The sequence below is a fragment of the Acanthochromis polyacanthus genome, chromosome 14, assembly GCF_021347895.1.
Source record: "Acanthochromis polyacanthus isolate Apoly-LR-REF ecotype Palm Island chromosome 14, KAUST_Apoly_ChrSc, whole genome shotgun sequence".
Taxonomy (NCBI): domain Eukaryota; kingdom Metazoa; phylum Chordata; class Actinopteri; family Pomacentridae; genus Acanthochromis; species Acanthochromis polyacanthus.
Genome location: NC_067126.1, coordinates 8,647,653 through 8,773,185, shown reverse-complemented (window position 1 = coordinate 8,773,185; position 125,533 = coordinate 8,647,653). Strand labels below are relative to the sequence as shown.

Below are 125,533 nucleotides of genomic sequence, written 5' to 3'. Positions count from 1 at the left end.
ATCTTGGACAAATGTAGTGTCATTCTGCAAATTTTGTCATTCTGGATCATTTGTAATCATCTGAGAGAATTTCTGACTGGTTTTGGATCAATGTCCAGTCATTTTAGTCTATTTTCATGTCATTCTGAAGAAATTTTCATTGTTTTAGATCATTTCTGGAAGATTTTCTCTAATTCTGGATCATTTTCAAGTGATTCTGGACACATTTTGAATCATTTTGGATGATTTCTGAAGCATCTTGGACAGTAAGGGTTTGGAAGCAGAGTGGTCTAACCCACTTTCTGTGGTTTTTGAGAAAAAATGGTTCAAAGTTTAGTGTTTTCATTGGAAGCTCCACTGTAATGCTATATTTGGGTTGTGGGTTTAGACCACTTTGCCACTAAAATGTAGATCATCAAATATTACAGAAATGATATAAAACTCATTTCTGACTTTTTGCGGGTTAGACCACTCTGCTTCTAACCTCCTCAAATATTCTGCAAAACAAAGGGAAGAACTAAAACTAACCTGTAAGTGGACAGAAATCGAGGTTAGTGAACAGAGTCCAGCCTGACTGAGTCCTGACTGAGGCTTACACAGTTCAGGTGGATGTGCACTCAGCTCACCTCTCCATCGAGCTGCTTTTTGTGCTTTCAATCAATGCAAGTGAGTGATTAGGCCCGACTGCAGCCTGAACACTGTGTTTTACTGTTGCATAATCCCCACAGCATTACCATCTGAAAATAACGTAGAGTTTGGATTTTAAATCTCAGAATGAAAATGGATATGTCACCTCGAGAAAAGGTGCCAGACTCATTTATTCCTGTCAAATATTAAGAGAATAGAACCATGCAAACTGGTTTAATGGAGAGTTTGTGTAGTTACAACACCAACAATAAGCTGATACTGTCAGATAAGATGGTTTTAAAAACCTTAAAGCTGCTTAAAAGGTGTGTATGTTCTGGGTTTAAACGTGCGGCACCTGCAACACACAAATACGTCAGAATTTTGCAAAGAAAAGTTGCCATATGCTTGCTATGTTCTGACATAAGAAAAATCATTTGGCATTCAATTAATCTGTCAATTATTTTTCTAATTAAACAGTTAGTCCTATCTTTCTTTTTTCAAGTCAAATGCTGGCACTGCATGCTGGAAATCATGCATGGTTGTTTACACGCTTCATGATGCAGTTTCATGATGTGATCATTTGTGCACCGGTAAATGCCTTCGATATCCACGCTTTATTTTGTCGGTTTTCATGATAGGCAAAAAGAACCAATAACAATATTGACCGATAATGCATTTTTATGCCAATATTGGGCTGATAATATCGGTAGGCCGATATTATCGGACATCCCTACAAAATATTTTAAAACAAGCTCAAATTCATACTCTTGTGTATTTCTGCAGCTTGTGTACTCTGGTCACAAAATTTACCAGGTTACAGAATTTACTGTAACACCTGTTGAATCAGGATAAGAGCAACATTTCAAGTTTAACAGCAAACAATGGCGCTAAACTGAGCTATCACTTTGTAAATATACAGAATTTAAATGTCAACACCTAAATAACGTTTTATGTCTCCAGACAGAATGTAGACATCCGTAAACTGACAGAAAAATCTATAAACAGCTCTTTTCGGTTTTGTACACCGTGTCTGGTTAAAATAACAGCATGGAAAGAATATTAGAAAAGTCAATATAATAATCTATTACTTTAATCAATATAGCCTGATAAAGTTACACGGCAGGACATCGACGTATTTGGCCTCTAAGAAAATATAGACGGGAGCAAGACAAGCCACAAAGAAGAGAGAAATACTGACTCACCTGCTTGAATAGGAAGGTTCGTGTTTCTTTACGGAGCCAAAATGGCGCATATCCAGGTCCATCACCTCCATGTTACCGTCCAAAGCTGCGCCGTGTCTGAGGCAAACTTCACCGAATATTCGTTATTGTTGTTGTCATTAAAAAAACACTCAGTTAGCTGATAATATTAATTAGCATCATTGGAGTCCGTTTGTGTCCGTGAATGAGCAGAAAGTCCAAGGCTGCCAACTTGTAACCACACCATAGAGTGAGATTTGGTTTGTGCAGGATGCTGACGGGGGGGCCGCACAGTGGAGTAGTGGTTAGCACTTTCGCCTTGCAGCAAGGTTCAAATCCTGGCCTGGGATCTTTCTGCATGGAGTTTGCATGTTCTCCCTGTGCATGCGTGGGTTTTCTCCGGGCACTCCGGCTTCCTCCCACAGTCCAAAAATATGCTGAGGTTAATTGGTTACTCTAAACTGGCTGTAGGTGTGAATGTGATTGTCTGTATATGTAGCCCTGTGACAGACTGGCGACCTGTCCTGGGTGTCCCCTGCCTTCACCCAGGTCAGCTGGGACAGGCTCCAGCACCCCCCACAACCCTAGTGAGGATAAAGCGGTGTATAGAGAATGGATAGTCTTGAACCAGTGACCTGCAGCTCCATAGGCAAACCCTTAACTCACTGAGCTACAGATCAGATAAAAAAATATAATTTTGTCGTCCCTTTGTCATCGTAGTTTCCAAGTGACCACATGGGTGGAGCCAAGGTGGTGTCTGGGTGGAGTCAGGGCAGAGAGTAGGAGAGGAGGTGGGGTGGCAGCCTCCCCCCTCTACTCCCCCACCGCCCACCACAACTTCCCCCACCCTGAGTTTTTTTAAAATCCGAGTCTTGACGGGTTTCCCAAGTCTGGAGGATTCTGGAGTTTCCACGGGGTCGGAGGCAGAACAAGTTGTCATGAGGAGGTGTTGAAGTCTGCGAGAATGGAGTGACTTTTTACAGCGACAAGAAGGAAGACAACTGGAAGAGCAGGGGCCTCATTTATAAAACATTGCGTAGGATCCATACTAAAGTTTGTGTACGCCGAAAATCTGAAATGGACGTATGCCCTTCGCCCCTGATTTATAAAACTGTGCGTAACCACAGCTGCATGCAATTTCCCCTTTATAATCACACACCAGCTGGAAGATTGCACAGGTGGATCCACCTCACATTCCTCCCACAACACACCCACATTTTACCATGAATGGTCAATGCAAAGTAACTCATGAATGTATCTGTATATAAATAAGCTGCTGATCCACGGCATTTTATGCAGCGCCGGCCGGCAGTCTTTTCCCTACACTGACCGTGGTTGTGGTGCGACGCCTGTGCTTGTACAGGGCTGATGAATTGTTGGACGCTCATCCCATTCGGCTGCATATGGATAAATGAACAAAATAATTTACTTTTTTTTTTTTGCCTTTTTACAGTGATAGTTGCAGTGAAGAGTGACAGAAAATGGGGAGAAGAGTAGGAAGACATGCATAAAAGGGCCGCAGGCAGGAATCGAACCCGCGCAGCTGTGTCGGAGACCCACCTGCAAATGGGTCACCTGTGCTCGATAAACAAAACTATTTAATGAAGACCAGCGCACCGGCCCACATGTGGACCAGCCCTTCAGTCAAACGACCGAATGAAATAACGTTCAATCCGCCCCTGTTAATATTTGAACATAGTTCTGCAAATACAGTTGTCGGCCGAATGACGCATCATATGAACATCTACAACAATGAGGGTTTATGATTATCCGGCTCTACAAGTCTAATATGTGAGAACAATAAAGGTTTGAGATCAATCTGGTTTCAATTCGCCACTTCATCCTCCAGCACTGCCGTTCCCTCTCTCTCCAAAATGTGCTTAAGCAAGCATCAAAGTTGGCGCACCGGTGCGCACATTCTCACGCCAAGTTTGTTTTTAGAAATCACAACATACACATACGCCACTTTCTACGCAAAGATTGTGATTTACGCCACTTTCTAGCCCTGTTTTGTGCGTAAACAAGCATCGAGCATCAAGGTTGGCGCACCGTGCGCACGTTCTCATGCCAAGTTTGTTTTTATAAATCACAACCTTTGCGTAGAAAGTGGCGTACGCAACTTTCTAGCCCTGTTTTGTGCGTACGCAAGCTTTATAAATGAGGCCCCAGGTCTTTAACCAGCAACACGAAAATCCATGGAGTTGGCTCCAAACAAATGAAGGGAGGTCAACTTTTATCAGCCTCCATCCAGATGTTCAACTGAGAAACTTCATTCTTGTCGTCATGGGACTGCAGGATTTAAAACTGTTCCTTCTATTTGACCTCATGTTCATTAGTTTTAGTGGAGAAAGTTATTTTAATTGTTGATTAGTCTCTTGAAAAACAAATAAAAAATGGATTAGTCAAGAGGTTTAAATTTCTTACTTTGTTATATTTTAAATGACAAAAAATATAAAAATAAAGCGTCTTGAGACAATTTGACCTGGAATTCTATAAATAAATTGAATTTAAATTGTATGTGTCTTGTAATGTTGGAGGAATTCAGCCATATATGTTGGAAAACACATTTTCTTTGTCCATTAATCTGTTGATTGTTTTCTCCAGTAATTCATTTTTTGTTTTGGTTTATAAAATGTCAAACCCACATATATTCAGTTTACTGTCATAAAAACCAAAAAGATTTACATTCATGATGCAGGAATCAGGCAGTTTTTCACTTTTTATCTTAGTTTAGTCAGAAAGATAGTTGATAATGTGTAAAATGTTGCAGCTTGTGAGCCATAGAAGGTTTTAATCTTTGTGGCCGAGTGTCAAAAACATTTAGAAACCAACATCAACAAAACACTCAACAAAGATTTGAACATCATTAAAGGGAAATCCAACTTTTGCATGACAGTGTCTAATTAAAGAACATTTATTTCCAACATAAATGTGTGATATTCATCCTCTGGAGCTTCTCTTCACATCGTCTTCTACCTGGACTGGTTTGGTCAGGAGCATGTGCAACAAACATGTGAAAAACTGCACTTTACCATCAATGAATGACACTGAAGTTTAATCTCTACATAAATGAGACTGAGTCTGGATGTGCTGCTCTGTCATTAACTCCTAAGTTTAGGGAAAGTTCAAACTAAAGAGGACAGTTCAGATCAAACTTGAGAAACTGAACAAACATCTCAGACTTTCTGAGCTTCAGCACCTCTAGCAAGATATTTGAACAACAAGCAACTCAAGAGATCCAGAAGTTGCAGAGAGTTAGTTTTAGCTGAGCCACAGAACATGTGGGACGCTAACCTAGCAAACATTTCAGACTTTTCTCTGTGAATTCAGAGAAATAATTTCCTATTTAATGACAGAGCTACACATCTGAACTCAGTCTCATTAAAACAGACTCTAATTCAGTGTCATCCATCCATATTAAAGTGCAGTTATCTAAAATGTTTGTTGCATGAGCTCCAACAAAACCTGTCCAGGTAGAAGGCCACTTTGACAAACAGGAATTGGAAGATTCCAAGCAGATTTATAGAAGGGGGAACTGGACTGTACTAAGTGTGGTCCAGTATAGAGGGGTGTTCTGTGGGTTTTTAAGGCTGATAATGATTATTAGTGAGACATTTGGAGGAGATATTCATTTGCAGTAAATGAAAGTATTTAAAATCTTGGAGTTGTTCTTATTAATCCAGGTGAATTTCCATAATGAATACTACTGTAGGGTCTTAACCTTGATGCTTAAATTAATCAGGTAAATTTATGTAATAAATAATGTTGCAGAGTCTTGATGTTCTTATTTGACTTGGTCTGGTAAATGTATTTTTTATGTAATATTGAAGGGCCCTTACCAAATTGTTTAAATTGGTCAGGTAATTTCCAATAATAAACTCTATTTTAAGGTTATTTAGTCAGATACATTTCCATAACAAAAAATACTATAAAGTCTTAATTTTCAAAATTAAACTAGTTGGGTAAATCTGTTTAATATATACTTTATTTACTGTGTGCTAAGCTCATATTTAAATGTGTGTCTAATGCATTAATGTAATGTCCTACTGTCTTAAATTTAATATTTCACTCAGTAAATGTACATAAGTAACCATAATATTTATCCTGGTGAATTTCCATAATTACTGATATTGTATTTAATATTTAAAGTTTATTTAATAGGGACAGAACAAGAAGCATTGTTATGATAACTGATGCCATATTCATTGGTCAATAGCTAAACCCAAAGACCAGGTCCCTAATCATAATATTTGCTCACATTTTCCCATTGACTCCTTTAATTGTATGGTTTTAACCTTAATATTTAAATTTGTCAGGTCTCTATTACTTAAGAAATAACGTTCTGTGATCTTGACCTTATTATTTGACTCGGTCAGGTAAATTTGTATTTCAAATAATATTGAAGGGTGTTGACATAAATTTTGAAACTAGTCAGGTAAATTTGTTTTATTTGTAGGAATAGGAAAATTAATCCAGTAAATTAGTTCAAAATATATTATTGTATGGTTACCAGATACAAGGTGAATATCTATCTATGTAATAGTGTCGGGTATTAACCTCAATACTTTAGTTAGTGTGGTAAATCAGCATTATAAATATATAGTAGGATGTTAACCTTAATGTATAAATTAGCCAAGGGAATTTTCCATAATAATAATAATATTGTAGGATCTTAATCTTTATATTACAGCAGTGATGAAAGACATACTTAGATTCTTAATTCAATTAATAGTAACAGTACCGCTGGGGATAAATATTAAAAATGTTCTTCATACAAAACATTGAATTTCACAGTAATGTTGCTCAGCTCATGAAGCTAATTGTAACCATTTTTTATGCATTATAATTCATATGTTATGATAAGTTTTGCTTCTACTAACTGTGATTATTTTCCTGCTGGGTTTAATTCCACATCCAGGTACAAACAGGACTGTCCATCAGAGTTAAAACAAAGCTTCTAATCATGAATCACGCTGAGGGATTTTCACTTTTATCACAGGTCTGATTATTTCCAGGAAAATACAGTTTAGTCACAATTACAGGGATAATAGGGAGTCAGTTTATTACCTGAAGTACCTGCAAGCATAATCTAAAGAGTGAAATTTGTGGGAAAGCAGGAAAAGTTCCACAAATGTGCAGAAAATTTCGTACTAAAAACTACATATTGAATTGTCTTTACTGAAGTCTGTGTTGTTGTTTTTAGAAACTCACAAACACATCTAAACTACACCGTCTCCCGACCTTTCTTTTTTTTTCTTTTCCTTAAAAATGGTATTTCTCAGTACAGTAGCTCAGCATTGCAGTTCACACAGATGAATTGAAGACTTTCCTCCTCCATCGTGCCTCTGCCGTGGTGCAGAATAAAGTCAGCTGCAGGACAGTAAATGAGAGCGATGAGGTGCAGCGTTCAGTCTCAGTCTCAGTCTAATCCCACATTAACGGGCAGATTAACCGGCGCTGAACCGGGTCAACCGCTCGGCTGAAAGGAGTCACTGCGCAGGCACGTCAAAAGTTCATCAGGAATGATTTTTATTTAGAAAAATAGATCGTGTGACAGAGCGTTGTGTCAAATAACACCACTGGACTGGATGAACTGGCCGTCTGACCAAACTACTTACATTCACCAGGGTTAAAAAAAAAAAAAAAAAGCAGCGGGACATCCTTTGTCAGATATATATATTATATATATTATATATATTTAATATGAAGTCCAAAATTCACACCAATGCCAAATTTTGATTTATTTTATTCATTTCTTCTGTCCAGAAATGGCATAAAAACTAACAACAGGTGGTTTTAATGATGTATTTTAATATTTTTCTCTTTAATTTTTACTAAAAATGCTATGTTTTTTTCCACATGGTGCTGGCGATTTCTTACATGTTCTTGGACTTTTTTTTTTTTGTAATGCTGGTCAACTGTAAGTCATGGCTAAAGCCAAAGAACTTAAGTGAGCTTGTTGTGTAAGAAAAAGTAAACCAAATAAAAACAACATAATTATATATATAAAACTGTAAAACATTGTCAAATATATTAATATAGTAATAGTAAATCATAACAATAATATTTGCAGTTGATTCAATTACAGTAAAAGTGTGTAATTCTATGGTGGCACATTGTAAAACAAGAAAGTTACAATCGATAAAGCGATACATTTTTGAGTTGGATGTTTTTCTTCATTCAACGTGTAAATTAACACTTTTTTCTGCAGTTTCACAAGATATTACCTGTATTTTTTTAAAAGAAGCAATATCTGTAAAATAATATTTCAGAAATGATTTACCATTCATATAACAGAAAATTTCTGTAAAATAATAATAATATCTTTTGCTGCTTTGAATACAGTAAAACACTGCAAAAGATCCATAAAAATACAGATTTTTGATGTTATTTGAGGTTATGGCTGGGGGTTTTGGAGGGGGGGTTAGGGTTTACCTAAATTAATACTTTCTTCTGTGATTTTATTGGTTTTTATCTCTAATTTAACAAAGCAAGAGAAAATCTGTAAAATAACAGTAAATTGATCCAGAAATTGTTTTGGAACTTTCTCATACAAACTCATAATGCAGCTGTTCTCTAGTCAGTTACTAGTCAAATGCAAATAATAACTAAAATTTCATGGTATTTTTTTTGTAAAAATGGCTTTTTATCACCTATTCGTGTCATTTTAAGTCAAAATAAACCTATTTGTTGAATAAAAACTCAATATAAATCAAACTTTGGCATGGGTAAGGATAATTTGCGACCTAACCGTGTAATATTTATATATTACACGGCTGTGTATACATATATACATATATATATAACGATATAATGTTCCTGAAAGCTTTTCTTATGCCAAAGAGAAGCTCTGACACTCTTCCCTCCCCCATCCACAGGCTGACATATGGCCATCACACCCAGCACACTCCCAGTATAGAGAGAGTCCATAAGAGGGAACCGTCCATCCATAGGAGGCAAAAAGCAACGAGAGAGTCCCTCCATCAACACACACGAGCAGCGACGACACTGAGCCGCATGCAATAAGAAGATTAATGCATTTACGGAAAAGCTGCAGAGCCTACATTTAGAGCTGAATGAACAGAAACGAGCAGAGAGGACATCTGTTTAGGAGATCACTACAGGAGCTCTTATCTCCTTCAACTTTACACATAGATGTGAATGAAAATACAAAAAAATAAATACACTCCTAACAGACTATGTAATGCTATGAATATTACATAATATTAATTAAAGTGGAGCATTATGCAACATTTACATTTTCATCACAGTTTGAAATCAACACCCGCCACTGTACTTGTAGAAACGACTGAATCCTGCAACCGTACAGCCATGGCACCGCTGTTTGTGAACTCTTATGTAAGTATTTCATCTGCAAATAGCATAGATTATTGAGTATCAACAGCCTATGTGAACGCCAGCTGAAAATATTCACTTTAACACACTTTCCAGCAGCAAAAAAAATCCCAAAATCCTACATTTGGCAGCGCAGACTCACTCAGATATCCACACATGTAATGAGGACTATTCCTTCACACTTCCTTGTGTGAATAAAAACATATTTTACCTTCATTTCTCCATGTTGGCTCATGTGCTATAAAGACAGAAATGAACATCTGGCAGGCCAAACAGACCAAAGACAACCACAGTGGACCAGAGAAGCGAAGGGCACCAGAGGCTCCGCTGACCTCCAGCAGAGAGCTGGCCCTCCTCGGGCTCCAGCAGGGTCCCGTTTCGGAGGCTCTCGGTCCCGTTGCCCATCTCCTCTCGGAGCTCCTGCTGCAGCAGCTTGGAGATGAGGCTGTTGAAGCGGTTCTCGGTGGTGGAGGCGATCTCCGAGGACGCCGTGGTCAGGTTGAGCTCCCCAGGGTCCAAGCAGGTCCCGTTCACTTTGGTGAAGACCACTTCGCTCAGGTCGAGTCCGGACACGGAGGACGGCGAGGCGCAGGGGATGTCCCGGACCAGCTTGTAGCTCTCCATCCACTCCTTGAGCCACTCCAGGGAGCAGTCGCACTCCCAGGGGTTCCTGAAGAGGTACAGGCGGCCCAGGAAGTAGATGGGCTGGAAGACGGGGAAGGGCAGGGTGGTGAGGTTGTTGCTGTTCAGGTGCAGCGTGATCAGGCTGGTCAGGTTCTCGAAGGTGCCCTCCTCGATGTAGAGCAGCTGGTTCCGGTCCAGGTACAGCACCTCCAGCTCCACCAGGTCGCTGAACCAGGTCCGGGACACGTTGATGAGCTGGTTCCCCCCCAGGTTGAGCATCTTGAGGCGGATGAGGCCTCTGAAGGCGAGCCGGGGCAGATCGGACAGCAGGTTGTCGTTGAGGTAGAAGTTCTCCAACCGAACGAGGTCCTGGAAGGCCTGGTCATGGATCACGTTGATGCGGTTCTCCTGCAGGTTTAGGTACCTGAGACAGATGGAGGCGCTATAATGACTGAACTAAGGAGTTCAACCTTTTAAACGTAACATTTTTCCTCATTTTTTACTGTAATATAAGGTCCTGCACCTCTATGGAAACAGAACAACCAGGACTAGAAGTACAGGGAACTACAGTAAAACAAAGCAAAATTATAGAGTCATAAACCATAAAAATAAATAAAAGTTGGTTTTCTTTGATTATTTATTTTACAAAAAATGGCAATATCCTGGAATTAGTGTGCTTAATATTCTTCCAAGTGCTCACAGGTGTCACCAATGCTGGAATAAATTGTGTGCCTCTACATTTTAGACATATTTTACCATTTGAGTTTTTACCACATCTATAAGTTCTGTGTTTTTCACTCAACTTTAGAACGATTTCACCATTCTGAAAGCATCCTCCAACAACTTGCTCCTCTTTACGCTGTTCTTAAGCCATGCTGCATTTATTTTATTGCTCAACAGAAAGTTTTTTTCTTTGCTCTCAATCTCAGTTTATGTGATTAGTCTCTGAATGAGAATTCTTTGTTTCTTACAAAATTTGGTACCAAACTCTCTTTTATTGCATGTTGAATAAAATGATTTGGGTGAAATGTCACAATTTAAAGCGTGGATTTAGTTCCTTTTTGTGACTGTGCTGAACATCCCGCATGGTCATCATTTGAAAGTTGAAAATCTGTTGATTTCTTTTAGCTTTTTCTTCGTTTTTCCAGATTCTGGCTTTGGCAAATGGCACAGTTGAGGTGATTAATTGTTCAGATAAGACATATTTCAAACTCATAGAGTGGTTTTCAGTTTCAGACGATTGATATGGTAAATTTCTGCGTATTTACTGATCTAATCTCGAGTCTTAACTGAATATTTTTTAATCTGACAGCTGAGTCTGTCATGGTTTCTCAGATGCACTGAGGAGCAACGAAACTTTAGCATTTTTACAGAATCTGAAGCACACTGGTGGGGTTTGGGGGGGCAGTTTTTTTCAATGGCACACATAGAATGAAGGGATTTTGATAAAATATTATGTTTTTAAGCTTAGACTTGGTTATTTTTCCTGATGGAACTGCGTGTCACACATGATTAGTTCAATGACTGTTGGAAAGTTGACAATCTGCAGATTTTTTTCAGTTTTTCTTGTTTCTGGCTTTGATAAATTGTGTCATTTTGGGGATTTTTTTTTTTTTTTTTTACAGTAATCATGCTTTCAGGTTCTGGGGTTGTATGGGTTAAGCTGAGCTTTTCACAATAAGAGTGACTTACTTCCTCTTTCAGCCCTATTTGCAGGTGGAATGAAAACACAAGACCAAACACTGAACTGTGCAGCAGCATCTTATAGAGGATGGAGGGTTACATTACTCTACATTTTTCTTTTGGTGAACAAATCCCCTGAAAAAACAAAACTGTTCACAATAGTGGTGACTCAAGTCAATTTGTTCCTCCAGAAGATGCCACAAATATACAATTTATTCTTGAAAAGCATCAATAATATTCAGAACCAACCACTTTTAGCAAGTGATTAGGAGGAAGTAATGCATTTGTATGGGATTAATGCACTTTTTGTTTGCCACTAAGTAAAGAATAAAAGGAAAGGAAACACCTGCCCAATTTCTTACCAAACACACCTCTGAAGTCCTTACATTTCCTTTTTTATTTACTCAGTGTTGTACTTTGACTTAATCAGAGCTGTCAAAATCCAGATGAGAACAATGATAATGTAGAATTTGATTCCCCTTCAGTTGTTATTATTACAGTGACACGGTAATCTTAAAGTAGCAGAGAGTTATTGGTTATTTATTTTGTCCCTAAGGCTGCATCCACATGAACACATTTTCATTTTAACAGTCTTAGGACTTTAGAAACGTTTCTGAACCGGTTTTAAAACTAATGGATTCCTGGATACTTTTGAAAACAACGATGGCACATTTTCATTTTCTGACTGTCACTTTGTGCTGTTCCCTGATTTCTACAAGAAGAAATGAAACATCAGCATTGACTACCAGCGGTTCATTTAACGGTGATAACTAATTCAATAATTCTGGTTTTGTTGGTAATATTTAAAACTTTGTGGCTTTTGGAGTCTTTAAAGGTAACTGAAATGTCCAAATGTAAGGAGACGACATCATCATGCTCCCAGAACAGGTCTTATTGTCATTAGCTAGCAAATAATTATTTGTAGAAGCTCATAGAAAGCTGTTTCCATTTTTACAGCATTTTGCACTTTGGTACAGACATATTTATTAAGCTTGAAGCGTACTGTTGTTCATTCTTTTTGTAGACTTATTGGTTATTTTTGCAAGGTACTTATAGATTTTTTTGTTTTGCACACATTTTACTCAGGGAATGCCTTCAACATTTTGTTGCACTGCTGTCATTCACTGCATCATAATGACAACAAAACCCCTAATTCTAATGCATTTTCATTTAACATGGCCATGTTAATTATTTAAGATGTTCATTTATAGAATTCTTTATTGTATGTGTTTGCTTTTTGTTGGTAATATTGGCTAATTTATCGTTTTTGCAGTCTTTAAAGGTAACTGAAATGCCCCACATCCAACCGTCAGGAAGCAGCAGCATCATGCTCCCAGGTCAAACCAGAGGTAATTATTATTATTAGTTATTACTTTAGCATGGACCTTTTATGAATTTATTAAGCTTGAAATGTCCTAATGTTAGCTTTAAGTGTCTGTTAGAGAATTCTTTATATGGAATAGTAGCTTCTGGATTCTGGCTTCACTGAATGACTGAAGTGTCCAAATGTAAGGAGGTGGCATCATCATGCTCTCAGATAGGTCTTATTATTATTAGTTCAATTTTAGTTAATTTTTGTACAAGTTAGTAGGTAGCTGCTACTATTATGTCATTTTGCATGTTAGCACAGACATTTTACATATTTAATAAGCTTTCTGCAATGTCTTTTTATGAACTTTTTTATACTTTTTACAAGGTTTTTATCACCTGGTAGCTTCTGACCAAATGTAAGGAGGTGGCATCATCATGCTGCCAGATAAAAGCTCATTATTATTATTAGTTAATTATTTTTAAAAGCTCGTAGATTATTTTTCATGTTAGACATTTTGCATATTGAATCAACTTTCTGCAGTGTCTTTTTATAAACAAGGTTTTTAAAAGACTTTCTGTTTTGCACACATTTCACTCATGGAGTTCCTTCTAAATTTCATCGTGGTGCTGTCTCATGCTGTATTATAATGGAAATAATGCTTGTAAGTATTCAAAGTAACTATGTTAATCATCCTAAATCACAGAATAGCCCCCCTACCTATATGTTTATGCTTTATCCACAGTCTGACTGCTGATAGTAGCTTTATGAACCTGCGAACTCTACCAGAGCTCCTACCTGAGGCTGCCGAGGCCCAGCAGGGAGTTGTAGGCCACCGCCTCGATCTTGTTCCTCTCCAGGTAGATGTGAGTCAGGTTCTCCATGCCTCGGATGGCTCCCGGGATCCTCCTGAAGTTGTTCTGGAAGCAGAGCAGCTCCTTCAGCGCCGTCTGCTCGATGAAGATGCGGTCGGGGATGTTGAAGAGGTTGCAGTCGGACAGATCCAGGCGCACCAGCTTCTTCAGCCCCGTGAAGGTTCGCGTGTGGAGGTAGCTGATGTACTCGTTGTGCGCCATCTTCAGCTCCACCAGGTTGGCCAGGCCCTGCAGGACAGTTTGTTAAACCAAAGCTGCCTTCAGAGAGAACACTTTTCCCAATTCACACCAGGATTTGTGGATTTGTGGGTTTTTACAGGTTAGAAGATAAACTAAAGAAATCACTGACCGGGTTCTGATGCACATCTTGATTGAACATTTTCTTTTAATTATCTAAATTCCAAAATTCAGCTTAGAAATTTTTTAAAAATGGCTCAAATTTCAGCATTTATCAGAGCAAGAAACTGTAAAAACTTTCCCAACGTCCTTGGACAACTAAAAGTCCAAAAACATGTTTTGTGCTTTATATTCGTTTTTTATGTGGCTGTTTTTTTGTATTTTGTGTTTGTTGTAGTCTTGTATTCTTTTTGGTGATTTCTATTTAATTACTAACCTCTCTGTAATTGTGTATATTTCACTAACCTTTGTTTATTGTCCTCTGGCAAAACAGTTTCCTCCAGGACAAAGAAAGTTGATCTTATCTTATCTTCTTATCTTATCTTATCTTGTTTTAAAAACAGAACCAAATCTTAGCGTAAAACTGTGATAATTCATTAAAATCACTTTATTCTACATGTCTCATTAAAAAATTTAAAAAAAACAAAAAAAAACAGGTACAGTGGTCAGATTGTGTAAAAAAAAAAAGCCCAAACATCCTCATGTGTTTTCTTAAAATGCAGTGTGTTAATCTTTCAGAATCTCAGTACAATAAATAAAGCCTCAACAGAAGCGTGTTGTTGATGTTAAATACTCCACATTCATCCTGCTCAAGAAAAATACAAATGATCTCCCTGAAGTCACATATAAAGAAAGAAATGTCCGTCCTCTTTTTCAGGTAATACAAACCAAACAGCTACAGAATACTGGCAGAATAAAACAATAAGCAAACAATAATAGGTTCAAATCTGCACAGTGTTTTTTTGTTGTTTGTTTGTTTGTTTGCTTCTCCCAAACAGCCCCCAAGAACACTTATCCATGGTAAGAATTCAAAAAAATTTAAAAAATATATATTTTTCAAGAGTTTTGTTAATCAGGATTAGGTTTACTCGAGCCTAACAGACATTTTTGTGCACTGAAGGGTCAGAAAAAGCAGCAAAATGCACAGATTTCTGGTAAATAAGCTAAGACAGTCTTATTTTCTTTACTGTATGCAGACTGATTACTATCATTTTGAGCGCTGGAAGGTTTTTATCCTCCACATATTTCAAATTGAGCTGTTTCTTTATGTAATATTTTGCATTTAAAGATGGGATTTTATATGATGGCTTACATTTTTTTCATATTGCAATTCACCCATAATCAGAGATTATTTCTTCTACTTGTTGGCTGCTTTTTTTTTTTTTTTTTTTTACATATTACAGGGGATTTCAACTGTTTTATTCAATAAACATCAACAAAAACAAACAGAAAGTCACAAATGTTAGCTATTTCTTCAAAGCACACCATGCTAATTAGAAGGCAGTTCAGGGCTTTTTCCACTTTGCTTAATTCATCTCAGATCATCACATTTTTAGAACAATTTCTCTGATTTGCTTGAAACTTTAATAGCATAAAATATGGACATTTATCAAGACAGTCGCAGCAATACTGCAGATTCAGTGTGAACATATTTAATATATCAACCTAAATTTAACCAATATCTTTATAAACATCTATATTTTATGCTATGAAAAATTCAGGATGTTTTAGCAGAAAATGTTTTACAAATTATCAGCCAACATAGTTAAGAATTTTTTTAAAAAAATGAAAAATTATTTTGCATTTGTTTGGTTGGCTCTTTGTCTTTAAAAAAAAAGAAGTATTGTTTGTTTATATTAGAGCTGCAATTAATGATTATTTTCACTGTCAACTTATCTGTCAGGTAATTTCTTGATCAGTTAATTAGTTGTTCTGTCCATAAAATTTCAGAAAATAGTGAAAAATATCTACAAATCTTTCCCAAAGCCCAAGATGACAAATGTTCTGTTTTGCCACAGCCATAAGATATTCATTATATTGTCACACAGTAGGAATGAAACCAAAAAACATTCATATTTAAGAAGCTGCAATCAGAGAATTTTGACCTTTTCTCTTGTAAAAAATATTTAAATTGATTAGATGTTTGATGAATAAAATGTAAGAAACTGGTGAAAAATGTCAATCAAACCCTAAAATAATGTCATCATATTCACATTTAAGAAGCATTTCTCCGATTTTCCTGAAATTTCAATAGCATAAAATATGGATATTTATAAAGATAGTTGCAGCAACATTGTAGATTCTAAATCAAAGCCGAGATGAGAAATAAGCGTGAAAATTTCAGGCTTTTATTTGTGATAGTTCTTGAAATATTGTCCTTCAAACAGAATCAAATTTTAAAGAATGAAAATATTTCATAAACCAAGGTAAAATCTAAGAAATGTCTTTATAAATATGCATATTTTATGCTATGAAAAACTGTAAATCAGAAAAAGCAGAACAGAAAATGCTCTAAAAATGTGATGACTTGAGATGGAATTCTTTTTTCTGTCTGAATTCCTGTAAACATGTCAGTAACTATGTATGAAAACATCAGCAGCAGACCTTGAAGGCTCCGGGGGTGATGAAGGAGATGTTGTTGTGGTCCAGAGACAGGGACTTGAGGGAGGGCAGCGTACCGAAGGCCCGCTCCGACAGGAACTTGAGCCGGTTCTTGTCCAGGTTGATGGCCGAGGCCTCGCAGGGAAACTCTTTGGGCAACTCAGCCAGGGCGGAGCGGTCGCACAGAACGCTGCAGCTCTTCTCCTGGGTGCAGGAGCAGGAGGCTGGACAGGCCCGAACACAAGCCCAGCGGGCCAGGACCGCCTGAGGCAGCAGACACAGCACAGAGACTGCAGGGAGGGAACACAGAGAGTTACCCACACAGATCAATGAAGGCTTTATTTATCTATTCAGCCTTAATTTAACCAGGCAGGCCAATTAGGAATCACCTGCTTAGAGGCAGCATAAAAGGTAGATATAAAACAGTGAGAACATAACAGACAAAACAGACAAACAGATAATACAATTATAAATGACGACACATAATAATAGGCAAATGGCTAAAAGCAAGTGCAGTGGTCCTGTACTATTGGTTGAAGTGAATTTTTAAATGAGGAGAGGGGACTAAATGAGCTAAGCTTTAAGAGCTGCTGAAAACGGATGTTTTTATTGGAACTACAGCTCTCGGGATGGAACATTTTTTTAATACTTTGCAGCAATCAAACATGGAATTAGACCGTGCATCTGCACAGTACATCCACATTTATTGCTGACTGCCCAGTTTCTGTTGAAAATTTGAACTATAAAATATTTTATCCCTGCAAATCGGGACCCATCAAAAAATAGCCAGAAAATTGTAATTTTTTGGAACGGAGATGTTTACTAACCCTGTTAACAAAATCACAAAAAACACACAAAAAAACCCATATTGTTTTGGTTATATTTTTTGTATTGTATTTGATAAATTGTGCAGTTTTGGCAACTTTTTGCGCACAACAATGTGGATTTTAGAAGCAAAAGCTAGTTTTGTTCTATTCATTTAACTATTTACCATGTTAATGAGACAGAGGTCTCAGAAACTTGTGTAGCAAACATGATACAAATGGTTATGTAGGGTTAAAACTGTAAAAACAAACAAACAAACAAACAAACAAACAAACCGGGTGACAGAAACAAAACAAGTTTAAAAAGGCTGGAATATTTGTAACATGAAAAGACTGTAAAAACTTTGACAGCAACAGCATCTGTGAAAAAATGATATCTTTAGCTAATTTAAATTCAGGAAAAGTGAAATTGTAAAATACAGGTTTTTGATGCAGATTTTATTAACAGATAGGCTTTTTTACCGTCAGAATGTAAATGAATATTTTTTATGCTGATTTTACTATATTTTTTGTTTAGTGCAAAAGAAACTGAGAGCAGAATTCAACAGCTGCGTTGCTGCATGGTTTGTTGATGCTGAGGAATGTTTAGCTGAACTCTAAGAACTTGTGTGTCTGCGTAGTGAAGTTACACATTTAGTAGGTTTTTTTTCATGAAAATAAGGTACCTGTCCTCCAATTCATACGACCGCATCGGTCGTTTGCACCGTGCACCGGAATACGACCTATGCGGTCGTATGAACGTTTGCGCCCCTACGGGGAAAACGAACGCATTACGGAATTTAATTCGCGAAACGGCTTTTCCGTCGCAAAACGGCTTTTTTCTCACTTTCCCAACACGTTTTTAGGGTTATGGTTAAGGTTAGGGTTAGGGATAGGGACAGGGATAGTGTTAGATAAAAGTTTGTTCATGATGACGTTTCACCTGCGACTCCAGAGTGTCGATATTTACTCAACCGCCAGAGGTCGCATAGTCAAAACGTAACACTGGGTCGTAATACGGGCGTGTACAGACGACCTATGTGGTCGTTTTTGGTTTGAGGACAGGCTCAAAATAAGGCTACACTGCTGCGTCCTCCAGAATGTGGACATCTAGGAAGTCTTTCTTCACCCTTTCCTCCATCACTCACTGCAGCTCGAGCACACCAGCTCACCTACGACTTTAACACACTAAAACTACTTTATGTTACACAATAGCAGGACATATTGTTGGAGTATTTCAGCCGTACATGTTTAAGCTAGAACAGACTCAAAAGACGAATAATGTTGAAAAATTATCCACACTACAAGTTATCAGGTTTGGTTCTTTAGGTTTGTTATTTATGAAATCTGTGTTTTTGTGTCATCAGTACATTGTAGTTTCAAGGTAGAAATGTCCTGCTGTTGTGTTCACTGATTATTTCACTCCTGATGTGTCTTCCAGTGCCTTAAAACCACCATGTACATATTTACACAGTAAAAGGCTAGATTTAAGTCGCATATATGCTCAATAAAGACACTAAACATCAGACCTGTTGAATAGTAGCATGCTAGCATTGAGTGCTAATATTAGCGTTTAGCTCTCTGCCTAAGTTTGACTTTAGGTTTGTTATTCTGCTGAAGAAGATCTCGTGATAGTCAAAAGTTTCTCTTAGATGTTGTTTCCAGGATCAAAAACATTTTTAAAAACTTATTTGGTTAATTTCTTGATTAACTGATCAGTTGTTTCATCTATAAAGTGGCAGAAAAAGCTGAAAAATGTCCAAAAGTGTTTTCCAAAGGCCATGATGGCAAATGTCCTGTTTTGTCCACAACCCCAAGATGTTCATTTTATTGTCACAGAGGAGGAAAGAAGGCAGAAAATATTCACATTTAAGATGCTGGGGTCACAGAATTCTGACTTTTTCTCTTGAAAAATTATTTAAATTGATTAATCAGTTAGGTATTTGGTGAATAAAACGTCAGAAAATGATGGAAAATGTCTTTCAAAGCCTAAGATGATGTCCTCAATTGAGTTTACTGTCACAGAGGTGGAAAGAAATGAGAAAATAATGTCATTTTAGAAGCTGGAATTAGAGACTCTTGACTTTTTTCCTAAGAAGAATACTCAAACTGATAAGCTGACAATCAAAAAAGTTTATGAGTAATCGATTAATCCAAAAGAAAATTTAGCTTTTTCATATTATGTATGTTTTTATAATATTAGTAAAACTATTTGGGGTCTAACGTTTCCCTCCCGGTCATCTGGGTCAAAATGATTTAGCAGATAATCTCCTCAATCTGCAAAAACCTACAAAACATATCAATAAATTTAATGGCAACAACCTTTTACATTTTTGCAGCAGCATGACACTACTGATGGAGTTGTGATTGGATTGGAATCTGTTCCCACCTGTTTATGTGGGTCAATGGGATTTAGCAGGTATTTTACTGTGAAATTTGACCTCTTCAGGTTACAAAAACCTATAAAATATATCACTCAATTTAAAACAAACATGCAGATCAGTTTCTCAATGTTTAGACTTTCGCAGCAGCACAAGAACACTGGTGAAGAACTGAAAGTGTCCAGCTGCTGTTGAAACGATGATGTGATTAAGACAGAACAGCTTACATCAGAGATTAGCCCATAACAATAGGTATTGTCTGAGGCCGGGATTTCACCTTCGGTCCAGTTCACGTTAGCTCGACTTCAGCCTTTCAGGGTGAACCTGATCGATCAGAAAGACCTTTGACGGAGCCTTAAAACACCTTAAAGTCTTTACATCGGGGAGCAACAGTGTGAGTAAAGTTGGCCGAAATAAACAGAGCAGAGATTGAAAGGATTGAAACTGACCAGTGAAAGTGATGACAGTCATTACTGTAGTCTCTCATCTGGGACATGCCAGGATTAACGGAGGTCTGGAACGGCAGAAAAAGAGCACAGCAGCACTTACAATGAGCTGAATTCCAAATGTGTGACAGAGGCTTGAAATCTGGGGGTGATCTAGTTTTCTGGAGAAAGTTTTAGCTGCTTCAACAGGTAGAAATAAGGAAGTACACAGTATGTATACACGCAACAACCTGGGTAAACTCAAGAACAGCTCAGGTGGAGGCGCCATACCTGTAGATCTTTGCAGACAGTTGCATCCATGTGTGTTAAAAGTCAGAATCCAAATATCCATGCATGCGTCCATCCTGTCCTCCCATATCAGTCCACACAGGAGACCTCCAACGGCATAACCAAGCGAGCTTCCCGGACGCTTCTGGTTCTCAGGCTGCGGTTGTGTTTTTACGCTTCATCCGCCCAGCTTCGCCTCGTACGTGTGTGTTTGTGATGCAGCGCACACACCAAAAAGCCATCTCTTAATGGCAGTCAAATCCCCTGGATGGAGGGATGCAGGGAGGGATGGAGACGGAGATGGGCGGTTGGCGGGATTACAGAAGTAAAGCGAAGCTCTCGGATCAAAACCCGCAGAGTCAGAGCTGGTAACTTAGATTACACCAACACACCCAGAGAGCTGGAAGTTGGATGTTCAACTTGGAAAAAGCAGATGTGGACGTGGATTAGGGGGATGAGTGGAGGGATCTGATGGGAGAGGCGATCGATACGGTTTGTTAAATAAGATTACCTCACACTTCACACCGCCTCGATGTCCATCATTGACCACAGGCGACTTGAATGGCCTTATTCTGAACATGACACAGAAATTATAAAACAGGCTTTTAATGGGTGTCACTGACTCGGTTGGTTATGAAACCTACTCAGCATATTAGACGCCATGCGACCTTTCAGAGTGACATGAAAAGTCCTGAACAGAAACTGGGGTAAACGTGGTTTTCATGAAAACATACGTAACCATGGTTTTGTGTTTTCGCTGCCTAAAAAGCTCCCACAGATGGCTCAGATGGAGAACATCCGCAGAGGCATAAAATACAGGTCAAATTTCTTGTTTTTTCAGAAAAAGTTTAGCACAAATCCTGTCCATGTTCTCTTCACATCTGGTTACAATGGGTAGAGGTGACATTAGCGTCGGGGCAGCCCTCTGGATTTGGGTCATCTGGGAGATTTACCGACACCCAAACACTGCATTTATCAGAGCGCTGAGGAGGAACTAATCACATAAATATTTCCAGTAAATTTGTTGGCAGGATGTCAAAGTTTGACCAACTAATATCTTGTATTTACAATATTTAGGTTTTTAGTTTCCTTCCAATGAGCACATTTGTGGGATAATAATACACCTCATAAGCAAAGTAAACCGATGCTGAAGCACCTTGAACCTGCAGTCAGTCTAACAGTCAGCAAGAGGCGACTCCTCTAGTTGCAAAAAGACTATATAAAGGCTAGACTTTTTCCAGCATGGGATGCAAAAAATTGCTTTTTTTAATCACACTGCTTAAGTGGCAAAGTTGGCAGCGACCTCAGCACAAGTTGACCTCAAGATCCACAAGGGGAAGACCAAGATCTTCAGGATCAACACAGCAAATCGAGACCCAGTCACACTGCATGGGAGTGAGCTGGAAGAGGCAAAGGCCTTCACATAACTGGGCAGCGTCATTGACAAGCAGGGTGGCACAGACGCGGACGTCAGAGCAAGAATCGGCAAGGCGAGGACAGCATATTTGCAGCTGAAGAACATCTAGAGCTCCAAGGTGGTGTCAACACGCGCAAAGATCTGGCTGTTCAACTCTAACGTCAAGTAAGTCCTACTGTGTGGAGCAGAGACATGGAGGACAATGAAGACTACCATCAGCAAAGTACAGACATTCATCAACAGCTCCCTGAGAAGGATCCTCCAGGTACGCTGAAGGACACCATCAGCACGCAGGCCTGTGGCAGCACACCAACCAGCTGCCAGCCGAGGACGAGATCCAGGACAAAAGATGGGAATGGATTGGGCACACCCTGAGGAAGCCAGCCAGTAACACCACAAGGTAAGCACTCAAGTGGAAACCTCAAGAGAAGCGGAAGTAAGGGAGGCCAAGAAACACCTGATGACGAGACCTCGATGCTGACATCAAGAAGATGGGAAAGACAGCTGGAGAGAGCAGCCCAGGACAGAGCACTCTGACAGACAGTTGTTGGTGGCTATGCTCCAGGAGGACCGACGGGCTTAACTAACTAAAATGTCTTCATTCTGTCATTCAGATACAGGTCACTTTGACTTTAATGTTCCTAATGACTTATTCATGATTCAAGCAAGATAAGACAATAATACAATAAAAGAGTAACTATAAGCTAACAGCAGTTTATCAAAGCATCCAGGTAACTAACAGACTAGTTTATGTTTAAGCATGATGATAATCTAACTAAAACTTTACCCACAGTAAAAGAACATTGTGATTTGCTTTTAGACTCTGATCCATCCTGTCTCCATGTCGGGGATAACTTAAAATTGTTCGTACATTAATGAAGTTACTGCAGTCGCTCGATGCACACAAATATCTTTCTATGAAGAACCTCATATGGATCCTGCTTCTGTCTGATGCTGCAGGTGTTGAATAAACTGAGAGGAAAGAATTCTGAACAACTGGAAGCAACTCAGAGAAACGACTCCTAAACAGCTGGAAACAACAGAGGAAAGATTTCTAAACAGCTGGAAGTAATAAACTCAGAGGAAAGACTTCTAAATAACTCAAAGCAACAAACTCAAAGGAAAGACTTCTGAACAACTGGAAGCAACAAACTCAGAGGAACGACTCTGAAACAGCTGGGAACAACAAACTGAGAGGAAAGCTTTCTAAACAACTGGAAGCAATAAACTCAGAGGAAAGACTTCTAAACAACTTGAAGCAACAAACTCCATAAACGAAGAAATAGTCACATTTGAAAGGCTGGTACTAGACATTTTTCACTTTTTATGCCCATGAACAAAAAATAAATGCTAAACTACTTGCCATTTTCTGTTCTTCAGGCTTCCCTCACTGAGATATACACACGTGGACAAAATTGTTGGTACCCCTCAGTTAAAGAAGGAAAAACCCACAATTCTCACTGAAATCACTTGAAACTCACAAAAGTAACAATAAATAAAAATTTATTGAAAATTAAATAATCAAAATCAGCCATCACTTTTGAATTGTTGATTAACATAATTATTTTAAAAAAACAAACTAATGAAATAGGGCTGGACAAAAATGATGGTACCCATAACTTAATATTTTGTTGCACAACCTTTTGAGGCAATCACTGCAATTAAACGATTTCTGTATTTGTCAATGAGCGTTCTGCAGCTGTCAACAGGTATTTTGGCCCACTCCTCATGAGCAAACAGCTCCAGTTGTCTCAGGTTTGATGGGTGTCTTCTCCAAATGGCATGTTTCAGCTCCTTCCACATATGTTCAATGGGATTCAGATCTGGGCTCATAGAAGGCCACTTTAGAATAGTCCAACGCTTTTCTCTCAGCCATTCTTGGCTGTTTTTGGCTGTGTGTTTTGGATCGTTGTCCTGTTGGAAGACCCATGACCTGCGACTGAGACCAAGCTTTCTGACACAAGGCAGCACATTTCTCTCCAGAATGCCTTGATAGTCTTCAGATTTCATCGTACCTTGCACACTTTCAAGACACCCTGTGCCAGATGCAGCAAAGCAGCCCCAAAACATTACTGAGCCTCCTCCATGTTTCACCGTAGGGACAGTGTTCTTTTCTTCGTATGCTTGGTTTTTGAGTCTATGAACATAGAGTTGATGTGCCTTACCAAAAAGCTCCAGTTTGGTCTCATCTGTCCAAAGGACATTCTCCCAGAAGCTTTGTGGCTTGTCAACATGCATTTTTGCAAATTCCAGTCTGGCTTTTTTATGAGTTTTTTTCAGCAGTGGTGTCCTCCTTGGTCGTCTCCAATGAAGTCCACTTTGGCTCAAACAACGACGAATGGTGCGATCTGACACTGATGTACCTTGGCCTTGGAGTTCACCTTTAATTTCTTTGGAGGTTGCTCTGGGCTCTTTGGATACAATTCCAACGATCCGTCTCTTCAATTTGTCATCAATTTTCCTCTTGCGGCCACGTCCAGGGAGGTTGGCTACTGTCCCGTGGGTCTTGAACTTCTGAATAATATGAGCCACTGTTGTCACAGGAACTTCAAGCTGTTTAGAGATGGTCTTATAGCCTTTACCTTTAAGATGTTTGTCTATAATTTTTTTTCGGATGTCCTGGGACAATTCTCTCCTTCGCTTTCTGTTGTCCATGTTCAGTGTGGTACACACCTTTTCACCAAACAGCAGGGTGACTACTTGTCTCCCTTTAAATAGGCAGACTGACTGATTATGAGTTTGGAAACACCTGTGATGTCAATTAAATGACACACCTGAGTTAATCATGTCACTCTGGTCAAATAGTTTTCAATCTTTTATAGAGGTACCATCATTTTTGTCCAGGCCTGTTTCATTAGTTTGTTTTTTTAAATAATTATGTTAATCAACAATTCAAAAGTGATGGCTGTTTTTGATTATTTAATTTTCAATAAATTTTTATTTATTGTTACTTTTGTGAGTTTCAAGTGATTTCAGTGAGAATTGTGGGTTTTTCCTTCTTTAACTGAGGGGTACCGACAATTTTGTCCACGTGTGTAAACTGTGTGACAAAAACTGAACGGTTTACTCATTTTTATATCATCTGTTGTCAAAAGGTTGTGATAAACACCTAGAATTTAATAATTTAGAGATAAAACTGTATGTAAGCTTGTGTTTACATGATTTTAATTTAGTCTTTTAGTGCAAATTAAGCGAAAAAATCTTGATTTCTGTGCTTTGGGAGCTACTGCCACTTAGTTTAAAGCTCAATACTTACAAATAGCGTGTTGTAAAATTAAGAATTTGATTTTAATTAAAGGAATTACAGCAGATAATGTATTGACTTAGCTTTGGTTGTGGCCTCCAAAGCCACCCGTGAAGGAACAAGGTTGGACATCAATTATTAAAGCAACAAAAAATGATTTGAAGCTGAATATTTGGCAAAATTGTGGGCAGCAGAAAGACACTGGTAAAAATAATAGGTGAAGTCTTGTGTTTGGACATTGAACAGTTACTCAGAATATCACCAAAAATGACACAATATCCCAATGATATATCAAAAGCACAATAGACATATTTGGTTTACAAAAAACTAACATCACAACCATCATAAATGAGACACTCTGTCATATTCTTCAAACAAAAGGGAACATTTGGTACATACAACAAAAAAACACATTTTTATGTTGGTTTCAGTTGTGTAGAAACTGCAGTAATTTAGGTTTGGTTGTGTTGGTTTAGTTTGTGGTTTTATCTTGTTTTCACTGAAGGTTTACAATACCATTTCTTAGTACCAGTAAATTGACAGGAGCTGGTGAAAATAAAGCACTGACACAGATGAATTTACAAATGAAATCTTTCTGTATTTTTTATTTCCAAAAGAAACAAAGCCCATCCAATCTACCGAATTGAGATTTGCCGCCCGTCCGCCTTGTATCCACACAAGGCAACAGGCCGCTTGCTACAGATCTTCTCTGCACATCTATGGTAAACAAGTCTTCATGAAACATGCTTGATTTTGCCAGATACTTTTTGCATTCGAAACATTTTTTATTTTGGTAAAATCATACAATTTGCACAGCTGAGTATTTCCCATGCAGTGCAGTAGCCTATAAGCTAATACAGAAAGCAAAGTCTACATCTAAAGACTTCTAGGGTTCTCCAGAGATCGTGGAACAAGTCTCGGGTTCGGCAGCCTTCTGTTCATCCCAAACGGTGGCGACAAGGAAGCCGCTTTAGAAATCAGCGCTGCAGACCTGCTCCACATTCAAGGAGAACTCAAGAGGCGTCATATATGCAAATACAACAATGAGAATAAACCACATGTTTGTTTCTTTAAGGATTGCCATGTGCCAGACATTCACTGGAGAAAAATAATTATCAGGTCAAATTAGAATAAAGAATCAATAATGCACACAATTGGAGAATCTGAACACTTCTGCACTGATATGCTTAGGAAATTTATTTGCTCTTTTGACAGCTTTATTCCAAACCTTGGCATGTTTGTTCAATTCCATTTCAAATTTTGTTGACCAATTAGTATATTCTAATAGAGATGACCGGCCCTGAGGAGGCCCTGAAACAGCTGTGGATATTATTTACTGAGTCCAATGTATCTTAAACATTAAAAAGCTCACACTACCCCGAAATATATAAATTTCACGCATACAGGTGACATTCAACATTCAAGTGCCAGTGTTTTTTGTACTGTCTTTTGGTCAAGTTTCTGAAACTTTCAAAGAATCACTTTGAGGCTTACAAAAATAAATATTTGTCAAAAATGCTTAATAAATTACACAAAACTAGCAGCAAAAGTAGAATCTAGAAATCTGTGCAAATGGCTAAATTCCCCTGACTGCTAAATCCCCTGGTCCCAAATAAATCCTGGTTTGAACGTTGAGAACCCTTCCCCTTTGTAAACAAGCTGCGTTTTTTTCCCCACAATCTCCTCTCACACAATATTTGGAAGCTTAAGGACACATATCCAAGACATCTATATAAAACTCTAGATGTGCAATAAAACAACTTTTTGTAAAACTTGATGGGCACGACATACAAGGGCCTACACACCTAAATCAAGTAGCACCATTCAATCTCAAGTTCTCAACACTGTCAGTGCATCCGCTTTTAGTTCAATTTCTTTAAAAAAAAAAAAAAAGGTTTCAAGGCACAACACACCCGATGAGAAAACTGGGAGCATTTTAAGTTTTTGAGGTTGAAACGCCCCCACCTCTCCTCGTCTCAATGGCTGCTCCTCTTTGAGAGGAAAAGCCTGCTCTGGCTCCGTGAAGCCGCTGATTTTTTTTTTTTCTTTTTTTTTTTAATACAAGTCTGAGCAGATGAAACTCCCAGAGGACCTGACAGTACTTTTAATGTTCCATAGAGGAAGTGGACACTCTCCTGTCCCCCACCATCTTTGGCCACCTCCACAGTTACACTACGTAGCAATGGAAACCAAAGCCACTGACAACGGCGGTGCACTGAAAACTGCGCCCCAACGCCTACCCCCGCTTCCCCTCTAAACCCCAGTGGTCGGAGAGCTGCTTCTACCCCGCTCCGTTGCTCGCTGTTTTAATTGGAAACCTCAGTGATCATTCAAATGCCCGTCTCTTAAAGATGAACCATGCCTCCAACGCAGCTTGAAAAGAGAAAACGTTTGTAATTAAGTTAAGCCTGCGACTCAGTTCACGTGTCCTTCCTCCTTGACCAAAAAACAAAACACTTGCAAGCGTAGAATACCATCTGGGCCTCGTGGTTGCAGGTCGACTCGGTAAAAACACTAACACCACGCTGTGCCCTCCCGATGCTGTGGTCCTTTATGCATGCAGCCATTTTGAACTTCACTTTCAAGATGGCAGGCATTTTTTGTTTTGATACATATTTGTAGAGAAACAACTCAAAAACAAAACAAATCAAAAAACTGACTCAGTTTTTCAATTCTGCATACACCTGCACCAAAAATGTCTCAAGTAAAAATAAACAAAAAACACCGCCCACTTAATGTAGCTAGCACTTGGTAACATACTAGCTGCCGTAACACTGTCAAGTCAATTGTTAAGTGTGGAGTAACAAATTCCAGCATTGATTATTCTTGTTTCAACCTCAGCGATTGTTGGCACTGAGCTTAATGACTTCTGTGTTTCTTAAGATTACAATAGGAATGGCTATTTCAAAGACTACCATATCCGTAAAAAGGAGCCTGTCCAGGATAGAGTGAGCAAAAAAGAACAAGAAAAACAAATGTAACTTTGTCCTTTCAGGATTAAAATATGGTTGCTTCACAGAGTGGCCCAGTTTGTGTTAAATATAGTAATGGCTCCATTAGCTGTTTGACTATAGAAAAAGCTACATGATGTTCCTGCAATAAATTTGAAGTTCAAATGGAATCGTGACTGAGAGCCACAACACCCCAGTGTTTGCCAAGGTTTGATTAAGTCCAAGCCTATTTTTTTTTGTACATCTTTATATATTTCCACCAAACAAAATAATAGTAAAAACAAATTTAGAGCTCTTGGCCATATTCATCTGGTGAAATGAAAACACAGATTTCCTGTTTAAATTCAAAAGGCACAGTACATTAACATACAAATGATCCTCAGGTTACTCAATTGGGTTTTTTTTCCACAAAAAAAGAACAAAAATACTTTTAACAATGAAAGTCCGAGGTTGCTGTCGGACAATGCATGTCAGCATCCATGCTCACTCTGAGGTGTGCGAATCTCTGCGGTCTCCGGTGCGTCGCACGGTGCTGGTGACTCTCCTTTGCGTCGTGCTGCACTTCCGTTTTGAGAGAAGCGAATGGCAGAGAACCAGGGTTGGTAATGTACTGTGTGTCAGTGAAGCTACACAGGGAGGGTTGTTATGGTCTGGCTTAAGTTAACATGTGGTTTCCATTGGGTCGGGTTGGCATGGCAACCTATTCCTATGGCGACTAGTTGCCCCACCAATCCACACTACCAGAGTGGCTGTAGTTTCCTCCGTAGCCGTCGTTGCTGTAGAAGTTTCCTCCAAAGCCACCTGTGAAGGAACAAGGTTAGATGTTGATTAATAAAGCAACAAAAAAAAGTAGTTAAAGCTGCACTGACTGGCTTTTTTGGCAAATTGTGGGCAGCAGAAAGAAACTGGTAAAACAACTGGTAGCGAACTTGATGGAAAAAAGTCTCGTATTTGGCAAATTAACGTGTTTAGGGCTGAACAATACCATCAACAATCACAATACCTACATATAATGGCAATAGCCCTTGTTTTTTTTAAATAAAAATAAAGTGTAAAATAAACATGAATGAGATATTCTAATACTAGAGATTCCTACAAATCATTCTCCAGACAAAAGGGAACATGTCTGGTGCATACAGTTTGTTTCAGCTGTGTAGAAAATGAACAATTTGACAAAATCAGAGTAAAAAGTTCCTCCTCCATTAAAATTTTTAAGAAAAATCTCAAGACATTTCCTTACCTCCACCAAAGCCGCGGTTTCCCCCATGGCCTCCAGTGTTACGTCCTGAACGGTTGCTACTAAAGCTTCCAGAGCCTCCAGACGTCTGACGGTAGTCTCTAGCTCCGAACCCACCAGAGAACCTGAACGAGACGAGAATGTTTGCTTGTTGAATGCAGAGATCATGATTTTTCCTCAAAGTAGGGCATTAGAAATGTTCAAGATCTTTATAAAAGCACACCGTACCAATGAAACCGATTTAAAATGGAAGCTCATTAATTACTTTAAGTCTCTTCCACTTGAGTCAGTTTGCCTTGCAGAGCTACTTATTAGTACAACTTTTCCCCACAGCAATGACACTCAAATGCAACATTAATGCTCAAAAAAAATGTCTTTTCATGCTTTAAACACTCTCCCAGAATTCAACAATTAATCTCTTTAATGAGATTTTTCAGAAATGAATGTCTAACAGTAGAATAAATCCAGCTTGTGCATGTTTTCTTTGATGTGACTAGAACACTTGTGGGACCGTTACCTCTTAGAGCGTCCACGGCTGCTGCTCTTGTGCTGGTGCTCGTAGGCCAGGCTCTCAAGCCAGGAGGGGACCTCCTGCTTGGCCTCAACCAGAATGTCCAGCAAATCTTTGGTTATGTTGCTGTTTTTGTCGTTAAAGAACGACGTGGCCAGACCTGCACAAAACAGATCACACACAGTCAGTAAAACTCCTGCAACAGGCATCAGGATTTTTTTCCCTACAAAAGAAACCGTTCATACCAAGGTTGCCCACACGTCCCGTACGGCCAATACGGTGAACGTACTCCTCAATGTCACTGGGCAAATCAAAGTTAATGACGTGCTTCACATTACTGATGTCCAGCCCTCTAGCAGCCACCTAGAAGAGAGAGAGAAGGAAATTTTAAAATTCTAAGCTCTGGCAAGAGTGCCAGAATGTTAATAAAGCAGCGTTTGTGCGTTCAGCCAAAACCAGATTCATTCGTGATCCAGTTGGCTCGGTTTCCTCCAAGGGTTTTTTCAAAAACGCAAAATAAAAACCATCCTACTTCAACTCAATTTTTAATAACTGATCTTTGCCTTTCAAAGCACAAGAAATAAAAAAAAATTCCTAGTTACTGTTTATTTGTACTTCAATTGTCAATTTGGGGGGAAAAAACTTTAGTGGGTAAAATATTGTAATCCTTAAAAGTTCTGTCAGTGTTACAATTCAGTGACCATCACCTCAGGAGAAAACTTTTCAAAGATTACTTACAGCTGTAGCCACCAAGATGGGGCAGCGTCCAGATCTGAACTGATGCAGAGCTTCCTCTCTGTCTCTCTGGGATCGGTCTCCATGGATGCTGGTGCAGGCATAGCCCTCGTGGTAAAGGAAGTCTTCCAGAGCATCTGCTCCTTTCTTTGTTTCCACAAACACCAGAGTCAAGGAGTCTTTACCTGTACAGCCAGAAGTGAAGGGGACAAGACAAAGGGGGGACAGCAGGATAAAGAGCATGACAGGACAAGAAAGGAAATAAATCATTGATTAACTGGAACAAGACCACACATGATTTTAAAAAAAAAAAAGAAAAAAAGAAAAAAAAAAGGATGGAAGCAGGAACTTAAGACTTTAAACGGCTGGCAATAGCAAGATCATGACGTTAAAAAAAACATCCAAAATGACAACTTATAAATGGAGACAGGGGTTGCATAAAAAGCTTTAGATTCACTGACAACCATTAATTGACAACAATGACTTCAGTTTTTACTGCACCCAGTACTGAAGACTAGAGAATAGCTTCATTATTTTATTAAAACCATTACTGAATTGTTAAATTAGGGTACAATCCAGGTGTCTGACATTAATGGCTATCAGAATAAAAGCTTGAGATAATAAAATGACAGAGGGGTGATGGGGTAGGACAGGCCATTCCAAGTCATTCACAGCTAACCCTGCCACTGTTTTGCACTCTGGCACGAGCCAGGAACAATTATCTACATCCATCCTCTCCATTTTACTTAAGCCTGAGTACTTCAAAATAAAGCCCCGTCGGGCTGTATTGTTAGGTTGTAAGAGAACACCTAGCTCACATTTCCATGCAGCTGACCCCCCTCCAAATCAAGTGTGTGCTTTAGAAAGGCTGTTCATGACATAAATTACACATTCGTTTGCTTTTTGTTGTAGCAGCTGTACTGTTACCATGGAAACAGTGCAAACAACATGTGTCATTTCTTTGGGGGCATAATCAGGTTAGCAAACAAAAGAGTTCTACATTACACCAATAAGGAATGGAATTTGTGAGAAAGGGCTCAATAAATCACCAAAATTTACCTTCACAAGGCCCTATCCCCTGTAATTCACCATTACAGCTTTTCAAAGAGACTAAATGAGCTCTACAGAAACAGTGTGCTCACTGAACTAACAGGTCAGAGCCATTAAATCTGTCACAGCCATCTGACTCACGGAAACTGAGATCTTTCTACAACAACCAGCCAACTGACCTTAGTGCCAGAGCTGAAAACACACTGCAACACTTCGCCAATTTGAGCTCCCCTCTCACTGGGGAGACGTTCTACTGTACAGTCAATAAGGTGCAACTGCTGGTCCTACAAGCTCTTATTGGAAATGAAAGAACAAAACAAAACTGAGGCAGCATGTCAGCTGGGGAGCAGAGGGACAGAATGAACTGTGGAATGTGATGTTTCTGGCTTGTGGGTCAGAGTGAAGTTATGGTATGTTCACACTTACCCGGCTTCTCTGGGGCCTCTGTCACATTTTCCTGAACCTCACTGGGAATAACTAAGATAAAACCAGACCGGCCAGTAAACGCAAGGCTGCTCAGTGCACAACTTTAACAGCTTTAGATCATCATGAGAAGCAAACCCCCTTTAAACAAGGCAGGTGACTTCAGTGCCTGCTCACCCCTACATTAGACTTTTATTTTGATATTTTATGCCATCACAGCTATAATGAACAATTGTTAGAAGAGATGTAGCAAAGTCAATATTAGCTTGGTATGGGGCAGACCGACAAACACAGGATGATGGGTTAGAGCCCAATGTGACAGTCATGGGAGGAAAAAAACCAACCATTGTCATTGTTTCTCACCTGTGGCATTGAGCAGGTCAAGAAGGAAGGACCTCTTGTCGGTCTCCTCCACCCAGACAACCTTCTGAGTGATGTTTTCTGAAGTGGAACCAACACGTCCCACTGCCAGGAAAATGTAGTCATCCAGGAAGTCACGAGCCAGGATCTACAAACAAGCAAATCAAACAAAAGCATGCAGACGGTTACCTTACTATTTGTCTGAACCTCAAATCCTGTCAATGGATTTGAAAGGTGCATTATCTGAACAATAAGTCACCAAAAATGTCATTTTGAAGTTATTCTTGCACTAATCATGTGGGAGGTGTGTTTCAATGACAAACATGTACCAAATCCAAGCTTACAATTGTGATGTGTCATCCAAATTCTTTTACTTTATATGCCAAGAAAAGAAATAAATTTGCACACGATTCTGCAGAAAAATAATTTGCATGCACAGCCAGTAAGTAAAGAAACAGAGTGATTGAGAGCAAAACAAAACTTGACTGAGCAGCACAGCTCACTAACAGAACACAGGAGCAAGTTGGGGAAAGATACATTAAGCCTGGTGAAACATCTTTCTAAAGCTGATGTGCAGTGAAAAAAAACACAGCTTATAGATGTTAAAATATGTAAATAGTAAAAGATTTATAGAATATAGAGTTATCATTCACTGATTTCATGATTTTTCCATTTTTGCAAAAATAAACAAAACCAACTTTCCTTTCTTTAGTTACCACTTCTGACCAAATAATTTTTGTTTTACTGCTCAAAAGCTATCGGAAGACTGTACACCTGTTGGCAGCTCAACATACCTGGATCTCTTTGGGGAAGGTTGCGCTGAACATCATGGTCTGGCGAATGCCTTTAGGTGGCATTGTATCCTGCTCCACAATGCGCCTGATCTGTGGCTCAAAACCCATGTCCAACATGCGGTCAGCCTCATCCAGGACCAAGTAGCTGCAGAAACAGTTCATGAAACATTACTAATAAGCCCTCGAGTTGGATGCTTCAATTAAAGCAGCTCATTGCCTCGATGTCACTACAGCGCCCTGTGTTATACTGACTTGCAGTAGTCCAGACCGATCTTGCCCCTCTCCATCATGTCGACCAGACGTCCAGGTGTGGCCACCAATAGGTGACAGCCTCTCTCCAAGTCCCTGATCTGCTGACCAATATCAGCGCCGCCGTAGACCACGCAGGGACGCACGCGAGAGCGATAGGCGAACTAAGAAGTTGGTATCAAAAGGAGATAATTGAGTTTCAAAATTCAGCACTTGGACAAATAATTAGTGTTCGGAACAGTTTGTTTTGAGGTTGCAGCTCACCTTCCTCGCCTCATCGTAGATCTGTAAAGCCAGCTCTCTGGTTGGAGCCAGGACAAGGGAGATCGGATACTGCTTACGGCGGCCGTACCTTCCATTCTCCTGAGGATCAAAGAAATTCTTATTAGAAGAAGTCTAACGGTAATGTGGGCTATGTTCGGCCATTTGCATTTTCTTTCCTCAGTACCTGTCCACTGTTCTTGGCTGCCTGCAGAGCATCTCCTGGTCCGTCAGTGTAGATCTGACTCAGCACTGGCAGCAGGAAGGCAGCAGTCTTGCCAGAGCCTGAAACACAGCAGGGATCAGGAAACGGTTATCACCAAAATAAAGTCATGATAATAAAAAAAATAAGAGTATCACAAAAACCCTCATCTGAAGAATATATAGCAATACTAACCAGTCTGGGCGCAGGCCATCAGGTCTCTTTTGGACTTGATGATGGGGATAGCGTGTTTCTGGACCGGGGTGGGACGAGTGTAGCGACTCAGGGTGATGTTTCCCATGATAATCTCCCCCATATCCACATCATGGAACTGCAGAAGAATCAAAAAGATTGTCAGTAAAAGCCACAAAACATTATTTTAAACCAAACAGGAAAAAAAGATGGCAGGATAAACTTACACTTTCAATATGTGGCGGGCAGTTGCTCCCAGTTGCCTCCACGGGAATATCATCATATTTCTCAAAGTTTATGCCAGTGTTGCTTCCAGAGAAAAGCTCACTAGAAAGGCGAAGGCAAAAGTTTAAGTTAAATGCAGATAAAACGGGTGTTACTTTTGTTATTTGGGAGCAGAATTTCACTTACTGTTCCAGGCGCTCGTTTGGAGCTGTGGGCTTGGACCAGTCATCCTCTCTGGAGTCCTCCACCCAGCGGCTGTTGCCTCCACCAGCAAAGCCCCCACGCTCATATCTGCACACAGAAGTACAGACTGTTCACATATGGAGCTACAGGAACACCGTTTATATTTTACATCTGATTTATTATAAGTTATCTGTACAGCTCAGAGTTTTCCTCTGAAAGGAAAATAACTTGAGCAGACTGGCAGTTTTCATTATGTCCTCTCTAATCGCTGTGGCAAGAATAGCTAACCTTCAAGTGTGCAACTTAATACCTATAGCGTACTTGAGTTTTACAGCCTTTTCTTACTTTTAGATTTAACACTGGTCTTGAGTGATTGTTGGGTGGTCTTATCCTGCTTAAAATCTACTGCTAAACTTTCTCAATTGTAGTGTTCCCATAACTCCTTTTAATGTACATTTTTTAGCATAAAGCATTTACACTGGCTGGAGGTGGTTTTTGGCTTTGTTTAAGAATTTATCCAATTTCTCAAAATTTTTCAGTATTTCTCTTGCAGAGGCTTCTTTTTTCATGGTTCTTTGGCAGTTTGCAAACAAATGTTTTCATTTCTGGTTTCTTTTACCGTCTATTGCTGTACACAACGTAGCCCATCCCACTAGCTTCTGAAAACACTATGAAGCACTTAACAGAGACGAGCCAAATGTACACTTTCTTTTTCTGTTTTTTGGTGGCTTTTCAAATGGTAGCTTCAAATTTGCTGCAGTTACAGAAACATGCCCACTGTTCTGACAACAGACTAAACGAGATGAGCACTTCAGGGCTTGTGCAAACCTCTGATCATTGGTTAAGTTTAATATTTTTACCAATAAAGTTACTTCAAATAAAAAAGCGACAGAAAAGTTCATTATTATAAGAGAAGACCCTTAGAGGGATTCCTGACGCAGAATTGTCCTTTCGGTGGGTAACTACCAATGATAAGTACAATGGGTCTAAGTACATTAAAGACAGCGAGTCTGCTAGCTTATTTGACAGAAGTATGCATTTTCTTATTTTGGATTTCATTTGATAAGCAAAATGTTTAAGCCAGCATAAAAGAACCCCCACTTAACAATAACAATTTGTACCAAGTATGTGTTACTAAATGAAACAGTTTTACACACCTTCCCCTTGAGCCCGCCCCACGGTCATTGAAGAAGGCAGACTTGGACCTGTCGTTACGTCCTCCGAAGCTGTTATAGGCAGCATCTCTGGGAGGTCCTCCCCAGCCACCATCTTTGTTTTCGTAAGTGCCAAACCCTGTAACGAGGAGATAAAAGCCCGTCAGCGACATACTTTTGGCAAGTCAGCCGTCACACATCAATAATGATGCGCATCTCTTACCAAAAGCAGAAAATACCCGCGTTTCCCCTAAAGCAGAGCATCGTTGATGTTAGAGCTTAAAAATCAAGTAAGTCTAAGTAATTTTATATGTACTGCAAACGCATATGCAGATATATAAGACCTTGACACTGTGGCATTAGAATAAAAAAGGGTGGGGGAGTTTACAGCTAAAGCTACACTCGATAAAGCTACACTGACAATTTAAAGAACCACAGGATTTCCCCACCTGCGTTTTGTAATGGTTGATTAAACGAGCCTCCACCCCTGTTACCGCGGTAGGCGCCACGCCCACCTCTATCATTGCGAGGGGGTCCGCGCCCTCCGAAGCCGCCGTTTGTGCGGTTGTCGTGGTAACCATTCACAAACCCATTGCTGCGTCCGCCATCCCATCCAGGTGAATCTTCACATGGTAAAGAAAAAAAAGGAAATAAGGAATAAGAGATTTTTGAGGAAAAGCCAAGTTGCACATATTTGTGTCAGTAAGCAATTACACATTTGGCTGTTCTTAGTCCTCACTATCCATGAGCCTCTCGTCAACTACTGACCTATATTTAGCCTGATATGTGGGTTACAAGCAACTCCTGTGTTCTAAAACCTGCGATGACAGCTAACAAAACACTGCAACAACACTTATGTTACAGGTTGTCCAGAAATGCAAAAAGCTGCTATGAAAGAATGAAAGGCTTCATGTAAAATCTGACACTGTCTTTGTTATTTGTGTAGGATGACTTTTCTGTACCGAGTGACCTAATAAAGCCCGTCTCTGCCTGTGTGGGACATTTACCACAGCGATCTGCCCAGCTTTGGACACTGGCTGTGTCATCGTTCCCATCGGAGGCCACACTGTTATCAGTGCAGGCTGAGGATGAGGCTGGTGGGGGGGACAATGGACAGTTAGCGCTGCTACGTAACGCTTGCCAAGTAGCTGAGGCTTATGCCACAACAGCATCAAGGAAGGGGCAGACCAGCCACACAGATCTAGTCTCCCATTAGTCAAGCTCCCCAGGAGAACTGGTTAAGCCAAAGGGGCTATAGATAGATCTGTGGTGAGGTCTTAAATTGCACCTGTGGGCCAACAGGTAAATGTTTCCATCACAGTGCCCCCTCCAATAAAGCACAAGGAAAAGCTTTGCAAAGATTCACACAAGCACACACTAAACCATCTACTGTAGATCACTCCGTGGCTTACACAAGTACAGGATGTCAGTTGTTTTGGTCCATGATACTGATCTGAGTCATTAAATTTAGAGTATCAAGCTGAACAAACATTTCCAGCTTTTTTTTCTAACACTGACATTTCAAGTGCTCTGCTCATAGATATTAGTCAGCGCAGATAAAATTGATTTGTCTCAGTGTTATAGCTAACATTAGAATCAATACTGCAAACTACAAATACAGAAGTTAAAAGAACGATGAGAAAATGTATCTCGATGGGTTGATGTTCACCAAGTGACAGGCCTTAGGTTTAGTAATTCTATATTTTGTCTCAAATGAACTGAATTCAGAACAAGAACCCTATTTTAAGTCTTATTTTGATGTCCTTTAAATCAATGAATCAAGATAAATAAACCGGATCTCAATATTGATTAAACGTGGTTAATTTTAACAAGAAATACTGATACTACATCAGGATTTGTGGTAGAATTTAGTCACCCAGACCGGTATCAGACAAAAGTGAAGCATGTGGACTCTGCTAACATGGCAAAGCACACCATGCAGCGATGTTGTAGTCTGAACTTCCAAGACAGCAATGCGAGCTAGACCTTGAGCAGAAAATTTATTAAATTCTAAAGTGAATACACCGACTTAATAGCAAATAATTTAAAAAATTTGACAAATGTGTAACTAAGGAATATGAAAACCTCTGCAACATTTCTCACTGAATGCTTAACTGAGATCACAGTTAAGCCAGCACTGGTAGTGCATACTCATAAGTATGCACTACAAGTGGTTTAGAGATTCCAACACTGCTTGTAAAAGGAGAACACTTCGTCCAGCACAATCTCACATTTCATGAGACTCTTTATTCGTCCTTTTGCCCCATTTTGATCGTGCTGTTTGGTGCGCCACGGTCCAGACAGCAAACTACCTGCGTGTTCTACTTGTGTAGCAACCCAAGCCTGCTCAACTTCAAGAACTACATGCTGCAAGATTCCTTTGACTTTTTTATAACCAGGAGCTATACTTGGGAACATGAATTAGATATGACAGCACGCCATCCTTAAGGAAAATAGCTCTGGTATATTATCATCTACACACATGAAACACAGAGTGCAAGCCAGCTACGGATGTCCAAAAAAAAAAAAAAAAAAAAAAAAAAATCAACCACGCTATTTGTAACCAATTCAATTGCAAACACCGAAGAAAAGGCCATCTGACAGTCACTATTTTGAAATAACCTTGCAAAAGCAAACATCCCTTTCAGACAGATGCCACCTTGCAGGAGTATTCAATCATGTGCAATGAAGGGGTGACTGTATGCAAGTTTCAGTTCCAGAGTGCAATTTAAATGGTTATTCTAATGTCACACTGGAGAGACCTGATCAAAGGAATCACCTGGTGTTGGAACAAAAGACTGCATGCACTCAGGTTCTCTGCACAGCATTCAATAATCCCACTCAGTACTTTTCACCAGTACGCTGTAGGCAGAGACAAAGAGCTACAAGGTCCACAGACAACTCAAAAAGAACCGAGAGGCTTGTGATTAATAATGAACGAATTCGAGTGATGTCAATGCGGCAATGTGAATTTCAAAATAAAGTTCCTGTTTTGACATCCTGACTGAGGCTAACAGGGTTTTAAGGTGTATGAACAGTGCAAAATAAATTTGTCTGAACTCTCTCACAGCTGATACCGTCTCATCATTAGTAATACAGCCACACAAGTGATGCAGTGCAGTCTTTAAGGCACCATCACCATGCATCAAAAGCAACTTCATTTGCAAAGCTTTGACAAACGCAGTGTTAGGCCCAGATTTCTGCTGCTTTTTTTTGTTCGTGACCATGACAAAGCAGGAGGCACATCGATTATGCCCCAGTGTTCAGCTATATATACACTATGAAACTCTGCCAACAAGTAGATGGCGTGGCATGCAGGTAGAGGTCAAGGTATACCACATCTGTTTCGCCAACCCCCACTGTAGGCATGGTAAAAGGCAAGCTCTTGAGAGGCCAGTCTTGGGTAACCTGAGCAAAGGTAGGGAAGCAGGCTATAAAAAGACTCACCCATAAGTACTGGCTCATGCAGTATGAGTGTTGGGCTTGACTTTACGCTAATAGTTACCAATCTTACAGTCATCCCATCCCGAAGTAAAGTTATTTCTGTGCCTTTGTTGACACTCTGCCTGCCATGGTTGTGGGCACTGCTTAGGAGAAACTAGGGGAACATTTCAGGTGAAATATGGGCATGAACATATAGTGAAAAAAAAATTATTTTATTAATCTATCATGTGCTATAAAAAAATTAAAAAACTATAGTAAAGCATTAAACCCACAAGCTTATGCCTACATAATTGCCCTTTCCCTATAACGCACCTAATTTTGACTGCAAACATTCCAGCAGAGAGAAGCACATCAATTAATCATGAGGTCATCATTAACTTTTACTGGTTAAGTGTACAGATCTGACCTAACCCTCTCCCCCTTCACACTGGCTTTGCTGGTGTGTAAAATGGCTATTTCATGCATCTGAAAATGCAAGTTGCCCTCAGCGAAAGCAGACAGAAGGGACTTACAGAAATTTACTGGTGCCACTGAATAACCGCACTGTCTACCAGCGGAATAAGCATTTCCTGCTGTGGAATAAGAAAACAGTAAAACGAGAAAAACGTCAAGTGTGCAATGACACAGTACCATAAACCCAAGTTTTTTTTTACTTTAATGTAAAAAAAATATCTGGCACAACATGTGTCTTTACTTAAAGCCTTTAAGAGGCTAAAACAAAAAATATATATATATATAGCCACCTCACAACCATCTCATCCTGGCTACAAAAACAAAACATCAATTTAAGTGGATAAATTTCAAAACTTATACAACCACAAGCCCACCCACCCTCCATATTTCCCTTTATCAGAGCAGTCAACAGCTAGCACTCCTCCTGTTCACATGTGAGTTGTTGCACCAGCCAAAAATTAGGGAAAATATTACCGATGAAAATAGTTTCTTAGACAGATTTTAAATTTGCCCCATTCTCCTACTTATGAGCAGTCTGGGGTGAAAACTCAAGGCTACAGCCATCATACAATACCACTTGCCCCCCTTTATTCGTGCCAAAATAAGCTATTACGCACAGACACAGAAAACCCATTTGACATGGCTTTCTCTCCTTGTTCTGTGCACTGGGAAATGTCCTGTATGTTCTGAAATGCAGCAAAAACACTGCAAAACTGCCATTTTTGAATTGACTGGTAAAGACCAATATGTGACGAAGCATATCTGGTTACAGCCTCACTAATTTTTTTTCTCAATTGTGCTTGCTTTTACCATGCTCTGACGGGCTTTTAACATCTAGAACAGAAGTCAAACCTGTGTTGAAGGTCTGACAGTGCATCGGTGAATGAGAGATGAACTTACCGTTTTTAGAAGCATCTTTGTTCCTCAAGTGAGGTGGAATGTAACGCCCTGTGTGGAGAAAAAGTACACAGTCAAACACAAGATGGACTCTATTTACAAACAAAAGAGACTATAGATACAAAAATCTTTACTCAAAGGAAAAACTGTGTCATGATAGTACATTATTACACAGTCCTCCTGACTACCAATAAAGCTGTCTGGTCTAAGCCAGTGTATGTCTCACGAACAAACAAAAAGAATTTAGCCCTTTATTTTGTTTGATGAGTAACCTGAGTGTAACCAGCACAAAATTACCATTACAAAGGGCTTACACAGAGAAAAGTAATCATACACTTAACACTGGCATGTAAATCTGCCTCATTACTTACTGCCAGTTCCTCCGCCTTGTCCGTCAGCAGAGTTCAAGTCTAGGGCAGCAAGCTGCAAAAGAAATGTTTTGTCATGTAAATTGGTTCAGAATCAAACAAACATTAACCAACACTCTAGCAAATGAACAAAAACACATTATATAAACACAATGACATCTAACAACATGTTAGGCTGTCAATTACCTTTTACTTCACTAGCCCTAGATGTTTTAGCACTTGTACCAAAACATAAAGCAACGTGTCTCATAATTTTACATGTTCAAACGAGTATCCGGCCTTTAAACTGACTGCCATTTTCTTCTTGATGCTGCACTACCCAAATTATATCTGCAGCTGCTTTTGTTTGGCTTCAACAGTCAACGTGAAACATTCATTGAGACGAAAAACATGTTAGTGGCTAATCAGGCATGACAGTGCAACTATATGCAATACACTAGACTTGTTTTAAGTTCCTGCTTTATGAAAGGGTTCCATAGAGAGCATATAGAAAAAATCTCTTGTGCATTTAATATAAGGTTCTAATCTTTAAAACAAAGCCCATGAATTAAATCAGGCCATTTTGATGCATTAACAGTTCAGTCACAGATCAGGGCAGTGTTGAAGAATTAATTTCAAACCGACATTTGACACAATGCAATCAGCAAACTGCGATTTAGAAAACACCCTATGCAGCGCACCTGACTCAGGGTTTAGCTTTAATTGTTATTACTTAAGCAATACTTAGGTGATGCACATGAGTCATTAATGACAAACAACGTTCAACGTCAGAGACTGTATACATGAAGGAACATTTTTTTCTTCAACTGTTTTATGTCTAGTATTATAACTTTATTTAAGTAACCAGTCACAGTTTCTTTGACAATTACCCCTTCCTAATGTAATTTAAATGATGTACTAAAGACAGGTTAGAAGCAATTTAAATCGCCATGTTCTCATGCTCCATCCTAGAACACAAAGCAGTAAAAAAAAAAAAAAAAAAAATCGATTAAAATTATTTAAACCCTTTACATATCGTCAGAAAAAAAAATCAGAATTTCGTATTTTTCTTTATTTGTACTTCCCCTACTACCTGGTACAAAGTATTATAGAATTATGTGACAGCAAATTTACATACGTTTGACTCCTTCATAGTCGAATATTTCTACACGATTTTGCACTGTGAACAAATCATAAAGCAAAACCAGTCAACTCTACTCGTTTACGTCGCTTCTTTTAAAAGACTGACTATTTAACCAGAACAAACAGTGGAAAAAAAAACTCAAAAAAGGAGTAAAATATAATAAGGTAAAACTTGGAGCACATTAACTTCGTCAAATTTACTCTACGTGGCCGGTGTTTTCAAGTTGAAAGCGTTACATTTCGGAAACAATAATGGTCGCTAAAAATCGTTGCCAACATTTTTTCCTGCGCCACGTTTCAGGTTGAGAAGGCCTCACGTTAGCCGGCTAACCGGCTAGGATACCGGCCGGAACGAAAAGGCTAGCTAACCCGGTAATTTTCCATTAACCGTCATATTCTCTCAACAGGGGCAAACTGGATATCCTATTTAGTTATGTTTAACGTTATAGTAAAATTCCAGACACAGAAGTAACAGCTTAAGTCGATGGCTCGACGCGGCGACGCGCTCCGCCATCACAATCTTCTCCACAGCGACCTCCATTTTAGCAGCCGCAGCGTTAGCCTAGCTCCGGGCTAAGCTAACGAAGCTCTGTCTTTCTCTGTCGAAACTACATGTGCGTAACGGAAAACAACCAACCACATTTCCAAGAGGCAAAAATGAGAAATAAATATAAAGTACTCACCTGCTGATCTAGACCGTGTGGATTATCAACGACCACATGACTCATAACTAAAGAGAGTAGTGGGGGATTATTTCTCAAGAGAAAGGATTTTCTTTGTTAGCACGACCGGTTGTCCTGAAAACTTAGCTTTTCTTGTTTTTTTTCTTGTACAAAATACGACTTCGAGCTAGCGGTTAAAGTGAAACGAAATGTTAGGCTTTAAATAAATTAAAAAAAAGAAGACGTTGTTTGTTATAAATACAAATTCCGACCAAGTTTCCGAATGAAATGATCGTTGCGGAGCTGTTGAACAGAAACCCCCTCCCGGCAGGCTCGACCGTGCTGGAATGAGACACTGACGGCTCAGGTAGCGCGAGATATTCGCTCTGCAACCTCACACCGCGGTTCCGCTCAGCAAGGTATCGCGAGATTTCAACGAGCAAGAAAAAGTAGCTATTTGTACGCATTAAGCCAGCCATATTGACTGTAGTTGTTTCCTGCAGAGACTGACATTAACATATTTCCTTGCAATATATCTTTTAAAAAACTAGAATTTAAAGCTAAATTTTTTAAAATTGAAAATATTTCTAAGTAGAATAGGGGACATGGTACACATGGGCTGAGTTGTACATCTTTGGCCTATTTCTTGAAGTGTCTGTACACAAGTTTGTTTTTATAAATGGTATCTGTGAACATTTCACGACACACATGCAGGAAAGAAACACATGTAAAACACTGTGGCGGATGCAGGTGATGACACGTACATTATCCTGGGCATATTGTGAGACAGTGGGCCCATATAGAAGAAAGACAGATGTGCTTTGTGTATCTGTGCAGTTATTTGTGTAGTTTTGTAGCTCTTTTAAGGCATTGTGCATATCGTAGTCATCTGTTTCTGCCTCTTCACAGCTAATATTGTGTCCACTGTGTTCATTTTGCGTCCCTTTTCAATCGTATTCTATTTCAGAGTGTTTTTCTTTCTTTTTGAGGCAATTTTGTTTTTATTTGTATCTTTATGCTCAACTTTTAAACTATTTTTCACTCTTACTGCTACATTTTGATCTGTACGCAGCCATTTTGTGTCCCTATGTACGTTCTGGTACTCCTTTTAGTCATTTGCATCTCATCTTCTTTTTTGTCTCTTTGCAGCCATTTTGTGTCTGTTGTGTCATTTTGCATCTCATACCAGTATTTCTCTGTCTTTGTGGCTGTTATATTTGAGGTCTCTTTGTGTTTTGCTCCTTACACTCCTCTATTTAGCCATTCTGCATCTTTTGCAACCATTGTGCAACTCATACTGTTCGTTTTCAATCTGTATGTGGCCATTTTGTGCCTCTTTGCATTATTTTTCCTTCTCTCCGAAGTCATCTTATTATTCATGGTGGTTTTCTGTCTCTTTGCAGCCAATTTGTGTCTATTTGTGTTCTTTATACTAGCCATTTTGTGTCTGTGGCGTTCATTTTGCCTCTCTCTATCATAGTTTTTGCATCTCTTAGTAGTACTTTTCTGTCTCTTTGCAGCCATTTTGTGCCTGTTGTGTTTTTTATGCTTGTCTTTTCAGCCATTTTACATCTTTTGCCATCATGCTCATACTGGTACATTTCATTGGTTTGTGCCCATTTTGTGTCTATTGTGTTATTTATGCTTCTCCTTGTAGTTGTTTTACATCTCATAGTGGTACTTTTCTGTCTTGTCAGGCCAGTTTGCATCTCATAGTGGAACTTTTCAGTGTCTTTGTGACCATTTTGTGACCTTTTGCTTCTATTTTTAACCATTTTACGGTCATTCTGTAACTCATACTGGTACATTTCTGTCTGCTTGTGGCCATTTTGTGTCTAATGTGTTATTTTTGCTTTACCTTGTAGTTGTTTTACATCTCTTAATGGTACTTTTCTCTGTCTTTGTGGCCATTTTGTGACATTTTGCACCTTTACAGTCATTGTGTCACTCATACTCATACATGTGTGCCTGTTTGTGCCCATTTTGTGTCTATGAGTGTTCCTTACACCTCTCGCTCTCTTTTTTTTAAGTTATTTTGCATCTCATAGTGGTACTTTTGCCTCTGTGCAGATATTTTGTATCTACTGTCTTCATTTTCCTGCACTTTTGAGTCATTTTGCATCTCTTAATAGTGTTTTTCTCTCTGTTTGCTGTCAATGTGTGTCTATTTGGGATCTTTTTGTTTCAATGTTTAGCCATGTCACATCTTTTACAGTCATTTTGCATCTCACAGCCATCCATTTAAGTGGCCATTTAATGTCTGTTTGTGTTCTTTTTGCAACTGTTTTTAGTCATTTTACATCTTATAGCATCACTTTGCTGTCTCTCTGTAGCCCGTTTGTATTTATCGTAGTGGTTTTGCATGTCTTTTCAATAATTTTACATTATTTGCAGCCATTCTGCATCTCATAGTGGTCAGTCTCTGTTGCTTTGCAGGCATTTTGTATCTACTTATATTCTCTTTGCATCTCTTTTTAGGTTTTTTGCATCTTTACAAATCATTCTACATCTCATACAGGTAGGGTTTATGTGTCTTTGCAGGTGTTTTTTTTTAAATCTATAATATTAATTTCACTCATCTCTTTCATCATTTTGCATCTCAGTCATTTTAGTGTGCGTCGTTTCAGCCATTTTGTGTCTATTGTGTACATTACGCTCCAATTCTTTAGACAAGATATTATCTGTAATTTAACAAATCAGACAAAATTCTTTATTTTTCATTCCTTGTTGACTACGATATGCACAATGCCTAAAAAAGAGCTGCAAAACTACACATATAACTGCACAGATACACAAAGAACACCTGTCTTTCTCCTTTATGGGCCCACTGTCTCACAATATGCCCAGGATAATGTACATGTGTCATTACCTGCATCAGCCACACTGTTTTACATGTATTTCTTTCCTGCATGTGTGTTTTTAAATGTTCACAGATGCCATATGTATGTTATCATTTTATGAAAACAAACTTGTGTACTACAGCAAATATCTATAAAATAGTAAAAGACTAAAAACCTGCTAACTTTACTCTCAAATGTTGCAAAAGACAAAATTTTTATGAAAGCTTTCTGAAAATATAGATTTTTGATGTAGATATTATTACAATTTTGGCCATTTTTTGTAAAAAAAAAAAAAACTTTCTAAACTAACACTTTTTTTCTGTGATTTTACTAGTTATTTTTAATTTCACAAACAGGGAAAATCTGTAAAAAAAAAAAAAAAAAAAAAAAAAAAAACGACAGTAAATTGTCAAGCAATATGGTTGATAAAAAACATTAATTTTGACAGTGTTTATACTGCATAACATAGTTGGATGGTTTCCAGAGGTTGATCAGATCGGGGCCTCCAGGGTGGTTAAATGTGGCCTTATCTTACGGTTTCACATGTCCTCTGTCAGACCAGGCTGGGTCAGGAATAAGCTCATCCAAAGCCTCTCCAACCCCCCCTCAGTCTGCTGTTTCCGTGGCAGCGAGCCTTCTGTTCTGGTAACGCTGCAGGCTGTCTGTCCGGCCTGTTCTCCTCATTTATCCCCGCTCTGCAGCACCAGCCGGCCGAGGAGGCCCAAGGAGACCATATGTTGCTGGGATCAGGTACACTACAGGTAATTGGCTACAGGGACAAAGGTCAACCTGCAAGAGATTTCTGACATGACAGGAGATAAGTGAAGCTGATGCAGAGGAAATCCCCCTGAAACTCCCCCTCTGAGACGTAGCCCCTCATGTACACTGAATTCTTAGTGAGAGGAAAAAAAACAGGCCCTTCTTGACTTTTACTAAAACCTAGGGTTCTTTAGCAGAGGTAGAAACAACTATGTGCAGCTATTCAAGTGATATGGTACACTGTAAAACAAAAAAAGAAAGAAATGGGGAACATCTGGCAACAAGGGTGCTGGAAAAAAAATTTAACAAGAAGTTTTACCAAACTTGGACCGCCCGGCGACAAAGATGACCCCTGTGACCTTGAAAATGAGGCCAAGGTCATCAAATGCGAACCTGACCTGTGTCTTATTATGGTACACCTGTGTACCAAATATGGTGAGGCTACATCAATATTTTATCGAGCAACCAAACAACCAACCAAGACCATGCAGCTCAAAACAATACCTTCCGGAAAACAATGTTTGCCGGGTGGTAAAAACAAAAACAAAACAAAAAAACCAATGTATCTTTTAAAAAACTTGTAAAAACAGCGAAAAATGTAAATATTAAAAATAGTGATACCTGTAGTTTTATTGTTAGCCACTTTATATGACCTCTTGCAGCAGCATTTTTCTGCTGTGATACTGCTTCAAAAAATCCTGAGTTGTTCTTCCACCTCTGTTCTCGTGTACCTGTCTGACTCTTTTTTTTTTTTTAGATTAGTGACTCATTTTAGATCTGTGACTCATTCAGTCACACTGACAGTGAAAGAACCGAGGAGAACCTGCCTATTGCAAATATGTGGCTGAACTTGACGTAGGACTGACAGCCAGGGCGTGGCAAGTAGCCTTTAATTTTCACTGTTTTAAAACACAACCGTATGTATCTCTGTTCTATGTGGCACTTCAAACCTCAGTAATTTTGGGATCTGATTCCAAAGTATTTCCAACAAACATGAACTTTTTAACATGCTGTCAGCTTTCAGAAATGCTTGAGGTTTGTGTGGAGGAACTTGTGGCTCCATCTGCTGGACAAAATACATCCAGACAGCCACTATTTACTGCGCATTTACTAATCTACTAATGTGCGTTCATTGCACAACCAACTTTTCTTCATCATTTAACCAAACCATGAAGTCTATGACCATCTAAATAATTATTAACATCTTGAGTCATTTGCATAGATGCACCAGAGACTGTAAATATGAAAAAAGCTCTTTCTGAAGCAGCTGTTTAGGGGCCCATTTCCATCTATTTATTACCAAATAACTCCTTATGTAAACATCATAAAACCGTGGTTAATGGTTAAATCGAAGAAGACACTTGTAGTATTTAATGCATGACCATAAATTTCTTAATTTATCTTCCTGCATGAAAGTGTAGGACACTGCGTGTGCATTTTACTGGGAACAAAGTAATAAAAGAATCATTTTATGGCATATATTCAAGACGAAATGTGTTGTTTTTTGTGTTGCTGTGAGTTTATGGAGGTAAATAACTTTTTAAATGCCAGTAAATGGCCTCTAATGTCAACATTGTGCAAATGATTACTACTTTAATTAAACAGAAAGGAGCAGTAGCATTTATAAGGTTGTTTTACATGTAAACAAACTGTAGATGCTGCAAAAAAGGGTTTAAGTTGAAAAGAAAACGTAGAATTAACTTCCACTCATACAGTCATCACTGACAACATGAAGTGCTGATGCTACTGGGAACAAAACTGGCAGCTGGTTTGCAGATAAACAAAACTGCCCCATATTTTTGGCCGTCTAGTAGTGAAATCTGCTATGTGACTTCAAAAGTTTGTTCTAGAAAAAACAGTAGGAATCTTGGTTTAAAACTCATTAAATTGATATTATATACACTACTGTTCAAAAGTTTGGGGTCACCCAGGCAATTTCATGTTTTCCATGAAAACTCACACTTTTATTCATGTGCTAACATAACTGCACAAGGGTTTTCCAATCATCAGTGAGCCTTTCAACACCATTAGCTAACACAATGTAGCATTAGAACACAGGAGGGATGGTTACTGGAAATGTTCCTCTGCACCCCTATGGAGATATTCCATTTAAATTTACATTGTATCAAAGTGTCATTTCTACGGTGCTGTCCCATGAAAAGATATAATTAAATATTTGCAGAAATGTGAGGGGTGTACTCACTTTTCTGAGATACTGTATACACGTTGCAGTCTGTAATTTACCCGTTAGTGAACTCTTTGCAGAAACCCTGTTGGATATGACACACCTTTCTTGCTTGCGTACTACAAAATACAACACAGTGTCATAAAATATCCTGGTATTTCTACCATACTATGCATAGGGACATAGTAAATCTGTTTCTGGTTCTATGTGGTGTGGTAGCACGGATATTCAAACGCAGGCTTAATGTAGTGGTTCTAGCTGTCTCTAATTCCTACTTTATCCAAACTTTAATGAAAAAGGTGGTGCTGAAGTGAGTCAGACTGTTCACCCAAGTGTCACCTAAAAGCAGCACTGTCCTTAATGATGCATAATTATAAGCTTTAATACAATAAATATTAAAAATCCAGCCTCATACAGTCATCATGAATGCGGGAAATCAGCTGTAGAGACCAAAATCATTTCTTTAATCAGACTGTAAACATGTTCATTTCTGCTGTAAATTTGAACATTTTAACATGGAGGTCTATGAGGATTGACTTGCTGTTGGAGCCTCTAGTGGCCAGTCAAGGAACTGCAGTTTTTGACACACGTTAAGATAAACAACAAAGTAAAGGGAAAAGAGGGGATAAAGTTGGCATACTTAAAATATATTTAAATAAACGTGAGGATGTGTGGCTTCTAAGAGAACATGACTTCTGATTTAAAACAAAGAGAGACTTTATTACAACAAAGACATTTAAAAAAGCGCAGATTATAAAAGAAGAGAGAAAGATTTCACCACACATTCATTCACACACTCACACATTGTAGTGAATCAGTTCATCTATTTGTCCATCCATTGTCCTCTCTCTTCTGCAGGTATCCCATGATGCTTTGTGCCGTGTCACCATCCAAACATGTACTCCATCGCCTTGGAGACGAAGCTGTCGTCCTTCCTGGGTGTCTGTCTGTCTGCCACAACCTAAAAGACAGACACAGATTTACTTACAAGGTCAACCAGCTGCAAGTTTTTTTTCTAAATTTAAGAGATTTTCAAGCAGAATGAACCAAAAGGTCACCTGGTAGTCGCTGCCGGAGCTCCTGTAGGTGGCGCTGAGCGGTCTGATGGCGGATCGAGGTGTAGAGGGGAGGACGGAGGAGGAGAAGGAGGATGAGAGGGGAGAGGAGACGGCTTCACTGCTGTCCATCACGCTCTAGAGACACGAAAAGACATAAATGACATCTCTATTTAGACTTCAAACCCATCAGAGTTCTGCACTGCAAAGCCAGATTAGTGTATTAGCAGGTATGTTCACTTAAAGTCAGAGTTTTCAGAATCATGAAGGCTCTGTTAACCTGCTAGATCTCCATGGTAACTGATGCTACAGAGCTAGATTTCCATGGCAACTGATGCTACAGAGCTAGATCTCCATGGCAACTGATGCTGTAGAGCTAGATCTCCATGGTAACTGATGCTGTAGAGCTAAGGGAAAATGTTTTATCTGTAAACCTGTTGATCTGTACGTTACTAAAACCGCCAAATGAAGCCGTGTAGTTACAGTATCACACACTGTATGCATCGCATTGCCATGGAAACCAGCCATGTAATCAGCTGGTGATACAGAAATCACAAATATGTTTTTTAAGTTTGATTTGCGGCAGTTGATTGAACACTGATCATAACATTGATTATTCTATTGGTATTTATTACAGAGAATATTCTATCAGTAACATTAATTTCACTTTGATTTGGCCAAAAATGACATTTACATCCTGCATTATGGGACAGTGTCAGACCTAAACACACTTCAATACAATATCATGTTTAAATATATGAAGTTTAAAGTTTAACAGCTCTAATGTGCAGCTGTCGGTTATCTGTAATCAGCTGCATTGATCAGTAACATAAATGTATTAACACACGATAAACAGTTTTCTACCAACATTCCTGTCCTGCACAATTTGCAGGAGCAGAATTATTTAATGTTAATTTTTAAATTCCTTGTTGTTCTACATTAAAACAACCTGATAACTAAAGTAGGACATGATTGGTTCATTTTGTGCAGAAGAACAGCCACATAACATGTCAAACTTTTCCTATTATGTGAAGAAAGTCTGAGTTAAAGAAAGTTGAGAACCACCTTCATGACACCTGATATCTCTGACTGGAGCTTTAGTTTTTGTTGAGTTGAGACACACAAAGAAAACCCAGATATGTTGATCTCGCTTGACCAATCAGAGAGGTGGAAACAGGTACTGACCTTGTCTATGCAGGGTTTGACTCCCACCATGATGGAGTCACCGAACACTTTTCCGTCTTTAGACAGAGCTTTCCTCGCCTGAAGTCTGGACTGATACTGAAGGTGCATCCAGTTGCCAGGAGACGCCATCTGTTAACACATCATCAGGACATCCAATAGTATACATCATTAAACCCAAGTAATGAACACGTGAGTGAATCCAACCTCAGATTCACGGTTTTTAGTCTCAGTTCTGTTTTGTCTTTTTGTTCAGTTATGTTTTTAGTTTTACAAAAAACTAACAAAACACAACTGATTGGAAATAACATGTTTCATAATTACTTTTCCATCAAAAACTAAAGCAAAACAAAGTCTCAGAATGAGGAAAGCAGATTAAACATATTACTAATGCACTCATAAAACTATATTAAACACATTTTAATGTTTAAACAGGAGTCACTGAACAAAACTATTCAATTTAATGAAGAACTACAAAAAAAGAGCCATGTGGCATTCTTATGTTCCCATCAGCAGCCTCTATAAATAATAAGTGTTATATTGATTTATTTTGGAAATCTGTTACCATATTTATCTCTATTTCTCCACTTTTGTCTCCATGGATTTCTCCTTCTATTTGAACTGACCAGCCTTCTGTTGTTCAGTGGGTTTCCTGAGTATCTGTCTTTTTGGTTTTGCCCTGTTTGTAAAGCACTGTTTTTACAAAGGCGCTATGTAAATACAGTTATTATTATTATTACACATGTTGACCAAGTCACACCTACTTCTGGGGACAAAAAACAAAGTGACTACATTACCAAACACAGTTATGCTGTAGTCTAAAGTCTGCATGAGTCAGTGTTAATGATGTTTGTTTCTCACCGTGTGTTTGAGGATGTTTCCGTACTGAGCAAACTGCAGCAGGATGTAGGAAGCCGATGCTGGAGGAAAACTACAACAAACACACACACACAGTAAATGTACACGCAGTATGTTTAAAGTAAACTCAGCAGAGGCAGAGGTGTGATATACAGCGTGTATTTAGTAGTAGACATACCCAAACACCGTGACCCACGTCTGGTCCAGCTGGTCTTCAGAGGACAAAGACTCTCCCTGACTGTAGAAAGGATCCACCTGAGCAGGAGACAGACACACCTGCTGCACACCTGGACAGACACGGGTGAGTATAATCCAGTTAATCCTAACTACAGTGAGTGTGTCAGATTTGTAATGCTTCCTACAGTAAAAATCAAAGTCATTAATACTCTGACCAACCAAAACAAACCAATTTCAAATGAGCATGTAGTGGATCAGTGTTTGCGTTGTTATAAACTTAGAATATGAGTGTGTACCTGTTCCTGGAGTTGAGGCCTGACGCGCCGACAGAGGAGACTGCATGATTGGAAAAGCCTAAAATACAGAAAGAGAGATTTTTTTTTTTTATTCCTTGCAGTTGTCACATTTTAAAATTAACTTCCAATTCACTTTCTAACTTCACAATAAAACGTTTTGTCAGTAGTTCCCAAACATTTTCTGTCTGTATATCTAAATCTAATGCCCGTTGATCTGCAGTGAACCTCATCGCTTATATCTTTATGGAAGTCAAGTTGTAAATTTACGGACATTTCGGTTTGTAACAGACGTGAAATCGTAGAGCAAAGTGAACGAGAAAAGGTGTTTCATGATTGGGTTATGTACACTTCATGCTTTAGACCAATATTGTTGCCTTTAATGTGGAAAAAATGTGTCCCATATCACTTCACAATACTCAAATTATATCCATCAGTGTGACTGCATGTAGTTCAGACTTGTGCTGTATTGAAAGTAAAATGTTACCAGCTCTGACCTAGTAAGATGTAGTACTTTAAGTCAATACATTTTCACACAATCTTACAATGTGCAATATCCAGAAGAGCAACATGAGGTACAGTTAAGTAGTACACTAAATAAGCTATCCCTACAACAGTAAGCTGCATCATTGTTTAAATAGGTTAGACTTGTACATACTAGTTTTGCATTACATTGTATCTTTTATTAGATACATCTCTTACTGTACTTTAAAAGAATGTCTAGTTTTGTAAATGGACTGACAAAATTGATGCTTAATTGTCCACTGTGCATGAATTTTACTGATATGTCTTCCATCTCTGTTGCAACTTCAGCTGCTGTGTACCAACCTGTCGGTGTGCATGGAGTGGCGTAGCTACGGTAATCACATCGTCATGGATACTGCGAACGGGTGGGGCTCCACTCTTATCTTTGGGAGTCGGGACGACGGGCTGCAGGCCGGAACCTCCTGGACCGCCTACAGGCATCATAAATTCAGGATGATAAACCTAGAGTATAAACATTCAATAAAAATCAGCTGACGTGCAGATGATCAAGTCGTCCCACCGACCTCGATGTACGCTCGTGCTTTCCACAATGGGCGTGGCCAGGCTGAAGGGGCGGGGCTGAGGGCTGGCAGGAGCTGGCAGGTCACCCATCAGGAAGCCGGGAAGAAACTGAGCTCCAGAGGTTGGCTTAGGAGAGGTGGGAGAACCCAGGGTCATCGGCTCACTGCCCACTGAAAGACAAGACAGGGGACTTATTTAAGCTGGTCTAAGACAAGTGGATGACATCAGGACTGGAAGCTATAGAATAAACTATTAGAAGTGAAGACAGAAGGTTAAAAGTCTAGAAGCATTCTGTGACCAGGGTGTTCAAGTGCAGGTCTGAAAGGGGCTTTATTCATCAGATGTATGAGAAAGTGTTTATTTGTTACAAACTGCAGCAAAAGTAATAAGCCGCAACAATATCTTGGGCATAAATAACCATTCTCACTATAATCAGAATGCATATCACAATATCTCTCATGATTATTGCCATGTTACTTTACTTGGATATTGTTCAACCTTTGTTTATGATCGTTAAGTACCATTAACCTTATCTGTTATTTGAATTTTTATTACACTTTTTAAAGATGACAGCATCTTTAAAAAGTGTAATAAAAATTCAAATAACACCTTATTTTTTAAGTGTTGCTTTAAATAAAAATCACTGCAAGATTTAATCCATTACTAAAAGACCTCCTTTTTCGAACGTGTGAGTCAATGATTCACGACTACTCGCCTAAACATATGTACATGTTGTTATTTATAACAAAAATAATAAGCACCAGTATTTTTCAGTCAGCCGATAATAAAATATTCCAGTTCAAAACAGGCTCTATCCTATCACCTTAGTTTCCTTTTACATTTAAGGAAATTCTTAAATGTAACATATGTAAGCTAAAGGACACCTTTAATTTCCCTTCTATCTATCTAGTTGAGGATCTGAAGGACAAAAACTAACACCACTGGTAGCAGCAGAGGAGCTAACATGCGGCTAACCTGTTGTCAGAACAGGCTCGCGGCTATTATACACATCACATACAATATAATAATATAGTATGATAACAAAAGAACAGAAACAAACGAAGATTTGATAAAACTTGGGTTACCTTGCAGCTCCATCTCTGCTTCGATACTTTCTGGCCGCGATTTTCAAATGTAGGAAGTGACGCCGAGGAGAGGAGCCGGGAGCCAGCTAACACGGCTAGCAAAGCCAACTAATCCGCCACTATAACTCACTGCTACTAAAAGACACACCCGGCTGAGGTTAAATAAAACACTTAGGTATACAATTAGTTAAAAATAATACAATTAAAGTCAGTTGTGAGTCCACTGTAGTTTGTTTCTAGAGCTCACAGGTGCAGGTGGTTCGAGATGATGCTACACTAGAAGCGCTGCAGAGCACATCCGGCGCCTATAGAAGACGTCACAACGAAGTTGCGTTCAGAGAAGTCAAGTTTCACACACGATATTTGCATGTAGTTCTCCTATAAGACAAAATTCAAGCATTTTAAAGGCAGACAATGAAATATTTAGTCTTTTCGGTGCACATTTATGTTATTCTAAAAAGAAAACAAAAAAACCCCACATTCAAACATTAACTTATGCTTTTGGCATTTCTTCACTTGCATATATAGCTAAACCCAAACTTTCATTTGACCAATATGTTTCCTCTGGCTTGAAATGACACAAACAGGTGACCAAACATAGTAAAATACTGTGTAATAGATGTTAATGATGAATTTGAACTATATTTCTGTTTGTTTGTTTGTTCCTTTTCTTGTTTGTTGTTACATTTCTCCCCTTACAATATCTGGCCCAAAATTACTGAAAATTAAAATGTATCATTTTGTGTAACAATTTGCTAGTATGAAAACCACAGTACCAATGAAAATAAAATAAGATAATCCCATGTCGATCCAACAGAGGAAAAATATGCAGTTTTACAGCAGCAAAGCAGAGAGGAGGAGGAACAAAAATGTAGGGAATGTCAGTAAAGAAGACAAATAAACACAAGTGTAGCTTATATTGTTCAAATTCTTCTCCATGAAAAAAATCGAGACATTGCACGGATTCTTTCATGAATAGAAAACACTGACACGGAAAAAAAAATCAGCGTTTTACTGAGTCTGCTAAATGTATAAAAACAACTTTGCATGGGGTTGAATGCGTTGATGTTGCACCACATTGAAATATGATGTTTTTTTCTATGTGGTGTACTGGTCGCAGTGCTGAAGTCTGATTAATTTATCAATTGCTTGAATACTCTTTTTTTTTAGTTAATTGTTTGCTTTTATCTATTTGTGAGACCAAGATGAAGCAATGACACCAACATCTTTACTTTGTTTGGAAGCCATGATATGACATGAAAATCTATATTATCTTCCTTTATGATATGTATAATCTTTAAGTCTGTCTATTTGTGCCGGTATCCATGATGATGATTTGGAGATCATCACATCAGACAGAGGAGACTTTGGTAAGATTTTTGCTTGTAGTTGTTTCCAAAAGAACATTTAAATTCAAGATGCATGTAATTTCTCTATATTTCAAGCTATAATTTTGTTTGAATTGTACAAAAGATAATGTATTTGCTGATGATGCCTTAAATTTCCATGTTTTCTTGTGAAAAACATGATGAAGATGTAACTAATGCCTCTGCCATGGAGTTTCTGCCACTTCATATGAAATTTGTTAGGATGAAATTTACCATTTTTGAAATATTTTTTATGAGAGATAAGGTGTAATACTGAAAGGATGAACAAAAATCTATGAATCTGTTAATATTTCCAGTAACTGCAATATTGACAGCCGTGGTAATAGTTAAGATGATGATAAACGCAATGACTATAGCACCCTACAAAACTGGAGTGACACGGTGTTTTCCTGAAAAAAGCAATAATAAAATACTAGGAAAGGCAATAAAACATTAAATATAACACTCAAACATAAGAAGACACAATAAAACATTAGAAAAGGCATTACAAAATACTATACCATTGAGCTTTTAAAGGTTTTTTTAAACTGAGACACTGACTGAGCTGTTTGGCCAGAAAGGGAGAGTTTGACCCACAGATTTGGGTCTAAAACAGTAGAAGCATAATCCCTCTTATCAGGCATTTATTTCATAGTTTAATTTTGAATTCCAGTGGGGAGGAGTTTGCGATTTAAGCTTTCAAAGGCATAAAAACGTGCGTCCCTGAATGCACCAAACGTTTCGTCATCAACATGCTGCAAGTGAGTTTATAATTTCGTAAAGTCAAAAGAAATCGTCGTCAAAAGCATAGACCAAAAGTATACAATGTCACACTTTTGTTTTAAAAATAAAAGCACAAAGAATGCTAGACAAGATGAAATCATTTTTTGTGAAAAGCAAAGAGCGGAAGTGACCTTGATTATTGTGGGTAACTTGACGCCGGTTTGAGCCGGACGCTGATGCGGATCTTCATCTGCTGAGTTTCCACAAGTTGAGACGCCTCAAAGATAACGAAGCTGCCGTGTTGATCTGAGATTTCCTTAAATGTTATGTGAATGTTCACTTTAGCTTCACCGAAACGCTGCAAATAAAATCCGCGTCGCGGTGAAGCTAACGAGCTAATTAGCTTAGCAAGTGGAGTAGTTGCAGTTAAGCTAGCTTAGCTTGTTTGAGGGTTTTGGGGGGTGAAAAATAACACAGAAATCTGAGAAAACTAACATTTGATTCCGTGGACACCCTGCAGTGTGGATTAACAAAGGTAAACTCTTTAGTTTTGATGTAAACTCTGTTTTTACTTGTGTTATACAGCTAGTAGTGTGTGTGTTTTATTGCTGGTTACCTATAGTTTAATAAATCTGAATTTTCTCAGCCTTTTTCCAGAATGTTCTCAATATCTAGTGCAGTTTCTAAGTGAAAGGTTTTCAGGAATTCTGTTCAAATATTCGGGGTTGTTAACAAGTCAGAAATGTGCGGGAATGTTGTGCTTCTTGAGCTGTTTTACTGCAGAACAGAAATTTATGGTCTTAAATGATGTTACAGATGGTTACTATTAACAGAAAGCTATGCTCAAAATGACACATCTTTTGTTCAGTCCTCAACCCAAAGATAATCAGTTTACTGTCATAGAGATGGAAAGAAACCAGAAATATTCACAATTAAGATGCTGCAATCAAAGAATCAGAGACCCTTTCTTTATCTTAAATGAATACTCAAACCGATTAACCAATAAAACTGCATTAAAGATGTAGTCAGATGAAGCCACATGGGTGCAGTTGACTAGTTTATTTTAAACGTGTCTTCACAATTAGAGCTGCAGTGATTAATTGATGCGTTGTCAGGTAATAAATAATTGCCAGATATTTTTGATAGCTGATTAATCGGTCTGAGTCCTTTTGAATACAAAAAAAGTTACATTTTGTAATAGCAGCAACCTAAATGTGAATATTTTCTGCTTTCTTTCCTTCTCCATGACAGTAAACTGAATATCTTTGGGTAAAATATGAAAGATAACAAAAACTATTGTGATTATGGGCTTTGGGGAACACTGAGATAGAGTTTTCTGAGATTTTATCCACCAAACAACATAAATTGACAATGAGAATAGTCATTAATTGCAGCTGTACTGTAAAAGTAGCGCTGAATAATTGACAAAAAACACTGAAAACATTTGGTTTTTCTCATACTGTACACTGCTGTAGCACCTGTTATTATTATTAATAATAGATTTTATTTATAGGTGCCTTTTAAAGCACATCAATATAAAACTTAAAGATGTAAAAAGTTTAAAAGAAGGAACTTTAACCATTTTATGAGCAGAAGAGAAATTTTACAGTGAGATAAAAGTCATAAGGAGTAGTAGTAGTAGTACTAATAGTAGTAGTAGTTGTTCCATCCTGTGCCTGAAAGGCTTCATTTCAGCTCCTCTTTTTTCCAAAAAGAAAAAAAAAGGCAATTATGTAAATATGTCATATGATGATGCAGATAAGTAAAGTTTGCAGACCTTTTACATGCACTAAAAAGCAGCTGTATAACTCAGAAAGCAGAATATGTGCTCTTTAAGTAGAGCCACCAGTAACCTAACATCCTTGTGCTGTCTGCATGCTACCATTATCACCTGTCCTTTAAACTGCATACCGGAACACATAACGTCTTCTATTTATAGGCCAAAATGTAGACAATTTCCTGCTTGAACCATAAAGAATAAACAAAAACATGTAGTTGTAGCTCAATATATTGAGATGCAGGCGGCGAGAATACAGACAAAAATTCAGAAAATGCTGCCGTCGCTGTTAGCTGCTAACCCAAACTGACAGCTCAGTGGGACGTAAAGGTGGAGGGGATGCTGGGAACCAGTTTACTGCTCCTCCAGCTGCTCCAAGCCACATATGCAGAACAAAGCAGCACACAGACCTCCTAAAACGAGGGTTGTATCATGTCATGCAGGCGGTTTATTATCCTTCCTGTGAAGATCAGTAGTTTGCAGAATATGCTGTTAAAGTAGCTTGACTGAATGGAGGTCGGGTGGATTGTTTGTCTCATTCTTCACACAGCTGTAAACCAGGTAGCTTTGTCTTTCTGTTCCAGCTCCTCTGGTCGCTGTGGTCGTACTGAGAGGACTGGTGATGGGGTACAGGGTCGTCCTCGGGGGTCGGCGGAGGCGTCTCGTCCAGCTCTTGCTGCCGCTGCTGCTCCTTTTGTTTCTGGTGGCAGCGGTTTTGGCGGAGGGCCGAGATTACTACGATCTGCTGGGAGTCAGCAGGGAGGCGACGACCAGAGAGATCCGACAGGCGTTTAAGAAGCTGGCGCTGACCATGCACCCCGACAAAAACCCAGTAAGTTCCTCTGAGGAACCAGAAAAGAGACGTGTTTACAAAAAAGACTTACAGATCAATACATAGAATAGATACATGTCTAATATTTATATATATATATATATATGTCCATTTGAATAACAAAATGTCTGTTATGCTTGGCTAAAATGGTACCACAATTAACAAAGCCAGTTAAAAATGATGAGTTTGGTGCTGTTTCTTTTGCTTTACCGTTAACTAAAACCTCTGAGGGGACAAACTTTTCACATAGAAATGTATATATATATTATTCAACATTACAAAAGTAGCTCTGTCCAGAAAATTCAATGTAGAAATGCATCTGAAAAGAGCATTTCCCTTCTCAGTGACAGAAGTGTTGCACAAATATTGACCAAACTGCCAAAAGTGAAACTGTTTAAACAGTTTATCCCTCTATGCAGGAAGAGCCCTGTACAATAGAGACTGTGTGTAAACAGACTAGCAAGCAAGCAGGCAATTCAATGAGCCAAGAGCTAATAACTGCCATGGATGATCATATTTGATGGATAAATGTGTAAAATAGACTTGTGATGGTAATGAAAAATGCTTAAAATAATTGTTCTATATAATAGATGGATGTCTAATATAAACTGCTGACAATAATTGATAAATAGTTGAAACTGATTGCTGAAGTTCCCCAAAAATCATATATAAATGGTTAATATGGAGAGCTAGACTTTATGGTCTGTTCACTCTTTATTCACCATCTAAGTGGTGCTCAGTTAAACCAAAAGACATTTTATTTTTAGAAACACATAGTTAATGTACGGTGACAGCATCAGGTGTGACCTTGTTTGACAGAAATCTGAGCTTTTCTGAACATTTGATAAATAAAATGTGATGCTGCAGTACATAGTGCCCCAATTAACAAAACTAGTTAAAATTTTATTATCTAAATTCTTATACGTTTGGAGCTGTTTCTCTTCTGGTGCCAGAAATGAATTGTGGCGGCAATGAAACATGCTTAAAATTGATTGCTACATGTAGTAGATAAATGCTTGAAATAGATTCTAAAGTTACTGGATCAGTGGTTAGCCCGTTGCACTTCAGTGTCCCGCCCGCGGTACACTTTGAGATCTGCATAAGCAATTTGTTAAATGTCTGGAACTGCAAACGCGATCATACAAACACTATACGCCGATGGAAAGCTTAGATTCTCATGAATCCGCCGGTATAAACCACTTTCAGATGTGATTACCACAGCGGGTGAGAAAAACACATTTGTCCGACAAACAACGAATATCCATCCATCCGTTCTCTATACACGGCTTCAACGCACACAGCGCGACTCACATTTGCGGGTTTATTATTACACACAGATGAAAATATTCCACAAAAAACGGCCACAATCCAACCTTGGACATCCAGACGAAACAAGCCAGTAAAATATTTTGTCCAAAACATGTCTTGAAGTCGGTATATGATCCACGAATAGGTCATTTTCAAGGAAATGCACCTCACGATGCGCGTCCAATATGCCCTGTATTTCTCGTCATATTTTTATTTACAAATAGAATATTAGCGATTTTTTGTACTGAAAACGGCTGGAATTGACTGAAGCTTAAAGGGTTAATATATGTGAGTGGATTAGCAGTTGTATGAATGCAAACTTGGCCAAACCAGCCTGAACACTGATGCTTAAACTGTCACTTACATAATATTGATTCACTTACATGTGATTAATAATATTAAATTATGTGCAGTTTTACTCTCTGAACTCCCTGAAAGTCTTCGAAATCATTTATCAGAGACAAAAGCTGTAAAAACAGGAAGACCTGTCAGATTTTCTGCTTTCCAACAGTCCTTGAAGAGATCGCATGTGACCAAACTGAAGCTTGAAATTGTGATATTCCATCCAAAGCACTCTATTTTACACATCTCCTTTGAAAACCTGGCAAAGGCATAGCAGTTTGCACCAGATTCTGTAATAATCAAAAGAATTCTGCGCTCCAGAAGGTAACTAAGTAGCCATGTGTGGCCAAAAGTCGTGTGACAAGAATACGGAAACGTTTTTGGCTGAACTGCAGACAGTGTGTACACAAGGAATCGACAAGAGACAGAGAAAATAAAAGCAGCATAGCTCAGACATGTCATTTAAAACTTGCCAGACGGTTGCAAAAACATACCTGCTACCTTTAAGCCCTGACAAATCTTGTGCTTCAGGGCGACCCCTCGGCCCACGAGAAGTTCCTGCAGGTCAATCGAGCCTACGAGGTCCTAAAAGATGAAGACCTGAGAAAGAAATACGATAAATACGGAGAAAAAGGTTTGGACGAGCAGCAGGGAGGACGCTACGAGAGCTGGAACTTCTACAGATATGACTTTGGTGAGTTCACCATTATTTTGTTTGTATGGAAGCCGTGATATGACATAAAAATGTATATTATCATTCCTAAAGAGCTGTCTAATCTATAAATGTGTCTGTCTGTGCAGGTATCTATGATGATGATTTGGAGATCATCACATTGGACAGTGGAGACTTTGGTAAGATTTTTGCTCGTAGTCGCTTCTAATTTACATTTTAAAGTCAAGATGCATGAAGGTTTTTCTGTCCTTCAAGTTGTATTTTTGTTTGAATTGTACAAAAGATGAAATATTTACTGATGATGACTTCAATTCCTACGTTTTCCTGTGAAAATAACGTGATGAAGATGTACCTGCTGTCTTTGCCATGGAAGTTTTAACACTTATGATGAAATTTGTGAGGATTAAATGTACTATTTTAAAGTGATTTTTGGTAGAGATAATGTGTAATGCTGAAAGGATGAATGAAAAACCTCCTGCCAGGATTGACAGACGTGTTCATAGTTATGAGGACAATAAACTTTATGACTATAGCACCCTACCAAACTGGAGTTACAAGGTGCTTTCCCAAAAAGAGCGACAATAAATGATTAGAAAAGACCATAAAACATGACATATGACACTCACACATAAGAAGATCCAGTAAAACATTAGAAAAGGCATTATAAAATACTATGCAGTTACTAATCTGTACAGGTGGAGTTTAAAAGGAGCTTTTTGGGCAGTAGAAAAACAGCAGTAGCATGATTCCTCTTTGTTTTTTAGTCGGGACTGTGGGACTTTAAACGGCAGCTGGTGTTTGATCTCAGGTATTAAGGGGCAGAATAAAGTTTTGAAAGTTCAGAGATGGAAAATTCAAAGAAAGTTATTTCTGTTAGCAGGTTTGACAAGCTGGACCACAAACACAAAAGTCCTGGTAGATGGCTTCTGTTTCTATGATTTTATTTTCATTTTTGTCACCAAGTATTTCATATTAAAAGTGTTCTGTGTGTTTTCTTTTGTATTATTGTGACATCTGGCTTCATATAGTTCAGAAAATATCCCTAACTGGATTTTGCATTATCATTTTTTTATTAATATGAGCTGAAAGATGGGACTTTTCATGATGCTCTAATTTCTTTTGTCATATTTCAACTCAGCCATAATCACAGACTGTTTGACCTTCTTGTCTGATAGTACAGATACTTAACTAATGACATAATGATCAATAACAGTGAGAATTTCAGGCTTTTATCTTTAATAGTTTCTGAGATATTGTAGCTCAAACTACCTCAAATTTCAATGTCTGAAAAAATGTGCCGAAAGTGCGTCAACAGGCAGTTTTTAATTTTTTAAAATCTCAAACACTCCTTAAAACATCAATCTAAAATTTCGCAAATCACATTTTAAGCATCCGTAGTTTATGATAAAAATGTTTAGAGTAAATCAGAGCTGGTCGAGCAGAAGAACGTGATGAATAAAGCAGAAGTAACCAAGAGGATCAGGTTTTAATCTGTTGTTTTTACTATCTTCATATGAGCACAGTTAGCGGCAGGTTTTCACTGATGTGTGTTTTCTGTGTTTCAGAAGCAGCAGTGAACTCTGGAGAAATCTGGTTCGTCAACTTCTATTTCCCACGATGCTCCCATTGTCACGAGCTGGCTCCGACGGTAATATAACACTAAAATACGCAGCAACCACTCTCAGCCTTTGGGATTTTACAGTCTCACTTTCAACCCACTTTTTTTCTTTTTCATTGAAATAATTCAAAAATCTAACAATTTCTCAGTTTCTTTTTTTTGCTGAAGTTGTGCAGATACAAAATTTGTCCTCATCTTGATGATAATAACTGAGAAAGACAATATTAAACACTTAATACAACGTGTGTTTTTACCATCTCCTACAGTGGAGGGAGTTTGCCAAAGAGATGGACGGAGTGATCCGGATCGGAGCCGTGAACTGTGGAGACAACAACCATCTGTGCAGGAGGAAAGGCATCAACAGCTACCCCAGTCTGTTCATCTACAGAGCAGGACAGGTCTGCTCACTCTTTATTCACCGTTCTAAGGCTTGTGGAGTTGCTAAAACTGTTGCAGAAACTGTAAAAACGGGAAGAATGATCACATTTTCAGCTTTCTGATGGTCTTTGAAGGGATCATGTGTGCCCAAACTTCAGCTTGACATTGTGATATTAGTTTAGATTAGACTTTTTATTGTCATATATATATATAAATATAATTTGCCTGGAAAATCCAGACTGACTTTATTTATGTATTAATATAAATACAAATAAAGGCAGTCTGGCATTGTGATGATAGGAGACGATTTCTAAAAGGAGGGGCTAACGAATGCAGCTTGAACGAGAAAGAACCAATCAGCGTAACACGGATGTGACGCACAAACAAATCGACCTTGAAGTCCATGTAGTCCAAACAACAATGGCATGCAGCCGAGAAAGCGTCGCGGTGAATGATTACTGCTGTTTTTGTCACAAAAATCTGCGAATACATGGGGTACTCTCAAGTACAACACTTATTTTTGAAAAGGCTACGCAACAAAAGACTCCTTCCGAACGATTAGCGGTGTTAGGAATAACTTTGTTAATGTTTGTGTTTGGTTACGGGAGGTGCACAGGTGTTTTATGGGTAATCCAGGCACTGAAGATGACGCAGCATTAACTCCCGCCTCCCGTGCTATGATTGGTCGTACCAAACTTTCCCGGGAGGGAAACGCGATTCAATTCGCCCAATGCCAAACTGACTCTCCTGTGTCTCCTAACATGGAGATAGGAGATTACATGGAGATTCAGTTTGGATTTTCCAAGCTAAAATATAATACAAGTAAAAAAATATTAGTGTTATATATAAAGTAGAAATATATTAAAAGAAGTAATAAATAGCACACATTTGGCACACACATCCACTGTTCACTACACTCACACTGCTATGAATCATAGTCAAAAGTAGTTTAACAGTATTTTACAAAAAACGCTTTGTTCTATACGTCATTTTAAAAACTTGGCAAAGATAAACTGTTTGTACTAGATGCTGTTGTAATAATAATAGAATAAAACATCTGCGCTTCTTAACTTAAAAACCTTGACCATGACTAGCCGTGACTTTTAGCTGAACCACAGGCAGTGTTTCTGCAACAACACGACAAGAAAGAGAAAATAAAACATGCTTGATCAACAAAATAAAAGCAGCATGGCTCCAAAATGGTATACAGAGGAGGAAGTTGTTGGAGGATACATCCAGCATGGTCAAATATCTCTCTAGAGAATCTATATTCTCCTCCCTGTTCTGTGTTTACACGGAAAACAACCTGCATGTTTACATGAATGAAAATTGTGGTTTCAGCATTTTCCAACAGAATAAGCTGACTTTTACTGAATTAATGTCAAGAACGCGGCTTTTTCTGTTACTCCTAAATAAGAGGATTTTACTCCATCTTCTACTTTAAACATCAAATGTCTGAGTAAATGTTGCTGGAAGTAAATTCTGCTACATTTATCAATATTCGCTGTGTTTTTGTTTTTTGTTTTTTTACTAATTCTCAACAATCCTGTGTTTCTGCAGAGACCTGAGAAGTTTAACAGCGAGCGAACTAAAGACAACCTGGTTCGTTTCTCCATGCAGTTCATCACAACGACCATCACTCAGCTCTGGCAAGGTCAGTTCATGAAGAAGATTTTTTTTAGATCCGCTCCCTCTTTTTTAATGATAAATCATCGTCTTGTCTTTTTTTGGTTATCTTAGCTTCATATTTTCACTTATGTACCGAGGCTCTTGAATATTCTTCATCATTCATCAGTTTTCTTTAACAGACATTCAGAACTTTCTAATTAAGGTGTTGATTTTGGACGGCTTGAGTGAGAAACTGCTTATATTTTACTTCTTCTTTCCTCTTTTTTTGTTTATTTTGCACCAAACGTTCTATCCCTTAGCTTCTTAATTTAAAGTCATTTCTACTAATTTCTCTTGCACAAGCCATTGTTTAGTTTCAATTCATATAATAGAGCATTTAAAAAATATAAAAAAATGAAAAAGTTGAATATTTAAATATTGCAATCAGCTATTTAGGAAAGTGATGGGAAAAAAGGTTTCTAATAAATATTCCAATACTTTTAGACAGATTTTCTTGAGCTATAAGTTTATGAGCTATCATAATATTCATAAATATTCTTTTTTTCACATATTAACTGCATTAGTTAGCTATGTTAATTGGCTTTCTTAAATAACTCTAAAAAAATATGAAACATTTTTACTGGCTCCTCCAATTAGAACATGAATGAGTTTAATATTTCCCATCAGTTATTTAAGAGAGTGATATTTTCTAATACATAAGAATAAATGTTTGTAATAAATATTGTAATTTTAGACATTGAACTTTTGATTTTAATGAGCTGTAAACTATAATCATAAAAAATAAAATAAACAAACATAGTTTTTACATATCTTACTATACTTATAATGAGTAGAATACATAAAACTTTCTTAAATGACTGATGGAAAATACGAAACCTTTTCATGATGTTTTAATTTTTTAAGGTACACCAGTAATTCTGAGTGTATGTAGTTGGTTGTGTTTTTGAATATGAATGTCTTTGTGTAAAAATGACATCTTTTGTAAGAACTGGATGCAAACAATCGGGTTGGCATCATTCCACGTGTTCTGTTTTTTATAGGTAACGTGTTTAATGAGATAGAACAGGCGTTTTCATCTGGACTCGGCTGGCTGATCACTTTCTGCTCCGACACTGGAGGTAACAAACACCAGTCAAGAAGATATTTTTCCACACATTTTCTCCACAGAATGTGCCTGTTTTACTAATGAGCCTCTCTTTCATGCTCAGATTGCCTGGAACCAAGAACAAGACAGAAGCTGGCAGGAATGTTGGTGAGAACACAGTATTAATATTATCGAAGGGCTTCTCATGGACGTAAATAGCAGATACACCACCCCCGCTGGATTATGGATTTATTCCTTGAAGACTGGACAAACTATAACGCTTAATAGAAATGAAAACAAGAGCTGAGAGACTGTTTGATAGAACAAAAGCAATTTAGTATGTAGTGCATACAGCTACATTGTTTGTTCCCAAATGTTTTAGCTTTTCAATCTTTAAAAAAGTATTTTGCTGTTTTGTAAGCAGTTGACCAGATCAACTATCCAACTATTAGTCATTTTCTGAGGCCTGAGGAGTTATCATTGTACTTTATGGCTAAATACTAGCTGATTTTGAGAATATTGTGAGAAAAAATGAAAATACTTGTAAAATTATCTAATCTTAGCTTTTGTTCTTGATTAATTTCTTGAACAAAAACCATTTGAATTTATTTGTGAGGAGAAATTTAGAAAGTGTGACAGTTACCAAGATTTTGGTTCATTATAATTCCACTTTATAGGAAGAAGTATGTCTTAAATAAATCATAAACTGGCTTGAGAGTCCGTTAGGGTTTCCTTCAAAGATGTTTTCGTTTGGATAATGTTAATAGCAACCTATCAAAAGCAAATTCACCTGAAATATAATTGAATTTGAGATTAGAGAGCAAACACCTCAACAAGTCCGTATCTCAGTTTTGATATATTCAGATGATTAAAGCTGTCAATAAAATATGACACAGCAAGATCATAGATCATTTATCCAAAGCTCACCATATCAATTGAAACTCAGATTTTGCACATTTCACATCCAGTGTATTGATAAATTGGAATGTTGTGGATGATACAAAGTAAATTCAGGAATATTCAAGAAACCCATTTTTGTGCTTTTCCCCTATTTAACTGTAAGTTTGCTGACATAAAATGTTAGAAGTTTCAGATCTGAATGTGTGTGTCTGCATGTAGGATGGTCTGGTTAAGGTGGGATGGATGGACTGTACTACAGAGGAAAAGCTCTGCGAAAGTTTCCAGGTAAGGACTAGCACGACTGCAGTACAACAACTGCTATAAGATACTTGGTATAAATCCCTGTATTGGTAAATAAACTCCCATAATCCTCTGCTAGTTGGATAGATAAATCAGAGTATCATCTGCAAAGAAGCGGATGTGAATATTTGTTTCTGAGTTCACAGTGTCTCTTCTGACTTAAGATTTTATTTTATTGCTCAACAGTAGTTATTCTAAGAGCAGTAGTACTTTTAGTAATGTGTTGCAGTATTAGTATTTGTATTTAATTATTCTGCTGTATCTCAGGTGACCGGTGGAGCGACCGCTTTGTTCCCACCTGGAAGCGCTTTGGATAAAGATGGCAGCGTACTGGTAGGACGCAGAACACTTTACTGTCTGGAGTAATACTGTGTGTAATCAAGTAATACTGCAGTACTGACCTAATGTGCATGTGTTTCAGTGGCTGAATACTCTGGACAGCAGAGAGATTTACAGTCAGGCCATGAACCATCTGCCTGGTCTGGAACTTCTAACCAGCGACAGCTTCCAGGTACTCACGCTACACAACCATGTATAACACCTAATAACCATGTCTACTTTGAGATACAGGTTAATACTACAGTACGGGTTGAAGTATTACTGTTCTCCTCATCTTCAGAGGAAACTGGCCCGTCATCGCTGGTTGGTCAGTTTTACGTTTGGAGACAGAAGCTCCAATGCCGCCTCCAATGAATACAAGAAGCTACAAGCTTTCCTGCGAGACGACCACATACAGGTAGCTGTCTCTCCATCTGTCCGTCTGTATCCGCTGGTCTTTCTGTCTGTCTGAATGGCTGTTTCTGTCTCTCCAGGTTGGCAGAGTTGACTGTATATCAGATGCAGAGTTGTGTCAGTCGCTCTACATCCATAAGCCCTGTGTGGCCGTTTTCAAAGGACTAGGAATCCATGACTTTGAGATCCACCACGGTCAGTACGACGCCTTGACTGTACTTCTACCCTTCTGTGTTCTAATGTAATAAACTTTTACTTACTTTTTGGTCAACCACTTCACTTGTTTAAAAGGGAATTGCTCTGGTGTTGACATACATTATGCAATATTATTATTATTATGCAGTTTGCCAGCACATTTTTAATTGGCACATCTGCTTCTTATTTCCGACTCAGACTGCTAGAGTTTGGGGCTGAATTAGCCCCATCGGACCTCTACTGACAATCACAGGAAATATCTGGTCTTGGGTTTTGGTTTGAACTAGAGGTTGACCGATACGGGTTTTCCACGGACAATACCGGTGCCATTTGTTGTTAACAAGTCCAGTATTCGGACCCTATATGCATTAAATGTAATGTTTTAGCAGCATGTGATAACAGAGAACCTCTTGTTCATGACTAGACTTTGTCGTTAATATGGCAATGGCTTGTGTCTCTGCTTGAGAGACATTTCTGAGACCACTGAGTGACTACAGACAGAGAGAGGAGACTGCATCAAACCTAAAGTAGACAATTTAATTCATCAATAATGGATCAATATAACTACAGATATAATAATCAGAAAAATGCCAAATATTTGCCACAATAATCGGTCTATTGCTAGTCTGAACTGATATTGGTCCAGATGATTTGGTAATGTGTATAGATCCAGTCTGAAACCTTCCAACCTTCTCGCAAGACTTAATAGGACTGCCTCAACAATATCAAACATGCTTGATATTTTTGAGGTAAAATCTGGGTATAAAAACTTTGTCGTCGTGACCAGCAGACAACAAGTAACACTAAACATTCCAGGCCTTGAGGCTAACGCTAGCAACTGATAAGTAAAATCTCACCTCTGGTTCTCTCGGAGTGTTGGGATTTTAAAACTCCTGTAGTCTGTACCTGGAATTAATGTTTCCTGTAGTACAGAATGTCTTCAAATGTCTTTTTTTTTTGTTTGATGCCCAGTTAGAAACTCAAACAGATTCAGGTTACTTGCAGAGAACACCAAAAAACGTTTACTTTAAAGGAGCGAGAACAAGTAAATGACTGATAATCAGAATATTTGAGTCGCAATTGTCTGTTAATTACTGTATCATTTCATTGTTTCAGGCTGAAGTTATACATTTTGTGTGTCTGTCTAACTGTTGCGTCCCTCTGTAGGTAAAGATGTTCTGTACAACATTGTGGGTTTTGCGAGGGACAGCGTTCGAGCTCATGTGACGACTCTGAGGCCCGACAACTTTCCTTCGGACAGAAAGGAGCCCTGGCTGGTGGATTTCTTTGCTCCGGTTCGTGACTTTAACCTTTTACCGTGACTTTATGCATACATAGGGTTGTGATTTCACCACCTTTTCTGATACAAGGGCCATGAGGTTGTCATGCTTTGTCTTTTGTTGTAGCATAAATTTGACTGTGTTTATTGCCTTTCTGTGATTCCTTTACACAAACTGTAATTGTTTTGTAAAAATCCCCTTAATTTAGCAAATACTGCAACTAATTGCCTTAGAAGGATGCGATTGGACTCCACTATCCTTACAATAAAGCTGAAGCAACACCAATATATAAACAAGGAGAGAGACTTTTATCGCTACGCAACTCTGCTGTGAAGTAAAAGAACTATTCTGCTTATTTAGGATGACTAAAATAATTTTTCTACCTCTTTTAGCAAGACTTTCCTGCAGCAACACTAATCTGTTGTCATCATCATCTTCCTTAAAGGGGAAATACAGATTTTAAGTTATATATAAAACACTTACTCCTCAAACAACAAGAACTGCTAAGAACCAGAATCAAAGAACAGGATCTGAGTTGGTAAAATACAAATCTCTTGGCATGTCTAGGCTAGCCTGATATGGTTTAGATATCTGGTTTCTCTTTACTGAACTAGCACAGGAGCAGAACACAGGTGGAAAAGCCCCGTCAGTAGCGATAAGGATGATTTAACCTGAGACTGCTTTATATCTTGTGTTTTACTGTTTGATGACCAGCCTGTTAGAGGCCATGTTTACCTTTTGGGCAGGTTATAATGCAACACCTATAACTCAAACAGTGACAGAGATGCAGGCAGAAATAAAACTAATGCTCCATTCAGAGCCGAGTTACGCTCAGGTTTTAGGTTCAGAGGTGCTTTGTATTTATGTGTGTGAGCAAGAGCCTGTTAGTTAATCCAAATTTATTATGACCAAATTTCCAGGAAATTAGCAAAAGAAGAAGTAAAATTATGTTCATTTCAATTTAGCACCGTTATCTAAAACTTAGGAGTTGGCTCTCCAGTTGGATTACATCATTAAAATATCTCCAGTCAGAGCTTAAATGACGGAAAACAACAGAAATACAATATTTGTTTGTTTCACCAAAGAAAAGTTACAACTATCCAGTTAAAGTTTGACTTTCCAGAAAATTTCCAGCATTTCTACTCTGCAAAACTGAGAATAAGTCTGAAAAAAGGTGGACGGAGAAACACATTTGCTGCATAATTACTCCCAGGCCTTAGTCATATTAACTTCAGGGTGTAGTCTTATCCCCAGTTCATATGAATGAGGTGTGACAAGCTGCAGCTGATTGGTAAATAACTTGCAGATGTTCACTGAGACTCAGTTTGTTAAGTTAATTATCAGATTCTTTGTGTTGTTTTCTTCTCAACTTCGAGACGTAAAAATTCTTGAAACAAAAAGGGAGGAGAATGTGTTCATTGTCTTTGCCCTTTTAGTATACAGAAACTATAAAATGCATCCAAGTCTGCAGGTTTAAGAAAGACGTAATGAATTGATAAACTATTCTAGTGAGGACTTCTTGTTGATTTCTGTGATTCCTGTGTGCAGTGGTGTCCACCGTGTCGAGCTTTACTGCCCGAGCTCAGAAAAGCTTCCATCCAGCTAGCTGGACGGATGAGGTTTGGGACTCTGGACTGTACCATCCACCACAACCTGTGCTCCATGGTAACATCTCTGGACTGGATTATGAGCTAAAGACTACAGCATGTACTGTAGCATGAACCGGTTTTCTCTTTGTGTCTCAGTATAATATCCAGGCTTATCCCACCACCGTGATCTTTAACGGCTCGTCTGTTCATGAGTACGAAGGACAACATTCGGCTGACGGCATCCTGGAGTTCATACAGGTACAAATAAAATACATCTGCGCTTATTAGTTGCTCCTAGATTGATTACCCTCTGTCTGCCTATGTGTTGTTCCTCCGCCAAGGAACATGGAGGAGGAACAATGATCGGCGTACATCTGTCTATCTGTGCACAACATTACTCAAAGACGGACTGACGAATTTGGATGAAATTTTCAGGGAAGGTCAGAAATGAAACAAGGACCAAGTGATTAGATTTTGGCAGTGATGCGGCTTATAATCTGAATCCACGGATTTGTTAAGGATTTCTGTATCATTGCGAGATAGCGACATGCCGTCACTGTTACTATGACAACAAGTGAACACTGCATCAGCTGCCTGCTGATGATCACATGATTGAGATCCTACTACAAATCGATCACTGCAGACTTATAAGGACTTATCCATCAGAAATCATACAAGGAATAGTTGATTAAATTGTGGGTGTGTTTCCGAGTCTCATCAATACCCGCCGCCTGCTACATATTTAGGTCACACAATTCGGTATCCGTACATAATGTACACATGCATAACACATGCCTTTGCTCAGTACAAGGTCATTTTGTTCATGGGTACATCTATATTACATGGACACATTCTATGATGCCGTGATGATTTCTGATCAATAACTAACAAACAAATGCTGCATTTCCAAAAAAAACAAAAAAACAAAAATGCTGCATTTCTGACAATGCCATGTGGGAGAATGAACAGCCTTGGCAGAGTACTGCGCTCTCTGTTTTTATCTTTCTTGTTTTTATCTGTGTTTTATTAGTAAATTATTCTCAGAATTATTGGTGTTAAAAAAGAAACTTGAACGCATGCTGCTATCCTTCTGTCTCTGCAGGATCTGGTCAGTCCGTCTGTGGTGGTTCTCGATCCCTCCAGCTTTGCAGAGAGAGTGAAAGGTAAAACTTTTGTTTACTAGAGATGAAACTTTCACAATTATAGCAACCATAATTATCACAGTTTTCATATTATGGATATTGGTAAAATGTACCAAAAAAGTAAAAATCATTACGAATGCACGCACTGAAATCATTAAACCAAGTGAAAACCACGAAGCACTAGGTGCTTTTTGTTTGTATAAACATTAAAATAAGAAGACAATATCCAAACACTAAGATAGAAATACAGAGGAGTCCCGTATCAAAGTCTATAATGTGTCTCCTGTTGCATCCAATTTGATGACTGCTGGATTTTCAATGAACAACGTTCTTTGGGCTGTGACTAACCTACATAACGTGTTATTACGTGCAGGCTGGGGAACAATGTGGGGAGTTCTTACAAGAGCAGGAAACACTAAAAGCTTCAGTTTACATCACTACCAAGCTGTTAGGAGGTTAGACAGACAACCGGTGACACTTTCACCCTCCCAAAGCCTCCACATCATGCAGGGAGCTAAAAGTGAACTGCTTTGCCATGCAAATGTTGCTTCTTTCTGCAGCGATTTTCTATTTGCATGTTCCACAGACAGGATGACGCTTCAGATTTTATCACCGCTGCTGCATTCCGAGACTTTCTCTGTCCTGTGTTGATGTGGGATGGTATTCATTTTACACAGTTTTAAAGATGAAACAGATGCCGGAAGATACAGTATAAAAAAATCTGATTTTCTAGTGGTAGCTGCTTGACTAAGAGTCTGATTGTTTCTGCACAGAATGTGAACAAGCAGCTCTGTTATCACTTAACCCCATGGAGCCCAGATTGCATTTTCATTTTTGATTGGTGGTAGATTTGAAACCAGATGAGACAGACTGATCATTCTTTTTGCATGTAAAATCTGGGGAGTTAAACTAATGTTTCACACGTTCACCAGGTCTCAGAGCACTTTTTCATTGCAGTGATGGGTTTGTAAAAATACACAATAAAGCGCACAGAACAAATTTGTCGGTAGTTAAGTAGATATGTAGGTCAGTCAGTAGGGAGGTAGATAAGTACTGTGCAAATTTTTTACATTTACAAATTTGATTGATACAGTTATGCCATATCTGTAAACGAAACAAAAAAATATTTTCACTTTTTGTAGGTTTGTTGCACTTTTAAGCAATTTATTGTAGTAATTAAGAAATAAGTCAATACATGTTATTAAAACTTGTGATATAAGGGTTATATTGATGTAAAGCAAATAAATATACTTTAAATAATTGCACTACAGTATGTAAAAATGTAAGAATATGTCCTGGTGGACTTGCACAATGGTAGGTCTTAAAGGGTTAAAGTATGTATTATAAAGGAGCTTTGTGGTTCCAGAATGTTTTAGTAAAACTACGGTATTTTTTAGGGCGTTAGTGCAGCGTGTTCGCTTCTCGTTGCTCATCCAAAACAGCTGAAAAAACTCTCGGTTCAGACATACCCTGGGGGAAGGGAGGATGTTTGGAATTAAATTTTTTTTCAAACTCTTGCTGAGCCACGCTAAGACTCAGGAGATGTCGTCTGTGTTGCAGGTCGGGCAGAAGGGCAGATCTGGGCGGTGGATTTCTACGCTCCCTGGTGTGGCCCCTGTCAGGCTCTGATGCCGGAGTGGAGACGCATGGCCCGGGTACAACACACACTAAACACATCATATACACACCGAAACAACCTGGAGTGTGTCGAGAAAACCTGCAGAGAGTCGCACTTACTGGGAAATCAGCAAATACTTTCTATATTTTTTGGAACTTGATGTGCAAGTGGCTGTTTTGATAGTTAAACATGCAGATGATCCCACACATGCAGCTTGCTAATCAGTTTTGGCACACTTAGTTCCTGTGCAGTAATTTGTCCACTCCGGTCGGATGTCTGCAGGCAGCTGCTTCAGTAGCAGCAGGTAAACGGTCTGCACACTGGCTCAGTTGGAAAAAAAACTTTAAAATGGTATTTGTAACCAATATTTAAGTGTAAATTTGTGATATTTTCTTGAAATTCCTTTATTCTGCTTGCTTCATTTGAAAAATTTGCCAAAATGAAACCACTTGTACCAATCAGATTCCATAAGAAACAAAAAACTCTACACTCTTTGGTGTAACTATGAAGACATTAATGAATCAGCTGTATCCAACAAACATGTGACAGTAATTCTGAGGTTTTGACTGAACTGCAGGCAGTGTTTACACCAAGCAGAGGTGGAGATGAATATGAGAAAAATGTGTTTATACACGTTCAAAAGTTTGGGCTCACTTAGAAATGTCCTAATTTTTGAAAAACTTTTTTTCAATGAAGATAGCATTAAATTAATCATAAATACAATCTAGACATTGTTAATGTGCTAAATGACTATTCTAGACTATTCATAGGGGTACAGAGGAACATTTCCAGCAACCATCACTCCTGTGTTCTAATGCACATGAATAAAAGTGAGTTTTCATGGAAAACATGAGATTGCCTGGGTGACCCCACCCCTTTAACCAATAGTGTATATTAGAGGTTATGGAGCTTGAGATTAACATTTGGTGTCATTAAACCACAGCAGAAGCAAACAATAGAACAACAGTATGGAAATAGTGATAGAAATGACATTTCTGAGTTTCATCCAGCTGTTTTCATACCAGTGAATGAAATGATTTTGCAAAAACATTCCAGTCAGATAAAATAATTGTGATCAAGGAATCTTGTATGGATAGACCGATTACTGGCCTGATGAATTATCATGGCCGATATTTGACATCTTTTAAATGATCAGTATTTTAATTGATTGTTTATTGATAAATTGAATGCACTACTTTAGGTTTCTCTGTCATCACTCTGTGCTCTCAGAAATGTCTCTCAAGCAGCCAAAACTGAACAAGAAACCAGGAAATTGGCTTCTCTCACAGTGGCTAATGCTATGCTAACGGCTAGTGGATAAGATAGGAGGCAGCCACAGATTCACCTGAAACAGAATCTGGAAAACAATAATTAATAAAGCATTCAGATCTTAGTGGACAATTGAAGTGAGAGAACAGTGAAAGATGAATAAAATAGACAAGAACAGCATGTTTGCTTAGGATTAGCAGCAGAAGAAATGTTGTGAAACCTCTAACCCAAGTTTTTCCTCTCTTTTTCTGTCCTGTTCCAGCTGCTGTCTGGTCAGATCCTGGTTGGTTCAGTTGATTGTCAGCGTTTTCAGTCTTTCTGTCAGGGTCAAAGTGTGAGAGCTTATCCTGAAATCCGCCTTTACCCCGGAAACGCCCGGCAGCCAGATCGCTTCATGTACGTACCTCACTTTAAAACGCTCATTGTTTCCGTACAGAATCTGTCTGTAATATTGTTTCCCTGTTTATTTATATTGTTTCCTTGTTTATTTATCCCTGTTTATTATCCCCCGCCTCCACGAAGTGGAAAAGGGGGATATAGGTTTGGCGTCCGTCCGTGCGTCCGAGATGAAGGGGACAGCTTTGCTCGGAAACTGTTACAGCTAGGATTACGAAATTTAGTGTGTAGCTTCACACCATGGACACCTTGATCGAGTTCGAAAATGAGACCTGTGCGATAATATTTAACGGAGTTATGGCCCTTGATCACTATTTTGGATATAGACTCAGACATCACATGTGGTGGGGGATATTGATGACCATGTCATGCACGGTTTTCCAAACGCTACTGCTTCGCCATACTTTCTCCTACAGACTTCATTTTAGTCTTAAAAAAATCCCCAACTCTCTTCTTTTCAGGCATGTGCATATTGTGACGGTGGGATTTATGGTTTTCCATACAGGAGCCTCCAAAAACCCCTAGGTTGAGCAAAAAATCCCATGTTAGAGCATGTGCTCCTCTGGTGCTAAAGTGTGGAGAGGGACAAAATCTGTCCCTTTTTTTTTTTTTTTTTAAAACTTGAATCGCCATCCTGGCCAAACGGTACATACTACAAGGACAATCCTTTCACAGACTATAGTAAAGACTCTACATTCATATGAGTCCCACATTGTTACATCATGCGCCAGCCCTTAATTGACGTGGGAACCTGAATCGCCCTCCATAAGGCTCAATGCAAATTTAGGCCTTGTGCTGCTTCACACACAGCGATTTTAAAACTGCCGTTTCTCGGTCATTTTTCACTCTACAGCAACATTAAACATACCGACCTCTTCCGTGACTCATCCTGCCACTCACCATCCGGTTACTTTTGAGCTAGCATTCACAGTTAGCGACAGAACGCGACAGCAGCTGACAAGCTGTAAACTGCTGCAGGGGCGGCACTAGGTTTTCAGGACAGGGGGGGGGGCTTAGCCCCCAGGAGATGCACACTATGTGAGTGAACATTTACTTTTACAGCTAACAATTTAGTGTGTAGCTTCACACCATGGACACCTTGATCAAGTCCGAAAATGAGACCTGTGCGATAATATTTAACAGAGTTATTGTCATACAATCAGAGAAGAACCCAAGCGGCAGGCATAGACAGGTGGGTGAAATTAATAATGTTTAATGAAACCAAGAATAAATCAACAGAAAACTCTTAATAGTAGTGACAGGAGGGACGCAGGGGCAGGAGAACATAAGCTAAACTAAACCAAGGGCGGACCAGGAGGCCGAAATAAACTAATAATCTAAACTGAACTAAAATACAGGGAGAGAAAACTCACAGGAGGTGCAGAGAATTGTCCATAGACTGAAGGGCGGCAAGATGGGCTGAACAGGCTGAGACGAGGGAGAGATGTGACGAGGGCATGAAAACAGGTAACAGTCCAAGGGAAAAAGGAGTCCAGGAAACGGAGAAGGCTGTACATGGTTTGGCGGAGTGTGTCAAGGTCTGGCAGATGAGCAATGAGCTCTGTAGAAAGGCTGGCTTATATACTGCAGTGATTGCTGATTATTGCCAGCTGTGCTCTCTGCACAGCCATTCCTCATTTGGCTGATTGAGCCAGAGCACCGGAGCAGGAGGATCATGACAGTTATGGCCCTTTATCACTATTTTGGATATAGACTCATAGACATCACATGTGGCGGGGGATATTGATGACCATGTCGTCTTGTTTATATTGTTTCCTTGTTTATTTATTCTTCACATAATTTACATCTAGTTTAGCATTTAGCAGCTAAAGATTCAGTTCTTATCTGGTGGAAACTGAGGAGTTGGTGTGTTCTTGTGCTCTCTTTGAACCATTAACAGCGCTGCCACTCATGATTCTTTTAGTCTATTAATCTGTCAATAACTTTCTCAATTTATAGATTAGTTGTTTAGGCTATAAAATCTCCAAAAATGGTCCAAAAAATGTTGATCTCTGCTTGAAAATGCCTCCTTAAATGTATCGTTTTGTCCACAACCCTAAAGTTATTCAGCTGACTCTCACAGAGGAAGCAAGAAACAAGAAAATACTCAAATTTAAAAAGCTGGAATTGGATAATTTAAACTTTTTCTAAATAATTTACTATCAAAACTAATTCAGTAATTGACTAATATTTGATTAACCCTGCAGGTTGGGCTACAGTCATGCCAGATTCTTCAGAACTGGATTGATTCTGATCAGTTATGAAAGTTAACATCAGGCCTGTTAGTCTGGATGTGCTGCTGTCCTGTTCAGAAGCTCACTGATCGTGTTTTTCTGTTATCCGTCTCTGCAGGAGTTATAACGGTTGGCATAGAGACTCCCATTCACTGAGAGCGTGGGCGCTGAGGTGAGACTCTTTCTCTCTCTCCTTCTGCAGTGGAAGAAGCGCTTCTTTGCTGATGAATGTGAGCTAACGTCTTTGTGTGTGCAGTTATCTGCCCAGAGCGTCGGTGGATCTGACTCCAGAAACCTTCAGGTCTCTGGTTCTGTCGGGTCGGGATCACTGGGTCCTGGATTTTTACGCCCCCTGGTGTGGACCCTGTCAACACTTCGCCCCCGAGTTTGAAGTTCTGGCTCGGGTGAGACGATAAATGCACCTTTTCCCCCTCCGATATTAAGAATAAAGGTTCTTAAAGGGGAGGTTTGCTGCAGCTTTTAGAGATGTTATTTGTGTGCCTGACAGATCCTTAAAGGGGAGGTCCGGGCAGGGAAGGTGGACTGTCAGGCTCATTATCAGACCTGTCAGTCTGCAGGAATCACCGCCTACCCAACGGTCAGATTTTACCCCTATCTGGGAACGAGAAGGGTGAGGATGTTCAAAAACACCGACACATACATGAGGCAGCAGCATTTTTAATAGAAAACAGTGCAGGTTGTTTAAAAAAACATTAAATCAGCCTGTTAGAGTCCCAAATTCTGAATGTAAGTCATCTTAATTCACTATTGATTACATCTAAACCTTAAATTCCTCCTTTGTCAGTTTTAATAACAACTGTTGTTATTAGCTCTGTTTGACCTAATAATGATAGTAATAATAGTTGTATTTTATAGTTTCACTTTTGCAGTAAAAGTATTTAGTTTATGCAGAATCAGAACCACTTTAGCTAAAAAAACTCACTTAAAAACTCTGGATATCAAACTTTATCTCTCGATTTGTGACTACTAATCAATTAATTTGCCAACTATTAAATTAATTACCAGCTTTTTTGATAGTCAGATGATTAGTTTAGTCGTTTTTTTAGTCTTTAGTTTGTTCAGAATCAAAACAGCTTTAGTTAAAAACTGCCTCAAAAAAGCTGGGCATCAAACCTTGTCTGTACGTCTGTGACTATTAATGGATTATTTCTCAACAATAAGATAAATTACCAGCATTTCTGGTCATCAATTAATAAGTTTAATTACTTCTCTAAGGAAAAAACACCTCAATTCTCTGCCTCCAGCTTCTTACATGTTAATATTTTCTGGTTTATTTATTCTTCTGTGACAGAAACTGATATTTTTATTCAGCTCACTTTATTTACACTGGAGGCACTGAAAGTCTTTAGTTTGTTCAGAATCAGAACAGCTTTAGCTAAAAACTGCAACAAAAAAGCTGGACATCAAACCTTGTCTGTACATCTGTGACTATTCATCGATTATTTCTCAACAATAAACAAGCATTTTTGATAATCAAATGATTAGTTTGAGTACTTTTGTAACGGAAAAAAAGTCTAAATTCTTTAAGAACAGCTTCTTAAATGTCAGTATTTTCTGTTTTCTTTCCTCCCCTATGACAGAAAACTAAACATATGTTTGGGTTGTGGTCAAAACAAGACATTTGCCATCTTTGGTTTTGGGAGACACTCATTTTTCACTGTTTTCTGGCATTTTATAGACCACAAAAACGAAAAAAAAAATGTTATCGACAATAAAGATAATCACTATTTGGGGCTGGACAGACATATACAGCTGTAGTGCTCAACATAGCCAGACTTGTAGTAATTTTCACATCATTTAATACTTTTTTCCACATTCACAACAAGTGAAACACAATGAGGTAACAAATGAGGTGAAAAATGTGCTTCTTAGTGAATATTTACTGGTTTCTTTGTTCTTATATGACGGGAAACGGATATTTATGGACAAAATGAGCTACTAACAGACGTCATCTTAGACTTTAGGAAACACTGAATGACATTTTATTGACCACAAGCTAATAGATTCATAGAGAAAACAAATGAATCTGTACACTCTATGAGAAGTTATAGCATCTGTGTGCAAAATAACGACGCATGAACATGAAATATGACAGTCCACGGTAACAAATGTTCATCCATTCTCTGAAAAATCCATTTTTCTGACATCTCTGTTCACCTGCATCACTAGTTTTGGTGTACAAGAGTCGAAAATGGGTTAAATGTGAGTTTATGTTGGTAAAATTGTGCGTTTGTGTTGACAGTTCGAACACAGCGGGGAGCACATCAACAGCCGGGACGCCAACGTGATCGCCGACACCGTCAGACAGCGGCTACAGCAGCTGTTGCCACGGTTACAGAACAAGCCGAAGGTACTAAAACAATGTGTCCACCTCAAATTCAAACTAAACCAGCCACCAAACAGAAAATCCTGACTTCTTTTTGTTTTTTTTTCCTCAGGATGAGCTCTGATGGAGTCAGAGGAATGATGCTGTGAGGACAAACCAGCAATCTGATTGGTCAGGGAGCGACAGAAGTGGATTTGATTGGTGGAGATCAATCGGCGAACACTCCTTGCTAAAACCTCAGCGGTAACAGAGACGGACTGTCGACTGCTGTGCTGAATGTACCGAACACTTCTGCCTTGTTTTTATTTGGTCTCCATCGTTCGTATTTACTCTATGAAGTAAAACTGTGGGGCTCTGTGATACTGGACATGTTACTGACACACAACCACATAGTGCTGTATTTTACTGATCGTGTAGACAGCTGTTTCTGAATTAAACGGTGTGTTTCTGTTACAGCGCTGTACAACATTTACTGCAGATTTTATTCTATGTGGAAGTTGAACCTCAACAGAAAGCAAAGATGCCAAACATTTTAATGCCTTCAGCTCCTTAAATGTAAATAATCTGCTGCTTTTTCAGTCATTTAATCTGATTGTCCATTTGATCGGCTAAAACAAGACCTTTTATGGAGCCATTTTGGCCTCTCTGACATTTTATTGATCAAATAAGTTAAACAATGATGAAATAGTCATTCGTTGCAATGTGTAAAATTATCAGGAGTTTGTTTTTTTTCTACCATTTGGTACTTGTGTTTAAACACTGGAGTCCTTTGCCACCTTACTTACAAACACGGACATAGTGAAACACAAAATAACACAACTGAATTCATTCTATGGGGATTTACTATAGGTTAGCAGCAGAAGACATAAGTTAAAGTCATCTATATATGCACACACACACACTGCTGTTCAAAAGTTTGGGGTCACCCAGATAATTTGATGTTCATGTGCTAACATAATTTCTCAAGGGTTTTCTAATCATCAATGAGCCTTTCAACACCATTAGCTAACACAATGTAGCATTAGAACACAGGAGTGATGGTTGCTGGAAATGTTCCTCTGTACCCCTATGGAGATATTCCATTAAAAATCAGCCGTTTACAACTAGAATAGTCATTTACCACATTAACAGTGTCTAGACCGGATTTCTGAATAATTTAATGTTGTCTTCATTGGGAAAAAAATGCTTTTCTTTTAAAAATACGGACATTTCTAAGTGACCCCAAACTTTTGCACGGTATATGTAAACTGTGCAAACAAGATATTAAGTATGAGGGAGCAGCAGAATCTTTTTTTTTAAATAAAATAATTACAGATAAAATATGCTATTTGTAATTATTTTGGATTTTTTTTGATTTGTCGAAATCATCTCACGATCCTTCCTTCATGTCTTCATTACCCCAACTTCAGGAACCGCTGACTGTCTATTATTAAAATAATAATATTATGTTATTTAGCACCATTTTTAAAACGGTGTTTACAAAATGCTTCGACAGATGAGCCAAATATAAAAAATGAGGAAACAGAGAAAAAATGACAAGAAAAAGTAAAAGTGGAGAAACTGATTTAAATATTGTGAATATAGATTTTCAATATAAAACAATCAAAATAATAAGCACCAAAACCATATTAAAGGAAATAAAAAAGACGAGCAAAACACAAAAAAGAAAAATGGGAAAAACCATATGAAGGAGGGTAAAATGGGCAAGAAAACATGTAAGACAGTCATCACATGAAGGTATGTCTGTAAAAATGGGTTTTTAGAAGAGATTTATAACAAAATAAAACATTGAGACTTAAAGAGTCAAAGCATATCAGTTTATCATAGTATTTGTAAGGATTTTTACATTTAAAGTACGAGTACTTTGGATACTCCTTGGAGCACTGACCACTTCAAAGAACTTCCATTAATAACAAATGGAGCAAACTTTATTTTTTTATCGTCTTTATGGACTGAAGAGCACCTGGTTTTGTGTCTTCCACATTTTTAATATCACATTTTGTTCCTGACTTTTCATTACAGTTGTGCTGCTTCAGGTTTTCTTATGGTTGTGTGTTTCCAGTAGAACCAGCAGGCGGCGCTGTTGCTCCTCTCTTGCATTCTTGGTGACACTGTAGGCTCATAAATGGTGGGAATGCAAACTTCTACAGAACACTGAGTCACACTGTCGTAACTGTCAGAGAGTAAAATGTCCACTGTGATATAAAACAAAGGAGACAATATACAGAGAGTTCACACAGTCTGTTTTTAACTCAAGTAAATCTGAAAGTATTTAAACCACAAACGCATGCAAATAACAATTTTGGCATGTTAGCTTTACAATGAAATAAGTTATTTGTGCTGCAACTGGAGCTACAATAATTAACTGATTAAATGATCAATCATCACTACTATTTTCATAATTAATTAAACAGTGTGAGTAAATTCTTGGGGCAAAAAATGTCCAAATTCTCTGATTCTAGGTCTTAAATGTGATTTTTTTTTTCTGGTTTCTTTCCTCTTCTATGACAGTAAACTGAATATATCTTTGAGTTGTTTACAAAACAAGACATTTCTCATGTTTGGCTTTGGGAAACACAGTTTTGTCACCATTTTCTGACATTTCATAGACCATAAAAATAAAAAAACAACTGACAATGAAAACAATCTTTCATTGCAGTTGTAACAGACAGAATGATAGATTTGCAGAGGTCATGTAATGATTTTCACCTCTTTTACCACCGTATTCTTGAACAACAGGATGAAATATACCAAGGTAACACCCATGTTAGTGTTGTATATTGTGCAGGACGAGCGCTGTAGTTCACTGAGCAGTTTCACACCACAATAAATAGTACTTTACTATCTTTACAATATACTGTGACCATTCTGACTCACAGAATGTACTTTTACATAGAGAAACATGACATGTAGAGCTCAAAATGCAATTTAAACAGGATCAAACAACTATTTGTCTCTCTTCGGTGACTATTGTACATGTTTTTTCCAAGATCGGGTCCTTCTATTGGACTATGGTTGGCTGCCGAAATGGCCAAAAAACAATGACAATAATCTTTAAGAAATTATACATGTATGTATATATATATATATATATATATATACATGATTATTTAGTTCTATTTTGTCTTTTTTTGTCTTTTGGCCCTTTCAGACCACAGACCTTGTAATTGTAAGTAGGCAACACTCCAAACATTTATCCAAATGGTAGTTTAAGTTTACTGAAACATGTCACTGATCTAGGATGAAGAGGATGACACTGTGTCTGCTGCCTTTACAGAGGGGGATCCAGAAAGGCATACAGAGGTATGTTACTGATAGCTCTCGTCCCATTCACATTTTGGGTGGAATATAGAGTGTGACATTTAGGCTACACTGAAGTATTGCACATTCTCATCTTTTTTTAACAGAGCATGGCTGGACAGCAGCAGAATGGTCCCTCAGCTTCCACTGCACAGACTGACACAGTGAGATGGATGTTCAGGAAACACCAGAGCTTCATTCTGTTCAATTCATGTGCAACTGCATAATTTTAAAATTGAAATACTGGAGCACAAGTTAGAGGTGGGTGATGGTCACAGGAGAATTATGTTAACTACTGGAACATGAACTGAACTATCTTTTATCTGTAGGAAATAAAGAAGACCAAATGAAATGTGTATCATGTCTTTATTTGCTGTGGTGGTGATGATGGTGACTTAAACTCTAAAGTGATTATTGCATACGGTGTCTCTGACTGCTCTGCTGTCCTGGATAGCTGCAGGTGGATGGGCTCATCATCTGGGTCTTCAGTTTGTAGGGCAGGGTGTTGCTCTCCTCTAATAGTAATATTATGAAGAACAACACATGCCACAGTAATATCACAGGCCCTCTCAGGAGTCACCCTGAGGAGACGTAGGCTCTGGAAACAGGCTTTCAGCAGGCCTATGGTCATCTCCACCCGGGCTCTGGTCCTACAGTGAGCCCAGTTGAAGTTCTGTTGGGGGCCTGGTTCAGGGTCAGGGTATGAGGTCATCAGCCTGGGTTGGCATGGTAACCCCTGCCACCCAGCAGAAGGCCATCAAACTCTCCTGTAATGTATAGTGGATACATCAGAGTACATTAAAGGAGGGAGACAAGAGAATTCTATTGTGAAAATCTTTATGCTGCTGACCATGCTGCAGTCTGTTGCTCAGGTTAGACTCTCCATAAATCCTGGAGTCATGAACAGACCCAGGTCACGTGGCCTCCACATTAGAAATGATGTATGCAGCATCACATATGATCTGGACAGTGCAGAGAATGACAGATGTTGAACTATGATGCAGTCTTTAACATTTAGAAACAGTAGTCAGTGTACCTGTAGCCTACCTGCACATTTATGCTGTGAATGGACTTCCTGTTCATGATGTGAGGGAGCTGTGATGGGGATGTGTGTGCATCTATGCAGCCAATCACACTGGGAAATCCTAAAAGAAATTAAAATGACTAATCCCAGTCTGAGGCTGCAGCACAATGTCATGAACAGAATATGATTTAAAATGAATTTAACAGATCTCTACATCATTCACCTGTAATCCCGTGGAACTCCTCCTTGATGCTCTGACAGGTTTGTGTCCAGGAAAACCACAATGACGAGTTAAAGTCGTTTCAGAGCCAGGAAAACTTTTCTGACTGTCCTGCATGCAGTTGTCTTACTGTAGTGCTCTGCATCTCTGACATCATATAAAAACTTCCATTTGCAAAGAACCACAGCGCAACACACAATATCTGCTGGATGTGAGAGCATGACTGCGGCTGGTAATGTAAATGTAAGGACGGATTAGGTTGTTTATGTAGATTATGGACTTGAAACAGTACCGCTCAAAAAGATAATTGTCCGGAAATGCGAGAACATTTATGCTTGGTCTGATAACAATCTATCGATGAATATTTAATTATCTGTGCAGTAATGCTGCTCCTTTATCCACTGGATCGTTAATAAAAGCTGTTCTACGCCAAAACTCGCTCGCTTACTGATTGAATGAATGAGGAAATGAAACAGCGTGTGTGGCTGAAAGTGGGCGGAGACAGAGAGAAACTCGAGGTTTTCTCAGATAAACCTGCTGGCGACCAGGTTAGAGTCATAGAGTCTGTTACTGCGGTAACTGACCGAGAGTTTAAGTTACCCCTCTTTGTGAAACAGGCTAGAGTTATCCCTCTGTCTCAGGGTTAAGTTACCTCACTTCGTGAAACGGAAAACTCTGAGTTTCCCTCATTTCAGGGTTAAGAAACTCAGAGTTTTCACTAAACCTGCTTCGTGAAACAGGCCCCTGCTCTTCTAGTCGTCTTCCTTCTAGTCACTGTAAAAAGTCACTCCATCCTCGCCGACTTCAGCACCTCTTCATGACGACTTGTTCTGCCTCTGACCTCATGGAAACTCCAGAAACTCGGGAAAACTCGTCGAGACTCGGATTTTCGAAAAACTCGTTCGGCGGGGGAAGGTGTGGTGGGCGGTGGTGGAGTAGAGGGGGGAGGCCGCCACCCACCTCCCCTCCTACTCTCCACCCTGACTCCACCCAGACTCTGCCTTGGCTCCACCCATGTGGTCACTTGGAAACTACGATGTCAAAGGGATGACGAAATTATGTTTCGTCTTTCTGATGTTGCATATAACTTACCGAGGTGGTAATGGGCCGGTTTATATACTAAAGTGTGATCTGTCGCACATGTGAGATAAGCAGAATTATGACTACACATTCTGCATTTCCCCCAAGTGCTGCGTTTGATATGCACGCTGTGTAAATGTGGGTGAGTAATGCTTTTGTTTTCACTAAACAAATATTCACTCGGTGACAAGATGCTATCTGCTAATGTGGTTTATAAAAAAGTGTAAAACTGGTTGGTTTCCTCATTCAACAAAACATATAAATCTTGCTCAGATTTACGCTGCAGGGATGGATTATACCGAGACTTCACCCATTCAATCAGTGTATCAGCTCAGCAGTTTTTCTTTTACATGCATTTTTTTTCAGCAGTCTTGCCAGTGAAACAAACCAGTTAATGTTTAAGCTCTGTTGAATTTACCTCGGGATTAATAAAGTATCTATCTATCTATCTATCTATCTATCTATCTATCTATCTATCTATCTATCTATCTATCTATCTATCTATCTATCTATCTATCTACAAATATTGTTGCACCTCGACTGTTTTTGCTGCGACTCATCCAGATTTCCACCAGAGTTCCAACGAAACGATATAAAAATCTGTTGTGAGCGAACTGACAGCCATCAATGTTCACCTTGATCAGATGCTGCTGCTCCAGTCGGAGGCCATCAGTGGTCAAAGCTTCCTCCTCGGCAGGATCCATCATCTCTATTTACAGTCCATCCTCTTTAAACTGCGTTATTGATCTTGGCCTAGGTCACGGAGGTTTGGCATGAAGGTGGGGTGGGGTGAGGACGCAGAGGAGGAAGCTTCCCCTGAGTGTCTCCAGTGCCAGCTTCCTCCTATTTAGCATTTGACCCTGTTCTTGGTTTTACTGCTCAATGCAGCAGCCTTATTTGCAGCACATAGTCGATGGCTGCCAATATTTAGAATGAAGTCCTGTCGCTGCTCTTCAACAGAAGCTTGGAAATACTGTAAACAAACACACCTGATCTACGTGAGGCCAAAGGATGGGAGGTTCATTTTTATGTCATTCCTTTTCTCCATTTTCAACAGATGATTAAAAAAACAGCAGTTTGCATTATGAACTCCTGCTTTCCAGACTGTGCCAGGTGTTCTGTACCTCCACAGCTGTGGGCTTTTTCTCACGCTTGCTGTTGTTATTTTACTCTCCAGTCCATTAGCGACACTGCTGCCATGAGCCAGGGCCGATAAACCATCTGGCCGGGCTCCTGAAACAGATAACAGCCTGTTAATGGAGTGGAAAGTAAAAGCAATTAAAGCTGCAAGCAGCGTTGGACAGGTTCTCGCATCCTTGCTGGTCGGCGAGTCCATGCATGTCCACCAGGTGGCGTTTCAACCAAGAGTGCATGTCGAACTGTGAACGTGATGAAGGTTGGACTCTGATGACACATGTAAAATTTCAGGCAGATTGGAGCATGTTCAGGCTAGTTATAGAGCTCTTCCTGTCCATCCACCAGGTGGCGCTGCGACCTGAGAGTGTATATTGGCCAATGGATGTGATCAGGATTGGACTCTGATCGCACATGTAAAGTTTCAAGCAGATCTGAGCATGTACAGGCTAGTTTTAGAGCATTTCCTTCCATCCAGCAGGCGGCGCTATGACTATGGCTTTAAATCAGCATGTGAATGTGATCAGGTCAGGACATTGATCATACATGTAAAGTTTGAGACAGATTGGAGCATGTTCAGGGCAGTTACACAGCATTTCCTGGTTCATGGCGAATTGTAAATTTCCAGGGGTTGCCATTTCTACGCCCTCAGACTTTTGTGGAGCATTTTGATATTTTTTTTGATCACCCATGCCTGCTGTAAATCCTGGCCAAATTTCAGCTCTGTTGGAGTTACCATGTTTGAGTAAATAGCTTTTGAAAATGTGTAAAAATGACCAAAAATGGTCAAAAATATGACACATAATTCAAAATGGACGACTTCCTGTTGGTTTTTGGACTTGGGTGTCAATTACATTTTTGTGCCTCTTGACCAGCTACCAAATTTCATAACTCTGGATGACACGCACTGGCTGTAGTAAATGTTTGAAATGTTCCAGGTGGCACTGTGGAGCCATTTTGCCACAATCAGGTGAAATTCCCCTGAAACATGAAATGGTTTACCAATCCAGATATGTGTGTTCATTTTGGCAAGCTTTTGAGCATTTTTAACCTGTCAAAAAGTACTTTGTGCGTTGCCACGGCAACAGCGTTTTTATGAATCGTCAAAATCTTCACACTGTGGCATCATCTAGGTGTGAACACTGAGCTGTCAAATTTCTAGAATGATATGACAAAGTATCGGGCAATGGGACGTGCAAATGTAATGACAAGAACTCCCTGTTGACAGTAGGTGGCGCTATGAGTATTTCTAAATTCATGAGTGTGGATGTGTTCTGACCCAGACTGGTGTCCATCATATGAAGTTTGGTCCAGATTGGACCACGTGCAGCTGAGATATAAATAATTCAATTTTCATGTCAAAACATTGAAATTCGCCGCGCTGCCACAGACACGCCCTTTGATGATGAGTCACCATTTTCTCTGGGAATCATCATCAACGTGTTTAGGCTTATGTCACCAAATTTAAGGTGAATCTGATCAACCTATTGACAATAGTATATCAAAGTATAAAAAAATGTGTATTTCCTGATAGCACAAGGTGGCGCTATGACTGTGAATGTATATAACTACATGGATGTCATCAGGGCGGGACTCTGATCATACATGTAAAGTTTCAGGCAGATTGGAGCATGTTCAGGCGAGTTAGGCAACACTTTCTGTTTGATGGCGAAGGATCAATATTTTTGGGGGCCCCCATGGCCACGCCCTTTGACTTTTGCGGAGCATTTTGATAACTTTTCATCAGGACAGTGTGTTGCATGTACTGGCCAAATTTGAGGTCTCTCGGACTTACCCCCGATGAGTTATTAATCTGAAAAACTTTACAGCGCTATGGAGCCATTTTGCCACACGTGCGCAACTCCCATAGAATATGAAATTTTTCGGCAGTACTGCTGCGCATGCAAAGTTTGACACGTTTTGGGGTATGTTTAGACCGCCAAAGTGGAGTTTGAAAAGACGGGAAAAGAGTGAAGAAGAAGAAAAAGAAACCCGAGGGTTTCAATAGGGTCCTTCGGCACCGTTGATGCTCGGACCCTAAATATATATACATGACAGCAGAAAATAGAAAAACTCAAAGTTCAACTTACTCAAAACTGCCCTGTAAGAAAAGATAAAACTGCGTCAATGCAGAATAAAGTTAATTTGCACAACATTATAAATGCAGTGTTTAACAGAAAAACAAGATAAAAGTGCAATTCATGACTGAAATCAAAAATAAGTAAGCTAAAACAAGACTAAATGCATTTTTCTAAATACCGGGAAGTCATTTCTCAGGCATTTGATCACAATTAAACAACATTTTTGGCCCAACAATGATGCTAGAAGATAATTTAGGGCATCACCACAATATATTACAGTTCACCCTGATGGGAACTTGAACCACATTTCCAATAAATCCTGACTTTCCCGTCCTTACGGCTACATCGCATGTGATTACATATTTATTTGGACAATTTCAGCTCCATGTAGCTCTGATTATTTATGCTGTACACAATATCCAACCATCAGACAAATACCAAGCCTCGCAAAGTGGAAATACTCAGTAAAAAAGACCAATATTTAAAATGTTCCCTCCAACTGTAATTAACTAAATGACCTTAGGTACTTTCCACTTGGGTATTATTAAAGCAGGACATTTCTCTCTTTCATATCTCGCCCTCCTCCTCCTCTCTGGCTGTTTTGTGGGCAGTTGGAGGTCAGCATTGACGCAGCACTGCTCCATAAACCACTGGAACCACTTACTGTGTGTGCGTTCTATTGTTTCATGATGTGAAATGGAGCAGCAAGTTGGACCAACGCTGGCTGAGGTATTGTGGGAACCGACCTGGTGTGTTTGGATGATGATGTCAGATTAAAATCAGAGGTTTGGTCGTGCGTATTCGAGTTGGAAAACTAACAGATGTAAACTTTTACCACGGCCGATCACAATGATTAACACGCAAGAGAAAAACTCCCATCAAGAGAGGATCTGTTGCATGTTTAAGCCATTTCACCTCAGCATTAATGACAGCAGCATAAGTAAAGAAACAAAGTCTTTTAGTACAAACTTGGGGACAAACTCTTTATTAAATCTTAGCAGATGAAGCAACATAGATTAATAGATAAAACCAGGGCCAAAACCCCAGTAAATATTAGACTAGGCTAGTGCTAAACACCAGAAAATACTGGAACAAACCTGGGCAAAAACACAAGAGAACACTGGACCAAACCAGGGACAAAACCTTTACAAACCAAACTGAGCCAAATGTGGTCCAAAAACACCATATGAATATTTGTCCAAACTTCTGGTAAACACTAGCAAATACTGGACCAAACCAAGGCTAAAATGTGCCCCCAAAACATCACTGAATTGGCCAAAACTCACGCTGAATATTTGACTAAACTAGTGCGGAACATGACCCTGGTTTGGCCGAACCAAACCAGGGTCAAAACCCCAGTAAAGATTAGATGTGGTTAATGCTAAACACTGGCAAACAAATAGTGGAACAAACCTAGGCTAAAACAAGAGAGAATATTGGGCTCAAACAGCGCTAAAACTTCTGTGAACACTGAACCAAACTGAGCCAAATATGGGCCAAAAACATCAGTGAATATTTTGCCAGACTTGTGGTGAACAGCAGCTAATACTAGATCAAACCAAGGCTAAAACCTCAGTGAACACTGGACCAAATATGACCCCAAAACATCATGGAATGGGCCAAAACCCACTGAATATCTGACTAAAAACCAGTAATACTGGAAGGTTGATGCTAGAGGTACGGACCCGTACCCGTAGCATCTGTACTAGAGGTACGGACCCGTTAAGGTCACTGAAGAGCTGGCGCCGGTTAACTACTATTTGCTGCACATTACAGGCAGTTTATATGAATGACTTTGATGGTGAACATTGTATAATTTAACTAAAAATACACCGTCTCCTCTCACACTTTACGTAGACAATGTAGTTTTTACGCTTTTAGACGCCGTGTCTAAATTGTTTGAAGTCCAGTTCCTATTAATTAGTTTACCGCGTTCAGTGGTGGAAGCGGCTGACGAACTCCATTGCAAATGTTCCCATTTAATTTCGGACTCTAATTTACAAGATAAAATTAAGGATGTCGAATATGAAACAAACACTCGTGAATGGTGAGAAGCAGCTCTTTAATTCGGCATGAATTAAAAAAAAACCACAAACTCGATTTACTGTGATATTGTGAGATTTGTTTGTGGTGATGTAACTTAGCCATTCAACAGAGTCCGCTAACATTAAAGTGACTGTGACTGTGACAGGGTCTGTGTTGACAGATGCAGAAAATACGTCAGGGTTTTGTTTAGGTTGTTAATATGTAATAGTCTGTCGCTACTTTTGAAGGTAAAAAAAATACTTGTAGTTTGCTGGCTGTTAGTTCCGCCATTTATTCCGCAGATTCACCTCGAATCACGGAAGCGCCTTCATCAGCTTAGCTGGCTCATTAATATTTATGTCCGTCGGATTACCAGCCAATCACGAAGCGCGTTCATCAGCCGGCTCATTAATATTTATGTCCGGCTCATTAATATTTATGGTAAGGGAAAGTGCCGTATCCGTAGGCCACAGGGTACGGGACCGTATCTGTAGACCAGCCCGGTCTCACGGGGATTCGTGAAACTGTCACGTCAGTTTTTGTTTCGGTTTCGTGCGCACCAACACGATGTCATCATGTTTTTCGTGCCGCTCACCACGAGCGAAACCCGCTGTGGTAATCACATCTGAAAGTGGTTTATACCGGCGGATTCATGACGATCTAAGCTGTCCATCGGCGTTTGCGGCTGCTGCTGCGGCCGCTCCTGCGGCCGGATGTCTGGCGGCCGCAATGGCGGCCGCAAACGCCGATGGACAGCTTAAATCGTCATGAATCCACCGAATTTGCATAGGAATTTAAAGAATGTCCGGCGGCCGCAAACGCCGATGGACAGCTTAGATCGTCATGAATCCGCCGGTATAAACCACTTTCAGATGTGATTACCACAGCGGGTTTCGCTCGTGGTGAGCGGCACGAAAAACATGACGACATTGTGTTGGTGCGCACGAAACCGAAACAAAAACTGACGTGACAGTTTCACGAATCCCCGTGAGACCGTGTTGTGTAGACACTACCATACTGGAAAGACCCTGGGCTACACACCAACAACTACTGGACCAAACCTGGGCTAAAACATAAAAGAATATTGGACCAAAACTGGGCTAAAACCTCAGCAAACACTAGGCCTAACTGGGGCACATGTGGGAGAAAAACATAAATGAATATTTGGCCTAACTTGTGCTAAACACCAGCAAACAACAGACCAAAATAGGGCTAAAAACAATCTGAGAAGTTTGGATCAACCTAGAAAAAAAGAGCTAAAACATAAATGAAGATATAAACCAAATTAGTACCAGGCCAAAAAGGACTAAGACTCAACCAAACATTTGACCAAACCAAGGTTATAGCTCACACAAAATCAGGTGAAAAAGAACTAAACCATAAACAAAAACATAAACCAAATTGGAGCTAAAACAACAGAACATACCAGACAAAAAAAATACCTCAAACATAACCAATTATTGGACCAAAGCAGGGCTAAAAACACTGGAGAATATTAGACTAAACAAGATCAAACAGGAGAACAAAAAAGGGCTAGGCCATCGAGGCAAAACAGGAAGTAAACTTGAGGTAAAACATCAGACGATATCAGAACAAAATGGCTTAAAACATACCCAAATACCAGTCCAAACTAGGACTAAAGCACAAGTGAAATCAACTGAAAAAGGCCTAAAACATAACGAAATACTGGACCAAACCAGGACTAAAACACCACTGAATACCAGTCCAAAGCAAAACTAGAGCAAACACTGGACTGAAAATGTAACTGTTAACACAAACTGGACTCCAACTTAATGACCATGCTGTTCTGTTAGGACTTATTTTTGTTAACCTGCGAGTCTAATTGACTTGATGTAGGTACATTAACGCTTGTAGCTGCTTGTTTTTGTCTATTTTCTGCCCTCTGGTGTCACTTGAACTGGATCTTGAACTGCTGTCAGCGAGGTCAGTCGGTATGAAAATATTCAGTGTGTGACTGTTTGCTGTGTCAGCACTCAGGGACATGAATAGAGCCACTCAGCCTGCAGAAACAGACTACACCTTATCCCCACGGCCAGGTGTGTTTTCAGTTAGCCAGTCAGCTGAAGTCAACACGGGGAAGAGTGGCGAGGACGAGAGCGGAGGAGGATAAGGAGGTGTAATAGCAGTAAATCCACGAAAACATTTTCTCTTCCCTCTCATGGAAAGTGCAGCTGAGAAAACACTGCTGGAAATTAGTAGGCAGGAACTACTGGAAGGATGCCTACACACACACACACACACACACACACACACACACACACACACACACACACACACACACACACACACACACACACACTGGGCATACCAACACACACACATATTAACACACATGCAGACTGCACGATGGCTGTGTTTCATGCCGCTGCTCTGTTTTGTTAAACAAACTTCACTCCCATCACTGAGAAACACTGATGGTCTGAAGGTTCAGCTCCTCTTCCCTTCTGGTCATTTGGATTATCTTGATCTGTTTAAGTCTTTATATAATGACTGTCTGTTAACAAGAGCCCAGTAAGAGCACAGTTTTAGTGTGAACTAAAGCTCCGCTTGGATGGAATTAACAGGAACCCCTGATAATATCACTCAATGTTCTGGGCCCCCACTGCTGTAATAATGTTAAATGTTGGACAACAACAAGATTAGACCTCCAAGAAATGGCTTCTGACCCATATGTGGGCCAAAAACACCAGAAAATACTGGACCAAACTAGTGCTAAACATTTGTAAACAATGGGCCAAATGAGGTCCCTAGTATTAGACTGAACTAGGGCTAAACACCAGAAGATACTTGAACAAATCAGGGCTGAAACCCCACAGAATGTAGAACCAAACAATGGTGAATATTTGACTAAAGCAGAGATGAAAAGACCTGACAAATCAGGACCAGACCAGGGTAAAATACCAAAATGATAGTAAAGAAAACAGGGCAAATATTAGACCAAAGCAGGGATAAATCTCTGACCAAGCCACGTCTAAAGCACCAGTAAACATCGGCCCCAGCTACTGCTGATTCAAGCCAAATACTAGCAAATACTGGACCAAGCTAGGGCTAGAAACATCAGTAAACACTGGGCCAATGATTTTAATGCTATTTAAAGCACAACGAGGTCACTCAGAACAGGCCTGAAATGCAAACAGTTCACCACAACATGCAGGATGTAATACAGTCAATAAAACGCTTATTTAAGGTTTTACTACCTTAACACTTCCTTCATTTCTAGTTCACTCCAAGGTATATTCTGAATTTTGACTATGTGGTTTTAAAATGCTGCTCCAGGTGAGTTCCCTTGAAACCTTCATCGATGAACTCAGAACGCCTGTTAGTCCTTTTGTTCCACCTCTTTAGCGACATAATTTCAGCAAATAGCCCAAATTTTATGCTGAAATTGTTACATTGTTACAGTGTAATGTGCTGTGTTCTGTATGTGTTATTATTCACCACAAATTGTGTTACACCAACTAACTATGTATTTATGTATCTACCAGTCGCAGTCATAGGACTGACAAAACTGAGTCAAAGCTCATTATTATTATTATTATTATTGGGTCTTTCCAGAATTGGAGGACATTTGGGCTTCAAAATGTTTGAAAAATAAACTTATCTTTTACAATTTTGTGCTCCATATTCATCAATAATAGGTAATAAACTATCAAAGGTTTGATTGGCTCAGCTTACACATCAATGGTACCATTTTTATTCCATGTTTTATGTTTGCTAACCCTACTCTAATCACAGTTACAGTACACGGTTGCTAATCCATGCTAATGTTAGCTTTTTCACAGGAGTAGAAGCTAGATATTTAGCTAGCTGTTACTGCTGACCAAGAGGACACATTTATTGACGGACAAAAGTAAAAAGAATTTGCCTTATATGCATAACGGGGTTGTATGGTGTAGAGTGAGACATTCAATCACGGCTGACAAACTTATGAAAATATGTTAATTCCAGTGTTTCATGTGATTCATTGCTTTCTTCTTCTACCAGGTGAGAGGTTTTGCTAACAGGGTTGTTGTGGGACACACATTCCATGCATAATGATTATCATTTAAAATATCATGCTGATTAAAAAGTTTTTTCCCAAAGTTACAAGAGACATCAATGAAAAAAATAATGCAAAAAAAGGAATTTAAATTTCATTTTAACTGTTTTGAGATTCAATCTGGTCATCAGAGGGGTGGGACAAGAGAAAAGTGGCATTTTAGGGGAAACTCCAGACTTATTTGGCATTTTAAAAAATGTTTGCAAACATTCTTTTCTCCTATTTTTTTAGATTTGGTCTCAGGACAAGAAAATTTACACAACTGCATGTTTTATTATTTTGATGGCTGGGACATAAAATGTCCTCCAATTCTGGAATGACCCACTAAGTCAAAGTTCTACAATTCAACAATTTCATTTAGCAGACGCTTTTGTCCAAAGCGATGTACAACACAAGCAAGATTTCAGACATAAAGTTTATTATTAATTATTATTATTGTTATTATTAATAATTATTATTATATGTGTATTAATAGCAGGATCTTGTTGGGTTTCATTTTTTAGAAACAGCCATGGCTTCATGATGTTCCATAAACAAAAAAATCACAAACAGATGTAGTTTAAAATCACGTTTTAATGGTTGAAAACTCCAGAGTTGAAAAATATTGCAGTGTTAGTATAGTTTGCAGACAGGAGTACTGTAGTACTGCGTGTTAGTGTGTTTACATAGACAGAGTTGCTGTGATAATGAGGTTCAGACAGCAGAATGTCTCCAACAACAGACTTCTTCTGATCTTCTTCACTGCAGACACTTTGACTTTTTACTGTCCTGGATCGATTAGAGCTGTTTCCTGGAGAAAAAATGTCAAAAAGTCTGCAGTGAAGAAGCTTCCTAAGTGACTTTATTGCATTACATGTGACTTTCTGCAAAATTACTGACAGCAGAGTCAGCTTTTAAAATGCCATTTTAAGGTGAAGACCGGCTGGAATCAGTGTGGTGGAATGAGATGTTCATTCAGCTCTCCAATTAAACACATTAGCACTCTTTTGTTTAATCTGTGCCAAAATTTGTACAAAAAAATAGAAAATTACAGAAAATATCAAACTTGAGGCTTCCCTCGTATCATTTTGCACAAAAATAAAACTAACACAGAGAAGTTTTGACACATTTTGCTCTCATTTGACCTTCATCTGTCAGGAAATTTAGAAATAGATGAGTAAAAGATTTGTTAAGATTTTTTTTTTCACGTTTCTTGCTGATTGTTCTGACTCATCTGGGTTGAATCCTCCTCCACTGATGGCAAGTTCAGGCTAAAAATAGGAAAACGTTTGTCAGGATTTCAGCTGTTCGTGGTTCCTGGATGTCAGGAAACAAACTGTATGTTTTTTTTCCTTCTTTACCTTTTATCCCATTAGATAAACGGTAAATCTTAAATCAGTCAAATGTATCTAATTATGGGCCTTTTGCTTCATTTATTGGTCTTAAAGCTTAACTGTTTGGTCATTTTGTTCAATTGCTGCCGTTTTGTCTCTTTGAAGATGTTTTTCATCATTTTGGGCCACTTTGCTCCATTTTTTTTGGACAAATTGTGGTTATTTTGCATCTCTTTGTGACAGTTTTGTGTCTCTTTTTGGCAGTTTTGCATTCTGTTGCTCATCTTTCTTCATTATGTAGTTATTTTTCCTTGACTTTTGTGCCCAGTTTTTGCGGTTATTCCTGTCTTTGCAGATGTGTTTCTTTGCTGTGTGGTCATTTTGCATCCAGTTGTTTTTCTGTTGCTTCATTTACTGGTCTTTATGCTGAACTGTTCATTAATTTTGCTTAGTTGTGGTTGTTTTGCGTGTCTGCAGATTTTTTTTTTTTTTTACATCATTTGCAGTCATTTTGTGACCCATTGTGTTTGTTTTTCTTCACTTTATGGCTGTTTTGTGTCCCTTTGTGGTCATTGTTGCACCATTTTGTGGTTATTTTGTGTTAGTTTGTAATTATGTGCACCCCTTTATGGTCATTTTGCATCTTTTTGAGAGTTGTGTTGTCTTTGCAGCCTTGTAGCTGAACTTTGTAACTTTCAAACAAGAAATATTATCAGTCACTTCACACAGAGATTCCCCTAATCCCTGTGAGTCTTGTTTACCGGCTGATGCATGTGTTCAGGTTCAATGTCAATAGATTAATGATATTACTAAAAAACTATTGATAAACAAAGTTAGGAAGAAAAATGTGATATAAACGAGGTGATTTCAGACACACACAGTGTTGATGCTCTTTAACAATTTTTGCTCTACTTGCAAATATAAATAGTAAAAAATTGTGGGACTTTCTAGCCTCCAGTGGGTCGTCATGCCAACAGGACAAATAATATTTTCTAATATTTTACTCAGAAAACAAGCTGATGCCACAGTAGTAAAAAATAAAAAATACAAACTGTAACGGTGACCTGTTGTGCAGATTTAATAGAAATGTAATTTACACTTTTCCAACATTCCACCCTTTCCAGTACCAACAAACGCATCACAAACAAGCATTTTGTGTCTTTAAATGTTGTAACAGGATGTAAAAAAACAACTTATTTAAAAAAAAAAAAAAAGAAGCTTAAAATCCAACCAAATCTAATTCCACTCTGTCCAACAAATGGATGGACCCAACAGCCACACTGTGAAATACAAGGGCACTATGTGGTACCGTTGTGTCTCCTTGTGGTAATTTTTGGTCTCTTTGTAGTTATTTTGCAGCTCTTTGGTGTCACTTTGTGTCTTTGTAGTAGCTTTGACTTTTTGTAGCCCTCTGGTGTCTCTTTGCAGTCATCTTATAAGCATTTTTCTGCCATTCTGTGTGTCTCTGTAGTCATTTTATGTGTATTTTTTAGTTTTGTGTGTCCTTGTAATTGCTTTGTAGTCGCTTTGTAGTTGTTCTGTGTCTATTTGAAGTCATTTTGTGTGCCTATGTAGTCGTGTGTCTTTGTAATCATTTTCTGTCTTTTTGATGTGTTTTTGTGCCATTTTGTGTCCCTGCTTGTAGTGATTTTGTGTCTTTGTAGTCACTTTGTCTTTTTGTCGTCCTCTGGTGACTCTTTGTGGTCAGCTTATATACATTTTTTGGTTATTTTGTGTGTCTTTGTAGTCATTTTATGTGTATTTTTAGTCAATTTGTGTCTCTTTATTGAACGTTTGTATCTTTTTGTTTGTTTGTAGCAATCTTGTTTCTAACTATAGCCATATTGTGTCTCTTTGTGGTAATTTTCTGTCACCTTGACATCTTTCCTGAAATTTTGTAGTCATTTGCATCCCTGTGTAGTTATTTTGTGTCTCTTTGGACTCAGTTTGTGAGTCTTTGTAGCCATGATGTGTCCCTCTGTAGTTGTTTTGTGTCTCACTGTAGTGATTTTGCCTTTTTGTAGCTCTCTGCTGTCTTTTTGCAGTTATTTCATTTGTAAGTTTTTGTCATTCCGTCTGTCTTTGGAGTCATTTATGTGTCTTTTTAGTTACTTTGTTTCTCTTTCGTGATTTTGTGTTCGCTTTGTGTCTTTCTAGTGACCTTGTTTCTCACTATAGTCATTTTGTGTCTTTGTTTGCTTTCATTGTTCTTTGTAGTTGATTTGTGTGTCTTTGGTGTAATATTGTTTCTCTTTGCAATCATTTCACATGTATTTTATTCGTTTGTCTTTTTAGTCACTTTGTGTTTCTTGACTGTCAGTTTGTTTCTCTTTTTTGTAATTTGTTGTCTTTGTTGACATTTTGTGCCTTCTTATGGTCAACCTCAGGATTTTGTACCGATTACTTAAAGGCTGTGAGTGTCTTTGTAGTCGTTTTGTGTGTATTTTCAGTCACTTTGCATATTTTTGCAGTTACACGATTGAGTTTCCTTAAACAAAATGTTTACAGCTACCACATACAGAGGCCTGACACCTAATGTCTCTGGGTCTGGTCCTTGTAGGCCGGTTCAGTAATCCATCCACAGCTGGATTTCCCAGGTTGCTGTTGTTCCTCCAGCTGTTGTTGTTGACGTTTCTCTCTGCTGCCGTCTGAACAAAGAGTGGATAATTTTCTTTCATTTTCTGCAGAGTTCAGTAAATTTCTGTCCAAATGTCCAAGTCCAAATGGCTTTTCTGTCATTTAAATGTCTTCTATCCTGTTGCCATGGTGATATCCAGGGTTATTAGAAACTGGAGCCTTTGTGGAGCCAACATGGCCGCCACCACTGCAAAGAAATTTCTTCCAAAAAAATTAAAAAAGTGTCACGTACATATTGTATGGCTGTGCGTAGGTTTACTACAGCTTTAAAGCTCCACCCCCTTTCTGGTCTTTACCGAGTGCTTCTGGTGCATAAACAAACACACACACACACACACACACACTCAGACACACAAACACACACACACTAAACGCACACTAAATAATGTCTGTGCAAAGAAAATAAATGACAAAAAAAAAAAACAAACAGTCTGATAGATGAAGAGATGAACTACATTCAGCTACAACAGCCTGTGATAGTGCAATATCTACACACACACACACACAAACAACCACACACACACTCACACACACATACACAATCACACACATGCACACCAACAGTCAGATCTCAGTGGCGACTCCGGCGATTAGGTGCTCGGCTTTTTCCCTGCAGGACCTGATCCCATCTCTGGACAGAAAGACAAGACAGGAAGTGAGAGACAACATCTGTGAACACACAAGACGAGTGTGGCACAGTGCCACCAGCTGGCAGCAGAAGAGGTGCGGTTTCAATGAGCAAACTTAGAAATCAATGGAATTCCTTTAAACTTCTTTTCTGCTGCTGGTGTTTGTCATTATTGTAAAATTTGAGGTCAACGGCTCATAGAATCCTTGAAGTGTTTCTGATTTTATTCAACTGGAGGTGAAATGTATGGAGAAAAAAAGCACCAACACAAATGCCCCAGGCTTTTGGTAATGACAGCAGATGACAGTAACTGGATGACAGGTGGAGGTCGCTCCCTGATGCCCCATAGTAGAATTCGTTCATGTAATCTAGAGTCTTTGACAACACTCTGGGCCCCAAAATCTGGTTGAAAGTTTAAAAACAATAAATCCAAAACGGCACCATTTAGCTGAGCCAGAAACTTTAAAAAACTGAAAGTCCTTGAACTATCCATGTGTAAAGTGCAATTCCATGTGGAAATTATCCAAATCTAGGCTTTGAAATTGCAAAATCCCATCAAAATCACCCAATTTTCATTTTAAAATTTGCCAAAAATAAACTTTTTTTTTTTTAAATCAGATTCTGTAACTTTTTTTTTTAAAAAAGTATGCATTAGTGACTCAACCATCATGTGACAGAAATTTAGGGACTGTTCAGCTGAAATACAGAATGTGTCTACAAAGAACATTAGAAAGACTGAGAGCAAAATAAAACATATTTGATCAATAAAATGAATGCAGTATGCCTTAAAAACAGTAAACAGATGAGCAAGTTGTTAGAAGATACATTCAGCACGGTGAAACATCTTTCTAGAGCTGATGTGCAGAGTAGTGTGTCTGAAGAGGTTGTAGAAACTTAAACAGTAAAATGTTTTAGCGTTTTAGTCCAGTACTGGTGACACCTGCTTTTTGGGCATTTTTAATGCATCTTTGTTGTTGTTTTGTGCCTCTATAGTCATTCTCTGTCTCCTTATAGTTATTTTACATCTCTGGTTTCATTTTGCATTTCTTTGGTGCCATTTTGTGTCTCTTTGGTGCCATTTTGTGTCTCTTTGGTGCCATTTTACACGGTTTTAGAGTCACTTTTGGTCTCTTTGTAGTCATTTTACATCTGTTAGGTACATATTGGTCTGTTTATGATCATTGTGTATCTCTTTGGCATCATTTTGTGTCTCTGGTATAATTTTTTTGCGCCTTTGTGCTGATTTTGCATCTTTTTGGTGTAATTCTGGTGTATTTCTGGATCATTTTGCTTCTCTTTGTGTCTCTTTGTAGTCAGTTTGCATCTGTTAGGCATCATATTGTGTCTCTTTATGGTCATTTTGCATCTCTTTGGTGTCACTTCTGAGTTCTTTCTACTTCTAGCCACAGTTGTTTTGTTTCCATAGAGGAGCTGGACTTCATATTGTAGTGAAAAATGAGCCCACAGTGAATAATAATGTGACAGGAGCAGAAAACAGGAGGGTTCAAGAAGAGATTAGGGGGCTAAAACCAGTCAGCATCAGTCAGATACTCACCTTGACCTTCCTGCCCATTTTGTCCTTCCATTTCTGAGCGATGGAGGTGTCAATCAGGAGCAACCTGCACACACAAAGTGGGGTTTTGGTAGAAAGTTATAGCTTACAATAGAAGAAATTACAATAGAATTTTTCAAAATATAACATCTGAGCAGTGGCATCATGAAAAGAGGCAAACAGTCTGATTAATGACTGATGAAAGAGAACTAAAACGTCAACAACTTGCATGGAGTTCAAGTTTAAAAGTCTTTCCGATACAAGCTGTTAAATCTCCTGTACCTGGAAGTCTCCTCGTTCTCGTAGCCCATGATGAGGTACTCGTCCCCTGGAGTCAGAGGAGGACACAGACAGGAGGACGAGTAGTAGAGCGTCAGCGTCTCTTTGGGGATGTTGACCAGAGAAGACTTCAGCACCTCCTTGACGTCCACCACCGCTGTGGGCTCCAGACCTCGGTTCCTCACCTCCTTCACCCTCGCCCTGATCACTGGAGGACACAGTCGTCAGCATATGTGGACACATCGGACTTCAAATTAAACTTCCAGCTACTGTGTGTGTTATTATTTCACTCGTTTCTACCTTGTTCTGTTGGAGGGTTTATAAAAGAGGGCATTGATAAAGGCAAAATCACAAAAACATGAACAAAACATCAAATTGATGAATTAAATGAGACAAAATGGGAATTACAGAGGCTAAATTTGATCCAAATGTTGACTTGGTTTACTCATTTGGGATGTGACAACAGTACATCAAGGTTAATCCACAACAATGGCACGTTTTAAAGAGTTTCTAGAGTGTTTTGTTCTTTTGTAGTCATCTGTTTTATTTATAAAAACTTTGTTTCCTGTGTTTGTAGTCATTTTATGTGTTTCTAGTCATTCTGTAGCTGCTTTGTGTGTCTTCGGTGTCATCTTGTGTCGCTTTGTAGTCATTTTGTTTCTCTTTGTCGTCATTTTGTAACTTTCAGGTCACTTGCAGTTGCTTTGTGTCTCTTTGTTATCATTTTGTGTCTTCTTGTTTTGCATCTGTTTGTCATTGTGTGTCCTTTTGTTGCCATTTTGTGTCTTTTCATAGTTGTTTTGTATCTCTTTGTAGTCATTTTGCATCTCTTTGGCATCATTTTGTGTCTTGTAGGTCACTTTATAGTTGCTTTCTGTCTCTTTGTTGTCATTTTGTGTCTTCTTGTAGTCATTTTGCATTTCTTTGTCATTTTGCAACTCTGTGGTGTCATTTTGTGCTTCTTCATTTTCATTTTAAATCTCTTTGGCATCATTTTGTGTATATAGTCATTTTGCGTCATGGTGTCATTTCATGTCTCTTTGCACACATTTTGTGTGTCTTTATAGTTTCTGAATCTGCAGTCATTTTGTACTTCTTGACGGTGATTATATGCCTCTCTGTAGTCGTTTTGCATCTGTTTGTGGTCTCTTTTTGTCACACTGATCTCCGGTGTTATGAAGAACAATCGATCAAGCTTCCCTGTGAACATATAGACCTTAAACCGATGCCAAACAAGCCAATAAATAAAAACACCCAATTTCTTCTTTTACAGTTCAGATGAAGACAGTTTGTCTGGCTGCTGTCCTTGGTGCTGAAACAACAGCTGCTCCTAAAGACAGTGATGATGTACAGATCCTGAGATGCCAGAATAACCACCTCTTTAAATCTCCTTGTACATTTTATATGACTGGTTCAGTTTCTGTGACGTCTGAGATACAAATTTGAACCCTCATTCAGACAGCAGCCATCGGTACAGATAATGTGAATTAAAAAGTAATTTTGCAAGTCAAGAAAGTCAGAATTTGTTGTAAAGACTGTTGTAAATCTGCTGATTGTGTAGTTTTTGTCATTTTAATGGTCTACAAAATGTCAGAAATTGGTGAAAAAGTTGTGTTTTTCCAAGATAACAAATGTCTTGTTTTTTCTACAACCCAAATCAGTTTATTATCATAGAGATGGAAAGAAATGAGAATGTTCACATTTAAGAAGCTGCAACCACAAAATTCGGGCTTCTCATTTCTTTCAATCAAAATAGTTGATGATTAATAGCTGACAACGTCAACTGTTGTAGCTCTACACTGAATACAAGAGTTAAAGGTCATCAGATTAGTCAATTCATTGACAGAAAATTTGTATTTTGGTTTGTTTCATAGTTGCAGTCACTTGTTTTTCTTTATGCCAAACTAGTAGGAAAATGCCAAATAGTTTTAGATTTGCTTATTTTGAATCATAATTTTGTGGAGAGGTTGAACTTTTGGTCAAATAAAACAAGACATCTGAAGACATTTGGTGTTTGGGAATTCAGTTTACTGTCACAGAGGAGTAAAGAAAGCAGAAAATATTCACATTAATAAAGCTGAAATCAGAGAATTTGGACTTCTTTGCTTAATAAACACTTAAACATTATTTGATTGTTAAAATAGTCGGCGATTAAGTTACTGTTGACTAATTGATTAATCTGTCTATGTATCTCAATCTTCAGTAGCTCTGGGTATTTTGTAGAGACAATGACTTCACTTAGGCAACTTTGTGGTGTGTAGTTTTTCCATTTATGTATTTTCAGAGATTTATGCTTCAACATTTTGAAGACAAAGCCTCCTTTGAAACTGACAGACCTCCTGTGTGCATGTTTTCTCTCATCTGGTCCTATTGGATGAACATTAAAAGGCAGGAAGGGTTGACGGATGTGACACATGGGGTAATTAAAGAGACAGCCAAGAGAGTGAAGCTCCAAAAACCCAGATGGTGGCAATTTATCACAATTAAGACGCACTTCATTGGACCCGATGAGTTTCTTGATTAGAAGCCTCTGGTGTTTTAGGTTTCTGTGAGCTGCTGCACTTTGTCTTGCAGTTTTTTGTCATTCTGCCTCCATCCCAGAAACATGAAAGAAAACCTGCTCTCCTGCCAGTCACACAAGTAACTGTCTTTGTAGTCACTGTTCAGCTCTTTAGAGTCCGTTTGTGTCTCTTTATAGTCCTTTTGCATCTTTATGGTGTCATTTTGTGTCTCTTTGGAGTCATTTTTGTACCTTTAACAATTTGCCATCTCTTTTGTGTGATTATGTGACTCTTTGTAGCCATTTGCATCATTGCGGTGTCATGTTGTGTGTCTGTAGTCCTTTTGAATCATAATGATGTCATTTTGTGACTCTTTTTTGTCATTTTGCATCATTGTAGTGTCATTTTGTATCTGTTGGGGTTAATTTGTACATTTTTGTAATAATTTTTAATCTTTTTTGTGTAAATTTGTGTGTTTTTGTAGTCATTTTGCATCAGTATGATGTCATTGTGTCTCTTGGGGCTCATTTTGCATCAGCATGATGTCATTTTATGTCTCTTTTTAACCATTTTGCATCATTTTAGTGTCATTTTGTGTCTCTTGGGGGTTCTTTGTACATTTTTGTAATAGTTTTTCTTATATTTTGTATCAATTTGTGTCTTGTAGTCATTTTGCATCATTTTAGTGTCATTCTGTGTCTCTGCAGCAGTTTCGCATCATGACAGTGTTGTTTTCTGTCTCTTTGGGATCATTTTGTACATATTGCAATAATTTGTCATCTCTTTTTTGTGTCATTGTGTGTCTCTTTGTGGTCATTTTGCATCACTACTGTGTCATGTTGCACCTCTTCATAGCCAAATTTCATTTTTGCTGTTTTTTGGCTCTCTCTGCAGTCATTCTGTATCATTTTGGTGTCATTCTGTGTCTCTTTTGGGTCATTTTCTTTGTTTTTCTAGTAATTTTTCATCTCTGTGGTATCATTTTCTGCCTCTTTGTAGCCATTTTGAGCAGGGATGAAAACTACATTTCATCACATCTTGTTCAGATTACTGTATCACACAATCAAGACTTCTTTCTTTGGACTTGCTGAGTTTCTTGATTACAAACCTCTGGTGTTTTAGGTTTCTGTGAGCTGTTGCACTTTGTCTTGTAGTTTTTCTGTCATCCTGTCTCCATCCCAAGAACATGAAATGAAACCTACTCTCCTGCCAGTGATACCAGTAAACATCTTTGTCGTCATTTTGCAGCTCTTTGGCATATTATTGTGTCTCTTTGTAGTCCTTTTGCATCTTTATGGTGTCATTATGTGTCTCTTTGCAGTCCTTTTGCATCATTTTGGCATCATTCTGAGTCTCTTTTATAGTCATTTCGCATTTAATGCTATAATTTTGTGTGTTTTTGTAGCAGTTTTACATCTCTTTGTAGTCATTTTGCATCATTTCAGTGCCACTTTGTGTCTCTTTGATCTTTACGGGGTCATTTTGTGCTACTTCGTTTTCATTTTTACATCTGTTTGTTGTCATTTTGTGTATTTTTGTAGCTGTTTTTCATGATTTGGGTGTGGTTTTGTTCCTGTTTGTAGTCATTTTTCATCTCCTTGGGTCATTTTCTTTATGTTTTTAGCTAATTTTTAGTTTCTCTCCTCTAAAACCTCTTGTGTTTCAGGTTTCTGTGAGCTGTTGCACTTTGTCTAGCGGTTTTCCTGTCATTCTGCCTCCATCCCAAGAACACAAACAGAAATCTGTTCTGCTGCCAGTGACACCAGTAACCATCCAACAGCAGCAGGAAACCAGGTAAATATTTATCGCAACACATGGAAAAGTGTCTCAGTAAATCCATGCAAACATCTCAAGAGTAACACAGTAAACAAAGACACTAAACCAAAGCGGTAGAAGCTGCAGAGATGGAGGAGAAACAGGAGTCAACAGTAAAATCAGCTGCAGAGTAAAATATATAAAGACCACCTTGTGCACTCTGACACGCCACCATGCTTCTACTAAACTCCTGCTTCGGTTCAATCTGAATATTTCGAAAGTGAGCTCTTGTTAAATGATGGCTGGAAACGGAAAAAAAAAATCCCCAAATGGATTTTCTGTGGCCAGAAGCATTAGTGAAGCCCACATGGAAATCTGTGCAGGATTTGCCAAATCATGCCTGTGTGCTGTAATCATCTGGAACGGCCTCTCTGCTCTCTAATTTAATCTAGCTAAGCTAACGGCCTCGGCACAGAAATCTTTCCCTTTACATGAAGGGGAAAAACAGGCCAGAGAAAAAGAATCTGCTCAACAGTTCAGTGACACTAAACAGAGTTCTAACAACCCAAAGTAGCTGCACAGTTCAGAGTGGTGAGAAAACCACAATTGTACAATAAAAATGAAAGGCTTTTTACCCTTTAGTAGCATCTCCTTTGGCACCAGGATTGGATATTTACGCATTTAGGTTTAGAAATGTACCAGCAAACCACTACAGACTGGCCAAATGATGCAATAACAATCAGATCTGGACAGTTTGGGGTTTTCTAGACACAAATCAATATAATAATCAGCTCAACTGGAACCATACCATCAATGATTGTATCCCACATACATACATTTTCATTAAAATATGATGCCAGACCAAAATACAACAATCTGTTGTGTCATATTTGACTCACCGTAGTTGTAGTTGTTCTTCAGGTAGGTTTTCATGCACATTCTGACCGCCTTACACCTGCAGCGATCTACAGACAAGAGAGGGAAACTGTTTTCAGGCTCCATCTCCTTATAAGTCCCAGTTTCTGAGGCTGAATTTGGTGTTTCTCATTCATAATCACGACTTAGGAGAGTTTAAGTCAACTCCAACACACCTGTATCACAGTCGGTTGTGTGAAGACGCATTAAATTGGTTTTGAATTGACTTTTTAGATTTGTTCGACTTCTTGGACACTTGAGCTTTGGTCGGTCTTACTTCTCAGTTGCTATTTATCGTACAGAAAATATGCTTAGTATAATATTTTTCAATGTAAGGCAAGTTGCAGACGCACAACCTGCTGTTTCACCTCCTTTTACACATATTTAAAAAGACGTAAAAAGTGAGGTTTTAGTTTGCTGTAGACAGAGCTAAGCTAGCTGTTTTCCCTTGTTTCCATGCTTTATGCTAAGCTAAGCTAACCAGATGCAGGATGGTGAGTGGTATCATTTTTTTCTTCTAATTCTCAGCAAGAAAGTGAAAAAAAATATTTCTTAGCAAGAAAATTTTGACACAGACTGGTTACCTCCGTTTGGTCCTCTGCAGTGGAAGTTGTTGGAGTCCATTGGGAAGTCTGGACTGGATTCTATCAGAAGAGGAAACCCAACAAAGATGAGCTTTTTTGGTGAACTGGATAAACTGGTTCATAGACTATTCTTTGATCAACATGTTCTCATTTGTAGAAACGGTGATGGTTTGTTGGTTGGATAAACCCAAACATTGTTTAAAATGATTTATCCAATCTGATTAATCACAGTTACAGTTTAGAGACGTCTGATTGGCCTTAAAAAATCTTTCTTCTTGCTTTACTTTTAACTGAACCACTGCATGGTGCTGTAATGTCAACTAATCTAAACACATAATGCTTCATCTTCTGACACACTGATCACAGTTCAAGAAAAATGAAAGTCTCACCTGGGTTACACCTGGACGGATCCTGGTGATATGGATCTATAGAGACACAAAGAGACAAGATAAGGTCTTAACTAGAGCTATGATAAATAATCAAATAGTTGTCAGATATTAAGTTGGTTGCCAACTATTTTGATAATTGGTTTGGGTAACTTTTAAGAGAAAAAAAAGTCCAAATCCAATGATTCCAGCTTCCTTAATATGAACATTTTCTGGTTTCTTTGCTCCTCTGCGACAATAAACTGATTATCATTGGATTCTAGACAAAACAAGACATTTGAGGACAATATCTTGGGTTTTGGAAGACACAGATCCAAGTTATTCACTATTTTTCTGATATTTTATAGACCAAACAGCTAATACATGCATCGACAGATCATCATAACCGTGCGTAGTAGAACCCATTCCCTATTTTCTTGATTATTTGTGGCAGAGAAAGGGTAAGATGATATCCTCAGTGTTGAAAAGACTGAACAATCAACATATTAATTATTTCAGTTGTTGGAAGTAACCATGTCAAGCGTGACTTGAGGGTTTGGATTTTGTTGCAGCCCCAAGAGAAGATATTCAAGTATTTTGGTTCCTTGTGTAATCCAAGATCAACATGTGGATTGGTGCCGCGTCATCGGTAATGCAGATGTTGGACTGAACTGTTGTGGAGAATCTGATATGCTGCAAGTGTCAGCCCTCACTTATCGGACTAAAACGTTCAGATTCTGGACATAAATCGACCTTCACAGGCTGGTTTGGCTCAATGTTTTACATCTGTAAGATTCCAAAGATAAACTGCCGTCCTTTGTGTAGAAAGACGCCAGTTGGCGTTATCTGGGCATCTGGTCAGGACGCCTCTTTTTAGTGGTTTTCTGGGAACATCCAGCTGGATGGAGCTTTCCCCTAATATACCCACAGATATCTCAGTTTCTTCTCAGGTTTCAGACAATGTTTCTGGTAATTTACAGCTCAGCATCACCATGATTTGGCAGTTGGTAAATGTGCACATCACAAAACACCATTTAGAAATATATACTTATAACAACAGATAGAACTCTCAATATATATAAAATACAGGTTTGCAGTAGGGATGTTCAGACTGTATCATGCTTTTGACTTTCAGATTGAATCTATTTCTGGATCATCAAAAATAAAAGGAGACACTTGCTAGCATGAACAAACATGTGGTCAGCTCCAGTGAACATCCAATTAGCCTCATCTGTTTTCATAATCAAAGATCTCGAACATTTGCGTCCATCTACGCATATGGCACCTTTAGCTGAGTGAAATTAAAAACAGCACAACTATTCCATCATCCACTGATCATAAAGTGTCTAAAATGATAACAGCAGCCAACAACTCTGCAAGAATTATATTGATTTCCAAAGACTTCATATCTGACTGAGCATGTTTAAAGTATTATAAACTGAAATGGATCTAAAGATAACACTTTAAGAAAGGCCGAGTTTGACTGTTTTTCTTTATAAATTTCTATCCTTTCCCCCAAAGACCAGGATGGCACTGGGCATAAAGTAATGGTTATGATGAGGAGCATTCATCCTCATAGCTTCATAGAAGTTTAATCCAAAAATGACTAATAAATCAGTTATTTCTATTGTCTTTTAAGTGGTAGTCGCATTCAGATTCAGAGAAGTCAGCCCACGACCATCACTGCTTTATAGGGAATAATTGGAATAACTGGTGGTCCAACTTTCAGTAGTCTGACTAATATGGACCCATTAATATTTCCATGTCACATATTTGCATGAAAGGAACAACAGTGCTGGTAACTTCAATAAATTGCTAGAATTATATCAGCAGGTTCCACTGTGGAGGTCTACAAGTCTTCACATCAAACAGGTGAGCCGCCACACACACAACTGCAGGTTGCTTCTTGTTGTTTAGGAATATTTCCTTCATCTAGCAACTCCATTAATTAGTCAGAATTATTAATGATCCCAGACATGAAGACTTGATGGATCACATCAGACAGGTGAACTTCACACAGAGTCACAGTTTATCAGCTGTAGTTTATACATTATACATCTCTTGGTGTATTGTCTCCTCTCATATTAATGACAAATATCACGTTACCTACCTCTTGATGAAACAACGCTGTCACTTTAACGGATTGATGAGGCCACAATGTTCCATAGATACACGCCTCACTTTCTGTAAATCCTTCCTTTCTGGTCTTGAACAAAAGTATCTTGCCTCCAACTGGTTCAGAATTTAGCAGCTCATCACATAACCTCGATCTTGGCTGCCCTCCACTGGCTCTGTCTGTTTTAGAAATTATTTTAGGATTTTGCTGATCACTTTTAAAGCTCTTTGGGGTTCAGCTCCAAGTTATTTCAACCCACATGAGCCAGCCAGAGCCAAGGGACCTTCTGACGGCTCTAAAGTCGAGACTTGGCTCTAACGATGGCCAAACTTTTGTGACCGGAACCCCTCGGCTTTGGAATGACCTATTTGAGAAGATAAATCTGCTAAATTTTCTGTAAAAATCACATCTTAAAATCCATTTCATAGGCTTGATTTTATGCAGTGTCTCCTATTTTTATGGTCTATTTTATTTCAATGTATTTATTTATTTACTTACCAATTTACCTTTTGATTTCATTTGTTTAATCTTACTATTGTTAAAATTAAAATTCATGAAACTTGGAGGTGAGGTGGAGCACGGCCAGTTAAATGTTCAGATCTGGATTTCTTTCTTCAAAAAATTTAAGATCGAGCATTGTCGTTGGCAGAGGACTGCGATCCCTAAAGCCTTCTACATAATCCATGGTGACGGTTAAACTTTAAATCAACCACACACAAACAGGAATCCATACAGATCAACTACAGTCTGTTACACCTCTAGATTGCAAAGATGACTTTTCATTTTTGTGTCTTCAAATGCAAAACCAAGTCAGCAATGAACGGCAATGCTCCGACAAGCTTCAGATTTCAGTTCCAACAGGAAAGAAACTTCTCAACAGCAACACTCAGGTCAAAGTCCGAGAGAAAGTCAGTGGAATGACTTCAGCGATCCGCCCTGACCGAACCTCAGAAAAAAATCAACAAATCACACCGAGGGAAAATCCCAAAGCCCCGCTGAGCCGAGGCGAGCCGGGGCCGCTCGGAGATACGTGGGTGTATCGCTATGGAGGTCGAGGGGATTGAGATGAGGGTTTTTTTGGGACCCACTGGTCTCGGGCCTGTTTTAAGAAGCAGAGGACAGTGAGGGTTTTATTGAGTGTAAAAGGAGTGGGCCGCCTGTATCAAGGAGCTCTTTGAGAAAGTCAGTGGGAGTGAAGTCGGAGGGGAAATGAGTCACGCTATCTGTTGGAGAGTTAGCAGAAACAAACTGCTGAGAGGAGAAACATGACAGGAAACACTGCAAGGGCTCAGCTAAGAACAGAAAACTACAATTTTTTTTTTTAGAAAAGACAGTAAAATATCCTCATTCAGAAGTAGCATCTAAAATAACAGAGACAAACATGAATCTGGGAGGTTAAATGTGTTCAAATCTGTCACTTTTTACAATGTTATAGCGAGTAGACTGCATGATTCGCGTATGTTAAAAAGTTAAAACTTATTTATTTCCTACTGAAACATTGTATTGAAATGCACAAAAATTCCCTGAAAGTAACAAAGACGTCCAAACATTTGGTAAATATGAAAAATTAAGGGAAAGTACTAAAGTCAAGTGGAGTTACAGTTGTGTTAGTATGTCTAAACTCCACTGAAAAATGTAGTAAGAAGGAAAACATTTTGGTTTGTGTTTAAATTTAATTACCGGTGACCACTTCTGCTTGGATAAACTTCATCTTAAACTTCAAAAGAACCAGAACATTTCCTCTTTGCGGTGTTTACAGAAACCAGTCCGAGGCTCCAAGCGGTGATGCAACAGTTTTGTTAGCATGGGCATCTGTAATCTGAGCTCAACACCGCCGGGTGTTTGTAGATTTGTAAATGTGAAATAAATCTTTGTAGAAATTAAACAGCCAAACGTAGATAAGCTGAGCGGACATCGGCCAAAGCGACCCATACAAGTAAACACTCCAATGGGTTGCAGACCGTCTTAACAACCGTAACGAAGCACACAAGGTCTGAATCAAGGTTTGGATTTCCCAACATCAAGCTTTAGTAGTAGATGTACTCTGGATTTAAAATGTTCGGATGTGCGTTGATGTTTTTAACAGCTCAAAACCCCAAGAAGAGGAAGAAGAAATGGACAAACTAAGCTGTAAATGTTAACATGTCTGGCTAACTAAGAAACCAGCACCGATGTGGTGACTAGAAATTGTTTACTGTCAATGAAAACTGATGACTAATGATGTCTAATCTCAAGTTTGAGGCTATAGGATTGAATCAACAACCAATAGGAGATAAGAATACTGTTGACTGAAATATTACATTGATCCATAAATGTTTATCTTGAAGAAATAATGGCCACGGCTTTGGCTGCTACCACCTCAAGGACATAAAAATGGAAGACTTTCTCAGTTTATCAGTCATTTCTTCATTTGACACGAAGAACTTGCAGGTGCAGTTGTTGAGGCCACTTTCTTAGTCAATACAAAGGAAACAACACAAATGTACAGGGATCCGATCTGGATTCAACACCTTCTTTATGGCACTGTCACACTCTAGCGTATAGAGCCAGCGTATGAGGAACATATCGAATATTTCGAAAAATTGTTTATACGCACAACTTTTCAGCGTTTGCGGTTGATTTTCAGTTAATGACCGTTAGAGTGACATGAGCCTAGCGTACCGTCAGCGTATGAGTAGCGTAAGAGTAGCGTATGCATAGCGTATGTCAGCATATGTCAGCGTATGTGATGTGATGTGTATTTGAGTTGGACGTATACCGACATATGAGTAACGTATATCAGCGTACCTCCGACGTATGAGAAACATATGCGGAACGTCAGCCTAACGTATGAGGAGCGTACACAGCTGGTGATGTTGGGACCAACCCTGTCCAGCAGTTTATCATACATTTCTGGAGGCATGCGTAGGAAGTTCCTGAAGGCTCTCTGATCTTCATTTCTCGATCCAACCATAAGCTGGTCATAAAGGCCAAATTGACGCCACCTTCCAATCCAAGGTTTCACCCAGATTGCACGTCTCATTCTACGCCTTCTTCTTCTGTGTCTAGCATACTCAACTGCCAACTGTAACAAATCTTGGTGATGTTACAGCACAGCAACCTCCATCTCTGAACTGCTGGTACAAACTGATACAGATTTGGAAATGTGAGACTTTATATACCCCCCATACGCTGGAAATACGCATGTAATACGCATGGGATAAGTTGGCTGTACGCTCAGAACATGTTAGGCATAAGTTGAGTACGTTAGACTGTCGTTAGAACTACCATCATAACATTAGCCATTCGTTAGACACACATCAGACACACATTCATTATACGCTCCTCTAACGCTAGGTTTCCTGACCCACTCAATTTCAACGTATCAGAAGCGTACTCGACGTATATGTAACGTACCTTCAGCGTACCTCTAGTGTGTTCAGCGTATGAGGAACATATGAGGAGCGTAAAATTCATACGCTGAAAATTTTTGTGCATGTTCAAAAATTTTTTTGGCCGTCAGCGTACATCAGCGTACACCGACGTACCCCGGCGTACTAGAAACATATTCCAGTGTACCCCTAGCGTGTTTCAGCGTATGTCAGCGTATGCCCAAAAAGTCCTTACGTTCCTCAGACGCTGGCTCTATACGCTAGAGTGTGACAGCGCCATTAATCAGGGTTAGCATGCAGGGTTTACGTCTCAATAAACATGAACTGGAAAGACACAAATTTGACCCAAACTCCCATCAATTTCTTCTTGCTAAATTAACCACACATACACTTCTTGAACCGGCACCAAAAGATGACATCAATCTAATCAAGTTCTTTCTTTAACTGATGTCGATCAGCACAAACTTAAGCCCTATCTGCTGTCATACAGGTATCGTAAATGGAAAGCGCAATTAGAGGCAGGATCCTAGGGATGTCTATCTTAAACAACTGTCTTAATCAGTATTTGGCAACATGGTAATATTGCTGTTTTAGTCAGTGGACACATGATTTGGGCTGCAATGACATAAAACATAAACATATTATCTCTACCCAGAGGTCATTAAGCATCACAGAAGTCTTTGTCATTGTGTCCTTTGCTAATTAAACCCCTACAGTTGTCTCTCCTTGCCAACATGACCAGTCCTTAGTCTGAGTGACCACCGTCTCTCAAGAAACTTGATAGAGACACACCTAATTGATATCGGCCATAAATTGGTCTACTTTTGAACTTTCGAGGTAGTAAAAATACTTTGGTCGTAATTTTCCATACGACTTTCTTACCAAACAGGAAAAAAATGGTATTCATACAAAGCAACTGTAATGTTTTGGATTAAAAAAAACCTTCAAATAGGATATCTTCCACTACTGACTGTGCAATACCTTTTCGACGCACCACCTTTGGACAGTCATCTTTTTCTGTAAAAGCTACGGCTCAGTGGAATGCCCTGCCTGATGACATTAAGACTTGTAGTTCCATCAGCAGTTTTAAAAACAAACTGAAAAACCTGCTTAAGAGCACTCAGAACTGCAACCATTAATGTCTTTTTAATTGTCATTTATGTGTGACTGTGTGTACATGTCGACTTTTAAGAGTGTGTGTGTGTGTGTGTATAATGTTTTGATTCACTGTTATGTACTTTAGTCTAGCACTGTTCTTTTAATTGCTATTTGTGTGTGTGTGTGTGTGTGTGTGTGTGTGTGTGTGTGTGTGTGTGTGTGTGTGTGTGTGTGTGTGTGTGTGTGTGTGTGTGTGTGTGGAATATTTTGTTAACTGGTCATGTACTTTTTATAACGTAATGTTGTGATGTTTTTATTGTGACTTGCTGGGGGACTGCAGATGAAAATTAGCTTAAAGCTATCTCTGGTACAATGCATCGAATAGAAACATTTATGTTTAATATTGTACATGGTCCCTTCTTAAATAAACTCATAATAATAATAATAATAATAACCCTTTAGACAACCTCCCAACCATCAGCTGCACTGGAACACTCAGTACGATGATGATAATAGTAGAAGATGATGACTATACCTGGTCCTTCTGCCTTGACGATGGCCTCAGGTGAGATGCAGACTCCGCGGTCGTACAGCGGTAGCTCGCTGCAGGCCAGGCTGTCCGGCCAGCTGTGGTTGTAGCGCTTCATCACCGGTTCGCAGCCGTATTTGGCCCGTTCGCAGACCGCCTTGCAGGGCTTGATGGGTTCGTGCTGGAAGTCGATGGTGCAGATGGGAGCGTACATCGCACACAGGAAGAAGAGCAGATCTGGACTGCAGTGAGTACCTGAACAAGTCAGAAAACACAGACAGGTGCGTTACTACCAACGTTTTCTAACCAGAAACTGAGGATGTCTTTGGTTATATGAACAATAATGATATTTGAGAAACAGAAATCTTTATATTGTTTATTTTAAGACTGTTTTGGATGTATTGTCAGACAATAGGTGAGTTTTCCAACAACAGTAGTTAGATTTGATGCCTGTAGGAAACAATACTATTATCTAGATTATTTCCTTGATTAACGGATTAGTTGGTTGGCTTATAAAATGTAGAAAATAGTGAAAAACGTCCAAAAAAGGTCTTGTTTTGTTCACAACCCAAAGACATCCCATTACTGTCACAGAGGAGCAAATAAACCATAAAATGTTCCAATTTATGAAGCTGAAATGTGAAAATGTATATTTTTTGGTCACACAAATTACTTAAACCAGTTATTTATTAACAAAACATTTGATGTTTAGTTTGAGAGTTGATAACTAATCGAATATCAGTGAATCGTTGCAGCTCTACTACCACGATGCGCAACAAACTGGAGCATTTTGTAGATATGTGAAGGATGAGGAGCTTGTTTGGCTGCTTCAGCTTTATGTCTGTATTCATTTTCCCCATTGACAACGTTCTTTGAAGGCTTTGAAAGGTCGTCAGTCTAAGTTAAGACAAAAGGTATAAGTCCATGTACATAAAAAAATGGAATTGAAGTTAAATATTACCACTAAAGGGACAAGAACATTTCAGGAAGAAACATCCAATTAGAAAATTTAAAATACAGCATTTTTTTTAAAATACAAGTTCAAATTAAAGAAATTATATTCTGCTTTGTGTGTCCTCTAGTGCCTTAGCTGCTTTTTTATGCATGTAAAATTACAGTTAACTTACAAGTTCACACCTTACACAGAAAGCTCTCGTTGCCAGCCTCAGATATTTGAAATTTCAAGTTCAGGCTTTTTTTTAATCTGTTACTACAAATTTGACCCATCAGAGCAGACTGGGCTACTGAGGAGGCAGGACTTCAAGAGACAGGAGCAAAAACAGAGCCTTTCAGACAGAAGAGAAACTCCAAAAATGTACAAAATGACAAAGATGCATTGTTGTTTTTTATTAACATTAAAGCATGTAAACATACTTTAGTAATCCCCACAAAATAAAATGATCAACCTGTGAATGACTATAATGTGGGCTCTTTAAAAACTATTTTATAATCTGCAGCTTTGATGGACCCCTTTACATGACTGATTATTTGGGGGAAATCTATTGTACTGCATTTCATTCACAAATTCAGTAACAAAATGATTTAAAATAGGTTCTCATGGTCAACAGAAGTAGTCACCATGCCAAAGACGATAAGACGAAATATGATTTCTCACAAACCGAGTGGTTTCCAAATGAAAATCCAAAATGGAAATAAAAACACATAGGGAACCAATTTCCAACTCAATAGCCTTGCAAAACCATCACTGAAATTCACGTACTGATGGTTGTCAATGTTCTTTAATATTTGGGAAGTTAAGTTTGCATTCCACTTGCAAAATGTCAGGCAGCAAGTTAGGCTAACTAGTTACCTTATATTTGTTAATATTACCTGATTAGCCTTTCTTGCTAATGTTAGCATTAGTTCAAATAAGATGGGAGGTTTAGCTTTTGTTTTTACTAAAAGCTGCTGAGGGAAAAAGACTTGTGTTTCTGTCATTTACCTTCATCTGAAGCCTTTAGTCGGCCAGTACAATATTTCCTTCTGGACTGTTGCAGAGTCGAAGTATAAAGAGGCGTTAAAAGAAAGTCAAATTTGTATTTTAGTGTTTCAGTAAATGTGTTTAGCTACATGATGTGGAAGTATTTAAAGCATGATTATTCAGCTCAGTTATTTTGAACTCGAGTTGTTTCTTTTCAGGACTCCCTTTTCTTACATCAGTGAAGGCGTGGTGCGTTCAGGGACCTCCGTTTGACCGCACACCGGACCTATAGAGACCACCATCCTGCTGCAGGTTTCACACAGACCAGAAAGAGTTCAGCGCTGGGCAGAGGACGGATCAGCACTTTTACTGCCTGAGGTTTGGCCGCGCAGCTTCACAATGAAGTCACAGAAATATTTTGAACTTGTGACCTGAAACTGCTTCCTGGTTTTTGGCTTGCTGGTCTTTCATTAGGACATTTTTCTGGTTGAAGCTTTGAGCCTTTCCACTGCTCTAACCTCAGCTGAGCTCTGAGTTTGGTCAGTCCCTTAATGTATTTCTAAGTATTTTATTTTGTATTCTAAGACAGAAACAACATGGAGGTTATTAAAGGCTTTAAATTTACATTTAAGGATTCTTAAAAATGAAAAATTTACATTAAAGGGTATTTAAAAAGCTGGTGAGTGAAATAAAAGCGTGAAACAGTCACACATTAATAGCACTGCAATAAAAAAATCTAATTTCTTTTAAAGAAAAACATCAGCAGAGCAAAGCAGTTGATTTAAATATGTGACGAGGTAATATTTCAATATGTGATTGTTTAAAAGGATCAAAATATTTAAGTCTGAAGTCACCGACTGTTAGAGGGATAAGAGTCTAGATTAAACTTCTTAATTAAACTTAATTAAACTTCATTGCACAGCTGCAGACACCACTGATATATAGCTATACTAGTATTCTAGTCGTGTGTTGCCGGACCCAACATGTAAACGAATATTTATTATCTGTGTTTTTACTAGATATCATCTGTAATTTAGCACAAACAGAGAAAATATGTGTAATAAGAGTTTAAAACACATTTTTCTATCCTTAATGTACACATTTTCCCCAAATAATGGCAAATATTTGGAAAATAAGGACTTTCATCTGGCCTAAATACAGTAAATTGTGTCACTTTCCAGTCAAATGTAAAGAGTAAGTTGTCATTTGAAAAAATACAGATTTTGGATCACAGTGTTCAGAGTTTAGGGGATTTTTTTATTATTTTTTTTTACAGTTAACACTTTTCCTCGCTTTTTATATTAGTTAATAAATTGTAAATTAGCAAAATAGGGAAAATCTGTTAAATAACAGGAAGCTTTTCATAGTAATTCCACTTAATTTCACTTATTCTTTCTTGCTGCAGCTTCCTTTGTATGTGTATTCTTAATATCGATATTTCAAAGATTGTATTTCTCTGTAACAACATTCTCTTAGCCACGGAACTCAAATTGTTTTTCCGATAACAACCAAAAACACAAATATATATTCAGATAATTAAATTAGTATAATAAATGTGCCTTGCAGGTATCATATTCATCATATTCATCGTGTTTACAACTAAATAGGTCTTAGTACAAAAGTGCAGCTTTTGTCTGATGGTAATATCCTTATTTCTGCAGGAATTTCTTCATAAAACTTTTGGACAATCTTAATTTGTGACATAATGACGGCGCTTGATGAAAATGGAGATAGTGCCTTCAAATACCATAATGAGGCACGGTTGTACCACATTTTATGACAGTTTATCTCACAGTTGTACAGAAAAATTAACCCACTGCCTGACATTAACCATCCTGCTGCTAGTGTGGCCAAAAACAAGCAGAAATTCACCCAAAAAAGCACCAAGAATCTCCAAAAGCAAATCTAAAACCACCAGATTTGAAGCCAAAAGTGCAGCTACTGGCTCTGAACGTCCACATTTAAAGGTTCCTTCTGCCCAAATCAGGTCACGATTCTGTTTACTTCAGAGTTTGAGCAAAGGAAGTGTGCAATATTTACCTTCTTCAGGTAGAAATGTGAAGATAAAGAAAGAGAAAACGGAGACATATCGTACAGAATATATTCAGTTTACCGAGTCAGACTGTGTGTTTACAGAACGTGCAGATCTGCAGAGCAACGATTCCACCTCAAATATTATACAGATTGTGATATTTGGTCTCAGCAGGTGTGTGGAGAGAAAACATCAGACCAGAATGTTCTATTCTGAGGAGAACAAGGTTACCGGGTTCCAGTCTGTCAAATGTAGAAATAGAGCTGGATGAAGTTCATGTAATGCAGCATGACTAGATCTAAATCTGTTGCATGCAAAGAACAAAATGCACCGTCATCAGCTGTTTTAGAGGTTGATTTCTTTGGTGAAAAGTCACAAAAACTTGAAGCTCAGGAACAGTTTTGCAGCTTCTTAGTGCACAGTCTGTTAATTCACAGCTCAGCCATGCTTCGTATACGGTAATGCAGCACTGCTTTCTTCAATTACACCAAACAAAATACCAAACTTTCAGAAACATTCAGCTGTTGAATTGTAGTCAGAGGCAGTGGGTTTAATCAGCCACAAACTTATGGATCTATGTTGTTTATCTAAATACCTTATCTTGTCCTAGTAGTGTACTTTCTGCATCACATTTAACCAACTTTTCAGCCAAATAAACCAAAAAATAAACACAGCGGCCACTCAGTGTGATATTAATTCCACATTCTCAATATATTTGGTCTCACAGAGCAGCTAGCCTGGCTGCAAACTCCTATTGTACATTAAAATACCCATATATAATACTGTATGCCACCCAGAAAGCTATTCTTCATTTGCTCCATGTACTCCACAATGTCTCATGCAAGTCTTAAAAAACAGCTAATTTCGCACTGCAGATGACAACAGATGTACAGCATGCAAAAGTATGTCATTTGTAAAGGGCTCCTGCAGTACATACTTAAAAGAAAAATTAAAAATATGCAGTTTGTAGCCTGCCGAAACCCCAAAACTTGTCTCCCGTTCAAAGTTCTGTTCAGGATTTACAGCTCATCTACCCAAATTGAGGAAAAAATTACAACTTCTGTCTCATTTTTCGGCATTTTTATCAGTCCCGACAGCACTTTCCTTTCACAAAAAAGTCTGCTGTTTCAGGTCTGAAGAGAGTTTTAAAATCTGCAACTTAAAGATAAAACCCAACGGTATGCAAAGTCTTTGCTTTGTAAAACTGTACATAGGACTATTGTGAGCACAGCAAGGCTTAAGCGTTGACATCTTTGGACGGCATCTGTCTAGATTTATAAACTCACTTGGTTCCAACTGAGGTAAACTGGATGGATAAATTATAGTTGCACAGCTCTCTGAGCTGCAGTAACTGAGTGGAGACTGGAAGCTTCTCTGTGCACAGATGCGAGGTGTTCAGGGAACATTGTTAAATTAACACTCTTGCCCTCCTTAGTACAAGTTTCTACATCTACCACCATCACAGGTAAATGATGAGCCTGTAGGAAACACTGAGATATGATAAATAATATGCAATTTACATCATGTTTGTGCATTCAAAGCATGGCTAGGAACAGGAAAGCTTCAACTCTCCCAATTGAAATGTCAAAAAAAAGCATAGAAACTTGATGTGCACCTGTGACATCATCACCTGTTTCTGTTGTTTTGTTATATTAAAATAATAAACATATATTATAAAAAAAAGAAACTCATCTTGCCTGCAGCAGCAAAGCAGTGAAGATTCAAAAATGACAATGAAATTCAAAACTGCTTGTCGTGAACCCACAGAAGAGTTTCATTTTTCAACTGGTAGAATCTAGAAACGTCATGTACCCAATATGCTAAAAAGTTACCAACATGTAAAGCTTGTAGAATGTATTATTTGCCATGAAAAGGCAAGAAAACAATGGAAGGTTTCAGTAATATCAGTTCAGATACTCAGTCATTTCTTGTGTTTTCTGGACTTCATCCACCACTCAAAGACAGACTCAACCAGAGGTTTATGTTCTCAACATTCTTCCTGAAACTAACTCTATGATAGACTGGAATATTCCTGCAGCAGCCACCCAGAACTGTGATACGTGGGATCTTGGATCGGGGCTTCAGTCCAACCAGAAACCAACACTGGGCTGGAACTCTGACCAACTCTTCAAACTATTCCTCCTCCATCACTGAGCGCTGCGAGCCAGCCAGTTCTTTTTGTTTTTTTACCCTTTATCTGCGAAAAAAAAGTAATCAGAGTAATGGTTTCCATAAAAATGTTTCCATAATCTCCAAGTGAAACGACGGTTTAAGTGCTCGGACCACATCCAGCAGCTTCGACTGCAGGGTTCCTCCTGAATATTCAACAAGAGAAGAAGGAATCACAGCATCTGGTCTGGTATAGAAGTCACTGGAAAACCGAGGATAAGTTCAGCCAGATGACAAAAAAACTAAGCTACAGGCTGTATTTGTATCGAGTTTGAAACTTCTGTCTCAAACATCACTATCTCATCAGTGGGTGTGTTGTATTTAAAAAGTAGAAAAAGCAAATATAAACATTTTATGTACCATCCAGCCTGCATCTAAGTATATGTGTCTATTTAATATCCAAAACTGGCTCATTTAATTCCACTGGACTGAAGTAGATATTTAAAATTTAATCCTCAAAAGCTCCAAGTAAACAATGCAATCTGCATTCTTGCTTTTTGTTTCTTGACCTACCTAGAAAAAGTCCATCAATGACTACAACTTAGTGCACACGCAGCCAGATAGCATAAGATGGCACCTTCCGTTGTAAAAAATAAAAATAAAAAAAACAACAACTTACTTTTAATGGTAATTTTTGAGGAACAGTTTATGATTTCTACAGTTTCATTAAATGACAGATATTGAATCACAGAGAAAAGTATTAACTTACATGTTAATCATAAAGTAAGAGGCCAAACTGTAAATAGCATCCGCATTAAAAAGCATTTTAAAAACCATGTTTAAAGATTGAAATTTTCTTCGTGATAGGTCGCTGCTTGGATTTCTTGTTAGTATTTCCCATAGAAAAGGGGAATTTTAAAACAGTACCATTTAGACAGCGAAAAACAGAAGAAAGCCGACCAATGGCGGGTTCAGTCTACATCCAAGTCCAGTCTACAAGTCAATGTTTCTGTCCAGCTGAAGCTCAGCAGAAGTTTGGTGCCTCAGTAGGATAATAAACCTGAACAATGAGATAAATTTAGTAGAGAAAAAATCCAAATAAAGGAAAATTATTGCTGAAGAATCGGAAACACAAGTGCATTGTTGGGTTGACAAATGTATCTGCAATTTCATGAGTCCACTGCTAAAAGTTTTTTTTTTTTTGCCTTTTTACCTTCCTAATTTCACAGTTTGCCTCCCTAAGAACTCCCCTCACTAAATCAATAACCTGGACAGCATGAGTCTAAATGTCTGCTAGAAGAAACTGGCAGCAAATTAGCAACACGTAGCTGCAGCTACTGTGAAATTCATGCTTCTAGATAGTTTTACAAACAGTTAAACAAATGTTGTTTCTCATGTTTTCTGGGTTTGTGCAGCCATATGACGATATAATCTCCTCTCCACTGCAGCATCAGTCCAGACAGCAAAGGCTAGTTAGCATCTATGATGGAAAAGTAAAGACACTTAACCAACAACGAAAGCAGTAAGATTGTCAGCATGCTTACAGTAGCTGAAGGGTTCGGTCTACCAACATTATGGACAGTGTTGTGTTAAGACAAGACTAATTTATCCAACTTTGTGCAAACAAATTCATGCCAAACTGACACATGACCTTCATAGAAAACATCCATCACTGATTGCAACTTAGTGGAAATACAAACAAGATAGCATAAGATAGCACATTGCATTGTAAAAAAAAAAAAAAGAAAGAAAGAAGAAAAATAGTCTCTTTTAACTGTAGGGTTTTTTAAGGAACAATTTATATTTATTTTTACAGGTTTCCTCAGTTTAGTTAAATGACAGATATCATTCCAAAGAAAGAAATCTCAGAAAAAAATATGAATTTACTCTGTTTTAATCTGTTCAAAGCATCTGCATTAAAAATCTGTGCTTTTGCAAACATTTTTAAAACCTAAATCATCACTATTGTACAGATATTTGGCATTATTAAAGAAAAATATGTACATTCAGGATCAAAAATGGCAAACTTTTAAAAAAATATATTATTTTACATATTTTTTCCTGTTTTCTGTAAATAGCATTTGCATTAAAAATCTGTATTTTTCCCCCTGTTTTTTAAATTACAGTTAATATTTAGTAAAGTCACAGAAAAAAGTTTTAATTTACATAGTGACTGTAAAAAAAGAAACATAAATTAAAATGTTGAAAATTGGAATTTAAAAAAATCATTGATTGTCAGTGTCATAGTGTGAAAATATACCACAAAAAAATGACTGCGTGGAAAATACTGTCTGTCACGGCAGTTGCAGTTGCAGGTTGTTGGATTGAAGGTTGGAAAACATCAAGTCGCCCATCTCTGGTGCATTGCTGTTTGTTCGCTAACGCTAACCACCGGAGTAGCATAAAAACCTGGACGAGATGGTCAAATGTTCATCACAACACCAAGAAATCTCACAAATAATCCACAGTTTGGCCACATTCTGGTGCTGATGGATGAACACGAGGATCATCACTCAGAGAAGAAGAGCTTTATGTCCAGACAGAGCACCGCTGTTCCACCTGCACAACTGTGTCAACAGAAACAGCCGTCAGTCCTCAGGCCTCGCTGTGACTGACTGACAGACGGAGCAAATATTTGAGGAGCAACACTTTCCTTCATAGGAGTGGATTCAGTGTTTCAAATGTTTATTATCAATCAGCATCTTCTCCATAATCACCAGGTGAACACTGTGAGCTTTTTAAATAGGAGGAAGAAAGTTCTCCCAAAGGAAACCGATGATTATATTCTCTATAAAAAGTTTAAAAAAAATAATAGATGTTTCTGAGCAGACATGTTGCTGCTGGATGTTTTACACTACACACTTTGATGAATTAAACATATAAAATTGTCTTTTCTGCTTTCTTTCCTTCCTTTCCATGTGTTTTATAACATTTTCTTCTCGTCTAAAATTAGCATTTAAAGGTACAAACCTGAAAATACTGTTTATATCATTATGGATTCACGTACTGGTTGTTTTTATTATTGTGTTTGCTCTTTAAAGTGCCAATAAACATGGAAAATGGCTCAAGATGACATCAAAAAACTGCAGAGTGAGATAAATAATAATGTTTGTCAATCCAATCTTTTAATGAGTTCATTAGGTTCATTAATTAGAAGTAACTAAGTACATTTACTCAGTTATTGTACTTTAGTACAGTTTTGAGGCAGCTGAATTTTACTTGAGTATTTTCCATTTTATATCACCTTCCACTATTGGGGTTTCTGCTCCACTACATTTAGCATACAGCTGAAGTTAACTTAAACATGAATGTTTGACACAATGGAGAATATATCAGGTTCTTAACATACATCATGTAGCTACACATTAAATCAGTGGTTTACTTTCAAAATCAGTGTTTCTAGGTTTCTTCAAAAAACTAACTAGACCAATAATAATAATAATAATAATAATAATAAACTTGTACAAATGGAAATAACATATGACAAAGAAAGAGTTTAAATTTCCATTACTAAATACTGCAATAAAATAAATCTTGTCAAGAAAAGAACCTTAAGAACTGCATAGATCCTTTAAAAGGTCAGTAACAAGAACAACAATAATAATAATAATCATAACATGGGGGAAAAAAAACTAAAAATAGATGGTTGAAGAAATCTTGTCAACCAAAGAAAACACCTTAAGAAACCTGTAAAAAAAATGAATAGCTTCTGCAAATTGGAGGAACGATGCTCAAGGATTTTTTTTTTAATTATCCGTTTAAAAATATCTAAAAAAAAAAAAAAAAAGTGAAAACGTCCAAATATTACTTAAAAAATAACTGAATATGTAAATATATGTTAAAAATAGACCTGTAAAGCTGAGGAAACTGCGAAACTGAAAGTGCCAGATAAACTTCTGCCTCATGTTTTCTGTTAGTCTCAGTCTGAGAGCAGTTAGTGAGTTAATTAAACCCATCAAAGAATGAAATGAACTCACCCAGCAGCCCCTCGAACTGCTCGATGGCCAGAACCGCGTTGTCCTGCGTGCTGTGGTGGAGGTGGTTCGGCATCTTGGTCATGTTCCACGGCATGGACCGGCACAGCGGGATCCGGACCGGCTCGCAGGACGCCGCCCGGACCGAAGCCGGCCACAGCGCGCAGGAGACGGCCAGCAGAGACACGCAGAGTCCCGGGGAGAGCATGACGGAGGGTCGGAGAGGAGGCACTGGATCTGAGTGAAACCCGGACCAGGACGCGGTTTTCCTGCTGATCTGTGGCTCCGCAGCAGCTGGAGGGAGGAGCCGCCTTCTGATCCAGACCTCCTCCTCCTCCACCTCCTCTTTATCCTCCATACTAACAGATAGATTCCTTTTAGATGAAAAGTCAACACAGGAAAAGCCTTTAAGAGCGCGTAGATGTGTGGTTAGTATACAAGTACACAACACGTGTAAAAATACTGCACTGCTACTAAAGCCCGTGCATTCATAGTAGAAGTACAGAAAACCTGCAGAAATACTTAATAAATCCTTGTTGTGCAGGCAGTGGTGCTCAAACTGGGGTTCAGGCCCCTGGAAAGGGTCTCCAGATACATGTAAAGAGGCCATATGATGATTCTGGTCATTCTTTTGCACAGAAGTTGTCAGTTTTTTGGACTTTTCATTGGTGTTTGCTTTCTCAGTGAAATATTTGAACAGTTATTTAAATAAAACTAGGAAGTGCAAACAGCTCATAAGGCCCCTTTAGACTCTGAATGTGTCGGTTTCATGTTTGAATGAACTCAAAGCTCACATTTAGTCAAAGCAAACCTTATTGTCAACTTCTCCAGATTTGCTGTACACATGAAGGAAGTCCAATAGTGTTCAAAAAAAAGAAAAATATATGTAAAGAATATAACACAAAATATCAGTACAATGCAAAAGAGTGCTTGGAGAAACCACAAAGTCTCTAAAGGTTTCCAGTTCTGGACTCGACATGAAAGTCTCCTCAGAAATCTTGCAATTTCAAACTGATTAACATGTTCACAACATGGAACACAATCACTATAGTAATTCACAGCCTTTTACTGTGCAAACCGAGTAAAAATGGACATAAGGCAAATGTTAAACCCAACCCAGGTGTCCATTTGTCATTGGATAATTGGTCGAACAGAGATTTTAAATCTACTGGATGATAAATTTAAAGGCGTGTCCAAATACCACGCTCCCAACACCATGTTAGAAACTCAGGGAACAGGTCTCTCTTTAAAAATA

At 38.6% G+C, this 125,533-nt stretch overlaps 5 protein-coding genes across 13 annotated transcripts; 1 reads left to right on the top strand and 4 right to left on the bottom strand.

Annotated features, from left to right (window-relative positions):
- Nucleotides 1-7,152: 7,152 nt before the first annotated feature.
- nyx (nyctalopin) lies at nt 7,153-18,374 on the bottom strand. The gene is made up of 4 exons (XM_051959409.1): nt 18,318-18,374; nt 16,434-16,766; nt 13,576-13,880; nt 7,153-10,209 (listed from the first exon to the last, which is right to left on the bottom strand). Exons 1-4 carry the CDS (start codon nt 18,372-18,374, stop codon nt 9,393-9,395), a joined length of 1,512 nt encoding a protein of 503 aa, XP_051815369.1. The 3' UTR covers nt 7,153-9,392.
- Nucleotides 18,375-25,565: 7,191 nt separating this feature from the next.
- ddx3xa (DEAD-box helicase 3 X-linked a) lies at nt 25,566-42,832 on the bottom strand. 9 transcript variants are annotated; one of them, XM_051958837.1, is made up of 21 exons: nt 42,483-42,832; nt 40,681-40,732; nt 40,313-40,360; nt 39,472-39,531; nt 35,965-36,138; nt 35,739-35,765; nt 35,519-35,654; nt 34,365-34,469; nt 34,181-34,280; nt 33,957-34,092; nt 33,747-33,844; nt 33,563-33,661; nt 33,302-33,462; nt 33,050-33,194; nt 32,259-32,403; nt 31,899-31,949; nt 30,426-30,607; nt 29,933-30,050; nt 29,694-29,847; nt 29,180-29,301; nt 25,566-28,740 (listed from the first exon to the last, which is right to left on the bottom strand). In XM_051958837.1, exons 1-21 carry the CDS (start codon nt 42,525-42,527, stop codon nt 28,655-28,657), a joined length of 2,244 nt encoding a protein of 747 aa, XP_051814797.1. In that variant the 5' UTR covers nt 42,528-42,832; the 3' UTR covers nt 25,566-28,654. The 9 variants fall into 9 exon arrangements, with proteins under 9 accessions (XP_051814797.1, XP_051814798.1, XP_022048885.1 ...); XM_051958838.1 differs by lacking the exon at nt 31,899-31,949; XM_022193193.2 differs by lacking the exon at nt 35,739-35,765.
- A 5,856-nt stretch (nt 42,833-48,688) lies between these two features.
- nup35 (nucleoporin 35) lies at nt 48,689-54,249 on the bottom strand. The gene is made up of 9 exons (XM_022193200.2): nt 53,943-54,249; nt 52,860-53,027; nt 52,639-52,766; nt 51,814-51,871; nt 51,519-51,627; nt 51,344-51,413; nt 50,486-50,614; nt 49,304-49,438; nt 48,689-49,206 (listed from the first exon to the last, which is right to left on the bottom strand). Exons 1-9 carry the CDS (start codon nt 53,953-53,955, stop codon nt 49,129-49,131), a joined length of 888 nt encoding a protein of 295 aa, XP_022048892.2. The 5' UTR covers nt 53,956-54,249; the 3' UTR covers nt 48,689-49,128.
- A 1,972-nt stretch (nt 54,250-56,221) lies between these two features.
- On the top strand, nt 56,222-80,128 carry dnajc10 (DnaJ (Hsp40) homolog, subfamily C, member 10). Its single transcript, XM_022193201.2, has 25 exons — nt 56,222-56,567; nt 58,394-58,641; nt 60,823-60,985; nt 61,093-61,143; nt 62,530-62,612; nt 62,849-62,980; nt 64,521-64,614; nt 65,630-65,707; nt 65,798-65,841; nt 66,793-66,858; nt 67,141-67,206; nt 67,295-67,384; nt 67,493-67,609; nt 67,686-67,800; nt 68,968-69,095; nt 70,629-70,745; nt 70,826-70,927; nt 71,772-71,832; nt 73,372-73,466; nt 74,961-75,094; nt 77,447-77,500; nt 77,585-77,732; nt 77,837-77,959; nt 79,592-79,699; nt 79,788-80,128. The coding sequence occupies exons 2-25, from the start codon at nt 58,432-58,434 to the stop codon at nt 79,797-79,799; spliced, it is 2,391 nt and encodes a 796-aa protein (XP_022048893.2). The 5' UTR covers nt 56,222-56,567; nt 58,394-58,431; the 3' UTR covers nt 79,800-80,128.
- Nucleotides 80,129-95,154: 15,026 nt separating this feature from the next.
- frzb (frizzled related protein) lies at nt 95,155-124,575 on the bottom strand. The gene is made up of 8 exons (XM_022193203.2): nt 124,282-124,575; nt 114,249-114,497; nt 107,153-107,188; nt 106,764-106,823; nt 106,164-106,229; nt 101,012-101,216; nt 100,733-100,796; nt 95,155-99,180 (listed from the first exon to the last, which is right to left on the bottom strand). The coding sequence occupies exons 1-8, from the start codon at nt 124,484-124,486 to the stop codon at nt 99,121-99,123; spliced, it is 945 nt and encodes a 314-aa protein (XP_022048895.1). The 5' UTR covers nt 124,487-124,575; the 3' UTR covers nt 95,155-99,120.
- Between the last annotated feature and the right edge of the window lie 958 nt (nt 124,576-125,533).

Coding starts and splice junctions, on each gene's coding strand:
- nyx (XM_051959409.1), bottom strand. CDS start 18,374: ATGGAGGAAAGGGTGAAGAAAGACTTCCTAGATGTCCACATTCTGGAG. Junction 16,767..18,317: donor ACATTCTGGAGGACGCAGCA/GTGTAGCCTTAT, acceptor AGATAAATAAAG/CCTTCATTGATCTGTGTGGG. Junction 10,210..13,575: donor CTGGGCCTCGGCAGCCTCAG/GTAGGAGCTCTG, acceptor CATCTGTCTCAG/GTACCTAAACCTGCAGGAGA.
- ddx3xa (XM_051958837.1), bottom strand. CDS start 42,527: ATGAGTCATGTGGTCGTTGATAATCCACACGGTCTAGATCAGCAG. Junction 34,470..35,518: donor GGGGCGGGCTCAAGGGGAAG/GTGTGTAAAACT, acceptor TTCTGTGTGCAG/ATATGAGCGTGGGGGCTTTG. Junction 33,195..33,301: donor ATCGGTCTGGACTACTGCAA/GTCAGTATAACA, acceptor CTGTTTCTGCAG/CTACTTGGTCCTGGATGAGG.
- nup35 (XM_022193200.2), bottom strand. Junction 50,615..51,343: donor GAAACATCCTCAAACACACG/GTGAGAAACAAA, acceptor ATGTGTTAACAG/ATGGCGTCTCCTGGCAACTG. Junction 49,439..50,485: donor TCAAACCCTGCATAGACAAG/GTCAGTACCTGT, acceptor TCGTGTCTCTAG/AGCGTGATGGACAGCAGTGA.
- dnajc10 (XM_022193201.2), top strand. CDS start 58,432: ATGGGGTACAGGGTCGTCCTCGGGGGTCGGCGGAGGCGTCTCGTCCAG. Junction 65,842..66,792: donor AGAAGCTGGCAGGAATGTTG/GTGAGAACACAG, acceptor GTCTGCATGTAG/GATGGTCTGGTTAAGGTGGG. Junction 77,733..77,836: donor AGTTTGAAGTTCTGGCTCGG/GTGAGACGATAA, acceptor TGTGCCTGACAG/ATCCTTAAAGGGGAGGTCCG.
- frzb (XM_022193203.2), bottom strand. CDS start 124,486: ATGCTCTCCCCGGGACTCTGCGTGTCTCTGCTGGCCGTCTCCTGCGCG. Junction 107,189..114,248: donor CGTCAAGGCAGAAGGACCAG/GTATAGTCATCA, acceptor GTGTCTCTATAG/ATCCATATCACCAGGATCCG. Junction 106,230..106,763: donor CTGCAGAGGACCAAACGGAG/GTAACCAGTCTG, acceptor TCTTGTCTGTAG/ATCGCTGCAGGTGTAAGGCG.